This window comes from Hypanus sabinus, chromosome 4 (genome assembly GCF_030144855.1).
Source record: "Hypanus sabinus isolate sHypSab1 chromosome 4, sHypSab1.hap1, whole genome shotgun sequence".
In the NCBI taxonomy this organism is placed as follows: domain Eukaryota; kingdom Metazoa; phylum Chordata; class Chondrichthyes; order Myliobatiformes; family Dasyatidae; genus Hypanus; species Hypanus sabinus.
The window spans coordinates 97,271,343-97,413,254 of NC_082709.1; the positions used below are offsets into that span (position 1 = coordinate 97,271,343).

Sequence of the window (141,912 nt, forward strand, 5' to 3'; positions counted from 1 at the left end):
GGAAACTCAAAACAGTATCACTACACACGGGTCAGGAAACTCGAAACAGAATCATTACACATGGGTCAGGAAACTCGAAACTGAATCGCCACACACAGGTCTGGAAACTCGAAACAGAATCATTACACACGGGTCAGGAAACTCGAAACAGAATCGCCACACACGGGTCAGAAACTCAAAACAGAATCACCACAGACGGGTCAGAATCTCAAAACAGAATCGTTAGACACGGGTCAGGAAACTCAAAACAGAATCACTACACACGGGTCAGGAAACTCAAAACAGAATCATTACACACGGCTCAGGAAACTCAAAACAGAATCACCACAGACGGGTCAGAATCTCAAAACAGAGTCGTTACACACGGGTCAGGAAACTCAAAACAGAAACACCACACACAGGGCAGGAAACTCGAAACAGAATCACTACACATGGGTCAGGAAACTCAAAACAGTATCAACACACACTGGTCAGGAAACTCGAAACAGAATCGCCACACACGGGTCAGGAAACTTGAAACAGAATCGCCACACACGGGTCAGGAACCTCGAAACAGAATCACTACACACGGGTTAGGAAACTCAAAACAGTATCAACACACACGGGTCAGGAAACTCAAAACAGAAACACCACACACAGGGCAGGAAACTCAAAACAGAATCACTACACATGGGTCAGGAAACTCAAAACAGTATCACTACACACGGGTCAGGAAACTCGAAACAGAATCATTACACACGGGTCAGGAAACTCGAAACAGAATCACTACACACGGGTCAGAAAACTCGAAACTGAATCGCCACACACGGGTCAGGAAACTCGAAACAGAATCATTACACATGGGTCAGGAAACTCGAAACTGAATCGCCACACACGGGTCAGGAAACTCGAAACAGAATCGCCACACACGTCTCAGGAAACTCAAAACAGAATCACCACAGACGGGTCAGAATCTCAAAACAGAGTCGTTACACACGGGTCAGGAAACTCAAAACAGAAACACCACACACAGGGCAGGAAACTCGAAACAGAATCACTACACATGGGTCAGGAAACTCAAAACAGTATCAACACACACGGGTCAGGAAACTCGAAACAGAATCGCCACACACGGGTCATGAAACTCGAAACAGAATCGCCACACACGGGTCAGGAAACTCGAAACAGAATCACTACAAACGGGTCAGGAAACTCGAAACAGAATCGCCACACACGGGTCAGGACGCTCGAAAGAGAATCAATACACATGGGTCAGGAAACTAAAAACAGAATCACTACACATGGGCCAGAAACTCGAAACAGAATTACTACACACGGGTCAGGAAACTCGAAACAGAATCGCCACACACGGGTCAGGAAACTCGAAACAGAATTGCCACAGACGGGTCAGTAAACTCGAAAGAGAATCAATACACACGGGTCAGGAAACTCGAAACAGAATCACCACACACGGGTCAGAAAACTCGAAACAGAATCACTACACACGGGTCAGGAAACTCGAAACAGAATCATTACACACGGGTCAGGAAACTCGAAACAGAATCGCCACACACGGGTCAGAAACTCAAAACAGAATCACCACAGACGGGTCAGAATCTCAAAACAGAATCGTTAGACACGGGTCAGGAAACTCAAAACAGAATCACTACACACGGGTCAGGAAACTCAAAACAGAATCATTACACACGGCTCAGGAAACTCAAAACAGAATCACCACACACGGGTCAGGAACCTCGAAACAGAGTCGTTACACACGGGTCAGGAAACTCAAAACAGAAACACCACACACAGGGCAGGAAACTCGAAACAGAACCACTACACATGGGTCAGGAAACTCAAAACAGTATCAACACACACGGGTCAGGAAACTCGAAACAGAATCGCCATACACGGGTCAGGAAACTTGAAACAGAATCGCCACACACGGGTCAGGAACCTCGAAACAGAATCACTACACACGGGTTAGGAAACTCAAAACAGTATCAACACACACGGGTCAGGAAACTCAAAACAGAAACACCACACACAACGCAGGAAACTCGAAACAGAATCACTACACATGGGTCAGGAAACTCAAAACAGTATCACTACACACGGGTCAGGAAACTCGAAACAGAATCATTACACACGGGTCAGGAAACTCGAAACAGAATCACTACACACGGGTCAGAAAACTCGAAACTGAATCGCCACACACGGGTCAGGAAACTCGAAACAGAATCATTACACATGGGTCAGGAAACTCGAAACTGAATCGCCACACACGGGTCAGGAAACTCGAAACAGAATCGCCACACACGGCTCAGGAAACTCAAAACAGAATCACCACAGACGGGTCAGAATCTCAAAACAGAGTCGTTACACACGGGTCAGGAAACTCAAAACAGAAACACCACACACAGGGCAGGAAACTCGAAACAGAATCACTACACATGGGTCAGGAAACTCAAAACAGTATCAACACACACGGGTCAGGAAACTCGAAACAGAATCGCCACACACGGGTCATGAAACTCGAAACAGAATCGCCACACACGGGTCAGGAAACTCGAAACAGAATCACTACAAACGGGTCAGGAAACTCGAAACAGAATCGCCACACACGGGTCAGGACGCTCGAAAGAGAATCAATACACATGGGTCAGGAAACTAAAAACAGAATCACTACACGTGGGCCAGAAACTCGAAACAGAATTACTACACACGGGTCAGGAAACTCGAAACAGAATCGCCACACACGGGTCAGGAAACTCGAAACAGAATTGCCACAGACGGGTCAGTAAACTCGAAAGAGAATCAATACACACGGGTCAGGAAACTCGAAACAGAATCACCACACACTGGTCAGAAAACTCGAAACAGAATCACTACACACGGGTCAGGAAACTCGAAACAGAATCATTACACATGGGTCAGGAAACTCGAAACTGAATCGCCACACACAGGTCTGGAAACTCGAAACAGAATCATTACACACGGGTCAGGAAACTCGAAACAGAATCGCCACACACGGGTCAGAAACTCAAAACAGAATCACCACAGACGGGTCAGTATCTCAAAACAGAATCGTTAGACACGGGTCATGAAACTCGAAACAGAATCGCCACACACGGGTCAGGAAACTCGAAACAGAATCACTACAAACGGGTCAGGAAACTCGAAACAGAATCGCCACACACGGGTCAGGACGCTCGAAAGAGAATCAATACACATGGGTCAGGAAACTAAAAACAGAATCACTACACATGGGCCAGAAACTCGAAACAGAATTACTACACACGGGTCAGGAAACTCGAAACAGAATCGCCACACACGGGTCAGGAAACTCGAAACAGAATTGCCACAGACGGGTCAGTAAACTCGAAAGAGAATCAATACACACGGGTCAGGAAACTCGAAACAGAATCACCACACACTGGTCAGAAAACTCGAAACAGAATCACTACACACGGGTCAGGAAACTCGAAACAGAATCATTACACATGGGTCAGGAAACTCGAAACTGAATCGCCACACACAGGTCTGGAAACTCGAAACAGAATCATTACACACGGGTCAGGAAACTCGAAACAGAATCGCCACACACGGGTCAGAAACTCAAAACAGAATCACCACAGACGGGTCAGTATCTCAAAACAGAATCGTTAGACACGGGTCAGGAAACTCAAAACAGAATCACTACACACGGGTCAGGAAACTCAAAACAGAATCATTACACACGGCTCAGGAAACTCAAAACAGAATCACCACACACGGGTCAGGAACCTCGAAACAGAGTCGTTACACACAGGTCAGGAAACTCAAAACAGAAACACCACACACAGGGCAGGAAACTCGAAACAGAATCACTACACATGGGTCAGGAAACTCAAAACAGTATCAACACACACGGGTCAGGAAACTCAAAACAGAAACACCACACACAGGGCAGGAAACTCGAAACAGAATCAATACACATGGGTCAGGAAACTCAAAACAGTATCAACACACACGGGTCAGGAAACTCGAAACAGAATCGCCACACATGGGTCATGAAACTCGAAACAGAATCGCCACACACGGGTCAGGAAACTCGAAACAGAATCACTACAAACGGGTCAGGAAACTCGAAACAGAATCGCCACACACGGGTCAGGACGCTCGAAAGAGAATCAATACACATGGGTCAGGAAACTAAAAACAGAATCACTACACATGGGCCAGAAACTCGAAACAGAATTACTACACACGGGTCAGGAAACTCGAAACAGAATCGCCACACACGGGTCAGGAAACTCGAAACAGAATTGCCACAGACGGGTCAGTAAACTCGAAAGATAATCAATACACACGGGTCAGGAAACTCGAAACAGAATCACCACACACGGGTCAGAAAACTCGAAACAGAATCACTACACACGGGTCAGGAAACTCGAAACAGAATCATTACACATGGGTCAGGAAACTCGAAACTGAATCGCCACACACAGGTCTGGAAACTCGAAACAGAATCATTACACACGGGTCAGGAAACTCGAAACAGAATCGCCACACACGGGTCAGAAACTCAAAACAGAATCACCACAGACGGGTCAGAATCTCAAAACAGAATCGTTAGACACGGGTCAGGAAACTCAAAACAGAATCACTACACACGGGTCAGGAAACTCAAAACAGAATCATTACACACGGCTCAGGAAACTCAAAACAGAATCACCACAGACGGGTCAGAATCTCAAAACAGAGTCGTTACACACGGGTCAGGAAATTCAAAACAGAAACACCACACACAGGGCAGGAAACTCGAAACAGAACCACTACACATGGGTCAGGAAACTCAAAACAGTATCAACACACACGGGTCAGGAAACTCGAAACAGAATCGCCACTCACGGGTCAGGAAATTTGAAACAGAATCGCCACACACGGGTCAGGAACCTCGAAACAGAATCACTACACACGGGTTAGGAAACTCAAAACAGTATCAACACACACGGGTCAGGAAACTCAAAACAGAAACACCACACACAGGGCAGGAAACTCGAAACAGAATCACTACACATGGGTCAGGAAACTCAAAACAGTATCAACACACACGGGTCAGGAAACTCGAAACAGAATCGCCACACACGGGTCAGGAAACTTGAAACAGAATCGCCACACACGGGTCAGGAACCTCGAAACAGAATCACTACACACGGGTTATGAAACTCAGAACAGTATCAACACACACTGGTCAGGAAACTCGAAACAGAATCGCCACACACGGGTCAGGAAACTTGAAACAGAATCGCCAGACACGGGTCAGAATCTCAAAACAGAAACACCACACACAGGGCAGGAAACTCGAAACAGAATCACCACACACAGGGCAGGAAACTCGAAACAGAATGACTACACATGCGTCAGGAAACTCGAAACAGAATCACCACACACGGGTCAGGAAACTCGAAACAGAATCGCCACACACGGGTCAGAAACTCAATAAGAATCACCACACACGGGTCATGAAACCCAAAACAGAATCGCCACACACGGGTCAGGAAACTCGAAACAGAATCACTGCACACGGGTCAGGAACCTCGAAACAGAATCACTACACACGGGTTAGGAAACTCGAAACAGAATCACTACACACGGGTCAGGAAACTCGAAACAGAATCATTACACACGGCTCAGGAAACTCGAAAGACAATCGCCACACACGGGTCAGAAACTCAAAACAGAATCACCACAGACGTGTCAGAATCTCAAAACAGAATCGTTACGCACGGGTCAGGAAACTCAAAACAGAATCACTACACACGGGTCAGGAAACTCAAAACAGTATCAACACACACGGGTCAGGAAACACAAAACAGTATCACCACACTCGGGTCAGGAAACTCGAAACAGAATCGCCACACACGGGTCAGGAAACTCGAAACAGAATCGCCACACACGGGTCAGAAACAGAAGAAGAATCACCACACACGGGTCATGAAACCCAAAACAGAATCGCCACACACGGGTCAGGAAACTCGAAACAGAATTGCCACAGACGGGTCAGTAAACTCGAAAGAGAATCAATACACACGGGTCAGGAAACTCGAATCAGAATCACTACACACGGGTCAGAAAACTCGAAACTGAAGCATTACACATGGGTCAGCAAACTCGAAACTGAATCGCCACACACAGGTCAGGAAACTCGAAACAGAATCATTACACACGGGTCAGGAAACTCAAAACAGAATCGCCACACATGGGTCAGAAACTCAAAACAGAATCACCACAGACGGGTCAGAATCTCAAAACAGAGCCGTTATACACGGGTCAGGAAACTCAAAACAGAAACACCACACACAGGGCAGGAAACTCGAAACAGAATCACTACACATGGGTCAGGAAACTCAAAACAGTATCAACACACACGGGTCAGGAAACTCGAAACAGAATCGCCACACACGGGTCAGGAAACTCAAAACAGTATCACCACACACGGGTCAGGAATCACGAAACAGAATCGCCACACACGGGTCAGAATCTCAAAACAGAAACACCACACACAGGGCAGGAAACTCGAAACAGAATCACCACACACAGGGCAGGAAACTCGAAACAGAATCACCACACACAGGGCAGGAAACTCGAAACAGAATGACTACACATGGGTCAGGAAACTCGAAACAGAATCACCACACACGGGTCAGGAAACTCGAAACAGAATCGTCACACACGGGTCAGAAACTCAATAAGAAGCACCACACACGGGTCATGAAACCCAAAACAGAATCGCCACACACGGGTCAGGAAACTCGAAACAGAATCACTACACACGGGTCAGGAAACTCAAAACAGAATCACTACTCACGGGTCAGATCTTCGAAACAGAATCACTACACACGGGTCAGAAAACTCAAAACAAAATCATTACACACGAGTCAGGAAACTCGAAACAGAATCATTACACGGGTCAGGAAACTCAAAACAGAATCAGTACACATGGGTCAGGAAATTCGAAACAGAATCAGTACACGCAGGTCAGGAAACTCGAAACAGAATCGCCACAGACGGGTCAGGAAACTCGAAACAGAATCACTACAAACGGGTCAAGAAACTCGAAACAGAATCTCCACACACGGGTCAGGAAACTCGAAAGAGAATCAGTACACACGGGTCAGGAAACTAAAAACATAATCACTACACACGGGCAAGAAACTCGAAACAGAATTACTACACACGGGTCAGGAAACTCGAAACAGAATCGCCACACACGGCTCAGGAAACTCGAAACAGAATCGCCACACACGGGTCAGGAACCTCGAAACAGAATCAGTACACACGGGTTAGGAAACTCGAAACAGGATCATTACACACGGCTCAGGAAACTCGAAACAGAATCGCCACACACGGGTCAGAAACTCAAAACAGAATCACCACAGACGGGTCAGAATCTCAAAACAGAATCGTTACGCACGGGTCAGGAAATTCAAAACAGAATCACTACACACGGGTCAGGAAACTCAAAACAGAATCATTACACACGGGTCAGGAAACTCAAAACAGAATCATTACACACGGCTCAGGAAACTCAAAACAGAATCACCACAGACGGGTCAGAATCTCAAAACAGAGTCGTTACACACGGGTCAGGAAACTCAAAACAGAAACACCACACACAGGGCAGGAAACTCGAAACAGAATCACTACACATGGGTCAGGAAACTCAAAACAGTATCAACACACACGGGTCAGGAAACTCGAAACAGAATCGCCACACACGGGTCAGGAAACTTGAAACAGAATCGCCACACACGGGTCAGGAACCTCGAAACAGAATCACTACACACGGGTTAGGAAACTCAAAACAGTATCAACACACACGGGTCAGGAAACTCAAAACAGAAACACCACACACAGGGCAGGAAACTCAAAACAGAATCACTACACATGGGTCAGGAAACTCAAAACAGTATCACTACACACGGGTCAGGAAACTCGAAACAGAATCATTACACACGGGTCAGGAAACTCGAAACAGAATCACTACACACGGGTCAGAAAACTCGAAACTGAATCGCCACACACGGGTCAGGAAACTCGAAACAGAATCATTACACATGGGTCAGGAAACTCGAAACTGAATCGCCACACACGGGTCAGGAAACTCGAAACAGAATCGCCACACACGTCTCAGGAAACTCAAAACAGAATCACCACAGACGGGTCAGAATCTCAAAACAGAGTCGTTACACACGGGTCAGGAAACTCAAAACAGAAACACCACACACAGGGCAGGAAACTCGAAACAGAATCACTACACATGGGTCAGGAAACTCAAAACAGTATCAACACACACGGGTCAGGAAACTCAAAACAGAATCGCCACACACGGGTCATGAAACTCGAAACAGAATCGCCACACACGGGTCAGGAAACTCGAAACAGAATCGCCACACACGGGTCAGGACGCTCGAAAGAGAATCAATACACATGGGTCAGGAAACTAAAAACAGAATCACTACACATGGGCCAGAAACTCGAAACAGAATTACTACACACGGGTCAGGAAACTCGAAACAGAATCGCCACACACGGGTCAGGAAACTCGAAACAGAATTGCCACAGACGGGTCAGTAAACTCGAAAGAGAATCAATACACACTGGTCAGGAAACTCGAAACAGAATCACCACACACGGGTCAGAAAACTCGAAACAGAATCACTACACACGGGTCAGGAAACTCGAAACAGAATCATTACACATGGGTCAGGAAACTCGAAACTGAATCGCCACACACAGGTCTGGAAACTCGAAACAGAATCATTACACACGGGTCAGGAAACTCGAAACAGAATCGCCACACACGGGTCAGAAACTCAAAACAGAATCACCACAGACGGGTCAGAATCTCAAAACAGAATCGTTAGACACGGGTCAGGAAACTCAAAACAGAATCACTACACACGGGTCAGGAAACTCAAAACAGAATCATTACACACGGCTCAGGAAACTCAAAACAGAATCACCACACACGGGTCAGGAACCTCGAAACAGAGTCGTTACACACGGGTCAGGAAACTCAAAACAGAAACACCACACACAGGGCAGGAAACTCGAAACAGAACCACTACACATGGGTCAGGAAACTCAAAACAGTATCAACACACACGGGTCAGGAAACTCGAAACAGAATCGCCATACACGGGTCAGGAAACTTGAAACAGAATCGCCACACACGGGTCAGGAACCTCGAAACAGAATCACAACACACGGGTTAGGAAACTCAAAACAGTATCAACACACACGGGTCAGGAAACTCAAAACAGAAACACCACACACAGGGCAGGAAACTCGAAACAGAATCACTACACATGGGTCAGGAAACTCAAAACAGTATCACTACACACGGGTCAGGAAACTCGAAACAGAATCATTACACACGGGTCAGGAAACTCGAAACAGAATCACTACACACGGGTCAGAAAACTCGAAACTGAATCGCCACACACGGGTCAGGAAACTCGAAACAGAATCATTATACATGGGTCAGGAAACTCGAAACTGAATCGCCACACACGGGTCAGGAAACTCGAAACAGAATCGCCACACACGGCTCAGGAAACTCAATACAGAATCACCACAGACGGGTCAGAATCTCAAAACAGAGTCGTTACACACGGGTCAGGAAACTCAAAACAGAAACACCACACACAGGGCAGGAAACTCGAAACAGAAACACCACACACGGGTCAGGAAACTCGAAACAGAATCATTACACATGGGTCAGGAAACTCGAAACTGAATCGCCACACACGGGTCAGGAAACTCGAAACAGAATCGCCACACACGGCTCAGGAAACTCAAAACAGAATCACCACAGACGGGTCAGAATCTCAAAACAGAGTCGTTACACACGGGTCAGGAAACTCAAAACAGAAACACCACACACAGGGCAGGAAACTCAAAACAGAAACACCACACACAGGGCAGGAAACTCGAAACAGAATCACTACACATGGGTCAGGAAACTCAAAACAGTATCAACACACACGGGTCAGGAAACTCGAAACAGAATCGCCACACACGGGTCATGAAACTCGAAACAGATTCGCCACACACGGGTCAGGAAACTCGAAACAGAATCACTACAAACGGGTCAGGAAACTCGAAACAGAATCGCCACACACGGGTCAAGACGCTCGAAAGAGAATCAATACACATGGGTCAGGAAACTAAAAACAGAATCACTACACATGGGCCAGAAACTCGAAACAGAATTACTACACACGGGTCAGGAAACTCGAAACAGAATCGCCACACACGGGTCAGGAAACTCAAAACAGAAACACCACACACAGGGCAGGAAACTCGAAACAGAATCACTACACATGGGTCAGGAAACTCAAAACAGTATCAACACACACGGGTCAGGAAACTCGAAACAGAATCGCCACACACGGGTCATGAAACTCGAAACAGAATCGCCACACACGGGTCAGGAAACTCGAAACAGAATCACTACAAACGGGTCAGGAAACTCGAAACAGAATCGCCACACACGGGTCAGGACGCTCGAAAGAGAATCAATACACATGGGTCAGGAAACTAAAAACAGAATCACTACACATGGGCCAGAAACTCGAAACAGAATTACTACACACGGGTCAGGAAACTCGAAACAGAATCGCCACACACGGGTCAGGAAACTCGAAACAGAATTGCCACAGACGGGTCAGTAAACTCGAAAGAGAATCAATACACACGGGTCAGGAAACTCGAAACCGAATCACCACACACGGGTCAGAAAACTCGAAACAGAATCACTACACACGGGTCAGGAAACTCGAAACAGAATCATTACACATGGGTCAGGAAACTCGAAACTGAATCGCCACACACAGGTCTGGAAACTCGAAACAGAATCATTACACACGGGTCAGGAAACTCGAAACAGAATCGCCACACACGGGTCAGAAACTCAAAACAGAATCACCACAGACGGGTCAGAATCTCAAAACACAATCGTTAGACACGGGTCAGGAAACTCAAAACAGAATCACTACACACGGGTCAGGAAACTCAAAACAGAATCATTACACACGGCTCAGGAAACTCAAAACAGAATCACCACACACGGGTCAGGAACCTCGAAACAGAGTCGTTACACACGGGTCAGGAAACTCAAAACAGAAACACCACACACAGGGCAGGAAACTCGAAACAGAACCACTACACATGGGTCAGGAAACTCAAAACAGTATCAACACACACGGGTCAGGAAACTCGAAACAGAATCGCCACACACGGGTCAGGAAACTTGAAACAGAATCGCCACACACGGGTCAGGAACCTCGAAACAGAATCACTACACACGGGTTAGGAAACTCAAAACAGTATCAACACACACGGGTCAGGAAACTCAAAACAGAAACACCACACACAGGGCAGGAAACTCGAAACAGAATCACTACACATGGGTCAGGAAACTCAAAACAGTATCACTACACACGGGTCAGGAAACTCGAAACAGAATCATTACACACGGGTCAGGAAACTCGAAACAGAATCACTACACACGGGTCAGAAAACTCGAAACTGAATCGCCACACACGGGTCAGGAAACTCGAAACAGAATCATTACACATGGGTCAGGAAACTCGAAACTGAATCGCCACACACGGGTCAGGAAACTCGAAACAGAATCGCCACACACGGCTCAGGAAACTCAAAACAGAATCACCACAGACGGGTCAGAATCTCAAAACAGAGTCGTTACACACGGGTCAGGAAACTCAAAACAGAAACACCACACACAGGGCAGGAAACTCGAAACAGAATCACTACACATGGGTCAGGAAACTCAAAACAGTATCAACACACACGGGTCAGGAAACTCGAAACAGAATCGCCACACACGGGTCATGAAACTCGAAACAGAATCGCCACACACGGGTCAGGAAACTCGAAACAGAATCACTACAAACGGGTCAGGAAACTCGAAACAGAATCGCCACACACGGGTCAGGACGCTCGAAAGAGAATCAATACACATGGGTCAGGAAACTAAAAACAGAATCACTACACATGGGCCAGAAACTCGAAACAGAATTACTACACACGGGTCAGGAAACTCGAAACAGAATCGCCACACACGGGTCAGGAAACTCGAAACAGAATTGCCACAGACGGGTCAGTAAACTCGAAAGAGAATCAATACACACCGGTCAGGAAACTCGAAACAGAATCACCACACACGGGTCAGAAAACTCGAAACAGAATCACTACACACGGGTCAGGAAACTCGAAACAGAATCATTACACATGGGTCAGGAAACTCGAAACTGAATCGCCACACACAGGTCTGGAAACTCGAAACAGAATCATTACACACGGGTCAGGAAACTCGAAACAGAATCGCCACACACGGGTCAGAAACTCAAAACAGAGTCACCACAGACGGGTCAGTATCTCAAAACAGAATCGTTAGACACGGGTCAGGAAACTCAAAACAGAATCACTACACACGGGTCAGGAAACTCAAAACAGAATCATTACACACGGCTCAGGAAACTCAAAACAGAATCACCACACACGGGTCAGGAACCTCGAAACAGAGTCGTTACACACGGGTCAGGAAACTCAAAACAGAAACACCACACACAGGGCAGGAAACTCGAAACAGAATCACTACACATGGGTCAGGAAACTCAAAACAGTATCAACACACACGGGTCAGGAAACTCAAAACAGAAACACCACACACAGGGCAGGAAACTCGAAACAGAATCAATACACATGGGTCAGGAAACTCAAAACAGTATCAACACACACGGGTCAGGAAACTCGAAACAGAATCGCCACACATGGGTCATGAAACTCGAAACAGAATCGCCACACACGGGTCAGGAAACTCGAAACAGAATCACTACAAACGGGTCAGGAAACTCGAAACAGAATCGCCACACACGGGTCAGGACGCTCGAAAGAGAATCAATACACATGGGTCAGGAAACTAAAAACAGAATCACTACACATGGGCCAGAAACTCGAAACAGAATTACTACACACGGGTCAGGAAACTCGAAACAGAATCGCCACACACGGGTCAGGAAACTCGAAACAGAATTGCCACAGACGGGTCAGTAAACTCGAAAGATAATCAATACACACGGGTCAGGAAACTCGAAACAGAATCACCACACACGGGTCAGAAAACTCGAAACAGAATCACTACACACGGGTCAGGAAACTCGAAACAGAATCATTACACATGGGTCAGGAAACTCGAAACTGAATCGCCACACACAGGTCTGGAAACTCGAAACAGAATCATTACACACGGGTCAGGAAACTCGAAACAGAATCGCCACACACGGGTCAGAAATTCAAAACAGAATCACCACAGACGGGTCAGAATCTCAAAACAGAATCGTTAGACACGGGTCAGGAAACTCAAAACAGAATCACTACACACGGGTCAGGAAACTCAAAACAGAATCATTACACACGGCTCAGGAAACTCAAAACAGAATCACCACAGACGGGTCAGAATCTCAAAACAGAGTCGTTACACACGGGTCAGGAAACTCAAAACAGAAACACCACACACAGGGCAGGAAACTCGAAACAGAACCACTACACATGGGTCAGGAAACTCAAAACAGTATCAACACACACGGGTCAGGAAACTCGAAACAGAATCGCCACTCACGGGTCAGGAAACTTGAAACAGAATCGCCACACACGGGTCAGGAACCTCGAAACAGAATCACTACACACGGGTTAGGAAACTCAGAACAGTATCAACACACACGGGTCAGGAAACTCGAAACAGAATCGCCACACACGGGTCAGGAAACTTGAAACAGAATCGCCAGACACGGGTCAGAATCTCAAAACAGAAACACCACACACAGGGCAGGAAACTCGAAACAGAATCACCACACACAGGGCAGGAAACTCGAAACAGAATGACTACACATGCGTCAGGAAACTCGAAACAGAATCACCACACACGGGTCAGGAAACTCGAAACAGAATCGCCACACACGGGTCAGAAACTCAATAAGAATCACCACACACGGGTCATGAAACCCAAAACAGAATCGCCACACACGGGTCAGGAAACTCGAAACAGAATCACTGCACACGGGTCAGGAACCTCGAAACAGAATCACTACACACGGGTTAGGAAACTCGAAACAGAATCACTACACACGGGTCAGGAAACTCGAAACAGAATCATTACACACGGCTCAGGAAACTCGAAAGACAATCGCCACACACGGGTCAGAAACTCAAAACAGAATCACCACAGACGTGTCAGAATCTCAAAACAGAATCGTTACGCACGGGTCAGGAAACTCAAAACAGAATCACTACACACGGGTCAGGAAACTCAAAACAGTATCAACACACACGGGTCAGGAAACACAAAACAGTATCACCACACTCGGGTCAGGAAACTCGAAACAGAATCGCCACACACGGGTCAGGAAACTCGAAACAGAATCGCCACACACGGGTCAGAAACACAATAAGAATCACCACACACGGGTCATGAAACCCAAAACAGAATCGCCACACACGGGTCAGGAAACTCGAAACAGAATTGCCACAGACGGGTCAGTAAACTCGGAAGAGAATCAATACACACGGGTCAGGATACTCGAAACAGAATCACTATACACGGGTCAGAAAACTCGAAACAGAATCACTACACACAGGTCAGGAAACTCGAAACAGAATCACTACACACGGGTCAGGAAATACGAAACAGAATCATTACACATGGGTCAGGAAACTCGAAACTGAATCGCCACACACAGGTCAGGAAACTCGAAACAGAATCATTACACACGGGTCAGGAAACTCAAAACAGAATCGCCACACACGGGTCAGAAACTCAAAACAGAATCACCACAGACGGGTCAGTATCTCAAAACAGAATCGTTAGACACGGGTCAGGAAACTCAAAACAGAATCACTACACACGGGTCAGGAAACTCAAAACAGAATCATTACACACGGCTCAGGAAACTCAAAACAGAATCACCACACACGGGTCAGGAACCTCGAAACAGAGTCGTTACACACGGGTCAGGAAACTCAAAACAGAAACACCACACACAGGGCAGGAAACTCGAAACAGAATCACTACACATGGGTCAGGAAACTCAAAACAGTATCAACACACACGGGTCAGGAAACTCAAAACAGAAACACCACACACAGGGCAGGAAACTCGAAACAGAATCAATACACATGGGTCAGGAAACTCAAAACAGTATCAACACACACGGGTCAGGAAACTCGAAACAGAATCGCCACACATGGGTCATGAAACTCGAAACAGAATCGCCACACACGGGTCAGGAAACTCGAAACAGAATCACTACAAACGGGTCAGGAAACTCGAAACAGAATCGCCACACACGGGTCAGGACGCTCGAAAGAGAATCAATACACATGGGTCAGGAAACTAAAAACAGAATCACTACACATGGGCCAGAAACTCGAAACAGAATTACTACACACGGGTCAGGAAACTCGAAACAGAATCGCCACACACGGGTCAGGAAACTCGAAACAGAATTGCCACAGACGGGTCAGTAAACTCGAAAGATAATCAATACACACGGGTCAGGAAACTCGAAACAGAATCACCACACACGGGTCAGAAAACTCGAAACAGAATCACTACACACGGGTCAGGAAACTCGAAACAGAATCATTACACATGGGTCAGGAAACTCGAAACTGAATCGCCACACACAGGTCTGGAAACTCGAAACAGAATCATTACACACGGGTCAGGAAACTCGAAACAGAATCGCCACACACGGGTCAGAAATTCAAAACAGAATCACCACAGACGGGTCAGAATCTCAAAACAGAATCGTTAGACACGGGTCAGGAAACTCAAAACAGAATCACTACACACGGGTCAGGAAACTCAAAACAGAATCATTACACACGGCTCAGGAAACTCAAAACAGAATCACCACAGACGGGTCAGAATCTCAAAACAGAGTCGTTACACACAGGTCAGGAAACTCAAAACAGAAACACCACACACAGGGCAGGAAACTCGAAACAGAACCACTACACATGGGTCAGGAAACTCAAAACAGTATCAACACACACGGGTCAGGAAACTCGAAACAGAATCGCCACTCACGGGTCAGGAAATTTGAAACAGAATCGCCACACACGGGTCAGGAACCTCGAAACAGAATCACTACACACGGGTTAGGAAACTCAAAACAGTATCAACACACACGGGTCAGGAAACTCAAAACAGAAACACCACACACAGGGCAGGAAACTCGAAACAGAATCACTACACATGGGTCAGGAAACTCAAAACAGTATCAACACACACGGGTCAGGAAACTCGAAACAGAATCGCCACACACGGGTCAGGAAACTTGAAACAGAATCGCCACACACGGGTCAGGAACCTCGAAACAGAATCACTACACACGGGTTAGGAAACTCAGAACAGTATCAACACACACGGGTCAGGAAACTCGAAACAGAATCGCCACACACGGGTCAGGAAACTTGAAACAGAATCGCCAGACACGGGTCAGAATCTCAAAACAGAAACACCACACACAGGGCAGGAAACTCGAAACAGAATCACCACACACAGGGCAGGAAACTCGAAACAGAATGACTACACATGCGTCAGGAAACTCGAAACAGAATCACCACACACGGGTCAGGAAACTCGAAACAGAATCGCCACACACGGGTCAGAAACTCAATAAGAATCACCACACACGGGTCATGAAACCCAAAACAGAATCGCCACACACGGGTCAGGAAACTCGAAACAGAATCACTGCACACGGGTCAGGAACCTCGAAACAGAATCACTACACACGGGTTAGGAAACTCGAAACAGAATCACTACACACGGGTCAGGAAACTCGAAACAGAATCATTACACACGGCTCAGGAAACTCGAAAGACAATCGCCACACACGGGTCAGAAACTCAAAACAGAATCACCACAGACGTGTCAGAATCTCAAAACAGAATCGTTACGCACGGGTCAGGAAACTCAAAACAGAATCACTACACACGGGTCAGGAAACTCAAAACAGTATCAACACACACGGGTCAGGAAACACAAAACAGTATCACCACACTCGGGTCAGGAAACTCGAAACAGAATCGCCACACACGGGTCAGGAAACTCGAAACAGAATCGCCACACACGGGTCAGAAACACAATAAGAATCACCACACACGGGTCATGAAACCCAAAACAGAATCGCCACACACGGGTCAGGAAACTCGAAACAGAATTGCCACAGACGGGTCAGTAAACTCGGAAGAGAATCAATACACACGGGTCAGGATACTCGAAACAGAATCACTATACACGGGTCAGAAAACTCGAAACAGAATCACTACACACAGGTCAGGAAACTCGAAACAGAATCACTACACACGGGTCAGGAAATACGAAACAGAATCATTACACATGGGTCAGGAAACTCGAAACTGAATCGCCACACACAGGTCAGGAAACTCGAAACAGAATCATTACACACGGGTCAGGAAACTCAAAACAGAATCGCCACACACGGGTCAGAAACTCAAAACAGAATCACCACAGACGGGTCAGAATCTCAAAACAGAATCGTTACACACGGGTCAGGAAACTCAAAACAGAATCACTACACACGGGTCAGGAAACTCAAAACAGAATCATTACACACGGCTCAGGAAACTCAAAACAGAATCACCACAGACGAGTCAGAATCTCAAAACAGAGCCGTTACACACGGGTCAGGAAACTCAAAACAGAAACACCACACACAGGGCAGGAAACTCGAAACAGAATCACTACACATGGGTCAGGAAACTCAAAACAGTATCAACACACACGGGTCAGGAAACTCGAAACAGAATCGCCACACACGGGTCAGGAAACTCTAAACAGTATCACCACACACGGGTCAGGAATCTCGAAACAGAATCGCCAGACACGGGTCAGAATCTCAAAACAGAAACACCACACACAGGGCAGGAAACTCGAAACAGAATCACCACACACAGGGCAGGAAACTCGAAACAGAATGACTACACATGCGTCAGGAAACTCGAAACAGAATCACCACACACGGGTCAGGAAACTCGAAACAGAATCGCCACACACGGGTCAGAAACTCAATAAGAATCACCACACACGGGTCATGAAACCCAAAACAGAATCGCCACACACGGGTCAGGAAACTCGAAACAGAATCACTGCACACGGGTCAGGAAACTCAAAACAGAATCACTACTCACGGGTCAGATCTTCGAAACAGAATCACTACACACGGGTCAGAAAACTCAAAACAAAATCATTACACACGGGTCAGGAAACTCGAAACAGAATCATTACACGGGTCAGGAAACTCAAAACAGAATCCCTACACATGGGTCAGGAAATTTGAAACAGAATCACTACACGCAGGTCAGGAAACTCGAAACAGAATCGCCACAGACGGGTCAGGAAACTCGAAACAGAATCACTACAAACGGGTCAGGAAACTCGAAACAGAATCTCCACACACGGGTCAGGAAACTCAATAAGAATCACCACACACGGGTCATGAAACCCAAAACAGAATCGCCACACACGGGTCAGGAAACTCGAAACAGAATTGCCACAGACGGGTCAGTAAACTCGAAAGAGAATCAATACACACGGGTCAGGAAAGTCGAAACAGAATCACTACACACGGGTCAGAAAACTCGAAACAGAATCACTACACACAGGTCAGGAAACTCGAAACAGAATCACTACACACGGGTCAGGAAACTCGAAACAGAATCATTACACACAGGTCAGGAAACTCGAAACAGAATCATTACACACGGGTCAGGAAACTCAAAACAGAATCGCCACACACTGGTCAGAAACTCAAAACAGAATCACCACAGACGGGTCAGGAAACTCGAAACAGAATCTCCACACGCGGGTCTTGAAACTCGAAACAGAATCATTACACATGGGTCAGGAAACTCGAAACTGAATCGCCACACACGGGTCAGGAAACTCGAAACAGAATCGCCACACACGGGTCAGAAACTCAATAAGAATCACCACACACGGGTCATGAAACCCAAAACAGAATCGCCACACACGGGTCAGGAAACTCGAAACAGAATTGCCACAGACGGGTCAGTAAACTCGAAAGAGAATCAATACACACGGGTCAGGAAACTCGAATCAGAATCACTACACACGGGTCAGAAAACTCGAAACTGAAGCATTACACATGGGTCAGCAAACTCGAAACTGAATCGCCACACACAGGTCAGGAAACTCGAAACAGAATCATTACACACGGGTCAGGAAACTCAAAACAGAATCGCCACACATGGGTCAGAAACTCAAAACAGAAACACCACACACAGGGCAGGAAACTCGAAACAGAATCACTACACATGGGTCAGGAAACTCAAAACAGTATCAACACACACGGGTCAGGAAACTCGAAACAGAATCGCCACACACGGGTCAGGAAACTCAAAACAGTATCACCACACACGGGTCAGGAATCACGAAACAGAATCGCCACACACGGGTCAGAATCTCAAAACAGAAACACCACACACAGGGCAGGAAACTCGAAACAGAATCACCACACACAGGGCAGGAAACTCGAAACAGAATCACCACACACAGGGCAGGAAACTCGAAACAGAATGACTACACATGGGTCAGGAAACTCGAAACAGAATCACCACACACGGGTCAGGAAACTCGAAACAGAATCGTCACACACGGGTCAGAAACTCAATAAGAATCACCACACACGGGTCATGAAACCCAAAACAGAATCGCCACACACGGGTCAGGAAACTCGAAACAGAATCACTACACACGGGTCAGGAAACTCAAAACAGAATCACTACTCACGGGTCAGATCTTCGAAACAGAATCACTACACACGGGTCAGAAAACTCAAAACAAAATCATTACACACGGGTCAGGAAACTCGAAACAGAATCATTACACGGGTCAGGAAACTCAAAACAGAATCAGTACACATGGGTCAGGAAATTCGAAACAGAATCAGTACACGCAGGTCAGGAAACTCGAAACAGAATCGCCACAGACGGGTCAGGAAACTCGAAACAGAATCACTACAAACGGGTCAAGAAACTCGAAACAGAATCTCCACACACGGGTCAGGAAACTCGAAAGAGAATCAGTACACACGGGTCAGGAAACTAAAAACATAATCACTACACACGGGCAAGAAACTCGAAACAGAATTACTACACACGGGTCAGGAAACTCGAAACAGAATCGCCACACACGGCTCAGGAAACTCGAAACAGAATCGCCACACACGGGTCAGGAACCTCGAAACAGAATCAGTACACACGGGTTAGGAAACTCGAAACAGGATCATTACACACGGCTCAGGAAACTCGAAACAGAATCGCCACACACGGGTCAGAAACTCAAAACAGAATCACCACAGACGGGTCAGAATCTCAAAACAGAATCGTTACGCACGGGTCAGGAAATTCAAAACAGAATCACTACACACGGGTCAGGAAACTCAAAACAGAATCACCACAGACGGGTCAGAAACTCGAAACAGAATCGCCACACACGGGTCAGGAAACTCGAAACAGAATCATTACACATGGGTCAGGAAACTCGAAACTGAATCGCCACACACACCTCAGGAAACTCGAAACAGAATCATTACACACGGGTCAGGAAACTCGAAACAGAATCGCCACACACGGGTCAGAAAACTCGAAACAGAATCACTACACACAGGTCAGGAAACTCGAAACAGAATCACTACACACGGGTCAGGAAACTCGAAACAGAATCATTACACATGGGTCAGGAAACTCGAAACTGAATCGCCACACACGGGTCAGGAAACTCGAAACAGAATCGCCACACACGGGTCAGAAACTCAATAAGAATCACCACACACGGGTCATGAAACCCAAAACAGAATCGCCACACACGGGTCAGGAAACTCGAAACAGAATTGCCACAGACGGGTCAGTAAACTCGGAAGAGAATCAATACACACGGGTCAGGAAACTCGAAACAGAATCACTATACACGGGTCAGAAAACTCGAAACAAAATCACTACACACAGGTCAGGAAACTCGAAACAGAATCACTACACACGGGTCAGGAAACTTGAAACAGAATCATTACACATGGGTCAGGAAACTCGAAACTGAATCGCCACACACAGGTCAGGAAACTCGAAACAGAATCATTACACACGGGTCAGGAAACTCAAAACAGAATCGCCACACACGGGTCAGAAACTCAAAACAGAATCACCACAGACGGGTCAGAATCTCAAAACAGAATCGTTACACACGGGTCAGGAAACTCAAAACAGAATCACTACACACGGGTCAGGAAACTCAAAACAGAATCATTACACACGGCTCAGGAAACTCAAAACAGAATCACCACAGACTGGTCAGAATCTCAAAACAGAGCCGTTACACACGGGTCAGGAAACTCAAAACAGAAACACCACACACAGGGCAGGAAACTCGAAACAGAATCACTACACATGGGTCAGGAAACTCAAAACAGTAACAACACACACGGGTCAGGAAACTCGAAACAGAATCGCCACACACGGGTCAGGAAACTCTAAACCGTATCACCACACACGGGTCAGGAATCTCGAAACAGAATCGCCAGACACGGGTCAGAATCTCAAAACAGAAACACCACACACAGGGCAGGAAACTCGAAACAGAATCACCACACACAGGGCAGGAAACTCGAAACAGAATGACTACACATGCGTCAGGAAACTCGAAACAGAATCACCACACACGGGTCAGGAAACTCGAAACAGAATCGCCTCACACGGGTCAGAAACTCAATAAGAATCACCACACACGGGTCATGAAACCCAAAACAGAATCGCCACACACGGGTCAGGAAACTCGAAACAGAATCACTGCACACGGGTCAGGAAACTCAAAACAGAATCACTACTCACGGGTCAGATCTTCGAAACAGAATCACTACACACGGGTCAGAAAACTCAAAACAAAATCATTACACACGGGTCAGGAATCTCGAAACAGAATCATTACACGGGTCAGGAAACTCAAAACAGAATCCCTACACATGGGTCAGGAAATTCGAAACAGAATCACTACACGCAGGTCAGGAATCTCGAAACAGAATCGCCACAGACGGGTCAGGAAACTCGAAACAGAATCACTACAAACGGGTCAGGAAACTCGAAACAGAATCTCCACACACGGGTCAGGAAACTCAGTAAGAATCACCACACACGGGTCATGAAACCCAAAACAGAATCGCCACACACGGGTCAGGAACCTCGAAACAGAATTGCAACAGACGGGTCAGTAAACTCGAAAGAGAATCAATACACACGGGTCAGGAAAGTCGAAACAGAATCACTACACACGGGTCAGAAAACTCGAAACAGAATCACTACACACAGGTCAGGAAACTCGAAACAGAATCACTACACACGGGTCAGGAAACTCGAAACAGAATCATTACACACAGGTCAGGAAACTCGAAACAGAATCATTACACACGGGTCAGGAAACTCAAAACAGAATCGCCACACACTGGTCAGAAACTCAAAACAGAATCACCACAGATGGGTCAGGAAACTCGAAACAGAATCTCCACACACGGGTCAGGAAACTCGAAACAGAATCATTACACATGGGTCAGGAAACTCGAAACTGAATCGCCACACACGGGTCAGGAAACTCGAAACAGAATCGCCACACACGGGTCAGAAACTCAATAAGAATCACCACACACGGGTCATGAAACCCAAAACAGAATCGCCACACACGGGTCAGGAAACTCGAAACAGAATTGCCACAGACGGGTCAGTAAACTCGAAAGAGAATCAATACACACGGGTCAGGAAACTCGAAACAGAATCACTACACACGGGTCAGAAAACTCGAAACTGAAGCATTACACATGGGTCAGGAAACTCGAAACTGAATCGCCACACACAGGTCAGGAAACTCGAAACAGAATCATTACACACGGGTCAGGAAACTCAAAACAGAATCGCCACACATGGGTCAGAAACTCAAAACAGAATCACCACAGACGGGTCAGAATCTCAAAACAGAGCCGTTATACACGGGTCAGGAAACTTAAAACAGAAACACCACACACAGGGCAGGAAACTCGAAACAGAATCACTACAAATGGGTCAGGAAACTCAAAACAGTATCAACACACACGGGTCAGGAAACTCGAAACAGAATCGCCACACACGGGTCAGGAAACTCAAAACAGTATCACCACACACGGGTCAGGAATCACGAAACAGAATCGCCACACACGGGTCAGAATCTCAAAACAGAAACACCACACACAGGGCAGGAAACTCGAAACAGAATCACCACACACAGGGCAGGAAACTCGAAACAGAATCACCACACACAGGGCAGGAAACTCGAAACAGAATGACTACACATGGGTCAGGAAACTCGAAACAGAATCACCACACACGGGTCAGAAAACTCGAAACAAAATCACTACACACAGGTCAGGAAACTCGAAACAGAATCACTACACACGGGTCAGGAAACTCGAAACAGAATCATTACACATGGGTCAGGAAACTCGAAACTGAATCGCCACACACAGGTCAGGAAACTCGAAACAGAATCATTACACACGGGTCAGGAAATTCAAAACAGAATCGCCACACACGGGTCAGAAACTCAAAACAGAATCACCACAGACGGGTCAGAATCTCAAAACAGAATCGTTACACACGGGTCAGGAAACTCAAAACAGAATCACTACACACGGGTCAGGAAACTCAAAACAGAATCATTACACACGGCTCAGGAAACTCAAAACAGAATCACCACAGACTGGTCAGAATCTCAAAACAGAGCCGTTACACACGGGTCAGGAAACTCAAAACAGAAACACCACACACAGGGCAGGAAACTCGAAACAGAATCACTACACATGGGTCAGGAAACTCAAAACAGTAACAACACACACGGGTCAGGAAACTCGAAACAGAATCGCCACACACGGGTCAGGAAACTCTAAACCGTATCACCACACACGGGTCAGGAATCTCGAAACAGAATCGCCAGACACGGGTCAGAATCTCAAAACAGAAACACCACACACAGGGCAGGAAACTCGAAACAGAATCACCACACACAGGGCAGGAAACTCGAAACAGAATGACTACACATGCGTCAGGAAACTCGAAACAGAATTACTACACACGGGTCAGGAAACTCGAAACAGAATCGCCACACACGGCTCAGGAAACTCGAAACAGAATCGCCACACACGGGTCAGGAACCTCGAAACAGAATCAGTACACACGGGTTAGGAAACTCGAAACAGGATCATTACACACGGCTCAGGAAACTCGAAACAGAATCGCCACACACGGGTCAGAAACTCAAAACAGAATCACCACAGACGGGTCAGAATCTCAAAACAGAATCGTTACGCACGGGTCAGGAAATTCAAAACAGAATCACTACACACGGGTCAGGAAACTCAAAACAGAATCACCACAGACGGGTCAGAAACTCGAAACAGAATCGCCACACACGGGTCAGGAAACTCGAAACAGAATCATTACACATGGGTCAGGAAACTCGAAACTGAATCGCCACACACACCTCAGGAAACTCGAAACAGAATCATTACACACGGGTCAGGAAACTCGAAACAGAATCGCCACACACGGGTCAGAAAACTCGAAACAGAATCACTACACACAGGTCAGGAAACTCGAAACAGAATCACTACACACGGGTCAGGAAACTCGAAACAGAATCATTACACATGGGTCAGGAAACTCGAAACTGAATCGCCACACACGGGTCAGGAAACTCGAAACAGAATCGCCACACACGGGTCAGAAACTCAATAAGAATCACCACACACGGGTCATGAAACACAAAACAGAATCGCCACACACGGGTCAGGAAACTCGAAACAGAATTGCCACAGACGGGTCAGTAAACTCGGAAGAGAATCAATACACACGGGTCAGGAAACTCGAAACAGAATCACTATACACGGGTCAGAAAACTCGAAACAAAATCACTACACACAGGTCAGGAAACTCGAAACAGAATCACTACACACGGGTCAGGAAACTTGAAACAGAATCATTACACATGGGTCAGGAAACTCGAAACTGAATCGCCACACACAGGTCAGGAAACTCGAAACAGAATCATTACACACGGGTCAGGAAACTCAAAACAGAATCGCCACACACGGGTCAGAAACTCAAAACAGAATCACCACAGACGGGTCAGAATCTCAAAACAGAATCGTTACACACGGGTCAGGAAACTCAAAACAGAATCACTACACACGGGTCAGGAAACTCAAAACAGAATCATTACACACGGCTCAGGAAACTCAAAACAGAATCACCACAGACTGGTCAGAATCTCAAAACAGAGCCGTTACACACGGGTCAGGAAACTCAAAACAGAAACACCACACACAGGGCAGGAAACTCGAAACAGAATCACTACACATGGGTCAGGAAACTCAAAACAGTAACAACACACACGGGTCAGGAAACTCGAAACAGAATCGCCACACACGGGTCAGGAAACTCTAAACCGTATCACCACACACGGGTCAGGAATCTCGAAACAGAATCGCCAGACACGGGTCAGAATCTCAAAACAGAAACACCACACACAGGGCAGGAAACTCGAAACAGAATCACCACACACAGGGCAGGAAACTCGAAACAGAATGACTACACATGCGTCAGGAAACTCGAAACAGAATCACCACACACGGGTCAGGAAACTCGAAACAGAATCGCCTCACACGGGTCAGAAACTCAATAAGAATCACCACACACGGGTCATGAAACCCAAAACAGAATCGCCACACACGGGTCAGGAAACTCGAAACAGAATCACTGCACACGGGTCAGGAAACTCAAAACAGAATCACTACTCACGGGTCAGATATTCGAAACAGAATCACTACACACGGGTCAGAAAACTCAAAACAAAATCATTACACACGGGTCAGGAATCTCGAAACAGAATCATTACACGGGTCAGGAAACTCAAAACAGAATCCCTACACATGGGTCAGGAAATTCGAAACAGAATCACTACACGCAGGTCAGGAAACTCGAAACAGAATCGCCACAGACGGGTCAGGAAACTCGAAACAGAATCACTACAAACGGGTCAGGAAACTCGAAACAGAATCTCCACACACGGGTCAGGAAACTCAATAAGAATCACCACACACGGGTCATGAAACCCAAAACAGAATCGCCACACACGGATCAGGAACCTCGAAACAGAATTGCCACAGACGGGTCAGTAAACTCGAAAGAGAATCAATACACACGGGTCAGGAAAGTCGAAACAGAATCACTACACACGGGTCAGAAAACTCGAAACAGAATCACTACACACAGGTCAGGAAACTCGAAACAGAATCACTACACACGGGTCAGGAAACTCGAAACAGAATCATTACACACAGGTCAGGAAACTCGAAACAGAATCATTACACACGGGTCAGGAAACTCAAAACAGAATCGCCACACACTGGTCAGAAACTCAAAACAGAATCACCACAGATGGGTCAGGAAACTCGAAACAGAATCTCCACACACGGGTCAGGAAACTCGAAACAGAATCATTACACATGGGTCAGGAAACTCGAAACTGAATCGCCACACACGGGTCAGGAAACTCGAAACAGAATCGCCACACACGGGTCAGAAACTCAATAAGAATCACCACACACGGGTCATGAAACCCAAAACAGAATCGCCACACACGGGTCAGGAAACTCGAAACAGAATTGCCACAGACGGGTCAGTAAACTCGAAAGAGAATCAATACACACGGGTCAGGAAACTCGAAACAGAATCACTACACACGGGTCAGAAAACTCGAAACTGAAGCATTACACATGGGTCAGGAAACTCGAAACTGAATCGCCACACACAGGTCAGGAAACTCGAAACAGAATCATTACACACGGGTCAGGAAACTCAAAACAGAATCGCCACACATGGGTCAGAAACTCAAAACAGAATCACCACAGACGGGTCAGAATCTCAAAACAGAGCCGTTATACACGGGTCAGGAAACTCAAAACAGAAACACCACACACAGGGCAGGAAACTCGAAACAGAATCACTACAAATGGGTCAGGAAACTCAAAACAGTATCAACACACACGGGTCAGGAAACTCGAAACAGAATCGCCACACACGGGTCAGGAAACTCAAAACAGTATCACCACACACGGGTCAGGAATCACGAAACAGAATCGCCACACACGGGTCAGAATCTCAAAACAGAAACACCACACACAGGGCAGGAAACTCGAAACAGAATCACCACACACAGGGCAGGAAACTCGAAACAGAATCACCACACACAGGGCAGGAAACTCGAAACAGAATGACTACACATGGGTCAGGAAACTCGAAACAGAATCACCACACACGGGTCAGAAAACTCGAAACAAAATCACTACACACAGGTCAGGAAACTCGAAACAGAATCACTACACACGGGTCAGGAAACTCGAAACAGAATCATTACACATGGGTCAGGAAACTCGAAACTGAATCGCCACACACAGGTCAGGAAACTCGAAACAGAATCATTACACACGGGTCAGGAAACTCAAAACAGAATCGCCACACACGGGTCAGAAACTCAAAACAGAATCACCACAGACGGGTCAGAATCTCAAAACAGAATCGTTACACACGGGTCAGGAAACTCAAAACAGAATCACTACACACGGGTCAGGAAACTCAAAACAGAATCATTACACACGGCTCAGGAAACTCAAAACAGAATCACCACAGACTGGTCAGAATCTCAAAACAGAGCCGTTACACACGGGTCAGGAAACTCAAAACAGAAACACCACACACAGGGCAGGAAACTCGAAACAGAATCACTACACATGGGTCAGGAAACTCAAAACAGTATCAACACACACGGGTCAGGAAACTCAAAACAGAAACACCACACACAGGGCAGGAAACTCGAAACAGAATCAATACACATGGGTCAGGAAACTCAAAACAGTATCAACACACACGGGTCACGAAACTCGAAACAGAATCGCCACACATGGGTCATGAAACTCGAAACAGAATCGCCACACACGGGTCAGGAAACTCGAAACAGAATCACTACAAACGGGTCAGGAAACTCGAAACAGAATCGCCAGACACGGGTCAGAATCTCAAAACAGAAACACCACACACAGGGCAGGAAACTCGAAACAGAATCACCACACACAGGGCAGGAAACTCGAAACAGAATGACTACACATGCGTCAGGAAACTCGAAACAGAATCACCACACACGGGTCAGGAAACTCGAAACAGAATCGCCTCACACGGGTCAGAAACTCAATAAGAATCACCACACACGGGTCATGAAACCCAAAACAGAATCGCCACACACGGGTCAGGAAACTCGAAACAGAATCACTGCACACGGGTCAGGAAACTGAAAACAAAATCATTACACACGGGTCAGGAAACTCGAAACAGAATCATTACACGGGTCAGGAAACTCAAAACAGAATCCCTACACATGGGTCAGGAAATTCGAAACAGAATCACTACACGCAGGTCAGGAAACTCGAAACAGAATCGCCACAGACGGGTCAGGAAACTCGAAACAGAATCACTACAAACGGGTCAGATCTTCGAAACAGAATCACTACACACGGGTCAGAAAACTCAAAACAAAATCATTACACACGGGTCAGGAAACTCGAAACAGAATCATTACACGGGTCAGGAAACTCAAAACAGAATCCCTACACATGGGTCAGGAAATTCGAAACAGAATCACTACACGCAGGTCAGGAAACTCGAAACAGAATCGCCACAGACGGGTCAGGAAACTCGAAACAGAATCACTACAAACGGGTCAGGAAACTCGAAACAGAATCTCCACACACGGGTCAGGAAACTCAATAAGAATCACCACACACGGGTCATGAAACCCAAAACAGAATCGCCACACACGGGTCAGGAACCTCGAAACAGAATTGCCACAGACGGGTCAGTAAACTCGAAAGAGAATCAATACACACGGGTCAGGAAAGTCGAAACAGAATCACTACACACGGGTCAGAAAACTCGAAACAGAATCACTACACACAGGTCAGGAAACTCGAAACAGAATCACTACACACGGGTCAGGAAACTCGAAACAGAATCATTACACACAGGTCAGGAAACTCGAAACAGAATCATTACACACGGGTCAGGAAACTCAAAACAGAATCGCCACACACTGGTCAGAAACTCAAAACAGAATCACCACAGATGGGTCAGGAAACTCGAAACAGAATCTCCACACACGGGTCAGGAAACTCGAAACAGAATCATTACACATGGGTCAGGAAACTCGAAACTGAATCGCCACACACGGGTCAGGAAACTCGAAACAGAATCGCCACACACGGGTCAGAAACTCAATAAGAATCACCACACACGGGTCATGAAACCCAAAACAGAATCGACACACACGGGTCAGGAAACTCGAAACAGAATTGCCACAGACGGGTCAGTAAACTCGAAAGAGAATCAATACACACGGGTCAGGAAACTCGAAACAGAATCACTACACACGGGTCAGAAAACTCGAAACTGAAGCATTACACATGGGTCAGGAAACTCGAAACTGAATCGCCACACACAGGTCAGGAAACTCGAAACAGAATCATTACACACGGGTCAGGAAACTCAAAACAGAATCGCCACACATGGGTCAGAAACTCAAAACAGAATCACCACAGACGGGTCAGAATCTCAAAACAGAGCCGTTATACACGGGTCAGGAAACTCAAAACAGAAACACCACACACAGGGCAGGAAACTCGAAACAGAATCACTACAAATGGGTCAGGAAACTCAAAACAGTATCAACACACACGGGTCAGGAAACTCGAAACAGAATCGCCACACACGGGTCAGGAAACTCAAAACAGGATCACCACACACGGGTCAGGAATCACGAAACAGAATCGCCACACACGGGTCAGAATCTCAAAACAGAAACACCACACACAGGGCAGGAAACTCGAAACAGAATCACCACACACAGGGCAGGAAACTCGAAACAGAATCACCACACACAGGGCAGGAAACTCGAAACAGAATGACTACACATGGGTCAGGAAACTCGAAACAGAATCACCACACACGGGTCAGGAAACTCGAAACAGAATCGCCACACACGGGTCAGAAACTCAATAAGAATCACCACACACGGGTCATGAAACCCAAAACAGAATCGCCACACACGGGTCAGGAAACTCGAAACAGAATCACTACACACGGGTCAGGAAACTCAAAACAGAATCACTACTCACGGGTCAGATCTTCGAAACAGAATCACTACACACGGGTCAGAAAACTCAAAACAAAATCATTACACACGGGTCAGGAAACTCGAAACAGAATCATTACACGGGTCAGGAAACTCAAAACAGAATCACTACACATGGGTCAGGAAATTCGAAACAGAATCAGTACACGCAGGTCAGGAAACTCGAAACAGAATCGCCACAGACGGGTCAGGAAACTCGAAACAGAATCACTACAAACGGGTCAAGAAACTCGAAACAGAATCTCCACACACGGGTCAGGAAACTCGAAAGAGAATCAGTACACACGGGTCAGGAAACTAAAAACATAATCACTACACACGGGCAAGAAACTCGAAACAGAATTACTACACACGGGTCAGGAAACTCGAAACAGAATCGCCACACACGGCTCAGGAAACTCGAAACAGAATCGCCACACACGGGTCAGGAACCTCGAAACAGAATCAGTACACACGGGTTAGGAAACTCGAAACAGGATCATTACACACGGGTCAGGAATCACGAAACAGAATCGCCACACACGGGTCAGAATCTCAAAACAGAAACACCACACACAGGGCAGGAAACTCGAAACAGAATCACCACACACAGGGCAGGAAACTCGAAACAGAATCACCACACACAGGGCAGGAAACTCGAAACAGAATGACTACACATGGGTCAGGAAACTCGAAACAGAATCACCACACACGGGTCAGGAAACTCGAAACAGAATCGCCACACACGGGTCAGAAACTCAATAAGAATCACCACACACGGGTCATGAAACCCAAAACAGAATCGCCACACACGGGTCAGGAAACTCGAAACAGAATCACTACACACGGGTCAGGAAACTCAAAACAGAATCACTACTCACGGGTCAGATCTTCGAAACAGAATCACTACACACGGGTCAGAAAACTCAAAACAAAATCATTACACACGGGTCAGGAAACTCGAAACAGAATCATTACACGGGTCAGGAAACTCAAAACAGAATCACTACACATGGGTCAGGAAATTCGAAACAGAATCAGTACACGCAGGTCAGGAAACTCGAAACAGAATCGCCACAGACGGGTCAGGAAACTCGAAACAGAATCACTACAAACGGGTCAAGAAACTCGAAACAGAATCTCCACACACGGGTCAGGAAACTCGAAAGAGAATCAGTACACACGGGTCAGGAAACTAAAAACATAATCACTACACACGGGCAAGAAACTCGAAACAGAATTACTACACACGGGTCAGGAAACTCGAAACAGAATCGCCAAACACGGCTCAGGAAACTCGAAACAGAATCGCCACACACGGGTCAGGAACCTCGAAACAGAATCAGTACACACGGGTTAGGAAACTCGAAACAGGATCATTACACACGGCTCAGGAAACTCGAAACAGAATCGCCACACACGGGTCAGAAACTCAAAACAGAATCACCACAGACGGGTCAGAATCTCAAAACAGAATCGTTACGCACGGGTCAGGAAATTCAAAACAGAATCACTACACACGGGTCAGGAAACTCAAAACAGAATCACCACAGACGGGTCAGAAACTCGAAACAGAATCGCCACACACGGGTCAGGAAACTCGAAACAGAATCACTACACACGGGTCAGGAAACTCGAAACAGAATCATTACACGGGTCAGGAAACTCAAAACAGAATCACTACACATGGGTCAGGAAATTCGAAACAGAATCAGTACACGCAGGTCAGGAAACTCGAAACAGAATCGCCACAGACGGGTCAGGAAACTCGAAACAGAATCACTACAAACGGGTCAAGAAACTCGAAACAGAATCTCCACTACGGGTCAGGAAACTCGAAAGAGAATCAGTACACACGGGTCAGGAAACTAAAAACATAATCACTACACACGGGCAAGAAACTCGAAACAGAATTACTACACACGGGTCAGGAAACTCGAAACAGAATCGCCACACACGGCTCAGGAAACTCGAAACAGAATCGCCACACACGGGTCAGGAACCTCGAAACAGAATCAGTACACACGGGTTAGGAAACTCGAAACAGGATCATTACACACGGCTCAGGAAACTCGAAACAGAATCGCCACACACGGGTCAGAAACTCAAAACAGAATCACCACAGACGGGTCAGAATCTCAAAACAGAATCGTTACGCACGGGTCAGGAAATTCAAAACAGAATCACTACACACCGGTCAGGAAACTCAAAACAGAATCACCACAGACGGGTCAGAAACTCGAAACGGAATCGCCACACAAGGGTCAGGAAACTCGAAACAGAATCATTACACATGGGTCAGGAAACTCGAAACTGAATCGCCACACACAGCTCAGGAAACTCGAAACAGAATCATTACACACGGGTCAGGAAACTCGAAACAGAATCGCCACACACGGGTCAGAAAACTCGAAACAGAATCACTACACACAGGTCAGGAAACTCGAAACAGAATCACTACACACGGGTCAGGAAACTCGAAACAGAATCATTACACATGGGTCAGGAAACTCGAAACTGAATCGCCACACACGGGTCAGGAAACTCGAAACAGAATCGCCACACACGGGTCAGAAACTCAATAAGAATCACCACACACGGGTCATGAAACCCAAAACAGAATCGCCACACACGGGTCAGGAAACTCGAAACAGAATTGCCACAGACGGGTCAGTAAACTCGAAAGAGAATCAATACACACGGGTCAGGAAACTCGAACCAGAATCACTACACACGGGTCAGAAAACTCGAAACAGAAGCATTACACATGGGTCAGGAAACTCGAAACTGAATCACCACACACAGGTCAGGAAACTCGAAACAGAATAATTACACACGGGTCAGGAAACTCCAAACAGAATCGCCACACATGGGTCAGAAACTCAAAACAGAATCACCACAGACGGGTCAGAATCTCAAAACAGAGCCGTTATACACGGGTCAGGAAACTCAAAACAGAAACACCACACACAGGGCAGGAAACTCGAAACAGAATCACTACACATGGGTCAGGAAACTCAAAACAGTATCAACACACACGGGTCAGGAAACTCGAAACAGAATCGCCACACACGGGTCAGGAAACTCAAAACAGTATCACCACACACGGGTCAGGAATCACGAAACAGAATCGCCACACACGGGTCAGAATCTCAAAACAGAAACACCACACACAGGGCAGGAAACTCGAAACAGAATCACCACACACAGGGCAGGAAACTCGAAACAGAATCACCACACACAGGGCAGGAAACTCGAAACAGAATGACTACACATGGGTCAGGAAACTCGAAACAGAATCACCACACACGGGTCAGGAAACTCGAAACAGAATCGCCACACACGGGTCAGAAACTGAATAAGAATCACCACACACGGGTCATGAAACCCAAAACAGAATCGCCACACACGGGTCAGGAAACTCGAAACAGAATCACTACACACGGGTCAGGAAACTCAAAACAGAATCACTACTCACGGGTCAGATCTTCGAAACAGAATCACTACACACGGGTCAGAAAACTCAAAACAAAATCATTACACACGGGTCAGGAAACTCGAAACAGAATCATTACACGGGTCAGGAAACTCAAAACAGAATCACTACACATGGGTCAGGAAATTCGAAACAGAATCAGTACACGTAGGTCAGGAAACTCGAAACAGAATCGCCACAGACGGGTCAAGAAACTCGAAACAGAATCACTACAAACGGGTCAAGAAACTCGAAACAGAATCTCCACACACGGGTCAGGAAACTCGAAAGAGAATCAGTACACACGGGTCAGGAAACTAAAAACATAATCACTACACACGGGCAAGAAACTCGAAACAGAATTACTACACACGGGTCAGGAAACTCGAAACAGAATCGCCAAACACGGCTCAGGAAACTCGAAACAGAATCGCCACACACGGGTCAGGAACCTCGAAACAGAATCAGTACACACGGGTTAGGAAACTCGAAACAGGATCATTACACACGGCTCAGGAAACTCGAAACAGAATCGCCACACACGGGTCAGAAACTCAAAACAGAATCACCACAGACGGGTCAGAATCTCAAAACAGAATCGTTACGCACGGGTCAGGAAATTCAAAACAGAATCACTACACACGGGTCAGGAAACTCAAAACAGAATCACCACAGACGGGTCAGAAACTCGAAACAGAATCGCCACACACGGGTCAGGAAACTCGAAACAGAATCACTACACACGGGTCAGGAAACTCGAAACAGAATCATTACACGGGTCAGGAAACTCAAAACAGAATCACTACACATGGGTCAGGAAATTCGAAACAGAATCAGTACACGCAGGTCAGGAAACTCGAAACAGAATCGCCACAGACGGGTCAGGAAACTCGAAACAGAATCACTACAAACGGGTCAAGAAACTCGAAACAGAATCTCCACTACGGGTCAGGAAACTCGAAAGAGAATCAGTACACACGGGTCAGGAAACTAAAAACATAATCACTACACACGGGCAAGAAACTCGAAACAGAATTACTACACACGGGTCAGGAAACTCGAAACAGAATCGCCACACACGGCTCAGGAAACTCGAAACAGAATCGCCACACACGGGTCAGGAACCTCGAAACAGAATCAGTACACACGGGTTAGGAAACTCGAAACAGGATCATTACACACGGCTCAGGAAACTCGAAACAGAATCGCCACACACGGGTCAGAAACTCAAAACAGAATCACCACAGACGGGTCAGAATCTCAAAACAGAATCGTTACCCACGGGTCAGGAAATTCAAAACAGAATCACTACACACCGGTCAGGAAACTCAAAACAGAATCACCACAGACGGGTCAGAAACTCGAAACAGAATCGCCACACAAGGGTCAGGAAACTCGAAACAGAATCATTACACATGGGTCAGGAAACTCGAAACTGAATCGCCACACACAGCTCAGGAAACTCGAAACAGAATCATTACACACGGGTCAGGAAACTCGAAACAGAATCGCCACACACGGGTCAGAAAACTCGAAACAGAATCACTACACACAGGTCAGGAAACTCGAAACAGAATCACTACACACGGGTCAGGAAACTCGAAACAGAATCATTACACATGGGTCAGGAAACTCGAAACTGAATCGCCACACACGGGTCAGGAAACTCGAAACAGAATCGCCACACACGGGTCAGAAACTCAATAAGAATCACCACACACGGGTCATGAAACCCAAAACAGAATCGCCACACACGGGTCAGGAAACTCGAAACAGAATTGCCACAGACGGGTCAGTAAACTCGAAAGAGAATCAATACACACGGGTCAGGAAACTCGAACCAGAATCACTACACACGGGTCAGAAAACTCGAAACAGAAGCATTACACATGGGTCAGGAAACTCGAAACTGAATCACCACACACAGGTCAGGAAACTCGAAACAGAATAATTACACACGGGTCAGGAAACTCCAAACAGAATCGCCACACATGGGTCAGAAACTCAAAACAGAATCACCACAGACGGGTCAGAATCTCAAAACAGAGCCGTTATACACGGGTCAGGAAACTCAAAACAGAAACACCACACACAGGGCAGGAAACTCGAAACAGAATCACTACACATGGGTCAGGAAACTCAAAACAGTATCAACACACACGGGTCAGGAAACTCGAAACAGAATCGCCACACACGGGTCAGGAAACTCAAAACAGTATCACCACACACGGGTCAGGAATCACGAAACAGAATCGCCACACACGGGTCAGAATCTCAAAACAGAAACACCACACACAGGGCAGGAAACTCGAAACAGAATCACCACACACAGGGCAGGAAACTCGAAACAGAATCACCACACACAGGGCAGGAAACTCGAAACAGAATGACTACACATGGGTCAGGAAACTCGAAACAGAATCACCACACACGGGTCAGGAAACTCGAAACAGAATCGCCACACACGGGTCAGAAACTGAATAAGAATCACCACACACGGGTCATGAAACCCAAAACAGAATCGCCACACACGGGTCAGGAAACTCGAAACAGAATCACTACACACGGGTCAGGAAACTCAAAACAGAATCACTACTCACGGGTCAGATCTTCGAAACAGAATCACTACACACGGGTCAGAAAACTCAAAACAAAATCATTACACACGGGTCAGGAAACTCGAAACAGAATCATTACACGGGTCAGGAAACTCAAAACAGAATCACTACACATGGGTCAGGAAATTCGAAACAGAATCAGTACACGTAGGTCAGGAAACTCGAAACAGAATCGCCACAGACGGGTCAAGAAACTCGAAACAGAATCACTACAAACGGGTCAAGAAACTCGAAACAGAATCTCCACACACGGGTCAGGAAACTCGAAAGAGAATCAGTACACACGGGTCAGGAAACTAAAAACATAATCACTACACACGGGCAAGAAACTCGAAACAGTATTACTACACACGGGTCAGGAAACTCGAAACAGAATCGCCACACACGGCTCAGGAAACTCGAAACAGAATCGCCACACACGGGTCAGGAACCTCGAAACAGAATCAGTACACACGGGTTAGGAAACTCGAAACAGGATCATTACACACGGCTCAGGAAACTCGAAACAGAATCGCCACACACGGGTCAGAAACTCAAAACAGAATCACCACAGACGGGTCAGAATCTCAAAACAGAATCGTTACGCACGGGTCAGGAAATTCAAATCAGAATCACTACACACGAGTCAGGAAACTCAAAACAGAATCACCACAGACGGGTCAGAAACTCGAAACAGAATCGCCACACACGGGTCAGGAAACTCGAAACAGAATCACTACACACGGGTCAGAAAACTCGAAACAGAATCACTACACACGGGTCAGGAAACTCGAAACAGAATCATTACACACGGGTCAGAAACACGAAACAGAATCACTACACACGGGTCAGAAACTCGAAACAGAATGGCCAAACACGGGTCAGGAAATTCGAAACAGAATTGCCACAGACGGGTCAGTAAACTCGAAAGAGAATCAATACACACGGGTCAGGAAACTCAAAACAGAATCAACACACACGGGTCAGGAAAGTCGAAACAGAATCGCCACACACGGGTCAGGAACCTCGAAACAGAATCACTGCACACGGGTTAGGAAACTCGAAACAGAATCACTACACACGGGTCAGGAAACTTGAAACAGAATCATTACACACGGCTCAGGAAACTCGAAACAGAATCGCCACACACGGGTCAGAAACTCAAAACAGAATCACCACAGACGGGTCAGGAAACTCGAAACAGAATCGCCACACACGGGTCAGAAACTCAATAAGAATCACCACACACGGGTTATGAAACCCAGAACAGAATCGCCACACACGGGTCAGGAAACTCGAAACAGAATTGCAACAGACGGGTCAGTAAACTCGAAAGAGAATCAATACACACGGGTCAGGAAACTCGAAACAGAATCACTACACATGGGTCAGAAAACTCGAAACAGAATCACTACACACAGGTCAGGAAACTTGAAACAGAATCACTACACATGGGTCAGGAAACTCGAAACTGCATCGCCACACACAGGTCAGGAAACTCGAAACAGAATCATTACACACGGGTCAGGAAACTCAAAACAGAATCGCCACACACGGGTCAGAAACTCAAAACAGAATCACCACAGACGGGTCAGAATCTCAAAACAGAATCGTTACACACGGGTCAGGAAACTCAAAACAGAATCACTACACACGGGTCAGGAAACTCAAAACAGAATCATTACACACGGCTCAGGAAACTCAAAACAGAATCACCACAGACGGGTCAGAATCTCAAAACAGAGCCGTTACACACGGGTCAGGAAACTCAAAACAGAAACACCACACACAGGGCAGGAAACTCGAAACAGAATCACTACACATGGGTCAGGAAACTCAAAACAGTATCAACACACACGGGTCAGGAAACTCGAAACAGAATCGCCACACACGGGTCAGGAATCTCGAAACAGTATCACCACACACGGGACAGGAATCTCGAAACAGAATCGCCAGACACGGGTCAGAATCTCAAAACAGAAACACCACACACAGGGCAGGAAACTCGAAACAGAATCACCACACACAGGGCAGGAAACTCGAAACAGAATGACTACACATGGGTCAGGAAACTCGAAACAGAATCACCACACACGGGTCAGGAAACTCGAAACAGAATCGCCACACACGGGTCAGAAACTCAATAAGAATCACCACACACGGGTCATGAAACCCAAAACAGAATCGCCACACACGGGTCAGGAAACTCGAAACAGAATCACTACACACGGGTCAGGAAACTCAAAACAGAATCACTACTCACGGGTCAGATCTTCGAAACAGAATCACTACACACGGGTCAGAAAACTCAAAACAAAATCATTACACACGGGTCAGAAAACTCGAAACAGAATCATTACACGGGTCAGGAAACTCAAAACAGAATCACGACACATGGGTCAGGAAATTCGAAACAGAATCACTTCACACGGGTCAGGAACCTCGAAACAGAATTACTACACACGGGTTAGGAAACTCGAAACTGAATCACTACACACGGGTCAGGAAACTCGAAACAGAATCATTACACACGGCTCAGGAAACTCGAAACAGAATCACCACACACGGGTCAGAAACTCAAAACAGAATCACCACAGACGGGTCAGAATCTCAAAACAGAATCGTTACGCACGGGTCAGGAAACTCAAAACAGAATCACTACACACGGGTCAGGAAACTCAAAACAGTATCACCACACACGGGTCAGGAAACACAAAACAGTATCACCTCACACGGGTCAGGAAACTCGAAACAGAATCGCCACACACGGGTCAGGAAACTCGAAACAGAATCGCCACACACGGGTCAGAAACTCAATAAGAATCACCACACACGGGTCATGAAACCCAAAACAGAATCGCCACACACGGGTCAGGAAACTTGAAACAGAATTGCCACACATGGGTCAGAAACTCAAAACAGAAGCACCACAGACGGGTCAGAATCTCAAAACAGAGCCGTTATAGACGGGTCAGGAAACTCAAAACAGAAACACCACACACAGGGCAGGAAACTCGAAACAGAATCACTACACATGGGTCAGGAAACTCAAAACAGTATCAACACACACGGGTCAGGAAACTCGAAACAGAATCGCCACACACGGGTCAGGAAACTCAAAACAGTATCACCACACACGGGTCAGGAATCACGAAACAGAATCGCCACACACGGGTCAGAATCTCAAAACAGAAACACCACACACAGGGCAGGAAACTCGAAACAGAATCACCACACACAGGGCAGGAAACTCGAAACAGAATCACCACACACAGGGCAGGAAACTCGAAACAGAATGACTACACATGGGTCAGGAAACTCGAAACAGAATCACCACACACGGGTCAGGAAACTCGAAACAGAATCGCCACACACGGGTCAGAAACTCAATAAGAATCACCACACACGGGTCATGAAACCCAAAACAGAATCGCCACACACGGGTCAGGAAACTCGAAACAGAATCACTACACACGGGTCAGGAAACTCAAAACAGAATCACTACTCACGGGTCAGATCTTCGAAACAGAATCACTACACACGGGTCAGAAAACTCAAAACAAAATCATTACACACGGGTCAGGAAACTCGAAACAGAATCATTACACGGGTCAGGAAACTCAAAACAGAATCACTACACATGGGTCAGGAAATTCGAAACAGAATCAGTACACGCAGGTCAGGAAACTCGAAACAGAATCGCCACAGACGGGTCAGGAAACTCGAAACAGAATCACTACAAACGGGTCAAGAAACTCGAAACAGAATCTCCACACACGGGTCAGGAAACTCGAAAGAGAATCAGTACACACGGGTCAGGAAACTAAAAACATAATCACTACACACGGGCAAGAAACTCGAAACAGTATTACTACACACGGGTCAGGAAACTCGAAACAGAATCGCCACACACGGCTCAGGAAACTCGAAACAGAATCGCCACACACGGGTCAGGAACCTCGAAACAGAATCAGTACACACGGGTTAGGAAACTCGAAACAGGATCATTACACACGGCTCAGGAAACTCGAAACAGAATCGCCACACACGGGTCAGAAACTCAAAACAGAATCACCACAGACGGGTCAGAATCTCAAAACAGAATCGTTACGCACGGGTCAGGAAATTCAAATCAGAATCACTACACACGAGTCAGGAAACTCAAAACAGAATCACCACAGACGGGTCAGAAACTCGAAACAGAATCGCCACACCCGGGTCAGGAAACTCGAAACAGAATCACTACACACGGGTCAGAAAACTCGAAACAGAATCACTACACACGGGTCAGGAAACTCGAAACAGAATCATTACACACGGGTCAGAAACACGAAACAGAATCACTACACACGGGACTGAAACGCGAAACAGAATGGCCAAACACGGGTCAGGAAAATCGAAACAGAATTGCCACAGACGGGTCAGTAAACTCGAAAGAGAATCAATACACACGGGTCAGGAAACTCAAAACAGTATCAACACACACGGGTCAGGAAAGTCGAAACAGAATCGCCACACACGGGTCAGGAAACTCGAAACAGAATCGCCACACACGGGTCAGGAACCTCGAAACAGAATCACTGCACACGGGTTAGGAAACTCGAAACAGAATCACTACACACGGGTCAGGAAACTCGAAACAGAATCATTACACACGGCTCAGGAAACTCGAAACAGAATCGCCACACACGGGTCAGAAACTCAAAACAGAATCACCACAGACGGGTCAGGAAACTCGAAACAGAATCGCCACACACGGGTCAGAAACTCAATAAGAATCACCACACACGGGTTATGAAACCCAGAACAGAATCGCCACACACGGGTCAGGAAACTCGAAACAGAATTGCAACAGACGGGTCAGTAAACTCGAAAGAGAATCAATACACACGGGTCAGGAAACTCGAAACAGAATCACTACACATGGGTCAGAAAACTCGAAACAGAATCACTACACACAGGTCAGGAAACTCGAAACAGAATCACTACACATGGGTCAGGAAACTCGAAACTGCATCGCCACACACAGGTCAGGAAACTCGAAACAGAATCATTACACACGGGTCAGGAAACTCAAAACAGAATCGCCACACACGGGTCAGAAACTCAAAACAGAATCACCACAGACGGGTCAGAATCTCAAAACAGAATCGTTACACACGGGTCAGGAAACTCAAAACAGAATCACTACACACGGGTCAGGAAACTCAAAACAGAATCATTACACACGGCTCAGGAAACTCAAAACAGAATCACCACAGACGGGTCAGAATCTCAAAACAGAGCCGTTACACACGGGTCAGGAAACTCAAAACAGAAACACCACACACAGGGCAGGAAACTCGAAACAGAATCACTACACATGGGTCAGGAAACTCAAAACAGTATCAACACACACGGGTCAGGAAACTCGAAACAGAATCGCCACACACGGGTCAGGAATCTCGAAACAGTATCACCACACACGGGACAGGAATCTCGAAACAGAATCGCCAGACACGGGTCAGAATCTCAAAACAGAAACACCACACACAGGGCAGGAAACTCGAAACAGAATCACCACACACAGGGCAGGAAACTCGAAACAGAATGACTACACATGGGTCAGGAAACTCGAAACAGAATCACCACACACGGGTCAGGAAACTCGAAACAGAATCGCCACACACGGGTCAGAAACTCAATAAGAATCACCACACACGGGTCATGAAACCCAAAACAGAATCGCCACACACGGGTCAGGAAACTCGAAACAGAATCACTACACACGGGTCAGGAAACTCAAAACAGAATCACTACTCACGGGTCAGATCTTCGAAACAGAATCACTACACACGGGTCAGAAAACTCAAAACAAAATCATTACACACGGGTCAGGAAACTCGAAACAGAATCATTACACGGGTCAGGAAACTCAAAACAGAATCACGACACACGGGTCAGAAACTCAAAACAGAATCACCACAGACGGGTCAGAATCTCAAAACAGAATCGTTACGCACGGGTCAGGAAACTCAAAACAGAATCACTACACACGGGTCAGGAAACTCAAAACAGTATCACCACACACGGGTCAGGAAACACAAAACAGTATCACCTCACACGGGTTAGGAAACTCGAAACAGAATCGCCACACACGGGTCAGGAAACTCGAAACAGAATCGCCACACACGGGTCAGGAAACTCAAAACAGAATCACTACACACGGGTCAGGAAACTCAAAACAGTATCACCACACACGGGTCAGGAAACACAAAACAGTATTACCTCACACGGGTCAGGAAACTCGAAACAGAATCGCCACACACGGGTCAGGAAACTCGAAACAGAATCGCCACACACGGGTCAGAAACTCAATAAGAATCACCACACACGGGTCATGAAACCCAAAACAGAATCGCCACACACGGGTCAGGAAACTCGAAACAGAATCGCCACACACGGGTCAGAAACTCAAAACAGAATCACCACAGACGGGTCAGAATCTCAAAACAGAATCGTTACGCACGGGTCAGGAAACTCAAAACAGAATCACTACACACGGGTCAGGAAACTCAAAACAGTATCACCACACACGGGTCAGGAAACACAAAACAGTATCACCTCACACGGGTCAGGAAACTCGAAACAGAATCGCCACACACGGGTCAGGAAACTCGAAACAGAATCGCCACACACGGGTCAGAAACTCAATAAGAATCACCACACACGGGTCATGAAACCCAAAACAGAATCGCCACACACGGGTCAGGAAACTTGAAACAGAATTGCCACAGACGGGTCAGGAAACTCGACAGAGAATCAATAAACACGGGTCAGGAAACTCGAAACAGAATCGCTACACACGGGTCAGAAAACTCGAAACAGAATCACTACACACGGGTCAGGAAACTCGAAACAGAATCACTACACACGGGTCAGGAAACTCAAAACAGAATCACTACTCACGGGTCAGATCTTCGAAACAGAATCACTACACACGGGTCAGAAAACTCAAAACAAAATCATTACTCACGGGTCAGGAAACTCGAAACAGAATCATTACACGGGTCAGGAAACTCAAAACAGAATCACTACACATGGGTCAGGAAATTCGAAACAGAATCACTACACGCAGGTCAGGAAACTCGAAACAGAATCGCCACGGACGGGTCAGGAAACTCGAAACAGAATCACTACAAACGGGTCAGGAAACTCGAAACAGAATCTCCACACATGGGTCAGGAAACTCGAAAGAGAATCAATACACACGGGTCAGGAAACTAAAAACAGAATCACTACACACGGGCCAGAAACTCGAAACAGAATTACTACACACGGGTCAGGAAACTCGAAACAGAATCGCCACACACGGCTCAGGAAACTCGAAACAGAATCGCCACACACGGGTCAGGAACCTCGAAACAGAATAACTACACACGGGTTAGGAAACTCGAAACAGAATCACTACACACGGGTCAGGAAACTCGAAACAGAATCATTACACACGGCTCAGGAAACTCGAAACAGAATCGCCACACACGGGTCAGAAACTCAAAACAGAATCACCACAGACGGGTCAGAATCTCAAAACAGAATCGTTACGCACGGGTCAGGAAACTCAAAACAGAATCACTACACACGGGTCAGGAAACTCAAAACAGTATCACCACACACGGGTCAGGAAACACAAAACAGTCTCACCACACACGGGTCAGGAAACTCGAAACAGAATTGCCACACACGGGTCAGAATCTCAATAAGAATCACCACACACGGGTCATGAAACCCAAAACAGAATCGCCACACACGGGTCAGGAAACTCGAAACAGAATTGCCACAGACGGGTCAGTAAACTCGAAAGAGAATCAATACACACGGGTCAGGAAACTCGAAACAGAATCACTACACACGGGTCAGAAAACTCGAAACAGAATTACTACACACGGGTCAGGAAACTCGAAACAGAATCATTACACACGGGTCAGAAACACGAAACAGAATCACTACACACGGGTCAGAAACTCGAAACAGAATGGCCACACACGGGTCAGGAAACTCGAAACAGAATTGCCACAGACGGGTCAGTAAACTCGAAAGAGAATCAATACACACGGGTCAGGAAACTCGAAACATAATCACTACACACGGGTCAGAAAACTCGAAAGAGAATCACTACACACGGGTCAGGAAACTCGAAACAGAACCATTACACATGGGTCAGGAAACTCGAAACTGAATCGCCACACACAGGTCTGGAAACTCGAAACAGAATCATAACACATGGGTCTGGAAACTCGAAAGTGAATCGCCACACACAGGTCTGGAAACTCGAAACAGAATCATTACACACGGGTCAGGAAACTCGAAACAGAATCGCCACACACGGGTCAGGATACTCAAAACAGAATCACCACAGACGGGTCAGAATCTCAAAACAGAGTCGTTACACACGGGTCAGGAAACTCAAAACAGAAACACCACACACAGGGCAGGAAACTCGAAACAGAATCACTACACATGGGTCAGGAAACTCAAAACAGTATCAACACACACGGGTCAGGAAACTCGAAAGAGAATCAATACACACGGGTCAGGAAACTAAAAACAGAATCACTACACACGGGCCAGAAACTCGAAACAGAATTACTACACACGGGTCAGGAAACTCGAAACAGAATCGCCACACACGGCTCAGGAAACTCGAAACAGAATCGCCACACACGGGTCAGGAACCTCGAAACAGAATAACTACACACGGGTTAGGAAACTCGAAACAGAATCACTACACACGGGTCAGGAAACTCGAAACAGAATCATTACACACGGCTCAGGAAACTCGAAACAGAATCGCCACACACGGGTCAGAAACTCAAAACAGAATCACCACAGACAGGTCAGAATCTCAAAACAGAATCGTTACGCACGGGTCAGGAAACTCAAAACAGAATCACTACACACGGGTCAGGAAACTCAAAACAGTATCACAACACACGGGTCAGGAAACACAAAACAGTCTCACCACACACGGGTCAGGAAACTCGAAACAGAATTGCCACACACGAGTCAGAATCTCAATAAGAATCACCACACACGGGTCATGAAACCCAAAACAGAATCGCCACACACGGGTCAGGAAACTCGAAACAGAATCATTACACATGGGTCAGGAAACTCGAAACTGAATCGCCACACACAGGTCTGGAAACTCGAAACAGAATCATTACACATGGGTCAGGAAACTCGAAACTGAATCGCCACACACAGGTCTGGAAACTCGAAACAGAATCATTACACATGGGTCAGGAAACTCGAAACTGAATCGCCACACACAGGTCTGGAAACTCGAAACAGAATCATTACACACGGGTCAGGAAACTCGAAACAGAATCGCCACACACGGGTCAGGTTACTCAAAACAGAATCACCACAGACGGGTCAGAATCTCAAAACAGAGTCGTTACACACGGGTCAGGAAACTCAAAACAGAAACACCACACACAGGGCAGGAAACTCGAAACAGAATCACTACACATGGGTCAGGAAACTCAAAACAGTATCAACACACACGGGTCAGGAACCTCGAAACAGAATCACTACATACGGGTTAGGAAACTCAAAACAGTATCAACACACACGGGTCAGGAAACTCAAAACAGAAACACCACACACAGGGCAGGAAACTCGAAACAGAATCACTACACATGGGTCAGGAAACTAAAAACAGTATCAACACACACGGGTCAGGAAACTCGAAACAGAATCGCCACACACGGGTCAGGAAACTCGAAACAGAATCGCCACACACGGGTCAGGAACCTCGAAACAGAATCACTACACACGGGTTAGGAAACTCGAAACAGAATCATTACACACGGGTCAGGAAACTCGAAACAGAATCATTACACACGGCTCAGGAAACTCGAAACAGAATCGCCACACACGGGTCAGAAACTCAAAACAGAATCACCACAAACGGGTCAGAATCTCAAAACAGAATCGTTACGCACGGGTCAGGAAACTCAAAACAGAATCACTGCACACGGGTCAGGAAACTCAAAACAGTATCACCACACACGGGTCAGGAAACACAAAACAGTATCACCACACACGGGTCAGGAAACTCGAAACAGAATCGCCACACACGGGTCAGGAAACTCGAAACAGAATCGCCACACATGGGTCAGAAACTCAATAAGAATCACCACACACGGGTCATGAAACCCAAAACAGAATCGCCACACACGGGTCAGGAAACTCGAAACAGAATTGCCACAGACGGGTCAGTAAACTCGAAAGAGAATCAATACACACGGGTCAGGAAACTCGAAACAGAATCACTACACACGGGTCAGAAAACTCGAAACAGAATCACTACACACAGGTCAGGAAACTCGAAACAGAATCACTACACACGGGTCAGGAAACTCGAAACAGAATCACTACACACGGGTCAGGAAACTCGAAACAGAATCATTACACATGGGACAGGAAACTCAAAACAGAATCGCCACACATGGGTCAGAAACTCAAAACAGAATCACCACAGACGGGTCAGAATCTCAAAACAGAATCGTTACACACGGGTCAGGAAACTCAAAACAGAATCATTACACACGGCTCAGGAAACTCAAAACAGAATCACCACAGACGGGTCAGAATCTCAAAACAGAGCCGTTACACACGGGTCAGGAAACTCAAAACAGAAACACCACACACAGGGCAGGAAACTCGAAACAGAATCACTACACATGGGTCAGGAAACTCAAAACAGTATCAACACACACGGGTCAGGAAACTCGAAACAGAATCGCCACACAGGGGTCAGGAAACTCATAACAGTATCACCACACACGGGTCAGGAATCTCGAAACAGAATCGCCAGACACGGGTCAGAATCTCAAAACAGAAACACCACACACAGGGCAGGAAACTCGAAACAGAATCACCACACACAGGGCAGGAAACTCGAAAAAGAATGACTACACATGGGTAAGGAAACTCGAAACAGAATCACCACACACGGGTCAGCAAACTCGAAACAGAATCGCCACACACGGGTCAGAAACTCAATAAGAATCACCACAAACGGGTCATGAAACCCAAAACAGAATCGCCACACACGGGTCAGGAAACTCGAAACAGAATCGCCACACACGGGTCAGAATCTCAAAACAGAAACACCACACACAGGGCAGGAAACTCGAAACAGAATCACCACACACAGGGCAGGAAACTCGAAACAGAATCACCACACACAGGGCAGGAAACTCGAAACAGAATGACTACACATGGGTCAGGAAACTCGAAACAGAATCACCACACACGGGTCAGGAAACTCAAAACAGTATCACCACACACGGGTCAGGAAACACAAAACAGTATCACCTCACACGGGTCAGGAAACTCGAAACAGAATCGCCACACACGGGTCAGGATACTCAAAACAGAATCACCACAGACGGGTCAGAATCTCAAAACAGAGTCGTTACACACGGGTCAGTAAACTCAAAACAGAAACACCACACACAGGGCAGGAAACTCGAAACAGAATCACTACACATGGGTCAGGAAACTCAAAACAGTATCAACACACACGGGTCAGGAAACTCGAAAGAGAATCAATACACACGGGTCAGGAAACTAAAAACAGAATCACTACACACGGGCCAGAAACTCGAAACAGAATTACTACACACGGGTCAGGAAACTCGAAACAGAATCGCCACACACGGCTCAGGAAACTCGAAACAGAATCGCCACACACGGGTCAGGAACCTCGAAACAGAATAACTACACACGGGTTAGGAAACTCGAAACAGAATCACTACACACGGGTCAGGAAACTCGAAACAGAATCATTACACACGGCTCAGGAAACTCGAAACAGAATCGCCACACACGGGTCAGAAACTCAAAACAGAATCACCACAGACGGGTCAGAATCTCAAAACAGAATCGTTACGCACGGGTCAGGAAACTCAAAACAGAATCACTACACACGGGTCAGGAAACTCAAAACAGTATCACCACACACGGGTCAGGAAACACAAAACAGTCTCACCACACACGGGTCAGGAAACTCGAAACAGAATTGCCACACACGAGTCAGAATCTCAATAAGAATCACCACACACGGGTCATGAAACCCAAAACAGAATCGCCACACACGGGTCAGGAAACTCGAAACAGAATTGCCACAGACGGGTCAGTAAACTCGAAAGAGAATCAATACACACGGGTCAGGAAACTCGAAACAGAATCACTACACACGGGTCAGAAAACTCGAAACAGAATTACTACACACGGGTCAGGAAACTCGAAACAGAATCATTACACACGGGTCAGAAACACGAAACAGAATCACTACACACGGGTCAGAAACTCGAAACAGAATGGCCACACACGGGTCAGGAAACTCGAAAAAGAATTGCCACAGACGGGTCAGTAAACTCGAAAGAGAATCAATACACACGGGTCAGGAAACTCGAAACATAATCACTACACACGGGTCAGAAAACTCGAAAGAGAATCACTACACACGGGTCAGGAAACTCGAAACAGAATCATTACACATGGGTCAGGAAACTCGAAACTGAATCGCCACACACAGGTCTGGAAACTCGAAACAGAATCATTACACATGGGTCAGGAAACTCAAAACTGAATCGCCACACACAGGTCTGGAAACTCGAAACAGAATCATTACACACGGGTCAGGAAACTCGAAACAGAATCGCCACACACGGGTCAGGTTACTCAAAACAGAATCACCACAGATGGGTCAGAATCTCAAAACAGAGTCGTTACACACGGGTCAGGAAACTCAAAACAGAAACACCACACACAGGGCAGGAAACTCGAAACAGAATCACTACACATGGGTCAGGAAACTCAAAACAGTATCAACACACACGGGTCAGGAACCTCGAAACAGAATCACTACATACGGGTTAGGAAACTCAAAACAGTATCAACACACACGGGTCAGGAAACTCAAAACAGAAACACCACACACAGGGCAGGAAACTCGAAACAGAATCACTACACATGGGTCAGGAAACTCAAAACAGTATCAACACACACGGGTCAGGAAACTCGAAACAGAATCGCCACACACGGGTCAGGAAACTCGAAACAGAATCGCCACACACGGGTCAGGAACCTCGAAACAGAATCACTACACACGGGTTAGGAAACTCGAAACAGAATCATTACACACGGGTCAGGAAACTCGAAACAGAATCATTACACACGGCTCAGGAAACTCGAAACAGAATCGCCACACACGGGTCAGAAACTCAAAACAGAATCACCACAAACGGGTCAGAATCTCAAAACAGAATCGTTACGCACGGGTCAGGAAACTCAAAACAGAATCACTGCACACGGGTCAGGAAACTCAAAACAGTATCACCACACACGGGTCAGGAAACACAAAACAGTATCACCACACACGGGTCAGGAAACTCGAAACAGAATCGCCACACACGGGTCAGGAAACTCGAAACAGAATCGCCACACATGGGTCAGAAACTCAATAAGAATCACCACACACGGGTCATGAAACCCAAAACAGAATCGCCACACACGGGTCAGGAAACTCGAAACAGAATTGCCACAGACGGGTCAGTAAACTCGAAAGAGAATCAATACACACGGGTCAGGAAACTCGAAACAGAATCACTACACACGGGTCAGAAAACTCGAAACAGAATCACTACACACAGGTCAGGAAACTCGAAACAGAATCACTACACACGGGTCAGGAAACTCGAAACAGAATCATTACACATGGGACAGGAAACTCAAAACAGAATCGCCACACATGGGTCAGAAACTCAAAACAGAATCACCACAGACGGGTCAGAATCTCAAAACAGAATCGTTACACACGGGTCAGGAAACTCAAAACAGAATCATTACACACGGCTCAGGAAACTCAAAACAGAATCACCACAGACGGGTCAGAATCTCAAAACAGAGCCGTTACACACGGGTCAGGAAACTCAAAACAGAAACACCACACACAGGGCAGGAAACTCGAAACAGAATCACTACACATGGGTCAGGAAACTCAAAACAGTATCAACACACACGGGTCAGGAAACTCGAAACAGAATCGCCACACACGGGTCAGGAAACTCATAACAGTATCACCACACACGGGTCAGGAATCTCGAAACAGAATCGCCAGACACGGGTCAGAATCTCAAAACAGAAACACCACACACAGGGCAGGAAACTCGAAACAGAATCACCACACACAGGGCAGGAAACTCGAAAAAGAATGACTACACATGGGTAAGGAAACTCGAAACAGAATCACCACACACGGGTCAGGAAACTCGAAACAGAATCGCCACACACGGGTCAGAAACTCAATAAGAATCACCACAAACGGGTCATGAAACCCAAAACAGAATCGCCACACACGGGTCAGGAAACTCGAAACAGAATCGCCACACACGGGTCAGAATCTCAAAACAGAAACACCACACACAGGGCAGGAAACTCGAAACAGAATCACCACACACAGGGCAGGAAACTCGAAACAGAATCACCACACACAGGGCAGGAAACTCGAAACAGAATGACTACACATGGGTCAGGATACTCGAAACAGAATCACCACACACGGGTCAGGAAACTCGAAACAGAATCGCCACACACGGGTCAGAAACTCAATAAGAATCACCACACACGGGTCATGAAACCCATAACAGAATCGCCACACACGGGTCAGGAAACTCGAAACAGAATCACTACACACGGGTCAGGAAACTCAAAACAGAATCACTACTCACAGGTCAGATCTTCGAAACAGAATCACTACACACGGGTCAGAAAACTCAAAACAAAATCATTACACACGGGTCAGGAAACTCGAAACAGAATCATTACACGGGTCAGGAAACTCAAAACAGAATCACTACACATGGGTCAGGAAATTCGAAACAGAATCAGTACACGCAGGTCAGGAAACTCGAAACAGAATCGCCACAGACGGGTCAGGGAACTCGAAACAGAATCACTACAAAGGGGTCAAGAAACTCGAAACAGAATCCCCACACACGGGTCAGGAAACTCGAAAGAGAATCAGTACACACGGGTCAGGAAACTAAAAACATAATCACTACACACGGGCAAGAAACTCGAAACAGAATTACTACACACGGGTCAGGAAACTCGAAACAGAATCGCCACACACGGCTCAGGAAACTCGAAACAGAATCGCCACACACGGGTCAGGAACCTCGAAACAGAATCAGTACACACGGGTTAGGAAACTGGAAACAGGATCATTACACACGGCTCAGGAAACTCGAAACAGAATCGCCACACACGGGTCAGAAACTCAAAACAGAATCACCACAGACGGGTCAGAATCTCAAAACAGAATCGTTACGCACGGGTCAGGAAATTCAAATCAAAATCACTACACACGGGTCAGGAAACTCAAAACAGAATCACCACAGACGGGTCAGAAACTCGAAACAGAATCGCCACACACGGGTCAGGAAACTCGAAACAGAATCACTACACACGGGTCAGAAAACTCGAAACAGAATCACTACACACGGGTCAGGAAACTCGAAACAGAATCATTACACACGGGTCAGAAACACGAAACAGAATCACTACACACGGGTCAGAAACTCGAAACAGAATGGCCAAACACGGGTCAGGAAAATCGAAACAGAATTGCCACAGACGGGTCAGTAAACTCGAAAGAGAATCAATACACACGGGTCAGGAAACTCAAAACAGTATCAACACACACGGGTCAGGAAAGTCGAAACAGAATCGCCACACACGGGTCAGGAAACTCGAAACAGAATCGCCACACACGGGTCAGGAACCTCGAAACAGAATCACTGCACATGGGTTAGGAAACTCGAAACAGAATCACTACACACGGGTCAGGAAACTCGAAACAGAATCATTACACACGGCTCAGGAAACTCGAAACAGAATCGCCACACACGGGTCAGAAACTCAAAACAGAATCACCACAGACGGGTCAGGAAACTCGAAACAGAATCGCCACACACGGGTCAGAAACTCAAGAAGAATCACCACACACGGGTCATGAAACCCAGAACAGAATCGCCACACACGGGTCAGGAAACTCGAAACAGAATTGCAACAGACGGGTCAGTAAACTCGAAAGAGAATCAATACACACGGGTCAGGAAACTCGAAACAGAATCACTACACATGGGTCAGAAAACTCGAAACAGAATCACTACACACAGGTCAGGAAACTCGAAACAGAATCACTACACATGGGTCAGGAAACTCGAAACTGCATCGCCACACACAGGTCAGGAAACTCGAAACAGAATCATTACACACGGGTCAGGAAACTCAAAACAGAATCGCCACACACGGGTCAGAAACTCAAAACAGAATCACCACAGACGGGTCAGAATCTCAAAACAGAATCGTTACACACGGGTCAGGAAACTCAAAACAGAATCACTACACACGGCTCAGGAAACTCAAAACAGAATCACCACAGACGGGTCAGAATCTCAAAACAGAGCCGTTACACACGGGTCAGGAAACTCAAAACAGAAACACCACACACAGGGCAGGAAACTCGAAACAGAATCACTACACATGGGTCAGGAAACTCAAAACAGTATCAACACACACGGGTCAGGAAACTCGAAACAGAATCGCCACACACGGGTCAGGAAACTCGAAACAGAATCGCCACACACGGGTCAGGAAACTCGAAACAGAATCGCCACACACGGGTCAGGAATCTCGAAACAGTATCACCACACACGGGACAGGAATCTCGAAACAGAATCGCCAGACACGGGTCAGAATCTCAAAACAGAAACACCACACACAGGGCAGGAAACTCGAAACAGAATCACCACACACAGGGCAGGAAACTCGAAACAGAATGACTACACATGGGTCAGGAAACTCGAAACAGAATCACCACACACGGGTCAGGAAACTCGAAACAGAATCGCCACACACGGGTCAGAAACTCAATAAGAATCACCACACACGGGTCATGAAACCCAAAACAGAATCGCCACACACGGGTCAGGAAACTCGAAACAGAATCACTACACACGGGTCAGGAAACTCAAAACAGAATCACTACTCACGGGTCAGATCTTCGAAACAGAATCACTACACACGGGTCAGAAAACTCAAAACAAAATCATTACACACGGGTCAGGAAACTCGAAACAGAATCATTACACGGGTCAGGAAACTCATAACAGAATCACGACACATGGGTCAGGAAATTCGAAACAGAATCACTTCACACGGGTCAGGAACCTCGAAACAGAATTACTACACACGGGTTAGGAAACTCGAAACTGAATCACTACACACGGGTCTGGAAACTCGAAACAGAATCATTACACACGGCTCAGGAAACTCGAAACAGAATCGCCACACAAGGGTCAGAAACTCAAAACAGAATCACCACAGACGGGTCAGAATCTCAAAACAGAATCGTTACGCACGGGTCAGGAAACTCAAAACAGAATCACTACACACGGGTCAGGAAACTCAAAACAGTATCACCACACACGGGTCAGGAAACACAAAACAGTATCACCTCACACGGGTCAGGAAACTCGAAACAGAATCGCCACACACGGGTCAGGAAACTCGAAACAGAATCGCCACAGACGGGTCAGGAAACTCGAAACAGAATCACTACAAACGGGTCAAGAAACTCGAAACAGAATCCCCACACACGGGTCAGGAAACTCGAAAGAGAATCAGTACACACGGGTCAGGAAACTAAAAACATAATCACTACACACGGGCAAGAAACTCGAAACAGAATTACTACACACGGGTCAGGAAACTCGAAACAGAATCGCCACACACGGCTCAGGAAACTCGAAACAGAATCGCCACACACGGGTCAGGAACCTCGAAACAGAATCAGTACACACGGGTTAGGAAACTCGAAACAGGATCATTACACACGGCTCAGGAAACTCGAAACAGAATCGCCACACACGGGTCAGAAACTCAAAACAGAATCACCACAGACGGGTCAGAATCTCAAAACAGAATCGTTACGCACGGGTCAGGAAATTCAAATCAGAATCACTACACACGGGTCAGGAAACTCAAAACAGAATCACCACAGACGGGTCAGAAACTCGAAACAGAATCGCCACACACGGGTCAGGAAACTCGAAACAGAATCACTACACACGGGTCAGAAAACTCGAAACAGAATCACTACACACGGGTCAGGAAACTCGAAACAGAATCATTACACACGGGTCAGAAACACGAAACAGAATCACTACACACGGGTCAGAAACTCGAAACAGAATGGCCAAACACGGGTCAGGAAAATCGAAACAGAATTGCCACAGACGGGTCAGTAAACTCGAAAGAGAATCAATACACACGGGTCAGGAAACTCAAAACAGTATCAACACACACGGGTCAGGAGACTCGAAATAGAATCACTACACATGGGTCAGGAAACTCAAAACAGTATCAACACACACGGGTCAGGAAACTCGAAACAGAATCGCCACACACGGGTCAGGAAACTCATAACAGTATCACCACACACGGGTCAGGAATCTCGAAACAGAATCGCCAGACACGGGTCAGAATCTCAAAACAGAAACACCACACACAGGGCAGGAAACTCGAAACAGAATCACCACACACAGGGCAGGAAACTCGAAAAAGAATGACTACACATGGGTAAGGAAACTCGAAACAGAATCACCACACACGGGTCAGGAAACTCGAAACAGAATCGCCACACACGGGTCAGAAACTCAATAAGAATCACCACAAACGGGTCATGAAACCCAAAACAGAATCGCCACACACGGGTCAGGAAACTCGAAACAGAATCGCCACACACGGGTCAGAATCTCAAAACAGAAACACCACACACATGGCAGGAAACTCGAAACAGAATCACCACACACAGGGCAGGAAACTCGAAACAGAATCACCACACACAGGGCAGGAAACTCGAAACAGAATGACTACACATGGGTCAGGAAACTCGAAACAGAATCACCACACACGGGTCAGGAAACTCGAAACAGAATCGCCACACACGGGTCAGAAACTCAATAAGAATCACCACACACGGGTCATGAAACCCAAAACAGAATCGCCACACACGGGTCAGGAAACTCGAAACAGAATCACTACACACGGGTCAGGAAACTCAAAACAGAATCACTACTCACGGGTCAGATCTTCGAAACAGAATCACTACACACGGGTCAGAAAACTCAAAACAAAATCATTACACACGGGTCAGGAAACTCGAAACAGAATCATTACACGGGTCAGGAAACTCAAAACAGAATCACTACACATGGGTCAGGAAATTCGAAACAGAATCAGTACACGCAGGTCAGGAAACTCGAAACAGAATCGCCACAGACGGGTCAGGAAACTCGAAACAGAATCACTACAAACGGGTCAAGAAACTCGAAACAGAATCCCCACACACGGGTCAGGAAACTCGAAAGAGAATCAGTACACACGGGTCAGGAAACTAAAAACATAATCACTACACACGGGCAAGAAACTCGAAACAGAATTACTACACACGGGTCAGGAAACTCGAAACAGAATCGCCACACACGGCTCAGGAAACTCGAAACAGAATCGCCAGACACGGGTCAGGAACCTCGAAACAGAATCAGTACACACGGGTTAGGAAACTTGAAACAGGATCATTACACACGGCTCAGGAAACTCGAAACAGAATCGCCACACACGGGTCAGAAACTCAAAACAGAATCACCACAGACGGGTCAGAATCTCAAAACAGAATCGTTACGCACGGGTCAGGAAATTCAAATCAGAATCACTACACACGGGTCAGGAAACTCAAAACAGAATCACCACAGACGGGTCAGAAACTCGAAACAGAATCGCCACACACGGGTCAGGAAACTCGAAACAGAATCACTACACACGGGTCAGAAAACTCGAAACAGAATCACTACACACGGGTCAGGAAACTCGAAACAGAATCATTACACACGGGTCAGAAACACGAAACAGAATCACTACACACGGGTCAGAAACTCGAAACAGAATGGCCAAACACGGGTCAGGAAAATCGAAACAGAATTGCCACAGACGGGTCAGTAAACTCGAAAGAGAATCAATACACACGGGTCAGGAAACTCAAAACAGTATCAACACACACGGGTCAGGAAAGTCGAAACAGAATCGCCACACACGGGTCAGGAAACTCGAAACAGAATCGCCACACACGGGTCAGGAACCTCGAAACAGAATCACTGCACACGGGTTAGGAAACTCGAAACAGAATCACTACACACGGGTCAGGAAACTCGAAACAGAATCATTACACACGGCTCAGGAAACTCGAAACAGAATCGCCACACACGGGTCAGAAACTCAAAACAGAATCACCACAGACGGGTCAGGAAACTCGAAACAGAATCGCCACACACGGGTCAGAAACTCAATAAGAATCACCACACACGGGTCATGAAACCCAGAACAGAATCGCCACACACGGGTCAGGAAACTCGAAACAGAATTGCAACAGACGGGTCAGTAAACTCGAAAGAGAATCAATACACACGGGTCAGGAAACTCGAAACAGAATCACTACACATGGGTCAGAAAACTCGAAACAGAATCACTACACACAGGTCAGGAAACTCGAAACAGAATCACTACACATGGGTCAGGAAACTCGAAACTGCATCGCCACACACAGGTCAGGAAACTCGAAACAGAATCGCCACACACGGGTCAGGAAACTCGAAACAGAATCGCCACACACGGGTCAGGAATCTCGAAACAGTATCACCACACACGGGACAGGAATCTCGAAACAGAATCGCCAGACACGGGTCAGAATCTCAAAACAGAAACACCACACACAGGGCAGGAAACTCGAAACAGAATCACCACACACAGGGCAGGAAACTCGAAACAGAATGACTACACATGGGTCAGGAAACTCGAAACAGAATCACCACACACGGGTCAGGAAACTCGAAACAGAATCGCCACACACGGGTCAGAAACTCAATAAGAATCACCACACACGGGTCATGAAACCCAAAACAGAATCGCCACACACGGGTCAGGAAACTCGAAACAGAATCACTACACACGGGTCAGGAAACTCAAAACAGAATCACTACTCACGGGTCAGATCTTCGAAACAGAATCACTACACACGGGTCAGAAAACTCAAAACAAAATCATTACACACGGGTCAGGAAACTCGAAACAGAATCATTACACGGGTCAGGAAACTCATAACAGAATCACGACACATGGGTCAGGAAATTCGAAACAGAATCACTTCACACGGGTCAGGAACCTCGAAACAGAATTACTACACACGGGTTAGGAAACTCGAAACTGAATCACTACACACGGGTCTGGAAACTCGAAACAGAATCATTACACACGGCTCAGGAAACTCGAAACAGAATCGCCACACAAGGGTCAGAAACTCAAAACAGAATCACCACAGACGGGTCAGAATCTCAAAACAGAATCGTTACGCACGGGTCAGGAAACTCAAAACAGAATCACTACACACGGGTCAGGAAACTCAAAACAGTATCACCACACACGGGTCAGGAAACACAAAACAGTATCACCTCACACGGGTCAGGAAACTCGAAACAGAATCGCCACACACGGGTCAGGAAACTCGAAACAGAATCGCCACAGACGGGTCAGGAAACTCGAAACAGAATCACTACAAACGGGTCAAGAAACTCGAAACAGAATCCCCACACACGGGTCAGGAAACTCGAAAGAGAATCAGTACACACGGGTCAGGAAACTAAAAACATAATCACTACACACGGGCAAGAAACTCGAAACAGAATTACTACACACGGGTCAGGAAACTCGAAACAGAATCGCCACACACGGCTCAGGAAACTCGAAACAGAATCGCCACACACGGGTCAGGAACCTCGAAACAGAATCAGTACACACGGGTTAGGAAACTCGAAACAGGATCATTACACACGGCTCAGGAAACTCGAAACAGAATCGCCACACACGGGTCAGAAACTCAAAACAGAATCACCACAGACGGGTCAGAATCTCAAAACAGAATCGTTACGCACGGGTCAGGAAATTCAAATCAGAATCACTACACACGGGTCAGGAAACTCAAAACAGAATCACCACAGACGGGTCAGAAACTCGAAACAGAATCGCCACACACGGGTCAGGAAACTCGAAACAGAATCACTACACACGGGTCAGAAAACTCGAAACAGAATCACTACACACGGGTCAGGAAACTCGAAACAGAATCATTACACACGGGTCAGAAACACGAAACAGAATCACTACACACGGGTCAGAAACTCGAAACAGAATGGCCAAACACGGGTCAGGAAAATCGAAACAGAATTGCCACAGACGGGTCAGTAAACTCGAAAGAGAATCAATACACACGGGTCAGGAAACTCAAAACAGTATCAACACACACGGGTCAGGAAACTCGAAATAGAATCACTACACATGGGTCAGGAAACTCAAAACAGTATCAACACACACGGGTCAGGAAACTCGAAACAGAATCGCCACACACGGGTCAGGAAACTCGAAACAGAATCGCCACACACGGGTCAGGAACCTCGAAACAGAATCACTGCACACGGGTTAGGAAACTCGAAACAGAATCACTACACACGGGTCAGGAAACTCGAAACAGAATCATTACACACGGCTCAGGAAACTCGAAACAGAATCGCCACACACGGGTCAGAAACTCAAAACAGAATCACCACAGACGGGTCAGGAAACTCGAAACAGAATCGCCACACACGGGTCAGAAACTCAATAAGAATCACCACACACGGGTCATGAAACCCAGAACAGAATCGCCACACACGGGTCAGGAAACTCGAAACAGAATTGCAACAGACGGGTCAGTAAACTCGAAAGAGAATCAATACACACGGGTCAGGAAACTCGAAACAGAATCACTACACATGGGTCAGAAAACTCGAAACAGAATCACTACACACAGGTCAGGAAACTCGAAACAGAATCACTACACATGGGTCAGGAAACTCGAAACTGCATCGCCACACACAGGTCAGGAAACTCGAAACAGAATCGCCACACACGGGTCAGGAAACTCGAAACAGAATCGCCACACACGGGTCAGGAATCTCGAAACAGTATCACCACACACGGGACAGGAATCTCGAAACAGAATCGCCAGACACGGGTCAGAATCTCAAAACAGAAACACCACACACAGGGCAGGAAACTCGAAACAGAATCACCACACACAGGGCAGGAAACTCGAAACAGAATGACTACACATGGGTCAGGAAACTCGAAACAGAATCACCACACACGGGTCAGGAAACTCGAAACAGAATCGCCACACACGGGTCAGAAACTCAATAAGAATCACCACACACGGGTCATGAAACCCAAAACAGAATCGCCACACACGGGTCAGGAAACTCGAAACAGAATCACTACACACGGGTCAGGAAACTCAAAACAGAATCACTACTCACGGGTCAGATCTTCGAAACAGAATCACTACACACGGGTCAGAAAACTCAAAACAAAATCATTACACACGGGTCAGGAAACTCGAAACAGAATCATTACACGGGTCAGGAAACTCATAACAGAATCACGACACATGGGTCAGGAAATTCGAAACAGAATCACTTCACACGGGTCAGGAACCTCGAAACAGAATTACTACACACGGGTTAGGAAACTCGAAACTGAATCACTACACACGGGTCTGGAAACTCGAAACAGAATCATTACACACGGCTCAGGAAACTCGAAACAGAATCGCCACACAAGGGTCAGAAACTCAAAACAGAATCACCACAGACGGGTCAGAATCTCAAAACAGAATCGTTACGCACGGGTCAGGAAACTCAAAACAGAATCACTACACACGGGTCAGGAAACTCAAAACAGTATCACCACACACGGGTCAGGAAACACAAAACAGTATCACCTCACACGGGTCAGGAAACTCGAAACAGAATCGCCACACACGGGTCAGGAAACTCGAAACAGAATCGCCACAGACGGGTCAGGAAACTCGAAACAGAATCACTACAAACGGGTCAAGAAACTCGAAACAGAATCCCCACACACGGGTCAGGAAACTCGAAAGAGAATCAGTACACACGGGTCAGGAAACTAAAAACATAATCACTACACACGGGCAAGAAACTCGAAACAGAATTACTACACACGGGTCAGGAAACTCGAAACAGAATCGCCACACACGGCTCAGGAAACTCGAAACAGAATCGCCACACACGGGTCAGGAACCTCGAAACAGAATCAGTACACACGGGTTAGGAAACTCGAAACAGGATCATTACACACGGCTCAGGAAACTCGAAACAGAATCGCCACACACGGGTCAGAAACTCAAAACAGAATCACCACAGACGGGTCAGAATCTCAAAACAGAATCGTTACGCACGGGTCAGGAAATTCAAATCAGAATCACTACACACGGGTCAGGAAACTCAAAACAGAATCACCACAGACGGGTCAGAAACTCGAAACAGAATCGCCACACACGGGTCAGGAAACTCGAAACAGAATCAGTACACACGGGTCAGAAAACTCGAAACAGAATCACTACACACGGGTCAGGAAACTCGAAACAGAATCATTACACACGGGTCAGAAACACGAAACAGAATCACTACACACGGGTCAGAAACTCGAAACAGAATGGCCAAACACGGGTCAGGAAAATCGAAACAGAATTGCCACAGACGGGTCAGTAAACTCGAAAGAGAATCAATACACACGGGTCAGGAAACTCAAAACAGTATCAACACACACGGGTCAGGAAACTCGAAATAGAATCACTACACATGGGTCAGGAAACTCAAAACAGTATCAACACACACGGGTCAGGAAACTCGAAACAGAATCGCCACACACGGGTCAGGAAACTCATAACAGTATCACCACACACGGGTCAGGAATCTCGAAACAGAATCGCCAGACACGGGTCAGAATCTCAAAACAGAAACACCACACACAGGGCAGGAAACTCGAAACAGAATCACCACACACAGGGCAGGAAACTCGAAACAGAATCACCACACACAGGGCAGGAAACTCGAAACAGAATCGCCACACACGGGTCAGAAACTCAATAAGAATCACCACAAACGGGTCATGAAACCCAAAACAGAATCGCCACACACGGGTCAGGAAACTCGAAACAGAATCGCCACACACGGGTCAGAATCTCAAAACAGAAACACCACACACAGGGCAGGAAACTCGAAACAGAATCACCACACACAGGGCAGGAAACTCGAAACAGAATCACCACACACAGGGCAGGAAACTCGAAACAGAATGACTACACATGGGTCAGGAAACTCGAAACAGAATCACCACACACGGGTCAGGAAACTCGAAACAGAATCGCCACACACGGGTCAGAAACTCAATAAGAATCACCACACACGGGTCATGAAACCCAAAACAGAATCGCCACACACGGGTCAGGAAACTCGAAACAGAATCACTACACACGGGTCAGGAAACTCAAAACAGAATCACTACTCACGGGTCAGATCTTCGAAACAGAATCACTACACACGGGTCAGAAAACTCAAAACAAAATCATTACACACGGGTCAGGAAACTCGAAACAGAATCATTACACGGGTCAGGAAACTCAAAACAGAATCACTACACATGGGTCAGGAAATTCGAAACAGAATCAGTACACGCAGGTCAGGAAACTCGAAACAGAATCGCCACAGACGGGTCAGGAAACTCGAAACAGAATCACTACAAACGGGTCAAGAAACTCGAAACAGAATCCCCACACACGGGTCAGGAAACTCGAAAGAGAATCAGTACACACGGGTCAGGAAACTAAAAACATAATCACTACACACGGGCAAGAAACTCGAAACAGAATTACTACACACGGGTCAGGAAACTCGAAACAGAATCGCCACACACGGCTCAGGAAACTCGAAACAGAATCGCCACACACGGGTCAGGAACCTCGAAACAGAATCAGTACACACGGGTTAGGAAACTTGAAACAGGATCATTACACACGGCTCAGGAAACTCGAAACAGAATCGCCACACACGGGTCAGAAACTCAAAACAGAATCACCACAGACGGGTCAGAATCTCAAAACAGAATCGTTACGCACGGGTCAGGAAATTCAAATCAGAATCACTACACACGGGTCAGGAAACTCAAAACAGAATCACCACAGACGGGTCAGAAACTCGAAACAGAATCGCCACACACGGGTCAGGAAACTCGAAACAGAATCACTACACACGGGTCAGAAAACTCGAAACAGAATCACTACACACGGGTCAGGAAACTCGAAACAGAATCATTACACACGGGTCAGAAACACGAAACAGAATCACTACACACGGGTCAGAAACTCGAAACAGAATGGCCAAACACGGGTCAGGAAAATCGAAACAGAATTGCCACAGACGGGTCAGTAAACTCGAAAGAGAATCAATACACACGGGTCAGGAAACTCAAAACAGTATCAACACACACGGGTCAGGAAAGTCGAAACAGAATCGCCACACACGGGTCAGGAAACTCGAAACAGAATCGCCACACACGGGTCAGGAACCTCGAAACAGAATCACTGCACACGGGTTAGGAAACTCGAAACAGAATCACTACACACGGGTCAGGAAACTCGAAACAGAATCATTACACACGGCTCAGGAAACTCGAAACAGAATCGCCACACACGGGTCAGAAACTCAAAACAGAATCACCACAGACGGGTCAGGAAACTCGAAACAGAATCGCCACACACGGGTCAGAAACTCAATAAGAATCACCACACACGGGTCATGAAACCCAGAACAGAATCGCCACACACGGGTCAGGAAACTCGAAACAGAATTGCAACAGACGGGTCAGTAAACTCGAAAGAGAATCAATACACACGGGTCAGGAAACTCGAAACAGAATCACTACACATGGGTCAGAAAACTCGAAACAGAATCACTACACACAGGTCAGGAAACTCGAAACAGAATCACTACACATGGGTCAGGAAACTCGAAACTGCATCGCCACACACAGGTCAGGAAACTCGAAACAGAATCATTACACACGGGTCATGAAACTCAAAACAGAATCGCCACACACGGGTCAGAAACTCAAAACAGAATCACCACAGACGGGTCAGAATCTCAAAACAGAATCGTTACACACGGGTCAGGAAACTCAAAACAGAATCACTACACACGGCTCAGGAAACTCAAAACAGAATCACCACAGACGGGTCAGAATCTCAAAACAGAGCCGTTACACACGGGTCAGGAAACTCAAAACAGAAACACCACACACAGGGCAGGAAACTCGAAACAGAATCACTACACATGGGTCAGGAAACTCAAAACAGTATCAACACACACGGGTCAGGAAACTCGAAACAGAATCGCCACACACGGGTCAGGAAACTCGAAACAGAATCGCCACACACGGGTCAGGAAACTCGAAACAGAATCGCCACACACGGGTCAGGAATCTCGAAACAGTATCACCACACACGGGACAGGAATCTCGAAACAGAATCGCCAGACACGGGTCAGAATCTCAAAACAGAAACACCACACACAGGGCAGGAAACTCGAAACAGAATCACCACACACAGGGCAGGAAACTCGAAACAGAATGACTACACATGGGTCAGGAAACTCGAAACAGAATCACCACACACGGGTCAGGAAACTCGAAACAGAATCGCCACACACGGGTCAGAAACTCAATAAGAATCACCACACACGGGTCATGAAACCCAAAACAGAATCGCCACACACGGGTCAGGAAACTCGAAACAGAATCACTACACACGGGTCAGGAAACTCAAAACAGAATCACTACTCACGGGTCAGATCTTCGAAACAGAATCACTACACACGGGTCAGAAAACTCAAAACAAAATCATTACACACGGGTCAGGAAACTCGAAACAGAATCATTACACGGGTCAGGAAACTCATAACAGAATCACGACACATGGGTCAGGAAATTCGAAACAGAATCACTTCACACGGGTCAGGAACCTCGAAACAGAATTACTACACACGGGTTAGGAAACTCGAAACTGAATCACTACACACGGGTCTGGAAACTCGAAACAGAATCATTACACACGGCTCAGGAAACTCGAAACAGAATCGCCACACAAGGGTCAGAAACTCAAAACAGAATCACCACAGACGGGTCAGAATCTCAAAACAGAATCGTTACGCACGGGTCAGGAAACTCAAAACAGAATCACTACACACGGGTCAGGAAACTCAAAACAGTATCACCACACACGGGTCAGGAAACACAAAACAGTATCACCTCACACGGGTCAGGAAACTCGAAACAGAATCGCCACACACGGGTCAGGAAACTCGAAACAGAATCGCCACAGACGGGTCAGGAAACTCGAAACAGAATCACTACAAACGGGTCAAGAAACTCGAAACAGAATCCCCACACACGGGTCAGGAAACTCGAAAGAGAATCAGTACACACGGGTCAGGAAACTAAAAACATAATCACTACACACGGGCAAGAAACTCGAAACAGAATTACTACACACGGGTCAGGAAACTCGAAACAGAATCGCCACACACGGCTCAGGAAACTCGAAACAGAATCGCCACACACGGGTCAGGAACCTCGAAACAGAATCAGTACACACGGGTTAGGAAACTCGAAACAGGATCATTACACACGGCTCAGGAAACTCGAAACAGAATCGCCACACACGGGTCAGAAACTCAAAACAGAATCACCACAGACGGGTCAGAATCTCAAAACAGAATCGTTACGCACGGGTCAGGAAATTCAAATCAGAATCACTACACACGGGTCAGGAAACTCAAAACAGAATCACCACAGACAGGTCAGAAACTCGAAACAGAATCGCCACACACGGGTCAGGAAACTCGAAACAGAATCACTACACACGGGTCAGAAAACTCGAAACAGAATCACTACACACGGGTCAGGAAACTCGAAACAGAATCATTACACACGGGTCAGAAACACGAAACAGAATCACTACACACGGGTCAGAAACTCGAAACAGAATGGCCAAACACGGGTCAGGAAAATCGAAACAGAATTGCCACAGACGGGTCAGTAAACTCGAAAGAGAATCAATACACACGGGTCAGGAAACTCAAAACAGTATCAACACACACGGGTCAGGAAAGTCGAAACAGAATCGCCACACACGGGTCAGGAAACTCGAAACAGAATCGCCACACACGGGTCAGGAACCTCGAAACAGAATCACTGCACACGGGTTAGGAAACTCGAAACAGAATCACTACACACGGGTCAGGAAACTCGAAACAGAATCATTACACACGGCTCAGGAAACTCGAAACAGAATCGCCACACACGGGTCAGAAACTCAAAACAGAATCACCACAGACGGGTCAGGAAACTCGAAACAGAATCGCCACACACGGGTCAGAAACTCAATAAGAATCACCACACACGGGTCATGAAACCCAGAACAGAATCGCCACACACGGGTCAGGAAACTCGAAACAGAATTGCAACAGACGGGTCAGTAAACTCGAAAGAGAATCAATACACACGGGTCAGGAAACTCGAAACTGAATCACTACACATGGGTCAGAAAACTCGAAACAGAATCACTACACACAGGTCAGGAAACTCGAAACAGAATCACTACACATGGGTCAGGAAACTCGAAACTGCATCGCCACACACAGGTCAGGAAACTCGAAACAGAATCATTACACACGGGTCAGGAAACTCAAAACAGAATCGCCACACACGGGTCAGAAACTCAAAACAGAATCACCACAGACGGGTCAGAATCTCAAAACAGAATCGTTACACACGGGTCAGGAAACTCAAAACAGAATCACTACACACGGGTCAGGAAACTCAAAACAGAATCATTACACACGGCTCAGGAAACTCAAAACAGAATCACCACAGACGGGTCAGAATCTCAAAACAGAGCCGTTACACACGGGTCAGGAAACTCAAAACAGAAACACCACACACAGGGCAGGAAACTCGAAACAGAATCACTACACATGGGTCAGGAAACTCAAAACAGTATCAACACACACGGGTCAGGAAACTCGAAACAGAATCGCCACACACGGGTCAGGAATCTCGAAACAGTATCACCACACACGGGACAGGAATCTCGAAACAGAATCGCCACACACGGGTCAGAAACTCAATAAGAATCACCACACACGGGTCATGAAACCCAAAACAGAATCGCCACACACGGGTCAGGAAACTCGAAACAGAATCACTACACACGGGTCAGGAAACTCAAAACAGAATCACTACTCACGGGTCAGATCTTTGAAACAGAATCACTACACACGGGTCAGAAAACTCAAAACAAAATCATTACACACGGGTCAGGAAACTCGAAACAGAATCATTACACGGGTCAGGAAACTCAAAACAGAATCACGACACATGGGTCAGGAAATTCGAAACAGAATCACTTCACACGGGTCAGGAACCTCGAAACAGAATTACTACACACGGGTTAGGAAACTCGAAACTGAATCACTACACACGGGTCAGGAAACTCGAAACAGAATCATTACACACGGCTCAGGAAACTCGAAACAGAATCGCCACACACGGGTCAGAAACTCAAAACAGAATCACCACAGACGGGTCAGAATCTCAAAACAGAATCGTTACGCACGGGTCAGGAAACTCAAAACAGAATCACTACACACGGGTCAGGAAACTCAAAACAGTATCACCACACACGGGTCAGGAAACACAAAACAGTATCACCTCACACGGGTCAGGAAACTCGAAACAGAATCGCCACACACGGGTCAGGAAACTCGAAACAGAATCGCCACACACGGGTCAGAAACTCAATAAGAATCACCACACACGGGTCATGAAACCCAAAACAGAATCGCCACACACGGGTCAGGAAACTTGAAACAGAATTGCCACAGACGGGTCAGGAAACTCGACAGAGAATCAATACACACGGGTCAGGAAACTCGAAACAGAATCGCTACACACGGGTCAGAAAACTCGAAACAGAATCACTACACACGGGTCAGGAAACTCGAAACAGAATCACTACACACGGGTCAGGAAACTCGAAACAGAATCACTACACACGGGTCAGGAAACTCAAAACAGAATCACTACTCACGGGTCAGATCTTCAAAACAGAATCACTACACACGGGTCAGAAAACTCAAAACAAAATCATTACTCACGGGTCAGGAAACTCGAAACAGAATCATTACACGGGTCAGGAAACTCAAAACAGAATCACTACACATGGGTCAGGAAATTCGAAACAGAATCACTACACGCAGGTCAGGAAACTCGAAACAGAATCGCCACGGACGGGTCAGGAAACTCGAAACAGAATCACTACAAACGGGTCAGGAAACTCGAAACAGAATCTCCACACACGGGTCAGGAAACTCGAAAGAGAATCAATACACACGGGTCAGGAAACTAAAAACAGAATCACTACACACGGGCCAGAAACTCGAAACAGAATTACTACACACGGGTCAGGAAACTCGAAACAGAATCGCCACACACGGCTCAGGAAACTCGAAACAGAATCGCCACACACGGGTCAGGAACCTCGAAACAGAATAACTACACACGGGTTAGGAAACTCGAAACAGAATCACTACACACGGGTCAGGAAACTCGAAACAGAATCATTACACACGGGTCAGGAAACTCGAAACAGAATCATTACACACGGCTCAGGAAACTCGAATCAGAATCGCCACACACGGGTCAGAAACTCAAAACAGAATCACCACAAACGGGTCAGAATCTCAAAACAGAATCGTTACGCACGGGTCAGGAAACTCAAAACAGAATCACTGCACACGGGTCAGGAAACTCAAAACAGTATCACCACACACGGGTCAGGAAACACAAAACAGTATCACCACACACGGGTCAGGAAACTCGAAACAGAATCGCCACACACGGGTCAGGAAACTCGAAACAGAATCGCCACACATGGGTCAGAAACTCAATAAGAATCACCACACACGGGTCATGAAACCCAAAACAGAATCGCCACACACGGGTCAGGAAACTCGAAACAGAATTGCCACAGACGGGTCAGTAAACTCGAAAGAGTCAATACACACGGGTCAGGAAACTCGAAACAGAATCACTACACACGGGTCAGAAAACTCGAAACAGAATTACTACACACGGGTCAGGAAACTCGAAACAGAATCATTACACACGGGTCAGAAACACGAAACAGAATCACTACACACGGGTCAGAAACTCGAAACAGAATGGCCACACACGGGTCAGGAAACTCGAAACAGAATTGCCACAGACGGGTCAGTTAACTCGAAAGAGAATCAATACACACGGGTCAGAAACTCAATAAGAATCACCACACACTGGTCATGAAACCCAAAACAGAATCGCCACACACGGGTCAGGAAACTCGAAACAGAATCACTACACACGGGTCAGGAAACTGAAAACAGAATCACCACAGACGGGTCAGAATCTCAAAACAGAATCGTTACGCACGGGTCAGGAAACTCAAAACAGAATCACTACACACGGGTCAGGAAACTCAAAACAGTATCACCACACACGGGTCAGGAAACACAAAACAGTATCACCTCACACGGGTCAGGAAACTCGAAACAGAATCGCCACACACGGGTCAGGAAACTCGAAACAGAATCGCCACAGACGGGTCAGGAAACTCGAAACAGAATCACTACAAACGGGTCAAGAAACTCGAAACAGAATCCCCACACACGGGTCAGGAAACTCGAAAGAGAATCAGTACACACGGGTCAGGAAACTAAAAACATAATCACTACACACGGGCAAGAAACTCGAAACAGAATTACTACACACGGGTCAGGAAACTCGAAACAGAATCGCCACACACGGCTCAGGAAACTCGAAACAGAATCGCCACACACGGGTCAGGAACCTCGAAACAGAATCAGTACACACGGGTTAGGAAACTCGAAACAGGATCATTACACACGGCTCAGGAAACTCGAAACAGAATCGCCACACACGGGTCAGAAACTCAAAACAGAATCACCACAGACGGGTCAGAATCTCAAAACAGAATCGTTACGCACGGGTCAGGAAATTCAAATCAGAATCACTACACACGGGTCAGGAAACTCAAAACAGAATCACCACAGACAGGTCAGAAACTCGAAACAGAATCGCCACACACGGGTCAGGAAACTCGAAACAGAATCACTACACACGGGTCAGAAAACTCGAAACAGAATCACTACACACGGGTCAGGAAACTCGAAACAGAATCATTACACACGGGTCAGAAACACGAAACAGAATCACTACACACGGGTCAGAAACTCGAAACAGTATGGCCAAACACGGGTCAGGAAAATCGAAACAGAATTGCCACAGACGGGTCAGTAAACTCGAAAGAGAATCAATACACACGGGTCAGGAAACTCAAAACAGTATCAACACACACGGGTCAGGAAAGTCGAAACAGAATCGCCACACACGGGTCAGGAAACTCGAAACAGAATCGCCACACACGGGTCAGGAACCTCGAAACAGAATCACTGCACACGGGTTAGGAAACTCGAAACAGAATCACTACACACGGGTCAGGAAACTCGAAACAGAATCATTACACACGGCTCAGGAAACTCGAAACAGAATCGCCACACACGGGTCAGAAACTCAAAACAGAATCACCACAGACGGGTCAGGAAACTCGAAACAGAATCGCCACACACGGGTCAGAAACTCAATAAGAATCACCACACACGGGTCATGAAACCCAGAACAGAATCGCCACACACGGGTCAGGAAACTCGAAACAGAATTGCAACAGACGGGTCAGTAAACTCGAAAGAGAATCAATACACACGGGTCAGGAAACTCGAAACTGAATCACTACACATGGGTCAGAAAACTCGAAACAGAATCACTACACACAGGTCAGGAAACTCGAAACAGAATCACTACACATGGGTCAGGAAACTCGAAACTGCATCGCCACACACAGGTCAGGAAACTCGAAACAGAATCATTACACACGGGTCAGGAAACTCAAAACAGAATCGCCACACACGGGTCAGAAACTCAAAACAGAATCACCACAGACGGGTCAGAATCTCAAAACAGAATCGTTACACACGGGTCAGGAAACTCAAAACAGAATCACTACACACGGGTCAGGAAACTCAAAACAGAATCATTACACACGGCTCAGGAAACTCAAAACAGAATCACCACAGACGGGTCAGAATCTCAAAACAGAGCCGTTACACACGGGTCAGGAAACTCAAAACAGAAACACCACACACAGGGCAGGAAACTCGAAACAGAATCACTACACATGGGTCAGGAAACTCAAAACAGTATCAACACACACGGGTCAGGAAACTCGAAACAGAATCGCCACACACGGGTCAGGAATCTCGAAACAGTATCACCACACACGGGACAGGAATCTCGAAACAGAATCGCCACACACGGGTCAGAAACTCAATAAGAATCACCACACACGGGTCATGAAACCCAAAACAGAATCGCCACACACGGGTCAGGAAACTCGAAACAGAATCACTACACACGGGTCAGGAAACTCAAAACAGAATCACTACTCACGGGTCAGATCTTTGAAACAGAATCACTACACACGGGTCAGAAAACTCAAAACAAAATCATTACACACGGGTCAGGAAACTCGAAACAGAATCATTACACGGGTCAGGAAACTCAAAACAGAATCACGACACATGGGTCAGGAAATTCGAAACAGAATCACTTCACACGGGTCAGGAACCTCGAAACAGAATTACTACACACGGGTTAGGAAACTCGAAACTGAATCACTACACACGGGTCAGGAAACTCGAAACAGAATCATTACACACGGCTCAGGAAACTCGAAACAGAATCGCCACACACGGGTCAGAAACTCAAAACAGAATCACCACAGACGGGTCAGAATCTCAAAACAGAATCGTTACGCACGGGTCAGGAAACTCAAAACAGAATCACTACACACGGGTCAGGAAACTCAAAACAGTATCACCACACACGGGTCAGGAAACACAAAACAGTATCACCTCACACGGGTCAGGAAACTCGAAACAGAATCGCCACACACGGGTCAGGAAACTCGAAACAGAATCGCCACACACGGGTCAGAAACTCAATAAGAATCACCACACACGGGTCATGAAACCCAAAACAGAATCGCCACACACGGGTCAGGAAACTTGAAACAGAATTGCCACAGACGGGTCAGGAAACTCGACAGAGAATCAATACACACGGGTCAGGAAACTCGAAACAGAATCGCTACACACGGGTCAGAAAACTCGAAACAGAATCACTACACACGGGTCAGGAAACTCGAAACAGAATCACTACACACGGGTCAGGAAACTCGAAACAGAATCACTACACACGGGTCAGGAAACTCAAAACAGAATCACTACTCACGGGTCAGATCTTCGAAACAGAATCACTACACACGGGTCAGAAAACTCAAAACAAAATCATTACTCACGGGTCAGGAAACTCGAAACAGAATCATTACACGGGTCAGGAAACTCAAAACAGAATCACTACACATGGGTCAGGAAATTCGAAACAGAATCACTACACGCAGGTCAGGAAACTCGAAACAGAATCGCCACGGACGGGTCAGGAAACTCGAAACAGAATCACTACAAACGGGTCAGGAAACTCGAAACAGAATCTCCACACACGGGTCAGGAAACTCGAAAGAGAATCAATACACACGGGTCAGGAAACTAAAAACAGAATCACTACACACGGGCCAGAAACTCGAAACAGAATTACTACACACGGGTCAGGAAACTCGAAACAGAATCGCCACACACGGCTCAGGAAACTCGAAACAGAATCGCCACACACGGGTCAGGAACCTCGAAACAGAATAACTACACACGGGTTAGGAAACTCGAAACAGAATCACTACACACGGGTCAGGAAACTCGAAACAGAATCATTACACACGGCTCAGGAAACTCGAAACAGAATCGCCACACACGGGTCAGAAACTCAAAACAGAATCACCACAGACGGGTCAGAATCTCAAAACAGAATCGTTACGCACGGGTCAGGAAACTCAAAACAGAATCACTACACACGGGTCAGGAAACTCAAAATAGTATCACCACACACGGGTCAGGAAACACAAAACAGTCTCACCACACACGGGTCAGGAAACTCGAAACAGAATTGCCACACACGGGTCAGAATCTCAATAAGAATCACCACACACGGGTCATGAAACCCAAAACAGAATCGCCACACACGGGTCAGGAAACTCGAAACAGAATTGCCACAGACGGGTCAGTAAACTCGAAAGAGAATCAATACACACGGGTCAGGAAACTCGAAACAGAATCACTACACACGGGTCAGAAAACTCGAAACAGAATTACTACACACGGGTCAGGAAACTCGAAACAGAATCATTACACACGGGTCAGAAACACGAAACAGAATCACTACACACGGGTCAGAAACTCGAAACAGAATGGCCACACACGGGTCAGGAAACTCGAAACAGAATTGCCACAGACGGGTCAGTAAACTCGAAAGAGAATCAATACACACAGGTCAGGAAACTCGAAACATAATCACTACACACGGGTCAGAAAACTCGAAAGAGAATCACTACACACGGGTCAGGAAACTCGAAACAGAATCATTACACATGGGTCAGGAAACTCGAAACTGAATCATTACACATGGGTCAGGAAACTCGAAACTGAATCGCCACACACAGGTCTGGAAACTCGAAACAGAATCATTACACACGGGTCAGGAAACTCGAAACAGAATCGCCACACACGGGTCAGGATACTCAAAACAGAATCACCACAGACGGGTCAGAATCTCAAAACAGAGTCGTTACACACGGGTCAGGAAACTCAAAACAGAAACACCACACACAGGGCAGGAAACTCGAAACAGAATCACTACACATGGGTCAGGAAACTCAAAACAGTATCAACACACACGGGTCAGGAACCTCGAAACAGAATCACTACACACGGGTTTGGAAACTCAAAACAGTATCAACACACACGGGTCAGGAAACTCAAAACAGAAACACCACACACAGGGCAGGAAACTCGAAACAGAATCACTACACATGGGTCAGGAAACTCAAAACAGTATCAACACACACGGGTCAGGAAACTCGAAACAGAATCGCCACACACGGGTCAGGAACCTCGAAACAGAATCACTACACACGGGTTAGGAAACTCGAAACAGAATCATTACACACGGGTCAGGAAACTCGAAACAGAATCATTACACACGGCTCAGGAAACTCGAATCAGAATCGCCACACACGGGTCAGAAACTCAAAACAGAATCACCACAAACGGGTCAGAATCTCAAAACAGAATCGTTACGCACGGGTCAGGAAACTCAAAACAGAATCACTGCACACGGGTCAGGAAACTCAAAACAGTATCACCACACACGGGTCAGGAAACACAAAACAGTATCACCACACACGGGTCAGGAAACTCGAAACAGAATCGCCACACACGGGTCAGGAAACTCGAAACAGAATCGCCACACATGGGTCAGAAACTCAATAAGAATCACCACACACGGGTCATGAAACCCAAAACAGAATCGCCACACACGGGTCAGGAAACTCGAAACAGAATTGCCACAGACGGGTCAGTAAACTCGAAAGAGAATCAATACACACGGGTCAGGAAACTCGAAACAGAATCACTACACACGGGTCAGAAAACTCGAAACAGAATCACTACACACAGGTCAGGAAACTCGAAACAGAATCACTACACACGGGTCAGGAAACTCGAAACAGAATCATTACACATGGGACAGGAAACTCAAAACAGAATCGCCACACATGGGTCAGAAACTCAAAACAGAATCACCACAGACGGGTCAGAAACTCAAAACAGAATCGTTACACACGGGTCAGGAAACTCAAAACAGAATCATTACACACGGCTCAGGAAACTCAAAACAGAATCACCACAGACGGGTCAGAATCTCAAAACAGAGCCGTTACACACGGGTCAGGAAACTCAAAACAGAAACACCACACACAGGGCAGGAAACTCGAAACAGAATCACTACACATGGGTCAGGAAACTCAAAACAGTATCAACACACACGGGTCAGGAATCTCGAAACAGAATCGCCAGACACGGGTCAGAATCTCAAAACAGAAACACCACACACAGGGCAGGAAACTCGAAACAGAATCACCACACACAGGGCAGGAAACTCGAAACAGAATGACTACACATGGGTCAGGAAACTCGAAACAGAATCACCACACACGGGTCAGGAAACTCGAAACAGAATCGCCACACACGGGTCAGAAACTCAATAAGAATCACCACAAACGGGTCATGAAACCCAAAACAGAATCGCCACACACGGGTCAGGAAACTCGAAACAGAATCGCCACACACGGGTCAGGAAACTCGAAACAGAATCGCCACAGACGGGTCAGGAAACTTGAAACAAAATCATTACACACGGGTCATGAAACTCGAAACAGAATCGCCACACACGAGTCAGGAAACTCGAAACAGAATCACTACAAACGGGTCAGGAAACTCGAAACAGAATCGCCACACACGGGTCAGGAAGCTCGAAAGAGAATCAATACACATGGGTCAGGAAACTAAAAACAGAATCACTACACACGGGCCAGAAACTCGAAACAGAATTACTACACACGGGTCAGGAAACTCGAAACAGAATCGCCACACACGGGTCAGGAAACTCGAAACAGAATTGCCACAGACGGGTCAGGATACTCAAAACAGAATCACCACAGACGGGTCAGAATCTCAAAACAGAGTCGTTACACACGGGTCAGGAAACTCAAAACAGAAACACCACACACAGGGCAGGAAACTCGAAACAGAATCACTACACATGGGTCAGGAAACTCAAAACAGTATCAACACACACGGGTCAGGAACCTCGAAACAGAATCACTACACACGGGTTAGGAAACTCAAAACAGTATCAACACACACGGGTCAGGAAACTCAAAACAGAAACACCACACACAGGGCAGGAAACTCGAAACAGAATCACTACACATGGGTCAGGAAACTCAAAACAGTATCAACACACACGGGTCAGGAAACTCGAAACAGAATCGCCACACACGGGTCAGGAACCTCGAAACAGAATCACTACACACGGGTTAGGAAACTCGAAACAGAATCATTACACACGGGTCAGGAAACTCGAAACAGAATCATTACACACGGCTCAGGAAACTCGAATCAGAATCGCCACACACGGGTCAGAAACTCAAAACAGAATCACCACAAACGGGTCAGAATCTCAAAACAGAATCGTTACGCACGGGTCAGGAAACTCAAAACAGAATCACTGCACACGGGTCAGGAAACTCAAAACAGTATCACCACACACGGGTCAGGAAACACAAAACAGTATCACCACACACGGGTCAGGAAACTCGAAACAGAATCGCCACACACGGGTCAGGAAACTCGAAACAGAATCGCCACACATGGGTCAGAAACTCAATAAGAATCACCACACACGGGTCATGAAACCCAAAACAGAATCGCCACACACGGGTCAGGAAACTCGAAACAGAATTGCCACAGACGGGTCAGTAAACTCGAAAGAGAATCAATACACACGGGTCAGGAAACTCGAAACAGAATCACTACACACGGGTCAGAAAACTCGAAACAGAATCACTACACACAGGTCAGGAAACTCGAAACAGAATCACTACACACGGGTCAGGAAACTCGAAACAGAATCATTACACATGGGACAGGAAACTCAAAACAGAATCGCCACACATGGGTCAGAAACTCAAAACAGAATCACCACAGACGGGTCAGAAACTCAAAACAGAATCGTTACACACGGGTCAGGAAACTCAAAACAGAATCATTACACACGGCTCAGGAAACTCAAAACAGAATCACCACAGACGGGTCAGAATCTCAAAACAGAGCCGTTACACACGGGTCAGGAAACTCAAAACAGAAACACCACACACAGGGCAGGAAACTCGAAACAGAATCACTACACATGGGTCAGGAAACTCAAAACAGTATCAACACACACGGGTCAGGAATCTCGAAACAGAATCGCCAGACACGGGTCAGAATCTCAAAACAGAAACACCACACACAGGGCAGGAAACTCGAAACAGAATCACCACACACAGGGCAGGAAACTCGAAACAGAATGACTACACATGGGTCAGGAAACTCGAAACAGAATCACCACACACGGGTCAGGAAACTCGAAACAGAATCGCCACACACGGGTCAGAAACTCAATAAGAATCACCACAAACGGGTCATGAAACCCAAAACAGAATCGCCACACACGGGTCAGGAAACTCGAAACAGAATCGCCACACACGGGTCAGGAAACTCGAAACAGAATCGCCACAGACGGGTCAGGAAACTTGAAACAAAATCATTACACACGGGTCATGAAACTCGAAACAGAATCGCCACACACGAGTCAGGAAACTCGAAACAGAATCACTACAAACGGGTCAGGAAACTCGAAACAGAATCGCCACACACGGGTCAGGAAGCTCGAAAGAGAATCAATACACATGGGTCAGGAAACTAAAAACAGAATCACTACACACGGGCCAGAAACTCGAAACAGAATTACTACACACGGGTCAGGAAACTCGAAACAGAATCGCCACACACGGGTCAGGAAACTCGAAACAGAATTGCCACAGACGGGTCAGTAAACTCGAAAGAGAATCAATACACACGGGTCAGGAAACTCGAAACAGAATCACCACACACGGGTCAGAAAACTCGAAACAGAATCACTACACACGGGTCAGGAAACTCGAAACAGAATCATTACACATGGGTCAGGAAACTCGAAACTGAATCGCCACACACGGGTCAGAAACTCAAAACAGAATCACCACAGACGGGTCAGAATCTCAAAACAGAATCGTTAGACACGGGTCAGGAAACTCAAAACAGAATCACTACACACGGGTCAGGAAACTCAAAACAGAATACTACACACGACTCAGGAAACTCAAAACAGAATCACCACAGATGGGTCAGAATCTCAAAACAGAGTCGTTACACACGGGTCAGGAAACTCAAAACAGAAACACCACACACAGGGCAGGAAACTCGAAACAGAATCACTACACATGGGTCAGGAAACTCAAAACAGTATCAACACACACGGGTCAGGAAACTCGAAACAGAATCGCCACACACGGGTCAGGAAACTTGAAACAGAATCGCCACACACGGGTCAGGAAACTCGAAACAGAATCGCCACACACGGCTCAGGAAACTCGAAACAGAATCGCCACACACGGGTCAGGAACCTCGAAACAGAATAACTACACACGGGTTAGGAAACTCGAAACAGAATCACTACACACGGGTCAGGAAACTCGAAACAGAATCGCCACACACGGGTCAGGAAACTCGAAACAGAATCGCCACACATGGGTCAGAAACTCAATAAGAATCACCACACACGGGTCATGAAACCCAAAACAGAATCGCCACACACGGGTCAGGAAACTCGAAACAGAATTGCCACAGACGGGTCAGAATCTCAAAACAAAATCGTTAGACACGGGTCAGGAAACTCAAAACAGAAACACCACACACAGGGCAGGAAACTCGAAACAGAATCACTACACATGGGTCAGGAAACTCAAAACAGTATCAACACACACGGGTCAGGAAACTCGAAACAGAATCGCCACACACGGGTCAGGAACCTCGAAACAGAATCACTACACACGGGTTAGGAAACTCGAAACAGAATCATTACACACGGGTCAGGAAACTCGAAACAGAATCATTACACACGGCTCAGGAAACTCGAATCAGAATCGCCACACACGGGTCAGAAACTCAAAACAGAATCACCACAAACGGGTCAGAATCTCAAAACAGAATCGTTACGCACGGGTCAGGAAACTCAAAACAGAATCACTGCACACGGGTCAGGAAACTCAAAACAGTATCACCACACACGGGTCAGGAAACACAAAACAGTATCACCACACACGGGTCAGGAAACTCGAAACAGAATCGCCACACACGGGTCAGGAAACTCGAAACAGAATCGCCACACATGGGTCAGAAACTCAATAAGAATCACCACACACGGGTCATGAAACCCAAAACAGAATCGCCACACACGGGTCAGGAAACTCGAAACAGAATTGCCACAGACGGGTCAGTAAACTCGAAAGAGAATCAATACACACGGGTCAGGAAACTCGAAACAGAATCACTACACACGGGTCAGAAAACTCGAAACAGAATCACTACACACAGGTCAGGAAACTCGAAACAGAATCACTACACACGGGTCAGGAAACTCGAAACAGAATCATTACACATGGGACAGGAAACTCAAAACAGAATCGCCACACATGGGTCAGAAACTCAAAACAGAATCACCACAGACGGGTCAGAAACTCAAAACAGAATCGTTACACACGGGTCAGGAAACTCAAAACAGAATCATTACACACGGCTCAGGAAACTCAAAACAGAATCACCACAGACGGGTCAGAATCTCAAAACAGAGCCGTTACACACGGGTCAGGAAACTCAAAACAGAAACACCACACACAGGGCAGGAAACTCGAAACAGAATCACTACACATGGGTCAGGAAACTCAAAACAGTATCAACACACACGGGTCAGGAATCTCGAAACAGAATCGCCAGACACGGGTCAGAATCTCAAAACAGAAACACCACACACAGGGCAGGAAACTCGAAACAGAATCACCACACACAGGGCAGGAAACTCGAAACAGAATGACTACACATGGGTCAGGAAACTCGAAACAGAATCACCACACACGGGTCAGGAAACTCGAAACAGAATCGCCACACACGGGTCAGAAACTCAATAAGAATCACCACAAACGGGTCATGAAACCCAAAACAGAATCGCCACACACGGGTCAGGAAACTCGAAACAGAATCGCCACACACGGGTCAGGAAACTCGAAACAGAATCGCCACAGACGGGTCAGGAAACTTGAAACAAAATCATTACACACGGGTCATGAAACTCGAAACAGAATCGCCACACACGAGTCAGGAAACTCGAAACAGAATCACTACAAACGGGTCAGGAAACTCGAAACAGAATCGCCACACACGGGTCAGGAAGCTCGAAAGAGAATCAATACACATGGGTCAGGAAACTAAAAACAGAATCACTACACACGGGCCAGAAACTCGAAACAGAATTACTACACACGGGTCAGGAAACTCGAAACAGAATCGCCACACACGGGTCAGGAAACTCGAAACAGAATTGCCACAGACGGGTCAGTAAACTCGAAAGAGAATCAATACACACGGGTCAGGAAACTCGAAACAGAATCACCACACACGGGTCAGAAAACTCGAAACAGAATCACTACACACGGGTCAGGAAACTCGAAACAGAATCATTACACATGGGTCAGGAAACTCGAAACTGAATCGCCACACACGGGTCAGAAACTCAAAACAGAATCACCACAGACGGGTCAGAATCTCAAAACAGAATCGTTAGACACGGGTCAGGAAACTCAAAACAGAATCACTACACACGGGTCAGGAAACTCAAAACAGAATCATTACACACGGCTCAGGAAACTCAAAACAGAATCACCACAGATGGGTCAGAATCTCAAAACAGAGTCGTTACACACGGGTCAGGAAACTCAAAACAGAAACACCACACACAGGGCAGGAAACTCGAAACAGAATCACTACACATGGGTCAGGAAACTCAAAACAGTATCAACACACACGGGTCAGGAAACTCGAAACAGAATCGCCACACACGGGTCAGGAAACTTGAAACAGAATCGCCACACACGGGTCAGGAAACTCGAAACAGAATCGCCACACACGGCTCAGGAAACTCGAAACAGAATCGCCACACACGGGTCAGGAACCTCGAAACAGAATAACTACACACGGGTTAGGAAACTCGAAACAGAATCACTACACACGGGTCAGGAAACTCGAAACAGAATCATTACACACGGCTCAGGAAACTCGAAACAGAATCGCCACACATGGGTCAGAAACTCAAAACAGAATCACCACAGACGGGTCAGAATCTCAAAACAGAATCGTTACGCACGGGTCAGGAAACTCAAAACAGAATCACTACACACGGGTCAGGAAACTCAAAACAGTATCACCACACACGGGTCAGGAAACACAAAACAGTCTCACCACACACGGGTCAGGAAACTCGAAACAGAATTGCCACACACGGGTCAGAATCTCAATAAGAATCACCACACACGGGTCATGAAACCCAAAACAGAATCGCCACACACGGGTCAGGAAACTCGAAACAGAATTGCCACAGACGGGTCAGTAAACTCGAAAGAGTCAATACACACGGGTCAGGAAACTCGAAACAGAATCACTACACACGGGTCAGAAAACTCGAAACAGAATTACTACACACGGGTCAGGAAACTCGAAACAGAATCATTACACACGGGTCAGAAACACGAAACAGAATCACTACACACGGGTCAGAAACTCGAAACAGAATGGCCACACACGGGTCAGGAAACTCGAAACAGAATTGCCACAGACGGGTCAGTTAACTCGAAAGAGAATCAATACACACGGGTCAGAAACTCAATAAGAATCACCACACACTGGTCATGAAACCCAAAACAGAATCGCCACACACGGGTCAGGAAACTCGAAACAGAATCACTACACACGGGTCAGGAAACTGAAAACAGAATCACCACACACTGGTCAGGAAACTCGAAACAGAATCGCTACACACGGGTCAGAAAACTCGAAACAGAATCACTACACACGGGTCAGGAAACTCGAAACAGAATCACTACACACGGGTCAGGAAACTCGAAACAGAATCACTACACACGGGTCAGGAAACTCAAAACAGAATCACTACTCACGGGTCAGATCTTCGAAACAGAATCACTACACACGGGTCAGAAAACTCAAAACAAAATCATTACTCACGGGTCAGGAAACTCGAAACAGAATCATTACACGGGTCAGGAAACTCAAAACAGAATCACTACACATGGGTCAGGAAATTCGAAACAGAATCACTACACGCAGGTCAGGAAACTCGAAACAGAATCGCCACGGACGGGTCAGGAAACTCGAAACAGAATCACTACAAACGGGTCAGGAAACTCGAAACAGAATCTCCACACACGGGTCAGGAAACTCGAAAGAGAATCAATACACACGGGTCAGGAAACTAAAAACAGAATCACTACACACGGGCCAGAAACTCGAAACAGAATTACTACACACGGGTCAGGAAACTCGAAACAGAATCGCCACACACGGCTCAGGAAACTCGAAACAGAATCGCCACACACGGGTCAGGAACCTCGAAACAGAATAACTACACACGGGTTAGGAAACTCGAAACAGAATCACTACACACGGGTCAGGAAACTCGAAACAGAATCATTACACACGGCTCAGGAAACTCGAAACAGAATCGCCACACACGGGTCAGAAACTCAAAACAGAATCACCACAGACGGGTCAGAATCTCAAAACAGAATCGTTACGCACGGGTCAGGAAACTCAAAACAGAATCACTACACACGGGTCAGGAAACTCAAAATAGTATCACCACACACGGGTCAGGAAACACAAAACAGTCTCACCACACACGGGTCAGGAAACTCGAAACAGAATTGCCACACACGGGTCAGAATCTCAATAAGAATCACCACACACGGGTCATGAAACCCAAAACAGAATCGCCACACACGGGTCAGGAAACTCGAAACAGAATTGCCACAGACGGGTCAGTAAACTCGAAAGAGAATCAATACACACGGGTCAGGAAACTCGAAACAGAATCACTACACACGGGTCAGAAAACTCGAAACAGAATTACTACACACGGGTCAGGAAACTCGAAACAGAATCATTACACACGGGTCAGAAACACGAAACAGAATCACTACACACGGGTCAGAAACTCGAAACAGAATGGCCACACACGGGTCAGGAAACTCGAAACAGAATTGCCACAGACGGGTCAGTAAACTCGAAAGAGAATCAATACACACAGGTCAGGAAACTCGAAACATAATCACTACACACGGGTCAGAAAACTCGAAAGAGAATCACTACACACGGGTCAGGAAACTCGAAACAGAATCATTACACATGGGTCAGGAAACTCGAAACTGAATCGCCACACACAGGTCTGGAAACTCGAAACAGAATCATTACACATGGGTCAGGAAACTCGAAACTGAATCGCCACACACAGGTCTGGAAACTCGAAACAGAATCATTACACACGGCTCAGGAAACTCGAAACAGAATCGCCACACACGGGTCAGGATACTCAAAACAGAATCACCACAGACGGGTCAGAATCTCAAAACAGAGTCGTTACACACGGGTCAGGAAACTCAAAACAGAAACACCACACACAGGGCAGGAAACTCGAAACAGAATCACTACACATGGGTCAGGAAACTCAAAACAGTATCAACACACACGGGTCAGGAACCTCGAAACAGAATCACTACACACGGGTTAGGAAACTCAAAACAGTATCAACACACACGGGTCAGGAAACTCAAAACAGAAACACCACACACAGGGCAGGAAACTCGAAACAGAATCACTACACATGGGTCAGGAAACTCAAAACAGTATCAACACACACGGGTCAGGAAACTCGAAACAGAATCGCCACACACGGGTCAGGAACCTCGAAACAGAATCACTACACACGGGTTAGGAAACTCGAAACAGAATCATTACACACGGGTCAGGAAACTCGAAACAGAATCATTACACACGGCTCAGGAAACTCGAATCAGAATCGCCACACACGGGTCAGAAACTCAAAACAGAATCACCACAAACGGGTCAGAATCTCAAAACAGAATCGTTACGCACGGGTCAGGAAACTCAAAACAGAATCACTGCACACGGGTCAGGAAACTCAAAACAGTATCACCACACACGGGTCAGGAAACACAAAACAGTATCACCACACACGGGTCAGGAAACTCGAAACAGAATCGCCACACACGGGTCAGGAAACTCGAAACAGAATCGCCACACATGGGTCAGAAACTCAATAAGAATCACCACACACGGGTCATGAAACCCAAAACAGAATCGCCACACACGGGTCAGGAAACTCGAAACAGAATTGCCACAGACGGGTCAGTAAACTCGAAAGAGAATCAATACACACGGGTCAGGAAACTCGAAACAGAATCACTACACACGGGTCAGAAAACTCGAAACAGAATCACTACACACAGGTCAGGAAACTCGAAACAGAATCACTACACACGGGTCAGGAAACTCGAAACAGAATCATTACACATGGGACAGGAAACTCAAAACAGAATCGCCACACATGGGTCAGAAACTCAAAACAGAATCACCACAGACGGGTCAGAAACTCAAAACAGAATCGTTACACACGGGTCAGGAAACTCAAAACAGAATCATTACACACGGCTCAGGAAACTCAAAACAGAATCACCACAGACGGGTCAGAATCTCAAAACAGAGCCGTTACACACGGGTCAGGAAACTCAAAACAGAAACACCACACACAGGGCAGGAAACTCGAAACAGAATCACTACACATGGGTCAGGAAACTCAAAACAGTATCAACACACACGGGTCAGGAAACTCGAAACAGAATCGCCACACACGGGTCAGGAAACTCAAAACAGTATCACCACACACGGGTCAGGAATCTCGAAACAGAATCGCCAGACACGGGTCAGAATCTCAAAACAGAAACACCACACACAGGGCAGGAAACTCGAAACAGAATCACCACACACAGGGCAGGAAACTCGAAACAGAATGACTACACATGGGTCAGGAAACTCGAAACAGAATCACCACACACGGGTCAGGAAACTCGAAACAGAATCGCCACACACGGGTCAGAAACTCAATAAGAATCACCACAAACGGGTCATGAAACCCAAAACAGAATCGCCACACACGGGTCAGGAAACTCGAAACAGAATCGCCACACACGGGTCAGGAAACTCGAAACAGAATCGCCACAGACGGGTCAGGAAACTTGAAACAAAATCATTACACACGGGTCATGAAACTCGAAACAGAATCGCCACACACGAGTCAGGAAACTCGAAACAGAATCACTACAAACGGGTCAGGAAACTCGAAACAGAATCGCCACACACGGGTCAGGAAGCTCGAAAGAGAATCAATACACATGGGTCAGGAAACTAAAAACAGAATCACTACACACGGGCCAGAAACTCGAAACAGAATTACTACACACGGGTCAGGAAACTCGAAACAGAATCGCCACACACGGGTCAGGAAACTCGAAACAGAATTGCCACAGACGGGTCAGTAAACTCGAAAGAGAATCAATACACACGGGTCAGGAAACTCGAAACAGAATCACCACACACGGGTCAGAAAACTCGAAACAGAATCACTACACACGGGTCAGGAAACTCGAAACAGAATCATTACACATGGGTCAGGAAACTCGAAACTGAATCGCCACACACGGGTCAGAAACTCAAAACAGAATCACCACAGACGGGTCAGAATCTCAAAACAGAATCGTTAGACACGGGTCAGGAAACTCAAAACAGAATCACTACACACGGGTCAGGAAACTCAAAACAGAATCATTACACACGGCTCAGGAAACTCAAAACAGAATCACCACAGATGGGTCAGAATCTCAAAACAGAGTCGTTACACACGGGTCAGGAAACTCAAAACAGAAACACCACACACAGGGCAGGAAACTCGAAACAGAATCACTACACATGGGTCAGGAAACTCAAAACAGTATCAACACACACGGGTCAGGAAACTCGAAACAGAATCGCCACACACGGGTCAGGAAACTTGAAACAGAATCGCCACACACGGGTCAGGAAACTCGAAACAGAATCGCCACACACGGCTCAGGAAATTCGAAACAGAATCGCCACACACGGGTCAGGAACCTCGAAACAGAATAACTACACACGGGTTAGGAAACTCGAAACAGAATCACTACACACGGGTCAGGAAACTCGAAACAGAATCATTACACACGGCTCAGGAAACTCGAAACAGAATCGCCACACATGGGTCAGAAACTCAAAACAGAATCACCACAGACGGGTCAGAATCTCAAAACAGAATCGTTACGCACGGGTCAGGAAAGTCAAAACAGAATCACTACACACGGGTCAGGAAACTCAAAACAGTATCACCACACACGGGTCAGGAAACACAAAACAGTCTCACCACACACGGGTCAGGAAACTCGAAACAGAATTGCCACACACGGGTCAGAATCTCAATAAGAATCACCACACACGGGTCATGAAACCCAAAACAGAATCGCCACACACGGGTCAGGAAACTCGAAACAGAATTGCCACAGACGGGTCAGTAAACTCGAAAGAGTCAATACACACGGGTCAGGAAACTCGAAACAGAATCACTACACACGGGTCAGAAAACTCGAAACAGAATTACTACACACGGGTCAGGAAACTCGAAACAGAATCATTACACACGGGTCAGAAACACGAAACAGAATCACTACACACGGGTCAGAAACTCGAAACAGAATGGCCACACACGGGTCAGGAAACTCGAAACAGAATTCCCACAGACGGGTCAGTTTACTCGAAAGAGAATCAATACACACGGGTCAGAAACTCAATAAGAATCACCACACACTGGTCATGAAACCCAAAACAGAATCGCCACACACGGGTCAGGAAACTCGAAACAGAATCACTACACACGGGTCAGGAAACTGAAAACAGAATCACTACTCACGGGTCAGATATTCGAAACAGAATCACTACACACGGGTCAGAAAACTCAAAACAAAATCATTACACACGGGTCAGGAAACTCGAAACAGAATCATTACACACGGCTCAGGAAACTCAAAACAGAATCACCACAGACGGGTCAGAATCTCAAAACAGAGCCGTTACACACGGGTCTGGAAACTCAAAACAGAAACACCACACACAGGGCAGGAAACTCGAAACAGAATCACTACACATGGGTCAGGAAACTCAAAACAGTATCAACACACACGGGTCAGGAAACTCGAAACAGAATCGCCACACACGGGTCAGGAAACTCAAAACAGTATCACCACACACGGGTCAGGAATCTCGAAACAGAATCGCCAGACACGGGTCAGAATCTCAAAACAGAAACACCACACACAGGGCAGGAAACTCGAAACAGAATCACCACACACAGGGCAGGAAACTCGAAACAGAATGACTACACATGGGTCAGGAAATTCGAAACAGAATCACCACACACGGGTCAGGAAACTCGAAACAGAATCGCCACACACGGGTCAGAAACTCAATAAGAATCACCACAAACGGGTCATGAAACCCAAAACAGAATCGCCACACACGGGTCAGGAAGCTCGAAACAGAATCGCCACACACGAGTCAGGAAACTCGAAACAGAATCACTACAAACGGGTCAGGAAACTCGAAACAGAATCGCCACACACGGGTCAGGAAGCTCGAAAGAGAATCAATACACATGGGTCAGGAAACTAAAAACAGAATCACTACACACGGGCCAGAAACTCGAAACAGAATTACTACACACGGGTCAGGAAACTCGAAACAGAATCGCCACACACGGGTCAGGAAACTCGAAACAGAATTGCCACAGACGGGTCAGTAAACTCGAAAGAGAATCAATACACACGGGTCAGGAAACTCGAAACAGAATCACCACACACGGGTCAGAAAACTCGAAACAGAATCACTACACACGGGTCAGGAAACTCGAAACAGAATCATTACACATGGGTCAGGAAACTCGAAACTGAATCGCCACACACGGGTCAGAAACTCAAAACAGAATCACCACAGACGGGTCAGAATCTCAAAACAGAATCGTTAGACACGGGTCAGGAAACTCAAAACAGAATCACTACACACGGGTCAGGAAACTCAAAACAGAATCATTACACACGGCTCAGGAAACTCAAAACAGAATCACCACAGATGGGTCAGAATCTCAAAACAGAGTCGTTACACACGGGTCAGGAAACTCAAAACAGAAACACCACACACAGGGCAGGAAACTCGAAACAGAATCACTACACATGGGTCAGGAAACTCAAAACAGTATCAACACACACGGGTCAGGAAACTCGAAACAGAATCGCCACACACGGGTCAGGAAACTTGAAACAGAATCGCCACACACGGGTCAGGAAACTCGAAACAGAATCGCCACACACGGCTCAGGAAACTCGAAACAGAATCGCCACACACGGGTCAGGAACCTCGAAACAGAATAACTACACACGGGTTAGGAAACTCGAAACAGAATCACTACACACGGGTCAGGAAACTCGAAACAGAATCATTACACACGGCTCAGGAAACTCGAAACAGAATCGCCACACACGGGTCAGAAACTCAAAACAGAATCACCACAGACGGGTCAGAATCTCAAAACAGAATCGTTACGCACGGGTCAGGAAACTCAAAACAGAATCACTACACACGGGTCAGGAAACTCAAAACAGTATCACCACACACGGGTCAGGAAACACAAAACAGTCTCACCACACACGGGTCAGGAAACTCGAAACAGAATTGCCACACACGGGTCAGAATCTCAATAAGAATCACCACACACGGGTCATGAAACCCAAAACAGAATCGCCACACACGGGTCAGGAAACTCGAAACAGAATTGCCACAGACGGGTCAGTAAACTCGAAAGAGAATCAATACACACGGGTCAGGAAACTCGAAACAGAATCACTACACACGGGTCAGAAAACTCGAAACAGAATTACTACACACGGGTCAGGAAACTCGAAACAGAATCATTACACACAGGTCAGAAACACGAAACAGAATCACTACACACGGGTCAGAAACTCGAAACAGAATGGCCACACACGGGTCAGGAAACTCGAAACAGAATTGCCACAGACGGGTCAGTTAACTCGAAAGAGAATCAATACACACGGGTCAGAAACTCAATAAGAATCACCACACACTGGTCATGAAACCCAAAACAGAATCGCCACACACGGGTCAGGAAACTCGAAACAGAATCACTACACACGGGTCAGGAAACTGAAAACAGAATCACTACTCACGGGTCAGATATTCGAAACAGAATCACTACACACGGGTCAGAAAACTCAAAACAAAATCATTACACACGGGTCAGGAAACTCGAAACAGAATCACTACACGGGTCAGGAAACTCAAAACAGAATCACGACACATGGGTCAGGAAATTCGAAACAGAATCACTTCACACGGGTCAGGAACCTCGAAACAGAATTACTACACACGGGTTAGGAAACTCGAAACTGAATCACTACACACGGGTCAGGAAACTCGAAACAGAATCATTACACACGGCTCAGGAAACTCGAAACAGAATCGCCACACACGGGTCAGAAACTCAAAACAGAATCACCACAGACGGGTCAGAATCTCAAAACAGAATCGTTACGCACGGGTCAGGAAACTCAAAACAGAATCACTACACACGGGTCAGGAAACTCAAAACAGTATCACCACACACGGGTCAGGAAACACAAAACAGTATCACCTCACACGGGTCAGGAAACTCGAAACAGAATCACTACTCACGGGTCAGATCTTCGAAACAGAATCACTACACACGGGTCAGAAAACTCAAAACAAAATCATTACACACGGGTCAGGAAACTCGAAACAGAATCATTACACGGGTCAGGAAACTCAAAACAGAATCACTACACACGGGTCAGGAAACTTGAAACAGAATTGCCACAGACGGGTCAGGAAACTTGAAACAGAATTGCCACAGACGGGTCAGGAAACTCGACAGAGAATCAATACACACGGGTCAGGAAACTCGAAACAGAATCGCTACACACGGGTCAGAAAACTCGAAACAGAATCACTACACACAGGTCAGGAAACTCGAAACAGAATCACTACACACGGGTCAGGAAACTCGAAACAGAATCATTACACACGGGTCAGGAAACTCGAAACAGAATCATTACACGGGTCAGGAAACTCAAAACAGAATCACTACACATGGGTCAGGAAATTCGAAACAGAATCACTACACGCAGGTCAGGAAACTCGAAACAGAATCGCCACGGACGGGTCAGGAAACTCGAAACAGAATCACTACAAACGGGTCAGGAAACTCGAAACAGAATCTCCACACACGGGTCAGGAAACTCGAAAGAGAATCAATACACACGGGTCAGGAAACTAAAAACAGAATCACTACACACGGGCCAGAAACTCGAAACAGAATTACTACACACGGGTCAGGAAACTCGAAACAGAATCGCCACACACGGCTCAGGAAACTCGAAACAGAATCGCCACACACGGGTCAGGAACCTCGAAACAGAATAACTACACACGGGTTAGGAAACTCGAAACAGAATCACTACACACGGGTCAGGAAACTCGAAACAGAATCATTACACACGGCTCAGGAAACTCGAAACAGAATCGCCACACACGGGTCAGAAACTCAAAACAGAATCACCACAGACGGGTCAGAATCTCAAAACAGAATCGTTACGCACGGGTCAGGAAACTCAAAACAGAATCACTACACACGGGTCAGGAAACTCAAAACAGTATCACCACACACGGGTCAGGAAACACAAAACAGTCTCACCACACACGGGTCAGGAAACTCGAAACAGAATTGCCACACACGGGTCAGAATCTCAATAAGAATCACCACACACGGGTCATGAAACCCAAAACAGAATCGCCACACACGGGTCAGGAAACTCGAAACAGAATTGCAACAGACGGGTCAGTAAACTCGAAAGAGAAACAATACACACGGGTCAGGAAACTCGAAACAGAATCACTACACACGGGTCAGAAAACTCGAAACAGAATTACTACACACGGGTCAGGAAACTCGAAACAGAATCATTACACACGGGTCAGAAACACGAAACAGAATCACTACACACGGGTCAGAAACTCGAAACAGAATGGCCACACACGGGTCAGGAAACTCGAAACAGAATTGCCACAGACGGGTCAGTAAACTCGAAAGAGAATCAATACACACGGGTCAGGAAACTCGAAACATAATTCACTACACACGGGTCAGAAAACTCGAAAGAGAATCACTACACACGGGTCAGGAAACTCGAAACAGAATCATTACACATGGGTCAGGAAACTCGAAACTGAATCGCCACACACAGGTCTGGAAACTCGAAACAGAATCATTACACATGGGTCAGGAAACTCGAAACTGAATCGCCACACACAGGTCTGGAAACTCGAAACAGAATCATTACACACGGGTCAGGAAACTCGAAACAGAATCGCCACACACGGGTCAGGATACTCAAAACAGAATCACCACAGACGGGTCAGAATCTCAAAACAGAGTCGTTACACACGGGTCAGGAAACTCAAAACAGAAACACCACACACAGGGCAGGAAACTCGAAATAGAATCACTACACATGGGTCAGGAAACTCAAAACAGTATCAACACACACGGGTCAGGAAACTCGAAACAGAATCGCCACACACGGGTCAGGAAACTTGAAACAGAATCGCCACACACGGGTCAGGAACCTCGAAACAGAATCACTACACACGGGTTAGGAAACTCAAAACAGTATCAACACACACGGGTCAGGAAACTCAAAACAGAAACACCACACACAGGGCAGGAAACTCGAAACAGAATCACTACACATGGGTCAGGAAACTCAAAACAGTATCAACACACACGGGTCAGGAAACTCGAAACAGAATCGCCACACACGGGTCAGGAAACTCGAAACAGAATCGCCACACACGGGTCAGGAACCTCGAAACAGAATCATTACACACGGGTCAGGAAACTCGAAACAGAATCATTACACACGGCTCAGGAAACTCAAAACAGATTCGCCACACACGGGTCTGAAACTCAAAACAGAATCACCACAAACGGGTCAGAATCTCAAAACAGAATCGTTACGCACGGGTCAGGAAACTCAAAACAGAATCACTGCACACGGGTCAGGATACTCAAAACAGTATCACCACACACGGGTCAGGAAACACAAAACAGTATCACCACACACGGGTCAGGAAACTCGAAACAGAATCGCCACACACGGGTCAGGAAACTCGAAACAGAATCGCCACACATGGGTCAGAAACTCAATAAGAATCACCACACACGGGTCATGAAACCCAAAACAGAATGGCCACACACGGGTCAGGAAACTCGAAACAGAATTGCCACAGACGGGTCAGTAAACTCGAAAGAGAATCAATACACACGGGTCAGGAAACTCGAAACAGAATCACTACACACGGGTCAGAAAACTCGAAACAGAATCACTACACACAGGTCAGGAAACTCGAAACAGAATCACTACACACGGGTCAGGAAACTCGAAATAGAATCATTACACATGGGACAGGAAACTCAAAACAGAATCGCCACACATGGGTCAGAAACTCAAAACAGAATCACCACAGACGGGTCAGAATCTCAAAACAGAATCGTTACACACGGGTCAGGAAACTCAAAACAGAATCATTACACACGGCTCAGGAAACTCAAAACAGAATCACCACAGACGGGTCAGAATCTCAAAACAGAGCCGTTACACACGGGTCAGGAAACTCAAAACAGAAACACCACACACAGGGCAGGAAACTCGAAACAGAATCATTACACACGGCTCAGGAAACTCAAAACAGTATCAACACACACGGGTCAGGAAACTCGAAACAGAATCGCCAAACACGGGTCAGGAAACTTGAAACAGAATCGCCACACACGGGTCAGGAACCTCGAAACAGAATCACTACACACGGGTTAGGAAACTCAAAACAGTATCATTACACATGGGTCAGGAAACTCGAAACTGAATCGCCACACACAGGTCTGGAAACTCGAAACAGAATCATTACACACGGGTCAGGAAACTCGAAACAGAATCGCCACACACGGGTCAGGAAACTCAAAACAGAATCACCACAGATGGGTCAGAATCTCAAAACAGAGTCGTTACACACGGGTCAGGAAACTCAAAACAGAAACACCACAGACGGGTCAGAATCTCAAAACAGAATCGTTACGCACGGGTCAGGAAACTCAAAACAGAATCACTACACACGGGTCAGGAAACTCAAAACAGTATCACCACACACGGGTCAGGAAACACAAAACAGTCTCACCACACACGGGTCAGGAAAGTCGAAACAGAATTGCCACACACGGGTCAGAATCTCAATAAGAATCACCACACACGGGTCATGAAACCCAAAACAGAATCGCCACACACGGGTCAGGAAACTCGAAACAGAATTGCAACAGACGGGTCAGTAAACTCGAAAGAGAAACAATACACACCGGTCAGGAAACTCGAAACAGAATCACTACACACGGGTCAGAAAACTCGAAACAGAATTACTACACACGGGTCAGGAAACTCGAAACAGAATCATTACACACGGGTCAGAAACACGAAACAGAATCACTACACACGGGTCAGAAACTCGAAACAGAATGGCCACACACGTGTCAGGAAACTCGAAACAGAATTGCCACAGACGGGTCAGTAAACTCGAAAGAGAATCAATACACACGGGTCAGGAAACTCGAAACATAATTCACTACACACGGGTCAGAAAACTCGAAAGAGAATCACTACACACGGGTCAGGAAACTCGAAACAGAATCATTACACATGGGTCAGGAAACTCGAAACTGAATCGCCACACACAGGTCTGGAAACTCGAAACAGAATCATTACACATGGGTCAGGAAACTCGAAACTGAATCGCCACACACAGGTCTGGAAACTCGAAACAGAATCATTACACACGGGTCAGGAAATTCGAAACAGAATCACTACACGCAGGTCAGGAAACTCGAAACAGAATCGCCACGGACGGGTCAGGAAACTCGAAACAGAATCACTACAAACGGGTCAGGAAACTCGAAACAGAATCTCCACACACGGGTCAGGAAACTCGAAAGAGAATCAATACACACGGGTCAGGAAACTAAAAACAGAATCACTACACACGGGCCAGAAACTCGAAACAGAATTACTACACACGGGTCAGGAAACTCGAAACAGAATCGCCACACACGGCTCAGGAAACTCGAAACAGAATCGCCACACACGGGTCAGGAACCTCGAAACAGAATAACTACACACGGGTTAGGAAACTCGAAACAGAATCACTACACACGGGTCAGGAAACTCGAAACAGAATCATTACACACGGCTCAGGAAACTCGAAACAGAATCGCCACACACGGGTCAGAAACTCAAAACAGAATCACCACAGACGGGTCAGAATCTCAAAACAGAATCGTTACGCACGGGTCAGGAAACTCAAAACAGAATCACTACACACGGGTCAGGAAACTCAAAATAGTATCACCACACACGGGTCAGGAAACACAAAACAGTCTCACCACACACGGGTCAGGAAACTCGAAACAGAATTGCCACACACGGGTCAGAATCTCAATAAGAATCACCACACACGGGTCATGAAACCCAAAACAGAATCGCCACACACGGGTCAGGAAACTCGAAACAGAATTGCAACAGACGGGTCAGTAAACTCGAAAGAGAAACAATACACACGGGTCAGGAAACTCGAAACAGAATCACTACACACGGGTCAGAAAACTCGAAACAGAATTACTACACACGGGTCAGGAAACTCGAAACAGAATCATTACACACGGGTCAGAAACACGAAACAGAATCACTACACACGGGTCAGAAACTCGAAACAGAATGGCCACACACGGGTCAGGAAACTCGAAACAGAATTGCCACAGACGGGTCAGTAAACTCGAAAGAGAATCAATACACACGGGTCAGGAAACTCGAAACATAATTCACTACACACGGGTCAGAAAACTCGAAAGAGAATCACTACACACGGGTCAGGAAACTCGAAACAGAATCATTACACATGGGTCAGGAAACTCGAAACTGAATCGCCACACACAGGTCTGGAAACTCGAAACAGAATCATTACACATGGGTCAGGAAACTCGAAACTGAATCGCCACACACAGGTCTGGAAACTCGAAACAGAATCATTACACACGGGTCAGGGAACTCGAAACAGAATCGCCACACACGGGTCAGGATACTCAAAACAGAATCACCACAGACGGGTCAGAATCTCAAAACAGAGTCGTTACACACGGGTCAGGAAACTCAAAACAGAAACACCACACACAGGGCAGGAAACTCGAAACAGAATCACTACACATGGGTCAGGAAACTCGAAACAGAATCGCCACACACGGGTCGGGAAACTTGAAACAGAATCGCCACACACGGGTCAGGAACCTCGAAACAGAATCACTACACACGGGTTAGGAAACTCAAAACAGTATCAACACACACGGGTCAGGAAACTCAAAACAGAAACACCACACACAGGGCAGGAAACTCGAAACAGAATCACTACACATGGGTCAGGAAACTCAAAACAGTATCAACACACACGGGTCAGGAAACTCGAAACAGAATCGCCACACACGGGTCAGGAAACTCGAAACAGAATCGCCACACACGGGTCAGGAACCTCGAAACAGAATCATTACACACGGGTCAGGAAACTCGAAACAGAATCATTACACACGGCTCAGGAAACTCAAAACAGATTCGCCACACACGGGTCAGAAACTCAAAACAGAATCACCACAAACGGGTCAGAATCTCAAAACAGAATCGTTACGCACGGGTCAGGAAACTCAAAACAGAATCACTGCACACGGGTCAGGAAACTCAAAACAGTATCACCACACACGGGTCAGGAAACACAAACCAGTATCACCACACACGGGTCAGGAAACTCGAAACAGAATCGCCACACACGGGTCAGGAAACTCGAAACAGAATCGCCACACATGGGTCAGAAACTCAATAAGAATCACCACACACGGGTCATGAAACCCAAAACAGAATCGCCACACACGGGTCAGGAAACTCGAAACAGAATTGCCACAGACGGGTCAGTAAACTCGAAAGAGAATCAATACACACGGGTCAGGAAACTCGAAACAGAATCACTACACACGGGTCAGAAAACTCGAAACAGAATCACTACACACAGGTCAGGAAACTCGAAACAGAATCACTACACACGGGTCAGGAAACTCGAAACAGAATCATTACACATGGGACAGGAAACTCAAAACAGAATCGCCACACATGGGTCAGAAACTCAAAACAGAATCACCACAGACGGGTCAGAATCTCAAAACAGAATCGTTACACACGGGTCAGGAAACTCAAAACAGAATCATTACACACGGCTCAGGAAACTCAAAACAGAATCACCACAGACGGGTCAGAATCTCAAAACAGAGCCGTTACACACGGGTCAGGAAACTCAAAACTGAAACACCACACACAGGGCAGGAAACTCGAAACAGAATCATTACACACGGCTCAGGAAACTCAAAACAGAATCACCACAGACGGGTCAGAATCTCAAAACAGAGTCGTTACACACGGGTCAGGAAACTCAAAACAGAAACACCACACACAGGGCAGGAAACTCGAAACAGAATCACTACACATGGGTCAGGAAACTCAAAACAGTATCAACACACACGGGTCAGGAAACTCGAAACAGAATCGCCAAACACGGGTCAGGAAACTTGAAACAGAATCGCCACACACGGGTCAGGAACCTCGAAACAGAATCACTACACACGGGTTAGGAAACTCAAAACAGTATCATTACACATGGGTCAGGAAACTCGAAACTGAATCGCCACACACAGGTCTGGAAACTCGAAACAGAATCATTACACACGGGTCAGGAAACTCGAAACAGAATCGCCACACACGGGTCAGGAAACTCAAAACAGAATCACCACAGATGGGTCAGAATCTCAAAACAGAGTCGTTACACACGGGTCAGGAAACTCAAAACAGAAACACCACAGACGGGTCAGAATCTCAAAACAGAATCGTTACGCACGGGTCAGGAAACTCAAAACAGAATCACTACACACGGGTCAGGAAACTCAAAACAGTATCACCACACACGGGTCAGGAAACACAAAACAGTCTCACCACACACGGGTCAGGAAACTCGAAACAGAATTGCCACACACGGGTCAGAATCTCAATAAGAATCACCACACACGGGTCATGAAACCCAAAACAGAATCGCCACACACGGGTCAGGAAACTCGAAACAGAATTGCAACAGACGGGTCAGTAAACTCGAAAGAGAAACAATACACACGGGTCAGGAAACTCGAAACAGAATCACTACACACGGGTCAGAAAACTCGAAACAGAATTACTACACACGGGTCTGGAAACTCGAAACAGAATCATTACACACGGGTCAGAAACACGAAACAGAATCACTACACACGGGTCAGAAACTCGAAACAGAATGGCCACACACGGGTCAGGAAACTCGAAACAGAATTGCCACAGACGGGTCAGTAAACTCGAAAGAGAATCAATACACACGGGTCAGGAAACTCGAAACATAATTCACTACACACGGGTCAGAAAACTCGAAAGAGAATCACTACACACGGGTCAGGAAACTCGAAACAGAATCATTACACATGGGTCAGGAAACTCGAAACTGAATCGCCACACACAGGTCTGGAAACTCGAAACAGAATCATTACACATGGGTCAGGAAACTCGAAAGTGAATCGCCACACACAGGTCTGGAAACTCGAAACAGAATCATTACACACGGGTCAGGAAACTCGAAACAGAATCGCCACACACGGGTCAGGATACTCAAAACAGAATCACCACAGACGGGTCAGAATCTCAAAACAGAGTCGTTACACACGGGTCAGGAAACTCAAAACAGAAACACCACACACAGGGCAGGAAACTCGAAACAGAATCACTACACATGGGTCAGGAAACTCAAAACAGTATCAACACACACGGGTCAGGAAACTCGAAACAGAATCGCCACACACGGGTCAGGAAACTTGAAACAGAATCGCCACACACGGGTCAGGAACCTCGAAACAGAATCACTACACACGGGTTAGGAAACTCAAAACAGTATCAACACACACGGGTCAGGAAACTCAAAACAGAAACACCACACACAGGGCAGGAAACTCGAAACAGAATCAATACACATGGGTCAGGAAACTCAAAACAGTATCAACACACACGGGTCAGGAAACTCGAAACAGAATCGCCACACACGGGTCAGGAAACTCGAAACAGAATCGCCACACACGGGTCAGGAACCTCGAAACAGAATCATTACACACGGGTCAGGAAACTCGAAACAGAATCATTACACACGGCTCAGGAAACTCAAAACAGATTCGCCACACACGGGTCAGAAACTCAAAACAGAATCACCACAAACGGGTCAGAATCTCAAAACAGAATCGTTACGCACGGGTCAGGAAACTCAAAACAGAATCACTGCACACGGGTCAGGAAACTCAAAACAGTATCACCACACACGGGTCAGGAAACACAAAACAGTATCACCACACACGGGTCAGGAAACTCGAAACAGAATCGCCACACACGGGTCAGGAAACTCGAAACAGAATTGCCACAGACGGGTCAGTAAACTCGAAAGAGAATCAATACACACGGGTCAGGAAACTCGAAACAGAATCACCACACACGGGTCAGAAAACTCGAAACAGAATCACTACACACGGGTCAGGAAACTCGAAACAGAATCATTACACATGGGTCAGGAAACTCGAAACTGAATCGCCACACACGGGTCAGAAACTCAAAACAGAATCACCACAGACGGGTCAGAATCTCAACACAGAATCGTTAGACACGGGTCAGGAAACTCAAAACAGAATCACTACACACGGGTCAGGAAACTCAAAACAGAATCATTACACACGGCTCAGGAAACTCAAAACAGAATCACCACAGATGGGTCAGAATCTCAAAACAGAGTCGTTACACACGGGTCAGGAAACTCAAAACAGAAACACCACACACAGGGCAGGAAACTCGAAACAGAATCACTACACATGGGTCAGGAAACTCAAAACAGTATCACTACAAACGGGTCAGGAATCTCGAAACAGAATCGCCACACACGGGTCAGGAAGCTCGAAAGAGAATCAATACACATGGGTCAGGAAACTAAAAACAGAATCACTACACACGGCCCAGAAACTTGAAACAGAATTACTACACACGGGTCAGGAAACTCGAAACAGAATCGCCACACACGGGTCAGGAAACTCGAAACAGAATTGCCACAGACGGGTCAGTAAACTCGAAAGAGAATCAATACACACGGGTCAGGAAACTCGAAACAGAATCACCACACACGGGTCAGAAAACTCGAAACAGAATCACTACACACGGGTCAGGAAACTCGAAACAGAATCATTACACATGGGTCAGGAAACTCGAAACAGAATCGCCACACACGGGTCAGAAACTCAAAACAGAATCACCACAGACGGGTCAGAATCTCAAAACAGAATCGTTACGCACGGGTCAGGAAACTCAAAACAGAATCACTACACACGGGTCAGGAAACTCAAAACAGTATCACCACACACGGGTCAGGAAACACAAAACAGTCTCACCACACACGGGTCAGGAAACTCGAAACAGAATCACTACACATGGGTCAGGAAACTCAAAACAGTATCAACACACACGGGTCAGGAAACTCGAAACAGAATCGCCACACACGGATCAGAAACTCAAAACAGAATCACCACAGACGGGTCAGAATCTCAAAACAGAATCGTTAGACACGGGTCAGGAAACTCAAAACAGAATCACTACACACGGATCAGGAAACTCAAAACAGAATCATTACACACGGCTCAGGAAACTCAAAACAGAATCACCACAGATGGGTCAGAATCTCAAAACAGAGTCGTTACACACGGGTCAGGAAACTCAAAACAGAAACACCACACACAGGGCAGGAAACTCGAAACAGAATCACTACACACGAGTCAGGAAACTCGAAACAGAATCACTACAAACGGGTCAGGAAACTCGAAACAGAATCGCCACACACGGGTCAGGAAGCTCGAAAGAGAATCAATACACATGGGTCAGGAAACTAAAAACAGAATCACTACACACGGGCCAGAAACTCGAAACAGAATTACTACACACGGGTCAGGAAACTCGAAACAGAATCGCCACACACGGGTCAGGAAACTCGAAACAGAATTGCCACAGACGGGTCAGTAAACTCGAAAGAGAATCAATACACACGGGTCAGGAAACTCGAAACAGAATCACCACACACGGGTCAGAAAACTCGAAACAGAATCACTACACACGGGTCAGGAAACTCGAAACAGAATCATTACACATGGGTCAGGAAACTCGAAACTGAATCGCCACACACGGGTCAGAAACTCAAAACAGAATCACCACAGACGGGTCAGAATCTCAAAACAGAATCGTTAGACACGGGTCAGGAAACTCAAAACAGAATCACTACACACGGGTCAGGAAACTCAAAACAGAATCATTACACACGGCTCAGGAAACTCAAAACAGAATCACCACAGATGGGTCAGAATCTCAAAACAGAGTCGTTACACACGGGTCAGGAAACTCAAAACAGAAACACCACACACAGGGCAGGAAACTCGAAACAGAATCACTACACATGGGTCAGGAAACTCAAAACAGTATCACTACAAACGGGTCAGGAATCTCGAAACAGAATCGCCACACACGGGTCAGGAAGCTCGAAAGAGAATCAATACACATGGGTCAGGAAACTAAAAACAGAATCACTACACACGGCCCAGAAACTTGAAACAGAATTACTACACACGGGTCAGGAAACTCGAAACAGAATCGCCACACACGGGTCAGGAAACTCGAAACAGAATTGCCACAGACGGGTCAGTAAACTCGAAAGAGAATCAATACACACGGGTCAGGAAACTCGAAACAGAATCACCACACACGGGTCAGAAAACTCGAAACAGAATCACTACACACGGGTCAGGAAACTCGAAACAGAATCATTACACATGGGTTAGGAAACTCGAAACTGAATCGCCACACACGGGTCAGAAACTCAAAACAGAATCACCACAGACGGGTCAGAATCTCAAAACAGAATCGTTAGACACGGGTCAGGAAACTCAAAACAGAATCACTACACACGGGTCAGGAAACTCAAAACAGAATCATTACACACGGCTCAGGAAACTCAAAACAGAATCACCACAGATGGGTCAGAATCTCAAAACAGAGTCGTTTCACACGGGTCAGGAAACTCAAAACAGAAACACCACACACGGGTCAGGAAACTCGAAACAGAATCGCCACACACGGGTCAGGAAACTTGAAACAGAATCGCCACACACGGGTCAGGAACCTCGAAACAGAATCACTACACACGGGTTAGGAAACTCAAAACAGTATCAACACACATGGGTCAGGAAACTCAAAACAGAAACACCACACACAGGGGAGGAAACTCGAAACAGAATCATACACATGGGTCAGGAAACTCAAAACAGTATCAACACACACGGGTCAGGAAACTCGAAACAGAATCGCCACACACGGGTCAGGAAATTCGAAACAGAATCGCCACACACGGGTCAGGAACCTCGAAACAGAATCACTACACATGGGTTAGGAAACTCGAAACAGAATCACTACACACGGGTCAGGAAACTCGAAACAGAATCATTACACACGGCTCAGGAAACTCGAAACAGAATCATTACACATGGGTCAGGAAACTCGAAACTGAATCGCCACACACGGGTCAGAAACTCAAAACAGAATCACCACAGACGGGTCAGAATCTCAAAACAGAATCGTTAGACACAGGGCAGGAAACTCGAAACAGAATCACTACACATGCGTCAGGAAACTCAAAACAGTATCACTACAAACGGGTCAGGAATCTCGAAACAGAATCGCCACACACGGGTCAGGAAGCTCGAAAGAGAATCAATACACATGGGTCAGGAAACTCGAAACAGAATCACCACACACGGGTCAGAAAACTCGAAACAGAATCACTACACACGGGTCAGGAAACTCGAAACAGAATCATTACACATGGGTTAGGAAACTCGAAACTGAATCGCCACACACGGGTCAGAAACTCAAAACAGAATCACCACAGACGGGTCAGAATCTCAAAACAGAATCGTTAGACACGGGTCAGGAAACTCAAAACAGAATCACTACACACGGGTCAGGAAACTCAAAACAGAATCATTACACACGGCTCAGGAAACTCAAAACAGAATCACCACAGATGGGTCAGAATCTCAAAACAGAGTCGTTTCACACGGGTCAGGAAACTCAAAACAGAAACACCACACACGGGTCAGGAAACTCGAAACAGAATCGCCACACACGGGTCAGGAAACTTGAAACAGAATCGCCACACACGGGTCAGGAACCTCGAAACAGAATCACTACACACGGGTTAGGAAACTCAAAACAGTATCAACACACATGGGTCAGGAAACTCAAAACAGAAACACCACACACAGGGGAGGAAACTCGAAACAGAATCATACACATGGGTCAGGAAACTCAAAACAGTATCAACACACACGGGTCAGGAAACTCGAAACAGAATCGCCACACACGGGTCAGGAAATTCGAAACAGAATCGCCACACACGGGTCAGGAACCTCGAAACAGAATCACTACACATGGGTTAGGAAACTCGAAACAGAATCACTACACACGGGTCAGGAAACTCGAAACAGAATCATTACACACGGCTCAGGAAACTCGAAACAGAATCATTACACATGGGTCAGGAAACTCGAAACTGAATCGCCACACACGGGTCAGAAACTCAAAACAGAATCACCACAGACGGGTCAGAATCTCAAAACAGAATCGTTAGACACAGGGCAGGAAACTCGAAACAGAATCACTACACATGCGTCAGGAAACTCAAAACAGTATCACTACAAACGGGTCAGGAATCTCGAAACAGAATCGCCACACACGGGTCAGGAAGCTCGAAAGAGAATCAATACACATGGGTCAGGAAACTAAAAACAGAATCACTACACACGGCCCAGAAACTTGAAACAGAATTACTACATACGGGTCAGGAAACTCGAAACAGAATCACTACACACGTGTCAGGAAACTCAAAACAGTATCACCACACACGGGTCAGGAAACACAAAACAGTATCACCACACGCGGGTCAGGAAACTCGAAACAGAATCGCCACACACGGGTCAGGAAACTCGAAACAGAATCGCCACACACGGGTCAGAAACTCAATAAGAATCACCACACACGGGTCATGAAACCCAAAACAGAATCGCCACACACGGGTCAGGAAACTCGAAACAGAATTGCCACAGACGGGTCAGTAAACTCGAAAGAGAATCAATACACACGGGTCAGGAAACTCGAAACAGAATCACTATACACGGGTCAGAAAACTCGAAACAGAATCACTACACACAGGTCAGGAAACTCGAAACAGAATCACTACAAACGGGTCAGGAATCTCGAAACAGAATCGCCACACACGGGTCAGGAAGCTCGAAAGAGAATCAATACACATGGGTCAGGAAACTAAAAACAGAATCACTACACACGGCCCAGAAACTTGAAACAGAATTACTACACACGGGTCAGGAAACTCGAAACAGAATCGCCACACACGGGTCAGGAAACTCGAAACAGAATTGCCACAGACGGGTCAGTAAACTCGAAAGAGAATCAATACACACGGGTCAGGAAACTCGAAACAGAATCACCACACACGGGTCAGAAAACTCGAAACAGAATCACTACACACGGGTCAGGAAACTCGAAACAGAATCATTACACATGGGTCAGGAAACTCGAAACTGAATCACCACACACGGGTCAGAAACTCAAAACAGAATCACCACAGACGGGTCAGAATCTCAAAACAGAATCGTTAGACACGGGTCAGGAAACTCAAAACAGAATCACTACACACGGGTCAGGAAACTCAAAACAGAATCATTACACACGGCTCAGGAAACTCAAAACAGAATCACCACAGATGGGTCAGAATCTCAAAACAGAGTCGTTACACACGGGTCAGGAAACTCAAAACAGAAACACCACACACAGGGCAGGAAACTCGAAACAGAATCACTACACATGGGTCAGGAAACTCAAAACAGTATCACTACAAACGGGTCAGGAATCTCGAAACAGAATCGCCACACACGGGTCAGGAAGCTCGAAAGAGAATCAATACACATGGGTCAGGAAACTAAAAACAGAATCACTACACACGGCCCAGAAACTTGAAACAGAATTACTACACACGGGTCAGGAAACTCGAAACAGAATCGCCACACACGGGTCAGGAAACTCGAAACAGAATTGCCACAGACGGGTCAGTAAACTCGAAAGAGAATCAATACACACGGGTCAGGAAACTCGAAACAGAATCACCACACACGGGTCAGAAAACTCGAAACAGAATCACTACACACGGGTCAGGAAACTCGAAACAGAATCATTACACATGGGTCAGGAAACTCGAAACTGAATCGCCACACACGGGTCAGAAACTCAAAACAGAATCACCACAGACGGGTCAGAATCTCAAAACAGAATCGTTAGACACGGGTCAGGAAACTCAAAACAGAATCACTACACACGGGTCAGGAAACTCAAAACAGAATCATTACACACGGCTCAGGAAACTCAAAACAGAATCACCACAGATGGGTCAGAATCTCAAAACAGAGTCGTTACACACGGGTCAGGAAACTCAAAACAGAAACACCACACACGGGTCAGGAAACTCGAAACAGAATCGCCACACACGGGTCAGGAAACTTGAAACAGAATCGCCACACACGGGTCAGGAACCTCGAAACAGAATCACTACACACGGGTTAGGAAACTCAAAACAGTATCAACACACATGGGTCAGGAAACTCAAAACAGAAACACCACACACAGGGGAGGAAACTCGAAACAGAATCACTACACATGGGTCAGGAAACTCAAAACAGTATCAACACACACGGGTCAGGAAACTCGAAACAGAATCGCCACACACGGGTCAGGAAATTCGAAACAGAATCGCCACACACGGGTCAGGAACCTCGAAACAGAATCACTACACATGGGTTAGGAAACTCGAAACAGAATCACTACACACGGGTCAGGAAACTCGAAACAGAATCATTACACACGGCTCAGGAAACTCGAAACAGAATCGCCACACATTGGTCAGAAACTCAAAACAGAATCACCACAGACGTGTCAGAATCTCAAAACAGAATCGTTACGCACGGGTCAGGAAACTCAAAACAGAATCACTACACACGGGTCAGGAAACTCAAAACAGTATCACCACACACGGGTCAGGAAACACAAAACAGTATCACCACACGCGGGTCAGGAAACTCGAAACAGAATCGCCACACACGGGTCAGGAAACTCGAAACAGAATCGCCACACACGGGTCAGAAACTCAATAAGAATCACCACACACGGGTCATGAAACCCAAAACAGAATCGCCACACACGGGTCAGGAAACTCGAAACAGAATTGCCACAGACGGGTCAGTAAACTCGAAAGAGAATCAATACACACGGGTCAGGAAACTCGAAACAGAATCACTATACACGGGTCAGAAAACTCGAAACAGAATCACTACACACAGGTCAGGAAACTCGAAACAGAATCACTACACACGGGTCAGGAAACTCGAAACAGAATCATTACACATGGGTCAGGAAACTCGAAACTGAATCGCCACACACAGGTCAGGAAACTCGAAACAGAATCATTACACACGGGTCAGGAAACTCAAAACAGAATCGCCACACACGGGTCAGAAACTCAAAACAGAATCACCACAGACGGGTCAGAATCTCAAAACAGAATCGTTACACACGGGTCAGGAAACTCAAAACAGAATCACTACACACGGGTCAGGAAACTCAAAACAGAATCATTACACACGGCTCAGGAAACTCAAAACAGAATCACCACAGACGGGTCAGAATCTCAAAACAGAGCCGTTACACACGGGTCAGGAAACTCAAAACAGAAACACCACACACAGGGCAGGAAACTCGAAACAGAATCACTACAAATGGGTCAGGAAACTCAAAACAGTATCAACACACACGGGTCAGGAAACTCGAAACAGAATCGCCACACACGGGTCAGGAAACTCTAAACAGTATCACCACACACGGGTCAGGAATCTCGAAACAGAATCGCCAGACACGGGTCAGAATCTCAAAACAGAAACACCACACACAGGGCAGGAAACTCGAAACAGAATCATCACACACAGGGCAGGAAACTCGAAACAGAATGACTACACATGGGTCAGGAAACTCGAAACAGAATCACCACACACGGGTCAGGAAACTCGAAACAGAATCGCCACACACGGGTCAGAAACTCAATAAGAATCACCACACACGGGTCATGAAACCCAAAACAGAATCGCCACACACGGGTCAGGAAACTCGAAACAGAATCACTGCACACGGGTCAGGAAACTCAAAAAAGAATCACTACTCACGGGTCAGATCTTCGAAACAGAATCACTACACACGGGTCAGAAAACTCAAAACAAAATCATTACACACGGGTCAGGAAACTCGAAACAGAATCATTACACGGGTCAGGAAACTCAAAACAGAATCACTACACATGGGTCAGGAAATTCGAAACAGAATCACTACACGCAGGTCAGGAAACTCGAAACAGAATCGCCACAGACGGGTCAGGAAACTCGAAACAGAATCACTACAAACGGGTCAGGAAACTCGAAACAGAATCTCCACACACGGGTCAGGAAACTCAATAAGAATCACCACACACGGGTCATGAAACCCAAAACAGAATCGCCACACACGGGTCAGGAAACTCGAAACAGAATTGCCACAGACGGGTCAGTAAACTCGAAAGAGAATCAATACACACGGGTCAGGAAAGTCGAAACAGAATCACTACACACGGGTCAGAAAACTCGAAACAGAATCACTACACACAGGTCAGGAAACTCGAAACAGAATCATTACACATGGGTCAGGAAACTCGAAACTGAATCGCCACACACAGGTCAGGAAACTCGAAACAGAATCATTACACACGGGTCAGGAAACTCGAAACAGAATCGCCACACACGGGTCAGAAAACTCGAAACAGAATCACTACACACAGGTCAGGAAACTCGAAACAGAATCACTACACACGGGTCAGGAAACTCGAAACAGAATCATTACACATGGGTCAGGAAACTCGAAACTGAATCGCCACACACGGGTCAGGAAACTCGAAACAGAATCGCCACACACGGGTCATAAAGTCAATAAGAATCACCACACACGGGTCATGAAACCCAAAACAGAATCGCCACACACGGGTCAGGAAACTCGAAACAGAATTGCCACAGACGGGTCAGTAAACTCGAAAGAGAATCAATACACACGGGTCAGGAAACTCGAAACAGAATCACTACACACGGGTCAGAAAACTCGAAACAGAATCATTACACATGGTTCAGGAAACTCGAAACTGAATCACCACACACAGGTCAGGAAACTCGAAACAGAATCATTACACACGGGTCAGGAAACTCAAAACAGAATCGCCACACATGGGTCAGAAACTCAAAACAGAATCACCACAGACGGGTCAGAATCTCAAAACAGAATCATTACACACGGCTCAGGAAACTCAAAACAGAATCACCACAGACGGGTCAGAATCTCAAAACAGAGCCGTTACACACGGGTCAGGAAACTCAAAACAGAAACACCACACACAGGGCAGGAAACTCGAAACAGAATCACTACACATGGGTCAGGAAACTCAAAACAGTATCAACACACACGGGTCAGGAAACTCGAAACAGAATCGCCACACACGGGTCAGGAAACTCAAAACAGTATCACCACACACGGGTCAGGAATCACGAAACAGAATCGCCAGACACGGGTCAGAATCTCAAAACAGAAACACCACACACAGGGCAGGAAACTCGAAACAGAATCACCACACACAGGGCAGGAAACTCGAAACAGAATCACCACACACAGGGCAGGAAATTCGAAACAGAATGACTACACATGGGTCAGGAAACTCGAAACAGAGTCACCACACACGGGTCAGGAAACTCGAAACAGAATCGCCACACACGGGTCAGGAAACTCGAAACAGAATCGCCACACACGGGTCAGAAACTCAATAAGAATCACCACACACGGGTCATGAAACCCAAAACAGAATCGCCACACACGGGTCAGGAAACTCGAAACAGAATTGCCACAGACGGGTCAGTAAACTCGAAAGAGAATCAATACACACGGGTCAGGAAACTCGAAACAGAATCACTATACATGGGTCAGAAAACTCGAAACAGAATCACTACACACAGGTCAGGAAACTCGAAACAGAATCACTACACACGGGTCAGGAAACTCAAAACAGAATCGCCACACACGGGTCAGAAACTCAAAACAGAATCACCACAGACGGGTCAGAATCTCAAAACAGAATCGTTACACACGGGTCAGGAAACTCAAAACAGAATCACTACACACGGGTCAGGAAACTCAAAACAGAATCATTACACACGGCTCAGGAAACTCAAAACAGAATCACCACAGACGGGTCAGAATCTCAAAACAGAGCCGTTACACACGGGTCAGGAAACTCAAAACAGAAACACCACACACAGGGCAGGAAACTCGAAACAGAATCACTACAAATGGGTCAGGAAACTCAAAACAGTATCAACACACACGGGTCAGGAAACTCGAAACAGAATCGCCACACACGGGTCAGGAAACTCTAAACAGTATCACCACACACGGGTCAGGAATCTCGAAACAGAATCGCCAGACACGGGTCAGAATCTCAAAACAGAAACACCACACACAGGGCAGGAAACTCGAAACAGAATCATCACACACAGGGCAGGAAACTCGAAACAGAATTACTACACATGGGTCAGGAAACTCGAAACAGAATCACCACACACGGGTCAGGAAACTCGAAACAGAATCGCCACACACGGGTCAGAAACTCAATAAGAATCACCACACACGGGTCATGAAACCCAAAACAGAATCGCCACACACGGGTCAGGAAACTCGAAACAGAATCACTGCACACGGGTCAGGAAACTCAAAACAAAATCATTACACACGGGTCAGGAAACTCGAAACAGAATCATTACACGGGTCAGGAAACTCAAAACAGAATCACTACACATGGGTCAGGAAATTCGAAACAGAATCACTACACGCAGGTCAGGAAACTCGAAACAGAATCGCCACAGACGGGTCAGGAAACTCGAAACAGAATCACTACAAACGGGTCAGGAAACTCGAAACAGAATCTCCACACACGGGTCAGGAAACTCAATAAGAATCACCACACACGGGTCATGAAACCCAAAACAGAATCGCCACACACGGGTCAGGAAACTCGAAACAGAATTGCCACAGACGGGTCAGTAAACTCGAAAGAGAATCGATACACACGGGTCAGGAAAGTCGAAACAGAATCTCTACACACGGGTCAGAAAACTCGAAACAGAATCACTACACACAGGTCAGGAAACTCGAAACAGAATCACTACACACGGGTCAGGAAACTCGAAACAGAATCATTACACATGGGTCAGGAAACTCGAAACTGAATCGCCAGACACAGGTCAGGAAACTCGAAACAGAATCATTACACACGGGTCAGGAAACTCGAAACAGAATCGCCACACACGGGTCAGAAAACTCGAAACAGAATCACTACACACAGGTCAGGAAACTCGAAACAGAATCACTACACACGGGTCAGGAAACTCGAAACAGAATCATTACACATGGGTCAGGAAACTCGAAACTGAATCGCCACACACGGGTCAGGAAACTCGAAACAGAATCGCCACACACGGGTCATAAAGTCAATAAGAATCACCACACACGGGTCATGAAACCCAAAACAGAATCGCCACACACGGGTCAGGAAACTCGAAACAGAATTGCCACAGACGGGTCAGTAAACTCGAAAGAGAATCAATACACACAGGTCAGGAAACTCGAAACAGAATCACTACACACGGATCAGAAAACTCGAAACAGAATCATTACACATGGGTCAGGAAACTCGAAACTGAATCGCCACACACAGGTCAGGAAACTCGAAACAGAATCATTACACACGGGTCAGGAAACTCAAAACAGAATCGCCACACATGGGTCAGAAACTCAAAACAGAATCACCACAGACGGGTCAGAATCTCAAAACAGAATCATTACACACGGCTCAGGAAACTCAAAACAGAATCACCACAGACGGGTCAGAATCTCAAAACAGAGCCGTTACACACGGGTCAGGAAACTCAAAACAGAAACACCACACACAGGGCAGGAAACTCGAAACAGAATCACTACACATGGGTCAGGAAACTCAAAACAGTATCAACACACACGGGTCAGGAATCACGAAACAGAATCGCCAGACACGGGTCAGGAAACTCAAAACAGTATCACCACACACGGGTCAGGAATCACGAAACAGAATCGCCAGACACGGGTCAGAATCTCAAAACAGAAACACCACACACAGGGCAGGAAACTCGAAACAGAATCACCACACACAGGGCAGGAAACTCGAAACAGAATCACCACACACAGGGCAGGAAACTCGAAACAGAATGACTACACATGGGTCAGGAAACTCGAAACAGAATCACCACACACGGGTCAGGAAACTCGAAACAGAATCGCCACACACGGGTCAGAAAGTCAATAAGAATCACCACACACGGGTCATGAAACCCAAAACAGAATCGCCACACACGGGTCAGGAAACTCGAAACAGAATTGCCACAGACGGGTCAGTAAACTCGAAAGAGAATCAATACACACGGGTCAGAAAACTCGAAACAGAATCATTACACATGGGTCAGGAAACTCGAAACAGAATGACTACACATGGGTCAGGAAACTCGAAACAGAATCACCACACACGGGTCAGGAAACTCGAAACAGAATCGCCACACACGGGTCAGAAACTCAATAAGAATCACCACACACGGGTCATGAAACCCAAAACAGAATCGCCACACACGGGTCAGGAAACTCGAAACAGAATCACTGCACACGGGTCAGGAAACTCAAAAAAGAATCACTACTCACGGGTCAGATCTTCGAAACAGAATCACTACACACGGGTCAGAAAACTCAAAACAAAATCATTACACACGGGTCAGGAAACTCGAAACAGAATCATTACACGGGTCAGGAAACTCAAAACAGAATCACTACACATGGGTCAGGAAATTCGAAACAGAATCACTACACGCAGGTCAGGAAACTCGAAACAGAATCGCCACAGACGGGTCAGGAAACTCTGATGCACCATCAATAACTCACACTGAGACGTAGGCGAGATATCGGCTTTTATTGACTGGAAGAAGGAACCAGGAGTGAGTGTCTATCATACAAGGTCCTGGAGACTGAGGCCGAGCGTCAGGCCGCAGGTCTCCTTTATACAGGGGCCTGTGGGAGGAGCCACAGGAGCAGTCAGCAGGGGCTTGTCCCGACAGGCACATAGTTCACCACATTCACCCCCCCTTCGTTTGAAAAAGTCCTCATGTAGCGAAGGTTCTTACAAGTCAAGCCGATCAGGCGGTCGAATCTGTCGCTGCGATCTACGTAGCACCGGCTGTGACCCCATAGGTGCCGGCAACATTGGCGATTGCACAGGGGACGGGGGTTGCGCGTGTTCTTGCCCACTAGGCGCCGGTGATCCCTCATGCATGTGCGAGGCGCCTGGTATAAACGCGTACGAAACGCCCGGTATACAAGTGTCGTGAGGAGTCTGTGTAGGGCCTGGTGCGTACGGTGTCACCTCTGGTGCATGGTTCGCAGTTACCGGAGAGCCTTCAGGGTAGTGGTCTGCTGCACCTGCGGGTGCCAGGTCGCGGATGGAGACCGTATCCTCCCGCCCATCAGGTAAGACCACGTAAGCATACTGGGGGTTCGCATGGAGAAGGTGAACCCTCTCCACCAGCGGGGAGTATTTATTGCTCCTCACATGTTTCCGGAGCAGCACTGGCCCCGGGGACGTCAGCCAAACTGGTAGGGTGGTCCCAGTGACAGACTTCCTGGGAAAAGAGAATAGGCGTTCGTGAGGGGTGGCATTGGTGGACGTACATAACAGAGAGCGGATAGAGTGCAGTGCCTCAGGGAGGACCTCCTGCCATCGAGAGACCGGCAACCCTTTGGACTTAAGGGCTAAAAGTGTGGCCTTCCACACTGTGGCATTCTCCCGCTCTACCTGGCCATTACCCCGGGGATTATAACTCGTGGTCCGACTGGTAGCAATGCCCCTAGCTAGCAAGTACTGGCGCAGCTCCTCACTCATAAAGGAGGACCCTCTATCACTGTGGATATAGCAGGGATACCCGAACAGAGTGAAGAGCTGGCGCAGGGCTTTTATGACGGACGTGGCAGTGGTGTCGGGGCAGGGGATGGCAAAGGGGAACCGTGAGAACTCGTCAATAACACTGAGAAAATAGACATTGTGGTCAGTGGAGGGAAGGGGGCCCTTAAAGTCAACACTCAGGCGTTCAAAAGGGCGGGTGGCCTTGACAAGTTGTGCCGTGTCAGGACAGTAGAAGTGCGGTTTGCACTCGGCACAAATTTGGCAGTCCCTGGTCATCGTCCTGATGTCCTCCAGGGAGTACGGCAGGTTCCGAGCTTTCACAAAATGGTAAAATCGGGTGACCCCCGGATGGCAAAGTTGTGCATGAAGGGCGTACAGCTGGTCGAGCTGTGTGCTAGCACATGTTCCCCGGGATAGGGCATCAGGGGGCTCATTGAGTCTGCCAGGCCGGTACAGGATATCATAGGTGTAGGTGGAGAGTTCTATCCTCCACCGCAAAATCTTATCATTTTTGATCTTGCCCCGCTGTTGGTTGCTGAACAGGAACGCAACCGAGCGCTGGTCGGTCAGCACAGTGAATCTTTTGCCAGCAAGATAGTGCCTCCAGTGCCTAACAGCCTCCACTATGGCCTGGGCTTCTTTCTCCACCGCGGAGTGCCGAATTTCAGAGCCTTGGAGGGTGCGAGAAAAGAATGCTACTGGTCTGCCTTCCTGATTAAGGGTAGCAGCCAGAGCGAAATCGGAGGCATCACACTCCACTTGGAAGGGAGCGGTCTCGTCCACTGCATGCATCGTAGCTTTGGCAATGTCCGCTTTAATGCAGTTGAAGGCCGCGCAGGCCTCAGCAGAGAGGGGAAACGAGGTAGACTTGACCAGGGGGCGAGCCTTGTCTGCGTAATGGGGGACCCATTGGGCGTAATAGGAAAAAAACCCCAGGCACCGTCTGAGGGCCTTGAGAGTGGTGGGAAGAGGGAGCTCTAACAGGGGGCGCATACGTTCGGGATCAGGCCCAATAACCCCGTTTTCCACGACATACCCAAGTATAGCAAGGCGGGTGGTACCAAAAACACACTTGTCCCTGTTATAAGTAAGGTTCAGAGCTGCGGCCACTTGGAGAAACCGTTGGAGGTTGGCGTCGTGATCTGGCCTGTCATGACCACAGATGGTGATGTTATCCAGATAGGGAAATGTGGCCTGCAGTTGGTACTGGTCCACCATCCGGTCCATTTCCCTCTGGAAGACAGAGACACCATTCGTGACACCGAAAGGGACGCGCAGGAAGTGATAGAGCCGGCCGCCCGCCTCGAAGGCGGTGTAGGGGCGGTCCTCTGGGCAGATGGGGAGCTGGTGATAAGCGGATTTCAGATCTATTGTCGAGTACACCTTATACTGAGCAATCTGGTTGACCATATCCGCGATGCGGGGTAGGGGGTATGCGTCAAGCTGCGTAAACCTATTGATGGTTTGACTATAGTCCACCACCATCCTATTTTTCTGCCCAGTCCGAACAACAACCACCTGGGCCCTCCAAGGGCTTGTGCTCGGCTCAATGATCCCCTCCCTGAGCAGCCGCTGCACCTCCGACCGAATGAAGGCCCGGTCCCCCGCGCTGTACCTCCTGCTTTTGGTTGCCACAGGTTTACAGTCGGGGGTCAGGTTGGCGAACAGCGGTGGGGGAGGGATCTTGAGAGTGGAGAGGCTGCAAGTGTCGGTAGCGCAGCTGTTGGCCTGGTTCTGGATGGGATGTGTGTGTCCGTGTGTGTGTGTGGTCAGTAGCGGGGTATGTGAAGAAGTCCCACAAAACTGAGGATTCTTGACAGTGAGTGGTGGGAGGGGCCCGTCGTATACCATAGTCACACTTTCGAGATGGCTCTGGAAGTCCAGCCCCAATAGCACAGGTGCACACAGATTAGGCATGACCAGCAGTTCAAAGTCCTGATATACTGTGCCTTGCACCACCAAAGTCGCTACACAACCCGCCCGGATGTCTGCGGACTGCGACCCAGAGGCCAAATGGAACCTCCGACTGACCGGCCGCGTTGCAAGTCCGCAGCGTTGCACTGTGTCCGGGTGAATAAAACTCCCAGTGCTGCCCGTGTCAAACAGACATCCAGTCCAATGCCCCTCCACCTGGATGTCCATCATGGACCTTGCAAGCTGGTGTGGGGCGCTTTGGTCGAGAGTCACAGTGGCCAGAGTTGGATCGCCGTCGGGGTACCCGGTCAGCATCGGAGGGTCGGGGGCGGGGCATGCTGACGTTGACAAAGATGGCCGCCCACATCCGGGGTACCCGGTAAGCATCGGAGGGTCGGGGGCGGGGCATGCTGACGCCGACAAAGATGGCCGCTCACATCTGGGGTACCCGGTCAGCATCCGAGGATCGGGGGCGGGGCGTGCTGACGTCGACAAAGATGGCCGCCCACATCCCGGCATGCAAGATGGCGGCCCCCACGTTTCACCCGCAGCGCTGCACTCCGCTCGAGGTTGAGACTTACAGACCTTGGCGAAGTGGCCCCGCTTTCCGCAGCTGGAGCAGGTCGCTTCTCGCGCTGGACAGCGTTGTCGAGGATGTTTCTTTTGGCCACAGAAATAACAAGGCCCGAGTTTCTTACGGGCCACAGCCGTGGTCTGGGTCGGGGAGCTCGTGGAATTGCGACTGGCGGCGGCGTTGGCGAATTCGCTCCCGGGAGCCGGCGGTGGCGGGGTCTGAGGCGTCCACGAAACCGGCGGGGAATCGCGCGACTGGACAGCGTCGGCGTTATGCCGCGCAGCTTCTAGAGCGTTGGCCTTCTCTATCGCCGAGCTTAAGGTAAGATCCGAGTTCTCCAGCAGCCGCTGGCGCATGTACACTGACCTCAGTCCCGTCACAAAGGCGTCTCGCACCAGCAGCTCCGCATGCTGTTCTGCCGTGAGCGTCTTGCAGTCACAAGCTCGGACGAGTGTCTGTAGTGCTCGGAGAAACTCAGCGCACGATTCGCCAGGCCGCTGTTGCCGGGTAGCTAAGCGATGTCTTGCGTAGACGGTGTTCACCGGCCGCAGGTACTGTCGTTTGAGGGCGTCCAGTGCCCCTTCGTAGGTCGGCAGGTCCCGGATAAAGGAGTAAACTTTGGGGGTGACCCTCGAGAGTAGGATTCTGTGCATAACGGCGGGTTCAGTCGCACGAAGCTCCGCCAAGTACGATTGGAAGCATGCAAGCCAGTGTTCAAAAGCGAGAGCTGCGTCAGGGTCTTGAGGGTCCAAATCCAACCGGTCCGGACGCAAAACGGGTTCCATGTTTTAAAACTTCCAGTCAATAAAATTGATGCACCATCAATAACTCACACTGAGACGTAGGCGAGATATCGGCTTTTATTGACTGGAAGAAGGAACCAGGAGTGAGTGTCTATCATACAAGGTCCTGGAGACTGAGGCCGAGCGTCAGGCCGCAGGTCTCCTTTATACAGGGGCCTGTGGGAGGAGCCACAGGAGCAGTCAGCAGGGGCGTGTCCCGACAGGCACATAGTTCACCACAAACTCGAAACAGAATCTCCACACACGGGTCAGGAAACTCAATAAGAATCACCACACACGGGTCATGAAACCCAAAACAGAATCGCCACACACGGGTCAGGAAACTCGAAACAGAATTGCCACAGACGGGTCAGTAAACTCGAAAGAGAATCAATACACACGGGTCAGGAAAGTCGAAACAGAATCACTACACACGGGTCAGAAAACTCGAAACAGAATCACTACACACAGGTCAGGAAACTCGAAACAGAATCACTACACACGGGTCAGGAAACTCGAAACAGAATCATTACACATGGGTCAGGAAACTCGAAACTGAATCGCCACACACAGGTCAGGAAACTCGAAACAGAATCATTACACACGGGTCAGGAAACTCGAAACAGAATCGCCACACACGGGTCAGAAAACTCGAAACAGAATCACTACACACAGGTCAGGAAACTCGAAACAGAATCACTACACACGGGTCAGGAAACTCGAAACAGAATCATTACACATGGGTCAGGAAACTCGAAACTGAATCGCCACACACGGGTCAGGAAACTCGAAACAGAATCGCCACACACGGGTCAGAAAGTCAATAAGAATCACCACACACGGGTCATGAAACCCAAAACAGAATCGCCACACACGGGTCAGGAAACTCGAAACAGAATTGCCACAGACGGGTCAGTAAACTCGAAAGAGAATCAATACACACGGGTCAGGAAACTCGAAACAGAATCACTACACACGGGTCAGAAAACTCGAAACAGAATCATTACACATGGGTCAGGAAACTCGAAACTGAATCGCCAAACACAGGTCAGGAAACTCGAAACAGAATCATTACACACGGGTCAGGAAACTCAAAACAGAATCGCCACACATGGGTCAGAAACTCAAAACAGAATCACCACAGACGTGTCAGAATCTCAAAACAGAATCATTACACACGGCTCAGGAAACTCAAAACAGAATCACCACAGACGGGTCAGAATCTCAAAACAGAGCCGTTACACACGGGTCAGGAAACTCAAAACAGAAACACCACACACAGGGCAGGAAACTCGAAGCAGAATCACTACACATGGGTCAGGAAACTCAAAACAGTATCAACACACACGGGTCAGGAAACTCGAAACAGAATCGCCACACACGGGTCAGGAAACTCAAAACAGTATCACCACACACGGGTCAGGAATCACGAAACAGAATCGCCAGACACGGGTCAGAATCTCAAAACAGAAACACCACACACAGGGCAGGAAACTCGAAACAGAATCACCACACACAGGGCAGGAAACTCGAAACAGAATCACCACACACAGGGCAGGAAACTCGAAACAGAATGACTACACATGGGTCAGGAAACTCGAAACAGAATCGCCACACACGGGTCAGAAACTCAATAAGAATCACCACACACGGGTCATGAAACCCAAAACAGAATCGCCACACACGGGTCAGGAAAATCGAAACAGAATCACTACACACGGGTCAGGAAACTCAAAACAGAATCACTACTCACGGGTCAGATCTTCGAAACAGAATCACTACACACGGGTCAGAAAACTCAAAACAAAATCATTACACACGGGTCAGGAAACTCGAAACAGAATCATTACACGGGTCAGGAAACTCAAAACAGAATCACTACACATGGGTCAGGAAATTCGAAACAGAATCACTACACGCAGGTCAGGAAACTCGAAACAGAATCGCCACAGACGGGTCAGGAAACTCGAAACAGAATCTCCACACACGGGTCAGGAAACTCGAAAGAGAATCAATACACACGGGTCAGGAAACTAAAAACAGAATAACTACACACGGGGAAGAAACTCGAAACAGAATTACTACACACGGGGCAGGAAACTCGAAACAGAATCGCCACACACGGCTCAGGAAACTCGAAACAGAATCGCCACACACGGGTCAGGAACCTCGAAACAGAATCACTACACACGGGTTAGGAAACTCGAAACAGAATCATTACACACGGCTCAGGAAACTCGAAACAGAATCGCTACACACGGGTCAGAAACTCAAAACAGAATCACCACAGACGGGTCAGAATCTCAAAAGAGAATCGTTACGCACGGGTCAGGAAATTCAAAACAGAATCACTACACACGGGTCAGGAAACTCAAAACAGAATCACCACAGACGGGTCAGAAACTCGAAACAGAATCGCCACACACGGGTCAGGAAACTCGAAACAGTATCACTACACATGGGTCAGGAAACTCAAAACAGTATCACCACACACGGGTCAGGAATCTCGAAACAGAATCGCCAGACATGGGTCAGGAAACTCGAAACAGAATCACCACACACGGGTCAGAAACTCAATAAGAATCGCCACACACGGGTCAGGAAACTCGAAACAGAATCGCCACAGACAGGTCAGGAAACTCAAAACAGAATCACTACTCACGGGTCAGATCTTTGAAACAGAATCACTACACACAGGTCAGAAAACTCGAAACAAAATCATTACACACGGGTCAGGAAACTCGAAACAGAATCGCCACACATTGGTCAGAAACTCAAAACAGAATCACCACAGACGTGTCAGAATCTCAAAACAGAATCGTTACGCACGGGTCAGGAAACTCAAAACAGAATCACTACACACGGGTCAGGAAACTCAAAACAGTATCACCACACACGGGTCAGGAAACACAAAACAGTATCACCACACACGGGTCAGGAAACTCGAAACAGAATCGCCACACACGGGTCAGGAAACTCGAAACAGAATCGCCACACACGGGTCAGAAACTCAATAAGAATCACCACACACGGGTCATGAATCCCAAAACAGAATCGCCACACACGGGTCAGGAAACTCGAAACAGAATTGCCACAGACGGGTCAGTAAACTCAAAAGAGAATCAATACACACGGGTCAGGAAACTCGAAACAGAATCACTATACACGGGTCAGAAAACTCGAAACAGAATCACTACACACAGGTCAGGAAACTCGAAACAGAATCACTACACACGGGTCAGGAAACTCGAAACAGAATCATTACACATGGGTCAGGAAACTCGAAACTGAATCGCCACACACAGGTCAGGAAACTCGAAACAGAATCATTACACACGGGTCAGGAAACTCAAAACAGAATCGCCACACACGGGTCAGAAACTCAAAACAGAATCACCACAGACGGGTCAGAATCTCAAAACAGAATCGTTACACACGGGTCAGGAAACTCAAAACAGAATCACTACACACGGGTCAGGAAACTCAAAACAGAATCATTACACACGGCTCAGGAAACTCGAAACAGAATCGCCACACACGGGTCAGAAACTCAAAACAGAATCACCACAGACGGGTCAGAATCTCAAAAGAGAATCGTTACGCACGGGTCAGGAAATTCAAAACAGAATCACTACACACGGGTCAGGAAACTCAAAACAGAATCACCACAGACGGGTCAGAAACTCGAAACAGAATCGCCACACACGGGTCAGGAAACTCGAAACAGAATCACTACACATGGGTCAGGAAACTCAAAACAGTATCACCACACACGGGTCAGGAATCTCGAAACAGAATCGCCAGACATGGGTCAGGAAACTCGAAACAGAATCACCACACACGGGTCAGAAACTCAATAAGAATCGCCACACACGGGTCAGGAAACTCGAAACAGAATCGCCACAGACAGGTCAGGAAACTCAAAACAGAATCACTACTCACGGGTCAGATCTTTGAAACAGAATCACTACACACAGGTCAGAAAACTCGAAACAAAATCATTACACACGGGTCTGGAAACTCGAAACAGAATCGCCACACATTGGTCAGAAACTCAAAACAGAATCACCACAGACGGGTCAGAAACTCGAAACAGAATCGCCACACAAGGGTCAGGAAACTCGAAACAGAATCACTACACATGGGTCAGGAAACTCAAAACAGTATCACCACACACGGGTCAGGAATCTCGAAACAGAATCGCCAGACATGGGTCAGGAAACTCGAAACAGAATCGCCACACACGGGTCAGGAAACTCGAAACAGAATCGCCACAGACAGGTCAGGAAACTCAAAACAGAATCACTACTCACGGGTCAGATCGTTGAAACAGAATCACTACACACAGGTCAGAAAACTCGAAACAAAATCATTACACACGGGTCAGGAAACTCGAAACAGAATCATTACACGGGTCAGGAAACTCAAAACAGAATCACTACACATGGGTCAGCAAACTCGAAAGAGAATCACTACACACGGGCCAGAAACTCGAAACAGAATCGCCACATACGGGTCAGGAAACTCGAAACAGAATCGCCACAGACGGGTCAGGAAACTCGAAACAGAATCACTACAAACGGGTCAGGAAACTCGAAACAGAATCGCCACACACGGGTCAGGAAACTCGAAAGAGAATCAATACACATGGGTCAGGAAACTAAAAACAGAATCACTACATACGGGCCAGAAACTCGAAACAGAATTACTACACACGGGTCAGGAAACTCGAAACAGAATCGCCACACACGGGTCAGGAAACTCGAAACAGAATCGCCACATACAGAACAGGAAACTCGAAACAGAATCGCCACAGACGGGTCAGGAAACTCGAAACAGAATCACTACAAACGGGTCAGGAAACTCGAAACAGAATCGCCACACACGGGTAAGGAAACTCGAAAGAGAATCAATACACATGGGTCAGGAAACTAAAAACAGAATCACTACACACGGGCCAGAAACTCGAAACAGAATTACTACACACGGGTCAGGAAACTCGAAACAGAATCGCCACACACTGGTCGGAAACTCAAAACAGAATCACCACAGACGGGTCAGAATCTCAAAACAGAATCGTTTCACACGTGTCAGGAAACTCAAAACAGAAACACCACACACAGGTCAGGAAACTCAAAACAGAATCAGTACACAAGGGTCAGGAAATTCGAAACAGAATCACCACACAGACGGCAGGAAACTCAAAACAGAATCACTACACACGGGTCAGGAAACTCAAAACAGTATCACCTCACACGGGTCAGGAAACTCGAAACAGAATCGCCACACACGGGTCAGGAAACTCGAAACAGAATCGCCACATACGGGTCAGGAATCTCGAAACAGAATCGCCACACATGGGTCAGGAATCTCGAAACAGAATCGCCACACATGGGTCAGGAAACTCAAAACAGAATCGCCACACACGGGTCAGGAAACTCAAGACAGTATCACCAACACGGGTCAGGAAACTCGAAAAAGAATCGCCACATACTGGTCAGGAATCTCGAAACAGAATCGCCACACATGGGTCAGGAAACTCGAAACAGAATCACCACAGACGGGTCAGGAAACTCGAAACAGAATCACTACAAACAGGTCAGGAAACTCGAAACAGAATCGCCACACACAGGTCAGAAACTCGAAACAGAATCACTACACACGGGTCAGGAAACTCAAAACAGAATCACTACTCACGGGTCAGATCTTCGAAACAGAATCACTACACATTGGTCAGAAAACTCAAAACAAAATCATTACACACGGGTCAGGAAACTCGAAACAGAATCATTACACGGGTCAGGAAACTCAAAACAGAATCACTACACATGGGTCAGGAAATTCGAAACATAATCACTACACGCAGGTCAGGAAACTCGAAACAGAATCGCCACAGACGGGTCAGGAAACTCGAAACAGAATCACTACAAACGGGTCAGGAAACTCGAAACAGAATCTCCACACACGGGTCAGGAAACTCGAAAGAGAATCAATACACACGGGTCAGGAAACTAAAAACAGAATCACTACACACGGGCCAGAAACTCGAAACAGAATTACTACACACGGGTCAGGAAACTCGAAACAGAATCGCCACACACGGGTCAGGAAACTCAAAACAAAATCATTACACACGGGTCAGGAAACTCGAAACAGAATCATTACACGGGTCAGGAAACTCAAAACAGAATCACTACACATGGGTCAGGAAATTCGAAACAGAATCACTACACGCAGGTCAGGAAACTCGAAACAGAATCGCCACAGACGGGTCAGGAAACTTGAAACAGAATCACTACAAACGGGTCAAGAAACTCGAAACAGAATCTCCACACACGGGTCAGGAAACTCGAAAGAGAATCAATACACACGGGTCAGGAAACTAAAAACAGAATCACTACACACGGGCAAGAAACTCGAAAAAGAATTACTACACACGGGTCAGGAAATTCGAAACAGAATCGCCACACCCGGCTCAGGAAACTCGAAACAGAATCGCCACACACGGGTCAGGAACCTCGAAACAGAATCACTACACACGGGTTAGGAAACTCGAAACAGAATCATTACACACGGCTCAGGAAACTCGAAACAGAATCGCCACACACGGGTCAGAAACTCAAAACAGAATCACCACAGACGGGTCAGAATCTCAAAACAGAATCGTTACGCACGGGTCAGGAAATTCAAAACAGAATCACTACACACGGGTCAGGAAACTCAAAACAGAATCACCACAGACGGGTCAGAAACTCGAAACAGAATCGCCACACACGGGTCAGGAAACTCGAAACAGAATCACTACACATGGGTCAGGAAACTCAAAACAGTATCACCACACACGGGTCAGGAATCTCGAAACAGAATCGCCAGACATGGGTCAGGAAACTCGAAACAGAATCACCACACACGGGTCAGAAACTCAATAAGAATCACCACAGACGGGTCATGAAACCCAAAACAGAATCGCCACACACGGGTCAGGAAACTCGAAACAGAATCGCCACACACGGGTCAGGAAACTCGAAACAGAATCGCCACAGACGGGTCAGGAAACTCAAAACAGAATCACTACTCACGGGTCAGATCTTTGAAACAAAATCATTACACACGGGTCAGGAAACTCGAAACAGAATCATTACACGGGTCAGGAAACTCAAAACAGAATCACTACACATGGGTCAGGAAACTCGAAAGAGAATCACTACACACGGGCCAGAAATTCGAAACAGAATCGCCACATACGGGTCAGGAAACTCGAAACAGAATCGCCACAGACGGGTCAGGAAACTCGAAACAGAATCACTACAAACGGGTCAGGAAACTCGAAACAGAATCGCCACACACGGGTCAGGAAACTCGAAAGAGAATCAATACACATGGGTCAGGAAACTAAAAACTGAATCACTACACACGGGCCAGAAACTCGAAACAGAATTACTACACACGGGTCAGGAAACTCGAAACAGAATCGCCACACACGGGTCAGGAAACTCGAAACAGAATCACTACAAACGGGTCAGGAAACTCGAAACAGAATCGCCACACACGGGTCAGGAAACTCGAAAGAGAATCAATACACATGGGTCAGGAAACTAAAAACAGAATCACTACACACGGGCCAGAAACTCGAAACAGAATTACTACACACGGGTCGGGAAACTCGAAACAGAATCGCCACACACTAGTCGGAAATTCAAAACAGAATCACCACAGACGGGTCAGAATCTCAAAACAGAATCGTTTCACACGTGTCAGGAAACTCAAAACAGAATCACTACAAACGGGTCAGGAAACTCGAAACAGAATCGCCACACACGGGTCAGGAAACTCGAAAGAGAATCAATACACATGGGTCAGGAAACTAAAAACAGAATCACTACACACGGGCCAGAAACTCGAAACAGAATTACTACACACGGGTCAGGAAACTCGAAACAGAATCGCCACACACTGGTCGGAAACTCAAAACAGAATCACCACAGACGGGTCAGAATCTCAAAACAGAATCGTTTCACACGTGTCAGGAAACTCAAAACAGAAACACCACACACAGGTCAGGAAACTCAAAACAGAATCACTACACCAGGGTCAGGAAATTCGAAACAGAATCACCACACAGAGGGCAGGAAACTCAAAACAGAATCACTACACACGGGTCAGGAAACTCAAAACAGTATCACCACACACGGGTCAGGAAACTCAAAACAGAATCGCCACACACGGGTCAGGAAACTCGAAACAGAATCGCCACATACGGGTCAGGAATCTCGAAACAGAATCGCCACACATGGGTCAGGAAACTCAAAACAGAATCGCCACACACGGGTCAGGAAACTCAAGACAGTATCACCAACACGGGTCAGGAAACTCGAAAAAGAATCGCCACATACTGGTCAGGAATCTCGAAACAGAATCGCCACACATGGGTCAGGAAACTCGAAACAGAATCACCACAGACGGGTCAGGAAACTCGAAACAGAATCACTACAAACAGGTCAGGAAACTCGAAACAGAATCGCCACACACAGGTCAGAAACTCGAAACAGAATCACTACACACGGGTCAGGAAACTCAAAACAGAATCACTACTCACGGGTCAGATCTTCGAAACAGAATCACTACACACGGGTCAGAAAACTCAAAACAAATTCATTACACACGGGTCAGGAAACTCGAAACAGAATCATTACACGGGTCAGGAAACTCAAAACAGAATCACTACACATGGGTCAGGAAATTCGAAACAGAATCACTACACGCAGGTCAGGAAACTCGAAACAGAATCGCCACAGACGGGTCAGGAAACTCGAAACAGAATCACTACAAACGGGTCAGGAAACTCGAAACAGAATCTCCACACACGGGTCAGGAAACTCGAAAGAGAATCAATACACACGGGTCAGGAAACTAAAAACAGAATCACTACACACGGGCCAGAAACTCGAAACAGAATTACTACACACGGGTCAGGAAACTCGAAACAGAATCGCCACACACGGGTCAGGAAACTCGAAACAGAATCGCCACACACGGGTCAGGAACCTCGAAACAGAATCACTACACACGGGTTAGGAAACTCGAAACAGAATCATTACACACGGCTCAGGAAACTCGAAACAGAATCACCACACACGGGTCAGGAAACACAAAACAGTATCACCACACACGGGTCAGAAACTCGAAACAGAATCACCACACACGGGTCAGGAATCTCGAAACAGAATCGCCAGACATGGGTCAGGAAACTCGAAACAGAATCACCACACACGGGTCAGAAACTCAATAAGAATCACCACACACGGGTCATGAAACCCAAAACAGAATCGCCACACACGGGTCAGGAAACTCGAAACAGAATCGCCACACACGGGTCAGGAAACTCGAAAGAGAATCAATACACACGGGTCAGGAAACTAAAAACAGAATCACTACACACGGGCCAGAAACTCGAAACAGAATCGCCACATACAGAACAGGAAACTCGAAACAGAATCGCCACAGACGGGTCAGGAAACTCGAAACAGAATCACTACAAACGGGTCAGAAAACTCGAAACAGAATCGCCACACACGGGTCAGGAAAATCGAAAGAGAATCAATACACATGGGTCAGGAAACTAAAAACAGAATCACTACACACGGGCCAGAAACTCGAAACAGAATTACTACACACGGGTCAGGAAACTCGAAACAGAATCGCCACACACGGGTCGGAAACTCAAAACAGAATCACCACAGACGGGTCAGAATCTCAAAACAGAATCGTTACACACGGGTCAGGAAACTCAAAACAGAAACACCACACACGGGTCAGGAAACTCGAAACAGAATCTCCACACACGGGTCAGGAAACTCAATAAGAATCACCACACACGGGTCATGAAACCCAAAACAGAATTGCCACACACGGGTCAGGAAACTCGAAACAGAATTGCCACACACGGGTCAGGAAACTCGAAAGAGAATCAATACACACGGGTCAGGAAACTAAAAATAGAATCACTACACACGGGCCAGAAACTCGAAACAGAATCGCCACATACAGGTCAGGAAACTCGAAACAGAATCGCCACAGACGGGTCAGGAAACTCGAAACAGAATCACTACAAACGGGTCAGGAAACTCGAAAGAGAATCAATACACATGGGTCAGGAAACTAAAAACAGAATCACTACACACGGGCCAGAAACTCGAAACAGAATCACTACACACGGGTCAGGAAACTCGAAACAGAATCATTACACACGGGTCAGGAAACTCGAAACGGAATCGCCACACACAGGTTAGAAACTCAAAACAGAATCACCAACACGGGTCAGGAAACTCGAAAAAGAATCGCCACATACTGGTCAGGAATCTCGAAACAGAATCGCCACACATGGGTCAGGAAACTCGAAACAGAATCACCACAGACGGGTCAGGAAACTCGAAACAGAATCACTACAAACAGGTCAGGAAACTTGAAACAGAATCGCCACACACGGGTCAGGAAACTCGAAACAGAATCATTACACACGGGTCAGGAAACACGAAACGGAATCGCCACACACAGGTCAGAAACTCAAAACAGAATCACCACAGACGGGTCGGAATCTCAAAACAGAATCGTTACACAAGGCTCAGGAATCTCGAAACAGAATCATTACATACGGGTCAGGAAACTTGAAATAGAATCATTACACACAAGTCAGGAAACTCAAAACAGAATCACCACACATGGGTCAGGAAACTTGAAACTGAATCACTACACACGGGTCAGAAAAATCGAAACAGAATCATTACACACGGGTCAGGAAACTCGAAACAGAATCGCCACACACGGGTCAGAAACTCAAAACAGAATCGCCACATACGGGTCAGAATCTCAAAACAGAGTCGTTACACACGGGTCAGGAAACTCAAAACAGAAACACCACACACAGGGCAGGAAACTCGAAACAGAATCACTACACATGGGTCAGGAAACTCAAAACAGTATCAACACACACAGGTCAGGAAACTCGAAACAGAATCGCCACATACGGGTCAGGAATCTCGAAACAGAATCGCCACACATGGGTCAGGAAACTCGAAACAGAATCGCCACACACGGGTCAGGAAACTCGAAACAGAATCGCCACAGACAGGTCAGGAAACTCAAAACAGAATCACTACTCACGGGTCAGATCTTTGAAACAGAATCACTACACACAGGTCAGAAAACTCGAAACAAAATCATTACACACGGGTCAGGAAACTCGAAACAGAATCATTACACGGGTCAGGAAACTCAAAACAGAATCACTACACATGGGTCAGGAAACTTGAAAGAGAATCACTACACACGGGCCAGAAACTCGAAACAGAATCGCCACATACGGGTCAGGAAACTCGAAACAGAATCGCCACAGACGGGTCAGGAAACTCGAAACAGAATCACTACAAACGGGTCAGGAAACTCGAAACAGAATCGCCACACACGGGTCAGGAAACTCGAAAGAGAATCAATACACATGGGTCAGGAAACTAAAAACAGAATCACTACACACGGGCCAGAAACTCGAAACAGAATTACTACACACGGGTCAGGAAACTCGAAACAGAATCGCCACACACGGCTCAGGAAACTCGAAACAGAATCGCCACACACGGGTCAGGAACCTCGAAACAGAATCACTACACACGGGTTAGGAAACTCGAAACAGAATCATTACACACGGCTCAGGAAACTCGAAACAGAATCGCCACACACGGGTCAGAAACTCAAAACAGAATCACCACAGACGGGTCAGAATCTCAAAACAGAATCGTTACGCACGGGTCAGGAAATTCAAAACAGAATCACTACACACGGGTCAGGAAACTCAAAACAGAATCACCACAGACGGGTCAGAAACTCGAAACAGAATCATTACACGGGTCAGGAAACTCAAAACAGAATCACTACACATGGGTCAGGAAACTCGAAAGAGAATCACTACACACGGGCCAGAAACTCGAAACAGAATCGCCACACAGGGGTCAGGAAACTCGAAACAGAATCGCCACAGACGGGTCAGGAAACTCGAAACAGAATCAGTACACACGGGTCAGGAAACTCAAAACAGAATCACTACACACGGGTCAGGAAACTCGAAAGAGAATCATTACACACGGGTCAGGAAACTCGAAACAGAATCGCCACAGACTGGTCAGGAAACTCGAAACATAATCACTACACATGGGTCAGGAAACTCAAAACAGAATCTCTACACACGGGTCAGGAAACTCGAAACAGAATCGCAACACACGGGTCAGGAAACTCGAAACAGAATCACTACACACAGGTCAGAAACTCGAAACAGAACCACTACACATGGGTCAGGAAACTTGAAACAGAATCACTACACATGGGTCAGGAAACTCAAAACAGAATCACCACACACGGGTCAGAGAACTCGAAACAGAATCGCCACACACGGGTCAGGAAACTTGAAACAGAATCGCCACACACGGGTCAGGAAACTTGAAACAGAATCGCCACACATGGGTCAGGAAACTAGAAACACAATCACCAGACACGGGTCAGCAAACTCGAAACACAATCACCACACATGGGTCAGGAAACTTGAAACAGAATCACTGCACATGGGTCAGGAAACTCGAAACAGAATCAGTACACACGGGTCAGGAAACTCAAAACAGAATCGCCACATACGGGTCAGGAATCTCGAAACAGAATCGCCACACATGGGTCAGGAAACTCAAAACAGAATCGCCACACACGGGTCAGGAAACTCGAAACAGAATCGCCACAGACAGGTCAGGAAACTCAAAACAGAATCACTACTCACGGGTCAGATCTTTGAAACAGAATCACTACACACAGGTCAGAAAACTCGAAACAAAATCATTACACACGGGTCAGGAAACTCGAAACAGAATCATTACACGGGTCAGGAAACTCAAAACAGAATCACTACACATGGGTCAGGAAACTTGAAAGAGAATCACTACACACGGGCCAGAAACTCGAAACAGAATCGCCACATACGGGTCAGGAAACTCGAAACAGAATCGCCACAGACGGGTCAGGAAACTCGAAACAGAATCACTACAAACGGGTCAGGAAACTCGAAACAGAATCGCCACACACGGGTCAGGAAACTCGAAAGAGAATCAATACACATGGGTCAGGAAACTAAAAACAGAATCACTACACACGGGCCAGAAACTCGAAACAGAATTACTACACACGGGTCAGGAAACTCGAAACAGAATCGCCACACACGGCTCAGGAAACTCGAAACAGAATCGCCACACACGGGTCAGGAACCTCGAAACAGAATCACTACACACGGGTTAGGAAACTCGAAACAGAATCATTACACACGGCTCAGGAAACTCGAAACAGAATCGCCACACACGGGTCAGAAACTCAAAACAGAATCACCACAGACGGGTCAGAATCTCAAAACAGAATCGTTACGCACGGGTCAGGAAATTCAAAACAGAATCACTACACACGGGTCAGGAAACTCAAAACAGAATCACCACAGACGGGTCAGAAACTCGAAACAGAATCATTACACGGGTCAGGAAACTCAAAACAGAATCACTACACATGGGTCAGGAAACTCGAAAGAGAATCACTACACACGGGCCAGAAACTCGAAACAGAATCGCCACACAGGGGTCAGGAAACTCGAAACAGAATCGCCACAGACGGGTCAGGAAACTCGAAACAGAATCAGTACACACGGGTCAGGAAACTCAAAACAGAATCACTACACACGGGTCAGGAAACTCGAAAGAGAATCATTACACACGGGTCAGGAAACTCGAAACAGAATCGCCACAGACTGGTCAGGAAACTCGAAACATAATCACTAAACATGGGTCAGGAAACTCAAAACAGAATCTCTACACACGGGTCAGGAAACTCGAAACAGAATCGCAACACACGGGTCAGGAAACTCGAAACAGAATCACTACACACAGGTCAGAAACTCGAAACAGAACCACTACACATGGGTCAGGAAACTTGAAACAGAATCACTACACATGGGTCAGGAAACTCAAAACAGAATCACCACACACGGGTCAGAGAACTCGAAACAGAATCGCCACACACGGGTCAGGAAACTTGAAACAGAATCGCCACACACGGGTCAGGAAACTTGAAACAGAATCGCCACACATGGGTCAGGAAACTAGAAACACAATCACCAGACACGGGTCAGCAAACTCGAAACACAATCACCACACATGGGTCAGGAAACTTGAAACAGAATCACTGCACATGGGTCAGGAAACTCGAAACAGAATCAGTACACACGGGTCAGGAAACTCAAAACAGAATCGCCACACACGGGTCAGAAACTCAAAACAGAATCACCACACACGGGTCAGAAACTTGAAACAGAATCACTGCACACGGGTCAGGAAACTCGAAACAGAATCAGTACACACGGGTCAGGAAACTCAAAACAGAATCGCCACACATGGGTCAGAAACTCAAAACAGAATCACTACACACGGGTCAGAAAACTCGAAACAGAATCATTACACACAGGGCAGGAAACTCAAAACAGAATCACCACATACAGGGCAGGAAACTCGAAACAGAATCACCACACATGGGTCAGGAAACTCGAAACAGAATCACTACGCACGGGTCAGGAAACGCGAAACAGAATCGCCACACACGGGTCAGGAAACTTGAAACAGAATCACCACACACGGGTCAGAAACTCGTAACAGAATCGCCACACGCAGGTCTGGAAACTCGAAACAGAAACACCACACACGGGTCAGGAAACTCGAAACAGAATCACTACACACGGGTCAGGAAACTCAAAACAGAATCACCACACATGGGTCAGGAAACTCGAAACAGAATAACTACATGTGGGTCAGGAAACTTGAAACAGAATCACCACACACGGGTCAGAAACTCAATAAGAATCACCACACACGGGTCATGAAACCCAAAACAGAATCGCCACACACGGGTCAGGAAACTCGAAACAGAATCACTACACATGGGTCAGGAAACTCAAAACAGTATCAACACACACGGGTCAGGAAACTCGAAACAGAATCGCCACACACGGGTCAGGAAACTTGAAACAGAATCGCCACACACGGGTCAGGAAACTTGAAACAGAATCACCACACACGGGTCAGAATCTCGTAACAGAATCGCCACACGCAGGTCTGGAAACTCGAAACAGAATCACTGCTCACGGGTCAGAAACTCGAAACAGAATCACTACACTCAGATCAGAAACTCGAAACAGAATCGCCACACACGGGTCAGGAAACTCAAAACAGAATCACTACACACGGGTCAGAAACTCGAAACAGAATCACTGCACACGGGTTAGGAAACTCGAAACAGAATCATTAGACACGGGTCAGGAAACTCAAAACAGAATCGCCACACACAGGTCAGGAAACTCGAAACAAATTCGTTACGCACTTGGAAGGGAAGGAAACTCAAAACTGATCAACGATGAACAAAACAGAAGCAACTTAAATTGATAAAAGCAGTCACAGGCACACCGACAACTCAACAAGACATAGGTGAAAATAATCAAAGTCATCAGTGTCTGGAGGACTCTGCACCCCCCCCCCCCCCACTTGTCAGATGAGGTACTACTGGACACCTCCCCTCCTGCACCTGACAGTCCAGGGTAATCCAGCTGGTGACGGTGGAAGTCTTTGATAAGGTCCCGTTCCAGGATGTCACAGGAGGAAGCTCACATCCTTTACTCAGGGTATTAACCCTCCCAATCCACTTTCATCAAGAGTACTCTTCATTGCATTGTATGGTACTACATCATGCAATCATCACAGACCTATCTCAAACATGGACCAAGTAGCTGAAATTCTATAGAAGAGGTGAGTGCGATGTTCCTTCACCAGGTTTTGCTCCATTTAACCAGGTATGGTTGAACTGAAGTCAATAAACATATAATAGAAAACATTTGGAATCATATCTCACTCTAAGAATGATAGCAATGGTTACTGAAGGTCATTCCCTAGGTATCACTGTAGGAATTGATCAGGGTAATACCTTAGGCACAACTATCTTCAGTCACTAGATATCACTGTAGGAATTCATCAGGGTAATACCTTAGACACAACTATCTTCAGTCACTAGATATCACTGTAGGAATTCATCAGGGTAATACCTTAGACACAACTATCTTCAGTCACTAGATATCACTGTAGGAATTCATCAGGGTAATACCTTAGACACAACTATCTTCAGTCACTAGATATCACTGTAGGAATTCATCAGGGTAATACCTTAGACACAACTATCTTCAGTCACTAGATATCACTGTTGGAACTGATCAGTGCAATACCTTAGGCACAACCATCTTCAGCTGCTTCATCAACAATCTTCCTTCTACCATAAGGTTACGAGTGGGCTATGTATAGGTAACATGGGGTGGGGATAGAGGAGTAGATAAGGGATTGCATACATAACAGAGGGTTGGGGATAGAGGAGTGGATAAGTGATTGTGTAGGTAATAGAGGAGTGGATATAAGGGTGTGGATAAGGGATTGTATAGGTAGCAAAAAGATGTGTGGATAGAGGAGTTGATGTGGGATTGTATACGTAACAGAGGGGTGGGGATAGAGGAGTGGATAAGAGATTATATAAGTAACAGAGGGATGTGGATAGAGGAGTGGATAAGGGATTGTATATGTAACAGAGGGGTATGGATAGAGGAGTGGATGTTGGATTGTATAGATAACAGAGGGGTGGGGTAGTGGATAAGGATTGTGTAGGTAACAGAGGGGTGGGGTAGTGGATAAGGAATTGTACAAGTAACAGACCCTTCAGCAAGCTGAAAGGAAAGAGGAATAGATGACTGATGGTGGAAATTTGTCGGCTCTGGAGAAATTGCTACTTCTGATTTTTGCAATTGCAAGGACAGTTGGTGAAAGGTAAAGACCAGCGTGTACTCCTGAACTTGCTTTGACTAAGAAAGAGTGGCTGAGAGGAAAGGTGTTAGAAATCGGGAGATTCAGGTTAAGGATTACAGTTCATGAAGAATAAAGACATATTGGAGGCACCTGTGGAAAAAGTCTCATCATCACTACAAAAGGATAGATGGATCACACAATTGCAGTCACAGAAAGAACACATCATTTCACAACCTATCTATCCATCTGACCTGCTATTTAGGATGCACAGAGCCAGAATTGAAGCAAGTCATTCCGGATTCCAGCGGACTATCTAAGAAAGGGTAAAGTGAGTGAGAAAAGGATGTACACACCCCACCCCCACCCAATGCTGACACAACTTCAATAAAAATGAAGTGTTTTGCATGATACATGTAGCAGTTAGACAACATGGACACAAATTAAGATGAGATCAGCAGGAATGAGAAGTGGGACCTGGTGAGGAGAATTAATATGGTCAGAAGGGTGGGCAGTAGTGTTAGATGTCCCATTTCAGAGCAGTACAAATGACTCATCTGTCAGTATAAGCTTTTTCTTCCATTGTGCAGGAAGAGGAAAAAAATACTTGGGAGTCAAAATTAGTTATTGTACAAACAAGAAATAACCTGCAGATGCTGGAAATCCAAGCAACGCACACAAAATACTAGAGGAACTCAGCAGGCCAGACAGCATCTGTGGAAAAGAGTACAGTCAATGTTTAGAGCTCAGACCCTTCATCAGGAAAAGTGTCTCAGCCCAAAATGTCAACTGTCCTCTTTTCCTTAGATGCTGAGTTCCTCCAGTATTTTGTATGAACATAAGAACATAAGAAATAGGAGCAGGAATAGGCTATCTGGCCCATTGAGCCTGCTCCATCATTCTATAAGATCATGGCTGATCTGACCATGGATTCATCTCCAGCTACCTGCCTTTTCCCTATGACCTTTAATTCCCCTACAATGCAAAAATCTATCCAACCTTGTCTCAATATATTTACTGAGGCAGCTTCCACTGCTTCAATGGGCAGAGAATTCCAGAGATACAAAGCAGTTCCTCCTCATCTCCATCCTAAGTTTACTCCTCCAAATCTTGAGGGTACATCAAGTAGTTCTAGTCTCACCTACCAGTGGAAACAACTTTCCTGCCTCTATCTTATCTATCACTTTCATTATTTTCTATGTTTCTATAACATTTCCTCTCATCTTTCTGAATTCCAGCGAGTACAGTCCAAGGCGACCCAATCTCTCCTCATAGTTTATCCCCCTCCTCTCTGGAATCAATCTGGTGAACCTCCTCTGCACCACCTCCAAACCAGGTATATCCTTCCACAAGTAAGGAGACCAGAACTGCATGCAGTACTCCAGATGCGGCCACACCAGTACCCTGTACAGTTGCAGCACAACCTCTTTGTTCTTAAATTCAATCCCTTTAGCAATGAAGGCCAGCATTTGCAGGTTTGCTGCACCTGCAAACCAACCTTTTGCAATTCATGCATAAGCACTCCCAAGTCCTCCTGCACAGCAGCTTGCTGCAATTTTTTACCATTTTTCCATCCAAAGTGGATGGCCTTGCATTTACCAACATTATACTCCATCTGCCAGACCCTCGCCCACTCACTTAACCTATCTATTTATCTCTGCAGACTCTCCACTCAATTTAGAAACATAGATAACCTACAGCACAATACAGGCCCATTGGCCCACAAAGCTGAGCCAAACATGTCCTTACCTGCAAAGTAGCCTTGAGAGTCCTATGGACTCGAACCCCAAGATCCCTCTGTTCCTCCACACTTCCAAGAATCTTACCATTCTGTCATCATATTTGACCTAACAAAATGAAAAACCTCACACTTTTCTGGGTTGAACTCCATCTGCCACTTCTCAGCCTGTTTTTGCATCCTATCAATGTCCCGCTGTAGCCTCTGACAACCCTCCACACTATCCACAACACCTCCAATCTTTGCATCATCAGCAAATTTACTAACCCATCCCTTCACTTCTTCATCCAGGTAATTTATAAAAATCACAAAGAGAAGACATCTCAGAACAGATCCCTGAGGCACACCACTGGTGATCGACCTCCATGCAGAATATGACCCGTCTAGAATGACTCTTTGCCTTCTGTGGGCAAGCCAGTTCTTGTTCCACAAAGCAATTTCACCTTGGATCCCATGCCTCCTTACTTTCTCAATAAGCCTTGCATGGGGTACCTTGTCAAATGCCTTGCTGAAATCCATACACATGACATCTACTGCTCTACCATCATCAATGTGTTTAGTCACATAGAACCATAGATCATTACAGCACAGTACAAACCCTTCAGCCCTCCATGGTGTGCTGACCCATATAATACTTTAAAAAAAAGTACTAAACCCACACTACCCCATAACCCTCTATTTTTCTTTCATCCATGTGCCTGTCCAAGACGCTCTTAAATACCCCTAATGTTTTAGCCTCCACCACCATCCCTGGCAATTCATTCCAGGCACTCACAACCCTCTGTGTAAAAAACTTACCCCTGATGTCTCCCCTAAACTTCCCTCCCTGAATTTTGTACATATGCCCTCTGGTGTTTGCTATTGGTGTCCTGGGAAACAAGTACTGACTTATCTATGCCTCTCATAATCTTGTACACCTCTATCAAGTCCCCTTTCATTCTTCTACGGTCCAAAGAGAAAAGTCCCAGCTCTGCTAATGTTGCTTCATATGACTTGTTCTTTAAACCAGGCAACATCCTGGTAACTGTCCTCTGCACTCTCTCCATAGCTTCCACATCCTTCCTATAATGAGCTGACCAGAATTGAACACAATACTCTGTGTGGTCTCACCAGAGATTTGTAGAGTTGCAACATGACCTCTCTACTCTTGAACTCAATCCCCCTGAAGCCTAGCATCCCATAGGCCTTCTTAACTACCCTATCAATCTGCGCAGCGACCTTGAGGGATGTATGAATTTGAACCCCAAGGTCCCTTTGTTGATCCACACTCTTAAATAACTGACCATTAATCCTGTACTCAGTCTTCTGGTTTGTCCTTCCAAAATGCATCACCTCACACTTATCCGGATTGAACTCCATCTGCCATTTTGCTGCCCGCAACTTTATCCTCTTGTAACCTTTGACAACCTGCATCTCCATCCACAACTCCTCCAATCTTCGTGTCATCCGCAAACTTACTCACCCATCCTTCCGCCTCTACATCCAGGTCATTTATAAAAATCACAAATAGCAGGGGTCCCAGGACAGATCCCTGCGGCACTCCACTAGTCACAGACCTCTAGTCAGAATATTTTCTTTCCACAACTACCCTCTGCTTTCTTCCTTTAAGCCAATTTTTTTATCCAAACAGCCAAGGTTCCACTTATCCCATGTCTCATGACTTTCTGGATGAGTCTCTCTTGAGGGAACTTGTCAAATGCCTTGCTAAAGTCCATGTAGACCACATCCACTGCCCTATCCTCATCAATTTCTTTTGTTACCTCTTCAAAAAACTCAATCAGGCTCGTGAGGCACGATCTTCCCTTCACAAAGCCATGTTGACTATCCATGAGTAGACTGTACTTCTCCAAATGCTCGTAGATCCTATCCTTAAGAATCCTTTCAGGTAGTTTGCAGACCACCAACATAAGACTCACCGGTCTATAATTCCCAGGTTTCTCCCTATTACCTTTTTTAAACAAGGGAACTACATTTGCCATTCTCCACTCCTCCGGCACTTCCCCTGTAGCCAAAGAGGATTCAAAGATCATAGCTAATGCTCCAGAGATCTCTTCTCTTAATTCCCACAACAACCTGGGGTGTATCATATCCGGCCCTGGGGATTTAATCAATCTTGATGTTTTTAAGAAGATCCAGCACTTCTTCTTCCATAATCTCCACATTGTCCAGCACACAGGCCTGCTCTATTTTGACCTCACCCTGATCAAGATCCTTTTCACTTGTGAATACTGAAGCAAAGTATTCATTTAGGACCTCCCCAACCTCCACCTCCAGGAACGTCTTGTCCACTTTATCCTTTAGCGGTCCCAGCTTCGTTTTCGTCATCCTCCTGTTCTTCACATACGCATAGAATGCCTTGGGGTTCTCCTTAATCCTACATGCCAAGGCCTTCTCATGCCCCCTTCAAGCTCTCCTAAGTCCTTTCTTTAGCTCCTTCCTGGCTACCCTATATTTCACATGAGCCCCTCCTGCTTCCTGCTTCTTGTATCTAACATATGCTTCCTTTTTCCTCTTGACGAATTGTCTCACATGTTTCGTCAGCCACGGTTCCCTTTTCCTACCATTTTCTCCTTGTCTCTGTGGGACAAACCTATCCTGAACCCAGCTCAATTGGTCCCTAAACTTCTCCCACATTAGTTCTGTGCTTTCTCCTTTGAACATCTGTTTCCAATTTACTCTCGCTAGTTTCTGCCTCATCCCTTCAAAGTTAGCCCTTCCCCAGTTAAGCACTTTACCACTTCATCTGATTTTATCCCTTTCCATAGCTATGCTGAAACTAAGGGAGTTGTGGTCACTCTCACCAAAATGCTCCCCCACCAAGAGGTCTGTCACCTGACTAGGTTCATTACCCAGGACTAGATCCAGTATAGCTTCTCCTCTTGTCAGCCGGTCCACATACTGAAGAGAAGAAGTGAAAATGTAGACAATTTTCTAAATGGAGAGAAAATTCAAAAATCTGAGATGCCAAAGGACTTGGGAGTCCTCATGCAGGATTCCCTAAGGGTTAATTTGTAGGTTGAGTTGGTGGTGTTGAAGGCAAATGCAATGTTAGAAATAAGAGGAAATCTACAGGTGCTGGAAATACAAGTACACCTGACAAATTCAGCCCCATCTATCCCCCTTGCACTCAGGAGGTGCCAGTCAATCAATGAGGGAAGTTGTAATCACCCATAACTACTACCCTGTATTTTGTGCACCATTCTAAAATCTGCCTACTTATCTGCTCCTCGGTGTCCCAAGAACTATTTGGGGGCCTATAGACTACTCCCAGCACAGTGATTGATCCCTTCCTATTTCTGACTTCCACCCAGACCAACTCAGTGGACACTCCATCTGCAGCGTCCTCCCTTTCTATAGCCGTGATACTATCCCTGAACAGCAGTGCCACTCCCCCCACTTTTCTACCTCCCATCCTACTCCTCTTAAAACACTTGAACCCCAGGACCTGCATCATCCAATCCTGCCCTTCCTCCAACCAAGTTTCAGTAACGGCCGCAACATACTAATACTACACATACTAATCCATGCTCTAAGTTCATCCGTCTTGTTCCTAATTCTCCTAGCATTGAAATAGACACATTTCAACCCCTTTAACTGGCTACAATTATGTTTCATCCCCTGCCTGTCCTTCCTCATCAACTCAGAACTCTTAGCATCATGCCCTTGTCCTTCCACCTTAATCCCTGCACTCACATTCTGATCCCCACCCCCCTGCCAAACAAGCTTAAACCCTCCCCAACAGCTCTATCAAAGCTGCCCGCCAGGATATTGGTCTCCCTGGGATTCAAGTGCAACCAGTCCTTTTTGTACAGGTCACACCTGCCCCAAAAGAGGTCCCAATGATCCAGAAATTTGAACCCCTGCCCCCTGCTCCAATCCCTCAGCCACGCATTTATCCTCCACCTCATTCTATTCCTATTCTCACTGTCGCGTGGCACAGGCAATAACCCTGAGATTACTACCTTTGTGGTCCTGCTTCTCAACTTCCTTCCTAACTCCCTGTAGTCTTTTTTCAGGACCTCTTCCCTTTTCCCACCTATGTCATTGGTACCAATATGTACCATGACCTCTGGCTGTTCTCCCTCCCACCGCAGGATATCTTGGACGCAATCAGAAACATCCCAGAACCTGGCACCTGTGAGGCAAACTACCATCCAAGTTTCTTTCCTGCGTCCACAGAATCACCTGTCTGACCCCCTGACTATAGAGTCCCCTATCACTACTGCCTTCCTCTTCCTTTCCCCACCCTTCTGAGCCACAGGGCCAGACTCTGTGCCAGAGGCACGGACACTGTCACCTCCCCCAGGTAGGCTGTTCCCCCCCCCCCAACAGTACTCAAACAGGAGTATTTATTGTCAAGAGGTACAGCCACAGGGGTACTCTCTAGTACCTGACTCTTCCCCTTCCCCCTCCTAACTGTAATGGATTTCTCTGTCCCCCATGGCCCCGGAATGACCACCTGCCTGTAACTCCTTTCTATCACCTCCTCACTCTCCCTGACCAGACGAAGGTCATTGAGCTGTATCTCCAGTTCCCTAAAGCGGTTCCTTAGGAGTTGCATCTTGATGCACTGGGTGCAGATGTGGCCGTCCGGGACGCCAGGAGACTCCAGGACCTCCCACATCTGACACCGACCACAGAAAACTGGCCTCACACACATACTACTTCCTTTTGCAATCTTCAACTGCCTCACCTTGTCCCGTTACCGCTGAAGCCTGTCAAGCCAAAGCCCTTTCACTCCGCTCCCGCTGGATATGGCTGCCTTCTTTTTAAACTGTTTGCACTCAACTGGCTGACATCGCGCAGTCTGGCCTCTCTCTTCCCCCGAGAACTCAAAATGTCTTCCCGCTGCCTTCTTGCTCCGAATCAAAATATTCAATCAGGCTCATAAGGCACAACCTGCCTTTCGCAAAGCCATGCTGACTATCCCTAATCATATTATGCTTCTCCAAATGTTCAAAAATCTTGCCTCTCAGGATCTTCTCCATCAACTTACTAATGACTGAAGTAAGACTCATTGGTCTATAATTTCCTGGGCTATCTCTACTCCCTTTCTTGAATAAGGGAACAACATCCACAACCCTCCAATCCTCCGTAACCTCTCCCGTCCCCATTGATGATGCAAAGATCATCGCCAGAGGCTCAGCAATCTCCTCCCTCGCCTCCCACAGTAGCCTAAGTTAGCTTCAACAACAAACTTACATACACTACACTCGGTCCCCTCTTCCAGATCATTAACATATATTGTGAATAGTTGCGGGCCCAGCACCGACCCCTGAGGCTCACTGCTCACCACTGATTGCCAGCTAGACTAACACCCATGTATCCCAACACTCTGCTTTCTATTAGTTATCCAATCCTCTGTCCATGCTAATACATCACTGCCAACTCTATGAATCCTTATATTCTTGATAAAACTTTCATGTAGCACCTTATCAAACACCATCTGGAAATCCAATTAAGTAATTTCCATCTGTTCCCACTATCCACTGCGCTTGTTGTATCCTCAAAGAACTCCAGTAAGTTTGTCAACTAGGACCTTCCTTTGCTGAATCCATGCTGCGTCTGCCTGATGGATCCATTTCTTTCCTCACTATTTCTTTTATAACTTCAAGCGTTTCCCCCAACTACAGATGTTAAACTAACTGGCCTGTAGTTACCTGCCTTTTGCCTACATCCTTTTTTAAACAGTGGTGTGACATTCACTGTCTTCCAATCTGCCAGGACCTGCCCAGAGTCCAGAGAATTTTGGTAAATTATCACCAAAGCCTCTAGTATAACTTCTGCCATTTCTTTCAGAACCTTGGGATGCATTCCATCAGGACCAGGGGACTTGTCTATCTTTAGGCCCACAAATTTGTTCAACACTACCTTTCAAAGTCCTCACCTCTCATTGCATCCACATCATCTCTCTTTGGCACATTAGGTGTGTCCTCCACCATGAAACCACACACAAAATAGTCATTCAAAGCCTCGCCCATTTCCTCATTAAGCAAGATCAATTCTCCCTTCTTGTCCTCTAAGGGACCTAAGTTCACTTTGACCACCCTTTTCCACTTTACATAATTATAAAAACTTTTACTTCCGGTTTTATATTTTGTGCTAGTTTATTTTCATAATATATGAAAATCTGCGTGTTGCTATTTATTACAAGAAATACTTTACAAAACAATTATGGATATGCCTACTGTCAGGTATATAGATATATTCCAGTTTCTTAATTGGATAAGATTTCTGAATCCAATCACTGCTTTATATTGATAAAATTTTAGAGCAAAGACAATATATTTCTATCGAGTCATAAAACACTACAGTATAGAAAAGACCCCTTCGGCCCACCTAGTCTGTGCTAAACTGTTATTCTGCCTAGTGCCATTGACCCACACCTGGACCATAGCCCTCCATGCCCCTCCCATCCATGTACCTATCCAAATTTCTCTTAAATTATGAAATTGAACCTGCTCCCACTGGCAGCTCAATCCACATTTATGTCACCCTCTGAGTGAAGAAGATCCCCCTCAGCTTCTGAAATATTTCATCTTTCACGTTTAACCTACAACCTCTAGATCTAGACTCACCCCACCTGCACTTACCCTGTCTATACCCCTCATAATTGTGTAAACTTCTATCAATTCACATCTCATTCTCCTACACTCCAGGAAATAAAACATTCATTCTTTCTTTATATTTCAGGTCCTCAAATCCCAGCAACATCCTTGTAAATCTTCTCTGTACTTTTTCAATCTTTTCGATATTTTTCTTGTAGGTAGCTGCCCAGAATTGTACATAATACTCCGAATTGGGCCTCATGAATGTCTTACACAAGTCCAACTCATTTATTCAGTAGCAAACATGAGGAAATCTGCAGATACTGGAAATTCAAGCAACACACACAAAATGCTGGTGGAACGTGTCGTGGTTTTTTGTGCCCCACAAACGACCAGGAGACGCAGAAGATTCTTCAAGAAGTATTAAACTTTAATTTGCAAATCAAAGCTGAGACAGTCAGTGAGCTAGTCGCTGATTGCCCACCGATCCTTTGGACACAGCATTTTTTATAGCAATCTCCTGGTCCAGTTGCATTAGCATATGTAATCGATCTATAGTTGCGTATTACACGTACCACACGTACATCTTTTGCCCCTATTGTTTTTACCCATTGATTTAATCATGTTCTAATCTACATCTCTTTAGCTACCTCTCACTAACACACCATTGTCTTCTACATTCTTAGGATTTTATTCTCCTACTAAATTGAGTACATACATATCAAATAGCAAGTTTCAAAACTGACTTCATAGTTTTGGTTACACAGCAAAATTTATACTTTTATACTCCAATATATCCCCCCTTTGAGACCCAGAGGGTCTCACACAGAGAAAAGACTAAGAGTCCGCGCACAAAAGCCCCAATAAACTCAAGCACTTATTCCCAAATCTCGGGTTAAACTATAATTTTCTGCGCCAAGATCTCAAAGTATTTTCTCCCTGTTACCCTGGGCCGCTGAGCCAAAAACCTGTCCCTCTGTACCTGAGACAGGGAAAAAGACTCATAAGCCCTTACAATCTACTCCCACACTGACATTTTGCTCTTGTTCATCCTGCAGGTGTTGTAGGCTGTAACGATATATTTTCGGTGTTTCTTTCTCCACTAAGCTTGCTTCAGTAATTGCCACAAGCATTGGAAATTGTTTGGTTGCAGCACGCACTACAAGAGACTTGAGACAAGGAAGAAAACAGCACAGCACAAACGCACAGCTCAACAATATAATACTGACAGTTATTGCTATTTTAGTCAGCCATGCTCCCCATCCTCCAAATCTACTTTCTAACCAGTCAAAAAATTGAAGTCCGAACCCTGCATTCTGTTTGACCTCCGTTCGCAGATTCTTTAATTTATTCATTGCTCTGGTGAAAGACCCTTCTGGGCTAGTATTGTTCAGTATGAAAGTGCAGCATTGTTCTCCAA

The 141,912-nt window shown here is 46.6% G+C and overlaps 2 protein-coding genes across 2 annotated transcripts; both read right to left on the reverse strand.

The window, feature by feature from the left end:
- Nucleotides 1-6,092: 6,092 nt before the first annotated feature.
- Nucleotides 6,093-112,408, reverse strand: LOC132392145 (uncharacterized protein K02A2.6-like). The gene is made up of 2 exons (XM_059965994.1): nucleotides 111,523-112,408; nucleotides 6,093-6,107 (listed from the first exon to the last, which is right to left on the reverse strand). Exons 1-2 carry the CDS (start codon nucleotides 112,309-112,311, stop codon nucleotides 6,093-6,095), a joined length of 804 nt encoding a protein of 267 aa, XP_059821977.1. The 5' UTR covers nucleotides 112,312-112,408.
- A 737-nt stretch (nucleotides 112,409-113,145) lies between these two features.
- LOC132392315 (uncharacterized) lies at nucleotides 113,146-115,430 on the reverse strand (the record flags this gene model as incomplete). The annotated part of the gene is made up of 2 exons (XM_059966138.1): nucleotides 113,443-115,430; nucleotides 113,146-113,337 (listed from the first exon to the last, which is right to left on the reverse strand). Coding segments are annotated over exons 1-2 (2,058 nt in total), but the record flags the coding sequence as incomplete, so codon positions are not given.
- Nucleotides 115,431-141,912: the final 26,482 nt, after the last annotated feature.

What these genes read in the sequence shown, in the direction of transcription:
- LOC132392145 (XM_059965994.1), bottom strand. Translation starts at nt 112,311, where the DNA reads ATGACCAGGGACTGCCAAATTTGTGCCGAGTGCAAACCGCACTTCTAC.